Here is a 120,557-nt window from a genome sequence, read left to right as displayed (position 1 = left end):
GGTTTGGTGCGCCCTGGTAGCCTGCCATATAACCGCAACGTCTGTGTTTCAATTCCGGCCGCTGACCTTTAGTTGCATGTCGTAACCCTCTCTCTACCCATGTTTCCTGTCTCTCTGCACAGCCTAAAAAAAAAAAAAATCTAAAAAAAAAAAAAAAGGGTTTGAAAAAATATGGCTGCACAGCGTGAGTTTGTAACGGCTGACACACCATCAGGCCCTTAAGTAACTACAAATGGTGAAACCTGATAACCAGGAAAATGGGAAAAGCCCTCTAAAAACCCTATAAACCTTTTAGCAAGTCTGTCATTGCAAACTCGTGATGTGCATCGTTTAAATTAATGTTTACTGAGAAATGAGAAACGCAAAATTATACACACGACATACACAGGGACAGCAAGAACAAAACACTTGATAAAATGATCTCAGCCCATTTTTAGCAGGACTGGAGCTTGCGATTATATAACATCTTCATCAGCAGATGGAGTTTGCCCAGTTGTCATGGAACTACAGATGTTCTTATCCATGTTGGCTTAAAATGTGAACAATCAACGATCCATGACAACTGGGCAAACTGCACCACTGACAAAGATCATGTGATACGATTCAAAGCTCTGGAAGAGCAACTAAATGGAGCTTGTGGTCAGATTATATTATCAACTGCTGTCTCCAAGGTCAAGACTAATCTTTGAATCTCAATAGAAAGACTGTGTCTTAGGGTTGCATATTTCACTCAGAGGGAAATTCATGAAGATGTTTAACAGGAAATGTGCAATAATAGGAATATTGAGTAAAAATTGTGCTTAAAAGACTACAGAGATTCACGCATGCAGTGTGTGTGTGTGTGTGTGTATTGCACATTCACTCATTTATTCACTCTGGAGCTCTCATTCAAAGGTCTGCTGTGACTCTCCACTCCAGGCCCATATTGACTCATAAAGCCCCCATTGTGGCAGCCACCATTGGCCCTTATCTCTCTCTGTCTTAATTTAGGAGGCTGCCATAGCGACAGAGAGAAAACACAGTGTCATCTATCACATATCCTCTGTGTGTTTGTGCGTTTATCCTCAAGCATCTCTGAGGACATAAATCCTTGCTGATTGAAGACATTTCAGCAGAGATCACTGCAGTCAGTATCATGATGCTGGTAAGGACTCTTATATGAGTGGCTCACAGAGCTGTCAGTCATCATGAACGAGCAGAGGCCACGCTGTACACCAGCCCGGAGGAAAGTGGGTGGGATATCCTCTGGGAGCGCGTGGTTGGACAGCAGGCTCGGAGGCAGTGTCTGCTTATTTGATGAGAATTCGTCCATCAGGAAGGAAAATAAACAGTCAAGCGTGCTGCTACTGCAGAGCCAGAGGAAGAGCTGCTACTAGAGCACAACACAATATTTAGACTGCTGGACAGACACACATCCACAGAGACACACTCACGCTCGCCAGCACATATACCTTCACACATGTACTGTGGCGGCGAACAAACACTGACACATGTGTACACATACACAAGCACAGAGGGGAAACAGGTGCTAGGAAACAGTATTCGAACAACATGATTTTAGTTGTGCAAACGACAGAGATTATGGTGATTGCAGGTCTTTTGTTTGTCTGTGTGGATGTGTGCATTTGAGTTTATTCACTGTATGAGCAAGTAGTATGCATGTGTAGACCTACATTTAATGTGGTGAAGAGTACTAAAATGCCCACTTCAAGTAGTTAATGCAAAGTAAATTAACTAAGATATCTTTGGAATAAAAACATCTTTTCCATGCATTCCTTAAAAGTAACACTAGACCAACCTGATTTTTTAAATTTGGGAAAAGAAATTAAATCCAGACTCTTGTTGCTGAGGGAAATTTGCTCCACATTTAGCAAGTTCATGATTGTCAATTTTTGCTTACTTGACCGCACAGTCATACACTGGTTTTGACCCATTTGTTTTCACCCATTTACTCCCAAACACATACACATATATGCTATTGTGTTTTAGATGTTTAAAGATATTTTTCCTACCTTCTAACCATTGATTTCTAGTCATTTCCATACTGTCTGTCAGCAGACTCTTGAAACTTGCATGAGCTGTATAATCCATTACAGTGCACATCACGTCTGCATTTATTTTTTAAAATCAATTTCCAAATCAGTATTTCCAAATCAATCTGTACTTTATTACTGCACCACTACGGTGTAACATTGCCAAAAAAACATGCAAAACACTAGGTTTACATGAAGGTAAATATATAATTTATTCATTGTTTAGCAGGACAGGTGTGACCTGATCAACAGGTTATTGGACTGTATTGTTGTACAGTGTTGCATTGTTAGGTGGTCATGTTATTGTCCCCCCGCTCCCCCTCCCCATGCATTCTGCTTGTGTGTGAGAGCATCTTGAGGAGCCTATTTGTTTGTTTAGATAAGGAAGGAGGGGAGAGCCGAGGGACCGTGAGAGTCCTGACCTCCTGGCTCTGAGCCCCGCCCTCTGGCTGTGACTGACAGATAGCATCAGTGCAGCTCCTTATCAGCTCCGACTCCCAGCCCTCTGATCTGGGATCTGCCTCCCAGCACTGCAGCGAGGGAGGGAGGGAGGGAGGGAGTGAGGAAGGGAGAGAGGGAAGAGGGGGCGGGTGATGCCAAGGCAAGAGGGTACAGAAAACACACAAACATACACAGTTATGCACATATTTGGACAGGTAAAATCACAGCATGTGGAGGAAAATCTGTTCTGATTTACACTGTTTTGTGATTTATATGTTTTTTTCTGTCCCACATATGTATGTCAGACACAACAGAATAATGAATCAATGAATAGAGAGGAAAAAAATATGAATAGAAGAAGAAAAAAACAGTATAGTGTCTGGTAAAGCAAAGAACCAGGCAGCTTTATTTTATTCTCTCTCACTTTCTCTCACTTTCTCCTGCTTTCTCGTCAAAATTAGTCATAATGAGATTGCTGCCAGTGGACGACTTGTGTATGAATGTGTGTGTGTGTGTGCGTGTGTGGGTGGGTGTGTGTTATTTCTCTTGGATAGTGGGCCACTCTGTGTTTGCGGCCTGTGTTTGGGAGTCTCTGTAAGTCATTTGGTGTGTTTTTTGGTGGGGGTGAGATCATGCTTCGCCGCTGACACTGAACATAAAGACGCATTGAGTTGAAGTGGGACCATAGGCCAAGTCTGGAGGTACGGGGGAAACAGGGATCTGAGTATGCACACACACACACTCATACACACACACACACTCCTTCTCTCTCAGGGCAGTGAGTGTAGAGGGCTCCCGAGGGCCAGGGGGACTATCGTTTTCCCCGTTAATTATGACCGTCTGGCAGGCTGGAAAGCAGGAAGTCGGAGAGGGAGAGATGGAAAGAGGGAGGGATGGTAGATAGATGATAGGAGGGAGAGAAGGTGGAGAGAAATGGATGAGGGAGGGGTGGGGGGTGAGAAAGAGAGTCAAAATAAGGGAGGAGAAGCAAAAGCCAAGATGGATGATGGGAGGAAACGGGGAAAAGTATGAGAGGGGAGTCTGAGAAAGGGCGGGGGAGTGATAGAGAGACATATCCAAATAAAACCATATGCAGGGAGGGTTTGGATGATAAAACCAGGTGCTTGATAAAAGGTGGAATGTCAACTGTTTTCAGCCATGTCAGGTTTTTGGATGTTTTCTCCTCCCTCCGCCTCTCTGTCTTCTGGCATTCACTCCCTGGCTTCTGATATACAACTTACACTCCCTGACCTTGGCTTTCGTTCAACCTTTTGACCCACTCAGCAACACTGGCTTGTGCCTATAACTTAACTTTACTATCCACCCTTTTGTACCATTCCTCTGATGGGCCCATTCTTCATCCGACTCCCCCGTGAGCAAACTGAAAGAGCAAAAACACGAAGAGGTAGATGTAGAAATGTACCAGACTGTATATTCAAATATTAATATTTGTTGTTTAAAAAGTGAAGCGTTGTAAGGCCAGTCCAGGCCGGGGCCAAGCAGCTGTATGAGCTGAGCTGAGCAGAGCGGGTCTGGGATTTAACTGGCTCCAGGTCCAATTACGACTGTCTGCCGCATCTGGACACAGTTAGAGTTAGAGTCAAAACTCACACTTCACTCAAATAGGGATATAAAGTCACAACTTTTCAACTGCAGGCCAGTATAGGCTTTATGCCACGAAGAGCAGGACAATATTTACAGCTCAGCAGCAGTCATAACACGGTTACACTGATAAAACCTGAAACAGGAGACGGTCGTTTGAGATGGAGTGAGGCTGGCGTGCTGCTGTCAGATTATGTCAATAAGAGGATTTTTTCCACGTTGCAACATACTAGTTATGTTTGAGGGTTTGCTGAGGGCAAACAATTACTGGGGAAAAAAAATTGGAAGATCAAGATCTGTACACTAACCACGCTCTGAGTCGGGCCTTCAAGTGTCTATTAAGTGTACAGACTCAGGCCAAGAAACATGAATCCTCTGTTATCTAGATACCAGCGGAACAAACAAACTGTTTATGTAAAAGTTAGATTTAAATGAGAACAACAGTTCATTTTAAATGTGGCTTTTAAATGTGGATTTTAAAAACAGGATTTTTACCATTGTTTTCTGTTGTTGGAAAAAGAAAAAAAATACAATTACATGATTCCCAGACAGCTAATAAAAGCTAAAAAAAAATATAGATTTTTATGACATTCAGCTGCTCTTAAAGTGAGCCTACACACTTAAAATCACTAGGTTAAAATTTTACCCAGTTTGGGTCAATATAGCACCAATACAACATTAGGTTAACTTTACCCAGTAGCAATCTGTTATTTTGACCCAGTGTTACACAACAAGTTTTAACTAAAAACTCACTAATGCATTGTTTCTTGTACAAAATGATGTGCATATGATATTTAAAACATACACAAGTTATATACAATCAAAAACAAACCATGACACATAAAATTAAAAAGAGTAGAGTAGATTTTAACAAGCTTTATTTTGAGTAAAGAACAGTAAAATGACAGTATGACTGTAAAACTGGGTCAAAATAACCCCTTGTCTTGAGTGGCTTTCTGGGCATCATTAACACAGTATGGTGTTGGTGCTACATTGACCCAAACTGGGGAAAAGCTTAACCCAGTGGCCACAAGTGACAGTTACACATAATAGTAAATGCTAAAACTTTAGTGTAAAAGTAGCAGAAGTAGAGAAGAGTGGTGAGGTTGGTGAAGTGACTCAGTAATGTCTCATACAAGCTAACATTAGCCACCATAGAGACCAAAACCATAAAGAGCAAAACCTCTGCATGTGGTAGCTTTTTATTGCTTTATATACGACTCTCATGTCCCTTTTTTGGATTTTTTTCACTTTTATGAAATAATTTGATCTCTTTTTGTATATGAATAGCCCCCTCTAGGTTTTTGTCAGAGTGCAGGCATTTTTTCTATAATGATAGTTCAAATAAATGTCAGGCTTTGTAAAAAAAAAAAAAAAAAAAAAAAAAAGGAGCTTCAATCTGAGGCAGCAAGAAGCCAAATTGAAATTGCTCAAAGATGAGCTTAAATATCAGTTCAGAAGCCTTTGCACTATGGAAACAGCTTAAAGGATGGAAAATGGATTCAAACACAAATGCAAATTACAGATTTCATCTTAAACCAGAGATGGTGACCCACTTTGAAACACTGGATCAGGATCAAGTTGCAAAAACCCCTGGAACAAACCAGTAAACTTACAGTAAATAAAATAAACCCAAATGAATCTCAACAAACAAATGCCATCACTGACTTGGTACAGGAACCCCCGCGCAATAAAAAACAGTTGCAGAAAATTACATGGCGTGGTCTCAGTGGAGATATGAGGCTCTTCTCTGCAGAAAAACAATGTCTAATCAGAGCAGTCACACACATTCCACATCATGACACACACAAACAGTAACTCACCCTGAGGTCTGACCCCACCTGAGCCCGGATCTCTGTCTCAACAGCACAATCACACTGGAATGAGAACCAATAACAGCCTATTACCCTCTATATCCCTCCGACACACACACACACACACACACACAAACACAAAGTCAGCTTTACATCAATAAGAATGAAAAAGAACAATAAAATCTCTGGATATGAAAAGCTCCCGAGGCAACGAAGCACAGTGAGAGTCAAAGATGCTCCCTCTTTGTGTGTGTGTGTGTGTGTGTGTGTGTGTGTGTGTGTGTGTGTGTGCGCACTTTAGACATCTGAAAAGGAAAAGACGCCATAAATCTCTTCTCTCTGAGTTGTACTGAGAACTTTGATTGCGTGTCTGGATGTGAAGCCCAAGGCGCAGTTCAACATGTCATTGTAAGACTGAAGCAAAGCATTTTTTATTAAAGTCAAGTTTTGAAATGCAGCTTTTCATTTGTGACTTTATACTTTGGCTTCACTTCATTTCTGATGGAATATTTCACTTCATACTTTATTAAATTTCTCTATTGTTGTAACTCGGGTGGTAGAGCGGCTCATCCATTTCTCAAACTCCTCCAAATGTGTCTTTGAGCAAAACCCTGAAACTCCTTCAAAGTGTGTGTATGTGGAGGATTTGCTTGGGACAAAAGTATCCACCAGATTAATGTAAATGTAAAGTAATCTGATTAGATACCAGTATACTTTGCAGAATCAGGTTTTATGTAAAACAAACAATACACTCCTAAAAACCATCCATATAATCTTGATCCCATAAAATCCTTGAAACTGGCGCCTACTGCTGATAAGCCCGACTGCTGCAACTTCCCGTTTGATTTATTGATCTATCAACTTAAATTGTAATTCTTTCTTAATTTTCTCAATTCTTAACTTTTTCTTTTCTCATTTTTTTGTTGAGATCTTGTTGTAAGGGGTTGAATTTAGTGGGTAGTTGGATGCTATAAGTTTTGTATTTTTTGTAAATATTAAAAATTTGCAAAAAGACAATTTCGTTACCACCAAACAGTTTATGATCTATATAATGTAGATACAGTAGAACTACATGAACCCCTGTTGACTTCTGCACAACTGTGTTCCAACTGCAAACCAGTTCTACGCAGGTGTGTTTACACTGGAAGAGGCATAATTAAGGATATGCAAAACTCAGCATGAATTCTAAAAAAATGCTTCATTTTCTAGTGTACAACAGTCCCACAGTGCAGTGCACAGAGGAAATGGAGCCACTCACACCTGCAAAATTAAAATAAACAACAGGTGGTGGTGAGACAGCAACAGACAGATCTTTAAAAAAAAAAAAAAAAAAGGAAAATAAGAATTAAATCTGGAAAAGTCTTACAAGTTAAATCGATAGTGTCGTTCCAAAAGTACGGTTTGATCGACATCCATCAGCACATGTTGTGTATCATTTAGTACAAAATGCCAAAGTATGTTGATGCTACATTAACACGGAGTATGGAGTTGAGACAGAGCAACTAGCACTACAATAACTTAAAGGAGCAGTTCATCCAAATCACAAAAAGACGTTTTCTCAAATACCTCTGGTGGTATCAACCATGCAGGACCACTTAGTGAGGATTGTAAGATTTGTTGCTGAGACTTCAGCTGCCAAACCAGTATAATCTCTCTCCTACCACTGTCTGCACTTCATTCTTGCACACACACTTTCTATTTTATTTTGCATTATATTCTTTGTTTCTACTCTACATTTTATTAAATTTGTTAGTCTTATTCTATGTCTGTTTATTCACATTATCACTCCGCTGGTGCAACAGCTGAATTCTTATCATATCTTATCTTATAATGGAGGTTAAATCAATTTGTATATATGACGATAAAAGTACTGAAAAAACTCAACAGTAATATCTCTTTCCAGAATAAACATGTGTGTTACTCAGAATAATCCACACATTTTGCTGTGGACAGTTCTAGCTATGCACTATTGTTCACCACTCTGGGGAGAAAGTAGTTTTCTGTACAAACTGCTGCAATTTTTTTGATGCTTTGAGCAGCTCAAGATTTTCTTTCCAAGTTGCTCAAATTAAGAAAGTAACTGAAGAAAGAGACTGTGTACTTTCTCCTTCACTGGATTTTACATTCATCATGTGTATGAAGCTGTAGTTCAGAGGTCATAAAACACCATCATTCAGCTCTCTATGAAGACATTTTCCCATGAGCTCTTTCTGTATTTCTTTTTTTTTTTTTCAAATTTAGAAAGTTCGAAGAAGAAACTGTGGAAAAATACAGACGACTCCTCCAACCTCTGCTTTGAGTCTTACTTTGGACAGCTTTGACATGTGCTCTGCAGTTTTTCAGCTCGCAGGGGTTTATTTTTAGGCGTATATGCTAAGAAAACGTCAGGAAGTAGATATCCTGCCACCGTACTGTTGATTCTACCTCCCATCATGCTTCATTAATCCTTTATTCAGATACTGTAATGGTATTATGTGTCGGGAATAGCAAGGCCTTATAGGATGACACTTGGCTGGTATAGAGACAGCTGTTGTTTGAATGTCTTGGTTATTGTAAAGATGTGAACCATGACTGAGGGTGTTTGTGTAGCGACCAGCAGCACATTGCTCCTGTCAGTGTGGATGAACCCTGAAACTCCCACAGAGCTTAATGTTGTTGTTGTTGTTCTCACTGAAAAATGCAGTTTGTCACTTTAAAGGATAGGTGTGGATTTTTTATAACATTACTCACACATTCATATTTTTCTTCCTGTCTATACTGGCTGTGAAAGGTCCTGGTTTAATCAAATCTAAGTCTCAATCTGCGTCAGACTGTACAATATCAGTTTTTGAGGTGGGAGAATGCAGTGAAGCCTGGTGAATCGTTGCACTATGATCCAAAAATGTGCAAGTAGAGACACATCATCAACCCGCATCATCATCCATTTGTAATGCTGTAATGTTTTGAAAATGCAAAACAAAAACGTTTCAGTCACAGTCATGAATGTACTAGAATAGTTTTGAATGAATGCACTGCCACTAGTTTTATTTTTTTCACTTTATTCAAAAATGGTGCTTACAGTGTCCCACCGGACAATGTTTTCTGCATTATTTTATGTCACACTAGTCACGATTAGCTGCTTTATAGATGTGGGCTGTAGCAGCAGCAGCAGCAGCAGCAGCAGTATATACCGACTCAGCTGATTCGTTGTGTCAGTATGCTTCAGCTGAAGGGGCAAACAGCATCTGAACCACACACACATCTTTCCGACATGAAATTGCTGCGTCCGACATTCATGACCTCCTCACAGCGACTGGCCCGATGTATGGAAGTGAGAAAATATGCAGGGTTTGAACTTCTCTCTTACGGTGTGTTCAGACTCAATGTAAAGCAAATTTTAGAGGTGGCTCCATCACATACATAGTCAACGGAAAGACTCGTGAAGACGCCTCGGTGAGAGTTGAAGATGTTTCAACTTGACTGAAAAATTAACGCTTTATGAATCTACTTCATAAACGTACAGACGAGAGGGAAAAGGAGAGAGACTGGAGAGAAATAACAGAAAGAACAAGAGTTTCTGGTGAGTTCTGAGTTCAGTTAGAGGCTGAGCTGATCACAAACACACAGACACACTCCCACAGCTGGTATTTTGGCTGTTTGTGTCGAATAAACACAAACGGTCCAGCGGTCAAATGGGTGCAAATGAGGCGAGGTGAAAATTCACTTTGCTTTCTGTCTGAACTCACCTTAAAGCCCTCATACAATCACTTTTCATTTGAACAACTGAGTGCAACATCATGAATGCCTTTGAAGACAGACTGTTCAAAAGTGTGCACCATTTTTGTGTCTCTCCATCTCCATGATGGCTGACTTGGTCGCTCCACCTACAAGTATGGCCGCTCAGAACAGTTATAAACACGGTCTCCCTCAGTCTTGAGAGACAAGACATCATACGAGCTACGTCAGTTCAAGCATACTGACATCTTTGGGCTCTTGATCACCAAGGCTCTTAATTAACCTGCAATCAATGTGTCCCAAAACACGATTGAGGTCCACCATTTTCACCAATTTTCTTCCATGATTATCAACTTTCCTTTCATTTAGTGTATAGGGCCCTTTAAGTTCAGCTCATATGAGGTGGTTGATATGAAAATATGACAAAGCAAGTATTGTGGAAATGAAAAAACAATAAAAAGACTATAACTTCAGGAAGATACTCACTTGCTCAACTCTCTCTCTCTCTCCCCCGTCTATCCATCTTTCATTGGACTTGCACTATATTGCACATATGGACATGTTAGTATTGTTTTAAGACAAACTTGAAAGTTTCCAACCTATAATTTAATATTTCTTCTCTGCCTGTGCAATAACTTCTGGTCCTAATGCAATTTCAGATCAACAGCACATGCATAAGACAATCAAAATAATGAAAATAGTGGAATAGAGACTAAAAGATTCTTCTTGCTTTCATGAATGTGAGAGTGAACGTATGCTGATTTAGTTCACCTATGCTCAAAGCACAAGTGTGTGAGTGTGATTCATTTGGGGTTTTGTCACACTGAGGAAGTGACACAGCTGCTAAGGTCAGCAGGATACAGAGAGAGAGGGAGAGAGCGGGTCGTTGTCATGGCGCCCAGCTAAACAATGGAGTGAGGAGGTCGGAGAGGAGACGGCATCGCACGGTTGAGACCCTCGAGGAGAAATCACCTCATACTCTACACACACTGATGGACAATACGCCCCGGCTCCCTTAGTCATGAGACACACTGGACAGATTCGCACCTGACAGCCGACACCCGAAACTCACCCGGCGCTCTCACTCCATCTACCTCGACTTCTTTGTTGGTGAAATGCACAAATCACACCACATGCACACACACCGCTGACACCCCCCCCCCCCCCTCTCTGTCTCACTCTCCATTACTTTCATAACAGCATTTATAATCATCTACATGACAATCTGTGTGGGGCTCTATAGTGAGGCTCGGGGGTGACAGGGGTTAGCTCTGAAGGGAAGCAGTGCATGCTGGGATTGCGGCCTGCTGAGAGAGTGGCATTCTGGGAGGCAGTGTCCTGCGGGCAGGGCCTCTGGGGGATGCAGTATGGTTAATAGGCCTTTCATGGCCGGCCCACAAAGCCTTTTGTCCCGGGCTAATTCATCCTGCCCAGCATGGAGAGATGGAGAGGAGGGGGGAGGGGCGCCATGGAGGGTTTTTGGGGTTGGGAGTCCCCACAGTTTCTCCTCTCTCTCTCTCTCTCTCTCTGTGCAATGTAGTGCGGGGTGGCGCTGGTGTGAGGGAGCCACATACAAACAAAAGTCCTGCGCGGTAGCAACAACACCAAAACATTGGCAGAGCTTGCAAAGTGCTGGCAAACTGCACCACAACACTGGAAAACACCCACGATTAATGACTCCTCGAAAAACATCTTGAAGCTGGAACATCCTGCTGGGTTTTGTGAATGTATAACTTGCAGATTGCGGGATGTGGATTTAGAATTGAGTGAAAAAGCTAAAGAAAAGAAAAAAGAAAAGGTATCACTGGGTTTCCACACACACACACACAAACACACTCTCACCTGAACAAGAGCAACAGGTGTCATAAAATGCCTCAGCTTGTCAGTGACTGGTGCCCCCGCTGGGTTGCAATAACCCCACAGGTACATCATGGTGGGAGTTCCTGCATTCATAGGGGCGAGACGCAGGCCGGCTTCCCACCAACAGACCCCCCTATCAAACCCTGTGATCTCGGGAATAGTCGGTTATTAATGAACTGGACAGGAACGGCTCCCCTCGTTTCAAAGTGTGCTGATTGAAGTGGAGAAGAGAATTCCAGAGCGAGCACAGGGGGGGTTCGAGCTGTGATCACTGTGGTATGAGTGTGTGTGTGTGTGTGTGTGTGTGTGTGTGCTGCACAGTCCTGCCTGGGCCCGTCCCGTCCACAACAACACAACACAGCACTGCACTGCACAGCTGCACTGGAGGGCCTGCAGGCCTCAATGGACCGGGGTCAATACAAACTCTGTGGGGACCAACGCATACCAAATCAGGGGGAACAGAGCAGGAGGGGTAGGGGGGGAGGGCGCACTTTTCTCCTCCAGGACACCGTAGTCTGGAGAAATATAACTTTTTAAGAGTTTTTCTAATTATATTCACCTGTCTGTTTGTTATAAATATTGTCCAAAGTTGTACTTTTACGCACAACCACTGGAAAGTCCTCAGGGGTTGTGAGAAGGGATTTGTAGTCTGAAGAAACGGCGCTGCAGTACCCAGCTCTGGGATTTTGGGAGCCAGTCCCTATTGTTCAGATCCCTCCTCCTGCTTGGGAAGTGGGAGGACCCGAAAAGGCGTCGCAAAAGGGAGAATTGTTTGAGAGCTCAGTCATCCAAAAACGGCCTTTCAATGTGAGAACTTGGGGAGCCGAAGAAAATGTCGGTGGCATCGCAGTAAATTACTAAAGCAGCGAGGCTTTAGAGGGAAAAGAGAAGTAAAAACTTTTGTTTTTTGGGACTAAGACTCACCGCAGAAGAGAGGCGAAGTGAAGATCGGCTGGGCTAAAACGAGGTGTGAGCACCAAATACAGCGGTTTTGGTAAGTTTTACTCCTTCATGCGGTCCATGTTTTTGCGGTGTTACGCTGCGTATCAACATGTATTATAAAGTTATAAATAAATGTATCAGTTATGATGTGTGTTTTGCAGCTCTACGGGACTCTTAAACGACTCGATTGTTGCTTTATAAACAGAAAGAGTTGTGAGTTTTGGGTCAAGACTACTTGTTCATGCTTGTGAGTACTTTAATAGCAACATTTGTTTTGTTTCTTATTGATGCGGTGTAACTTTGCGACAAAGTGTCTGCACCATAAATCTCCTTTATTTGGATGGAAACGCGCGTTTTGGCTCTCGCTTTTGGATCAACTTTTAAACAAGAAAAGTTAACTTTGCGTTGGGACTTAGCCTGTTGTTGATTGGATGAGCTGTGCGTCCGTATTTTCCAACGTTTTCCTCTTGATTTCTGTGTATCTGCCGACTATTACAGTCCGATACATGTATGTGAGGAGGAATCGGCTTTGTGTGACACGTTGCAGAGATTCACAGCTGTGTTTTTTAGGAATACATGCGTTTTCTTTGAAGGAAAATGTGTCTACGTTTTGCAGGCCGCAGCCTATATGTAGTCGCTCCCATAGGGTAACAGAAAACAGACATGGTGAGCTCTGCCAGATTTACCCCCATATTACCATCGGGGAGTGCAGCCATGTAGTGGTGGATGTAAAGTTTGGAAAACGGTGTTCAAGTAAAGCAAAGGGACAAAATGCATTGACATGTTAAGGTAAACAGTGTGTTGACCCATCAGTGTCATGATGATGCTCATTATGGATCTCATAGATAATACCTAATATGCGCCTTCGTTTTAGTGAAAATACCAAACATAATCAGCTGGATTAAGATGCAAAACATTTTCGTTACTCACCTGTTTCTGCACAAAATGAGCAAATCATAACAATGCTACCTGAGTGCATTTCTACAGCCCCCTTCACCCTCCCTACCCCCCCTCCCCAAAACCAAACTCCTATAGTGTTAGAATAACCTAATTAAGGCCTAATTAAGGAATAAACTGACAGCTCAGAGCAGCCAGGAACGCAGCATCCTGCGTCGCTGTCAGGAGAGATTGTCTCTCCTGATATCATCCTCTTCATTCACGTCTGATTTAATGAGAAAATGTTTGTCTTAATCCCCGGGCTGCTAATGAGTCTTGGCCGGGGTGTCAGTCTCCGTGGGGGCCGGTTGGACAGACAGAGAGGCCTTGCAGGAACAGCCGCAGGGGCTCAAGTTTCCAACCCCAGGTGTCGCTTTGTTATTTGGATTACATTTCAACTGCCTCGCACGGAGGAACCTCTGCGATTCAGTGACAGACATGGCATCAGACAAGAGGGCCTGATTGTTCCCGCTGAATCAATGTCACTTGGATTAAAAGTCGAAACGAATGGCCCGGCCTCCTCCAATTAGGCGCACAGCTTATGAGGGAATTAATTGGTCTCAGTAAAAAAAAAAAAAAAGGAGCCTCTTGTTGTTTAGTAGCATGAGTTTGTTGTTTCTGTTGATCAGCTCTGGCAGTCGGGTGGATCAAAGTTGAACTAATTGATTCCAGTCTGATTATCTGCCTGTTTCTCACACTGCTTTGGCCCCTTTGATTTCTTGTATGGAGCCGGAAAAACATAATTAGAGGAGTTCATAATCAATCTTACAAGATATCACAGCATATTTCAACATTATGCAGCTACTGTAGGTTGAAAATATGACATCTAAACTCCTATAATACAAACAAGACATTTAGACCCAATTCATTATTGAAAGTCACAGTTATGCTTCGTATCTCTATGGGTGCATCATGATATTGTTTTTAGTCAGGATATGATGATGAATGAGACGCTTTCAGGCTGCAGTCCCAGACCAAAACAACAGCTACTACCTGAAAGTACGGAAAATGTGCTGCCAATAGTCCTCTAAAGTACAGCCTTAGTTGATTTAATTGATTATCCAATCAACAGAAGCTTAAACTTAAGTTATTTTTCAAGCAAAAATGCAAAACATTCCCTAGTTGTAGCCTCTCAAATGTCAGGATTTTTAGCTTTTCTCTGTCATATATGATAGTAAATTGAGTAACTTTGGGATTTGGACACACACTCAAACCAAACAAGTAATTTAAAGACGACACCGTGGCTCTGAGAATTTTTTTTTTTACTTTTCATAGATTAAAAGATTAACCAAATAATCATCAGCCCTAGACTACAGTAAAGTAGACCTCATTCATTGCTGAATACCACAGGCACACTTCAAGTCCCAATAGAAGTATTATAATATCATGTTTTTACTTATGCAGGATATCATGATGACTTTCAGACTATGGTCCCATGCCAATACAACACTTATTAACTGGTAGCACAGAAAATGTGCCGCTAACGGTGTAGGATAGTCCTCTAAAATCCTACAAGTTGGGACAGAAAATGTGCGTGCCTATAGGTCAGGACAGGAAACTAACTTTGTCTTTTCGTTACAGAGTCTGATGTGTCCAAGTTTGTGTTGCCAGAAAGACATTTTCAATGAAAGGAACTTGAAATTACATCTGATTGATCTTGGACACCTGCCAAACGGACTTGTAGCAGCAAAAAAGCGGCCAATTTTCCACTCTTTGGCCCGTATAGTGGTTCTTTTTCATTCGGCCTATAGGAGCTGAGCTTTCGTATGTATCATGGCTTGTAAAGAAAAGTTAGTGTGTGGATTTAGGTTTGCGGCCAATGGCAATACAGTTTTTCACTCATATCATAGTTTGGTTTCGAAATTTATTCTCCCTGTTTTAAAGTCTGATGTATGTTATAAGTGGAGGGATAGGATTTAACTTGTTTGACTCTTGCTTTTTACAGCGTGGTATGTTTTTTTTTTTTACATCTGGATGTAAATCAAAGTCTTCAGATGGAGATGAATTTTCAAGATGCATTTCAAGATTACAAACAGCCAGCGGTTCCATGAGGACTGCTGTTACCGCTCGGATCTCGTGTGTGTGAGTGTTCGCCAAAGTTCCTGAGGTTTGACTGCAGTGCTGGAAAGCAGCATTGTTATTGTAGAGGGTGTAACATTGGCGTTAATTGACAAAGGAGGAAAAAAATCCTTCCTGAGGGTATGCTTTCATCTCTATGACAGCGGGTACACTCATGCAGTCATAACAGCCTGCAGGCAGAATCTGAGGGCCTTCGTTGCAAATGTGTGTATGTGCGTCTTTTTGTGTGTGTGTATGTGAGTGATGGTTCCTGTCCACTCAGGATCATCTCTTCACACTGGAATGTATTGCTTGTCATTTTGGTCCTCAGCCGGCCTCACCTGAGTGGTCGTTTTAAGACTAGAAGAGGGGAGGAATGAGTGCGTGCGTGAGAGAAGTGGGTAGTTTACTCTTTTTAATTTCATCAAGAGTTTTTCTGGGTTAATGTACTTTTCATAAACGAGCCAGGAGCACACTCATCGCCAAATAAGGCTGCCTGATTTCCCAGAGCCGAACATTATTGGCCTGTTGACATACGGTGCATTAGTCCTTCAGCACTGACAGATTGGAGGCTCGGAGCTCAGGCCTCGCGCCCCCGTGAGAGTTTCTGTGTCCAGTCAGACATGGATAACCAGAGAGGGACACCTGGACCGGCAGGTGGCCGGGGTCCAGGCCACTCCCCTGGGGCTGCATACCTCTCTCCTCCTGATCCTCCCTGTCAACCAGGACCACAGAGAGAGAGGGAGAGAGAGGGAGAGAGAAGGAGAGAGCGAGGAATGTGAAGTTAAAAAGAAGGGGGGGATAGAGAAGGAGAAAGTTCTGACAGAGGGTTGGAGAGGCTAATTAAACAGGCTGCGATCAAACAGTGAGATTATTGAGGCAGGAATGAAGATTTATTGTACACGAGGAAAAGTGAGACAGATGAAATGCCTCAGATGGAAAAATTGTTGCAAAGGAATTGTGCTTTTCAGAGATGATTGTGAAACTTTTCCAAAGCAAAACACCATTTTTTAAAAATTCAAATAGCATCCAGAGACCATATCAGGATGTCTGTCTTCAGTTAATATCTGTATTATAAATATATTAAAGCTTTCTGTCCCTGTTTCTGTTCTCTAATACTGATTATCCAAAGCCTTTTAAACCAGTTGAGTTGATTTGTTCCACTACTTAAAGTAAAAGTTAAGAAGCTCTTGATTGGATAATGAAGTTAACCAAGCCGTACTCTAACTTTCTCTCGCACACACACGCAAACACAAACACACACGTTGTGAGTCTGGTGTGAGTGCTTTTCACTCATTGATCAACTCCAGACCCGGTGTAAGAAAGCTGTGTGTGTGTGTGTGTGTAGACAAATAGCCCTGTGTGTGCAAAGCAGATATTTGGACAAAGATTAGGGGGTGTTATTACGAGCCAAAAGCAACCCAGACGCTCTAATAGATCATTCACACACAGGCAAGACAAGATTACACTCTGACTGGGACTGTTCAATTGAAGCCTCAGCTAGTATCTGTCTCCATTACACACATTTTGTTGCAGCTTCATCATGTTCAGGGACAAGACTACAACCTGAGGTACCTTTTTTTTTATGTGCTGGAACTGTATTTCTTTGAGCATGTGCGAACGAAACAATTAAAAGCACCAGAAAAACGTCAAGGAAGCTGGGTTGTGTTCCAGGGCTTTAACCAATAATCAGATTTAAAGTGTTGCCCCAGAGAGAAAAAACTCATCATTGAAGAATGTCAAACTGGCAGGAGAAGACATGATTCAACAGAATAAATCACTGGGCACCAGATTAGTTAGTTAGTGGGCCCCCGAGGTTATCAGAACTGGAATTTTCCATCGACAGTGCGCCTCTGTCTGTCGTCCAACCTTATGTGTGCGTGAGGTTGTATTTTATGATATTTCAGAGCACATCCGTGGCTCTGAGTGACAGGACAAATGGTAGCTCTGCCTTACCATGTCTCTCTCTCTCTCTCACACACACACACACACACATACTAATCCAGCTTCTGAAACCGAGAGCTCTCTTTGAAACGAGCCTCCTCCAGCTGTTTCTCCTCTTAACAAACTCCTTCAGGCCAGAGCAGCTTTCACTTTACAACCGACTTCGACCGGTTGCTCCATCTCGAACACCATTTGACGCTCCACACCCTCTCTTTCTGTTCAATTTCCTGTCTCCTCTTTTTTTTTCTAGCTTTTCTAATTCCTGCTCATATCTGTTTTTGCTATAACTCTTTCCCCCTCAGTTGTTTCATATAACTTTACAGCCTTTTCTCCATTCCCTCATCTATCCCTCTCTTTCTTTCCGCCTCCCCCTCTTCTTATCTCGATTTCCTAATGCCTCCTCATATCTGTTTTTCATATAATATTTCACTCTCTCTGCTTTTTCTCTTCCTTCCTTCATCTCCCACTGAGAGTTAGCCTACAGGGCCAGGCAGCCTCTCTCTCTCTCTCTCCCTCCTGGTTCCTGCTGAATAATGGGGAGAAATTGCTCTTGATTTATAATTGGTTCCATTCACTCTGATGCATGAGCTGCCAAAGGAGTTGGGGGCCCCTTTCACCCCCTCACGTCCCTCCTCCCCTCTCGCCTTCCCTCCCTACAATGCAGGAACACACATGGAGTAGGCTACATATATGTACAGCTATGACAGCCTATAATAGCATGCATGAATGCCGTGATGTTCATGTAGTTTATCTCTCAAGCCGAGGATAAGTGGTAGCCTTTTTTTTTTTTTTTGCATGTTGACATTTGGTGTTGGAAAAACTTCCTGAGGTCTGCATATTTATGTGCCTCTGTGAGTTTACTTTTACCATGTAATAGGAGTTTGTGTGATTGCTTGCTTATGTGTCATCAAGTGTGTGTGTGTGTGCGTGTGCAGCGAGAGAGAACATGGGCAACGAAAGAATGGTTGTGGGTAAGTGAAATATGTAACTGCGTGTGTGTGTGTGTGTGCGCGTGTGTCATGAGTACTGTGAAATCCCGGGTATTAGTTAGTTTTCCCAGTATTGTATGGGAATGATTATGAGCATATGAGACTCTTGTTGCTCAGTTAAAGCTAGTCAGAAATGGTCCACCTTCCATACAAGAGTCTCAACACACACATATACTCTATACATTTTGCACAGTGACATCTTTACATCAGGGCTGTACTGTTGTTTATTCTCTCTATTAATTGATCAATTCATCGTTTGGTCCATAAAATGTCAGAAAACAGTGAAAAATGTCGATCATTCATCCCAAAGTCCAAGGTGATGTCCTCAAAGGTCTACTGTTGTCCCAAGCAACTCTCCATAACTTAAAGATATCAGAGAAGACTAAAGAAATCAGAAAATATTCACATTTGAGAAGCTGGAATCAGAGAATTTGGACTTTTTTTTTCTTAAAGAATGACTACAAACGATTAATCAGTTATGAAAATAGTTGCTGATTAATTTAATAGTAGGCAGCTAATTGATCAATCAACTAATTGTTGCAGCTCTGCTTTAAATATCTTCTTTTGTTCAACCAACTGTCCAAAACTGACCTCAAATTTGACATGTTGGAAATGTTTGGCATTTTTGCCTGATTAAATGACTCAAACAATTAATTCATTGTCAAAATATTTGCATACATGAGGATAACAAATGTATAGTGTGTCTTTAATACAGTTCTAGAGTTAGAGTGTCTATGTAGCTGAATAGCTACTGTATCAATCTACAGTATCTCACTAACTAGCTAGATAGATGAATAAATGATGATAAATAGCTAGCTAGCCAGCTATAGAGATAGCTTGTATCTATCTGTCCTTCTTTTATTCTCCCTTCCTTCCATCTATCCATCATCTATCTTTCCTTATTTCCTTCCATCCCTCCACGTAATTCTTCTTCCTTTCTTGTTTTCCTCCTATCCATCTTTTCATCCCACTTTTCTTCCATTGTTCCACCATCTTCCCCTTTTCTCTTTCATCCATCTATCTATCTTTTAGGGGTGATCATTTTCATTAGCGATTAATCTGCCGAAATATTATCTTGATTAACTGTTCGATCGTTTTGTCTATAAAATGTCAGAAAATAGTGAAAAATGCCCATTATAATTTCTCAGAGCCTGTGGTGACTTCTTCAGATGTCTTCTTTGTGTGATCAACAATCCAAAACACCAAGATATTCACTTCTCTATCATGTATGAGACTGAAAAGCTTCAAACCCTCCAATTTCAGAAGCTGCAACCAGCACATATTTGGAATTTCTGCTTAAAAAAAAATTATTCAGTTACCAAAATTGTTGCTGATTAACTTTATGTCGATTGACTAATCAATTAATTGTTGCAGCTCTAGTATACATCCATCCATCGCATCCATTTTTCCTTCTTTTTATCCATCTTTCCCTCCTTCCTTCTATAATCATCTTTCCTTCTTTTCTTTCTCCCTTCCTTCCATCCCTCTCCTCCTCCTCAGATGTGATCGGCTAATGTTACCTAAATCTCTGTTTGGTCAGTCTATCTGGCTCAGACTCCCTAAAAACAGGCGTGATGGTCCTGTTCCCATGGCCCTGGTGGGCACGCTGGCATCTCACGCCAGGCAGAGGAATGCGGGTGGGTGTGTTCACCATGGCGCCGTAATTAGCTCTCCGTGGTTAATTCAGCTTCGTTATCTAAATTATGCAAATACGGCAGTGCCTAATTGATTAGAACGCCCCCCCTTCTTTCCATTGCGGGTCTGTCCAGATCCCCCTCGTTAATCCTCGAGACGCTCTGTAGCTCGTTAGTGTCGGTTCGGGGGGTGAAGGAGGGTTTGGACAAGCATATAGCTCGTTAATACTTAGTGAAGCGTGTGCATATGTGTGTGTGTGTGTGTGTGTGTGTGTAGGAGGGGGGTAAATTCTCAACCTCATTAGAGATGCTTAGTTGCTTTTGATGTGTAATTTTATGGCATGAGAACAAGTGATGTCTCGAGTGGAGGATTTGGACTGACCCCCTCTCCACCTGTTGGGCAGAGTTTCCATGCCAAGATAAGACTCCAGAACGTTCTCTTCTTGTCCGAGAAAGCCGGTCTCAAGATAGAGGAGAGATAGATGGGAATAGATTTAGGATTTATTCTTTGCCAAGTTTTTTGCTTGTGTGAAGAACAACAGAGAAGTATGGAGATTGTCCAAAGCACTCTGCATTATCCATGGCACCATGATGATACATGGCAGATACTCAATGGGAGAATTATACTTGAAAAGGACGCCATAAGCGATACCAGACAATCAGTTTAAACTTTTCATTTCATCTTTTTAAACGTGAAAAACAAGCAATGACATATTGATAACTACTGTAATTAACTACCAATCACATAAGTGCCTGCATGGAAAAAATGCCCATATCAGGTCAGGGCATAGGAACATTATTGTTGTTTGACTTTTGGTGGCGCAATTGAGAGAAAACCTTTATTATCAACCGTTAGTGCTGAAACAGTTAATTGATTAGTTGATTCGAGAACAGTTACCAAACTTTTGATCGTCTCAGCGGCTCAAATGTGAGGACTCTCAACTTTATGTAATTCTAAGCTGAATATATTCAGGCTTGGAAAGATGTTAACTTGTGATCTTGGAACTTGTGACATTTCTGCCCAATTGATTAATCAATAATCAAAATGATAACTCGTTGCAGCCCTATATTTGATGACCTATTTCTTCCTAAAAATCCCCTCTTTGTTGTTGTGTTGTCATTCTCTCCCTGCATGATGGTCCGATGGTAAACTGGGTGTGCTGTTGTACTGTTGTTGGTTTGTTAAGCAATCTCTGGACCCTCCTCATCCTCCTCCACTCAGCAGAAACCGGGGCCAGAGCGAGAGGCCAGCAAACAGATTGACAGAGTGAGGGGAAAATATGTTGGGACATTCAGCGACGCTCTCACACACGCTCTCTCAAACACACCCTCTCATTGACGAGGCCCTGCTCTCTCCTCCTGCTCGCCTGCCAGTTGACATCCTCTCTATTAATTTGAGTTGCCGTTCTGCTTTCTCAGTCAACCTCTCCACACACCCCCACCCTCCACCCATAAACCCCCTTCACCCATCTCACATCAATCCATAAAGGCACTGAGCCCCCCCTCTCCGCCTCCCCAAACTCTCCACACACTACTCTCAAACCTCTTGGTCATTGAGCCCCCCTCCTTCTCTTTGGTCATTGAGCAGGGCCCATCAGCTCTTCCCCGGGCCCTTCAGAGTAGCGTCTCCCCTTTCTCCAGGGGTCTGCGGGGTCTTTGTCCGTGCACCGGCTCACTGCTTTACAATGACTCTCCACTCTATTAAGGTGCGTTCTGCCTGTTAGCGTCGCCAGGGGCAACCGGCCTCCCGCATGGCAGCTATGCAGCATGGCATTGTGGGCCGCGGGCCCGAGCGGGGCAGTTGAACCCCCGGCACTCCTCACACTTGACACCGCATGTGTTTATCTAAAGGGGGGGCTTTGTGGTGTTTGGAGAACCTCGAGGGAGGGGAGGGGAGGGGGGCACAGGGTGTAAAAAGACGTAAAACTGGGGGAGGAGGGAGGGCAAGAGGGGAGTTTGGGGAGGTGATAAATATTCAACAGCTCAGCTCCTCAGGAGTTACTACCCTGCTACCCCTCCACCACCGCCACCCCTCCTGTGTGTCTTCTCCATGCCAGAAAGCAGATGGAATGTGAGAGCTCAGGGAGGAGGCTCCAGTCTGGTTTTATCCAATTAGCAGGGTTGTCAAAATGAATTTATCCACGGAGGCAGGGGGACAATGGGACCGGCAGTGGCCCGGGAGAACAGGGGCCCCGGTGTCTTTACTTAGCACGCTCACAATGAACTTCTGTCAAGTGACTCTCCCACAATGACATATAAGGCACTCGCATACCTACACTCATGATGCATGCCTGCACACCACTGCCACAACCTCATACTAGCTACTAGCTGCTAGCTGCGGTTTCTCCGAGCACTCTCCACGATATATACACAGTACAGATGTTGCACATGGATACACACACCTGTCAATTCAAGTCCCTAGTCTTGAGGGCAAGTCCAAGTCAAGTCACAAGTGTTCATAAGCAAAGTCAAGATGTTTTCAGGTCCATTAAAATGACACAGCATTTCAATATTTTTCTTTCCTCCCTCCCGGAGTACCGATCCGATACCAGTGGTCTCTTTTTCCCAAATGTAAAATCTGTTTACCTTACTGCGAGGAACTCGTTGGCATAATTTTTATGCAAGGTGCCATGAGACCAGGCGCTGTGGCACTAGAAATTAAGTTGGCCGCCTGGTGTGACTGAATGTTATAATGACATAGGTAAAGTATTTTATGTGGATTGCTGACATCAAGGCCAATACCCGATCCATTTGATAAAATCAGGATCTGCGCTGATATCCCTACTTAGTGTTCTTTTCAAGTTCTTTCAATGCATGAGCCCAATAAATAAATAAACATGTAAGATGTGTGGCTGGGTGTTGTTTGAATTATGATTGACAGGATATGTGAGTTTTGTTACCAACAAGTTATATTTTGTGATACTGTGCTTGGAGGAATATAAGTTTTTATTTCTTCAAAAGAAGCCAAACTTAAATGTTATCCAAACACAAGCAGCTGTACAAGAACCAAAATTGGCAAATTTAGATTTAAATGTGTCTTGCCACAGTCTTACTAAAGAGCAAGTCAACAAGACTATAAATTGGGCCAAACATGTGATGTCAACTTTCATCAGCAACAGACACGTTTTGATATTCAACACACAGCTCTATGTGTCTCTGTCTTATGTATTTTTTATTATTCCAGGATTTCTTGCTCACATGCAGTCAAGTCGAGTCTTAAGGCAGCCCTGTCTCACAGTAGTCAAGTCTCAATTCCTCAACATGATTACAGAAATAACTCCACTCCTCTGTAATCATACTTCTGGAGCTGGCAGATTTGAACAGTTCACACAGTTCCCTACGCTGAACTGTCACTGAAGTATTTTTTAATGCCACAAAGCTGCTCCCACAAAGTGTTTGCCATGTACTTTACTGGTGAGGCTGTAACAAAACAGTCACAGGCACGTATACACACTAACACATTCTCTCAGTTCTTAATTTAGGGGAGCTGTCTGTGAGTGTGCTCTGGTTTTTATCAGTCTCGCTGATGCGTAGGAGGCTCTTCTCCCTTTTTCTGTCTGTGACTTCTCTGGGAGGGATGGATGGAAAAAGTTGGACGTAGATGTCAGGCCAACTTTTCATCTTGAGGCAGGGTATCCGCTAAGCAAACACAGGACCCAGCTGACTAATGAATCAGACAGACAGACAGGCTCAAAGGAGTGTGGGCTGTTTTTAGGGAGTGATGATGTACGAGGGGCCTTTTCATACCGAGGTTATAACAAAGTTCTATCTCTGTTTCTGTCTCTCCTCCTGTCTCACTGCCACTGCTTTTATTTGTGTGTTAAAGAGACAGAATTTGGCAACAATAAACCGGCCAGGTAAGAGGTCTCAGTGTCCTGCTGTGTGTCCAGTTGGCAGATTGACTGGTGTGGTTTACGGTTAGCGACTCTCACAGTTAGGACAGGTGCTCAATACAGATGTATGTGTCTTTTATGGGCAGCTGTCCCGGGTTGTGTCCATACAGCAACCGGCCACAGAAGCCGCAGGCCTTCAGCTATGCTCACTCCTGGTTCCACTGTAGCTTGCTGTTTGTTTACTGAGCGAGCCCACTACTGATGAGCCACTCTGAGTGGACGTGTGAGTAAATGGAAGTGTACATGTATGTGGGGCAGCAACTAAGGATTATTTTCATGCCTGTCACAATTTCCCAGTCCACACTGACATCTTCAAATGGTTTATTTTCTCTGACTAACAGTCCAGATATTCAATAAAACAGAAAAGCAGTAAATCTCCACATTTGAGAAGCTTGTCTGGCACCAAATGTGCCTGCTTAAGGCAGCTGTAATCAATGTTTTTATATTAATGATGAATCACATGACTACGTGTATGTGAAAGGCGCCACTCATTGTGACGAACCCACAAAGAATTATCACCCCACCCCACAGCTCTATGAGGTGTTTTACTGTCTTTTAGTGTCTTTGTTTTGGTTTTACAGCCAGCAACTTTACTGCTTTGCTTCATTCTTGATATTCTTATCGGCATCATTTTTGGACGCACCAAGCAGCTGTTTTCAGAGCAAAAAGCTCTGATAAATGCACTGTAAACAGCACCAAGTAGCAGACAGATTAAGTAGGCGACTGACTTAGTAAACATAGTGGAACATTTAGCAGCTAAAGAGCCAGATATTTTACTCAGAGGTTGGTGGAGAACAAAAACAGAGCTAAAATGAAAGTGAAGATTGGTGGCCAGAAACAAATGAGTGCTAATTTTGCACTAAATAAGGAACTGTTTGCTAACAATTTCTTAAAAAATGATAATATTTTGATGTTATATTCACAGTTTGTTACTGCTGCCAGTCATCAGTCATTGCGGATGTAATCCTCAGAGCTCTACATTGTTTTCTGGGTAGTTCTTTGTTAATGCTCACAACATGTACAGCAACAATCTAAAATTGTTTGCACACATTCATAATGTGCAATTAAAATGTAGCACAGTAATGTGTGGTCTCGTGTGGCAGTTGGATTAGTTAACAGCTGTTTTTCCATCAGCCTGCTGCTTTGCTCATTTTCAATAAATGTGCCAGGCAGCTAAACATTTTCACTGGGGCCATTAGATGATGAAGGTGCGTTGTAAGAGTTTCCATTCTCTTACTGTCCTGCTTTGGCCTGTTCTGTGTGTGTGTGTCTGTGTGTAGTCCCTAGTCTCCGAGCTTCATCAATCATCTCCCTGCCATAATAAGATCAGGACAAATATGTATGAGAAAGTTGTGCGCTTCCATTTTTACTGTTTCGAAGCAGGACAGTTTATGCCCTTAAGTGTGTGCATGTTCAGCGACATGTATGTATATGAGAGAGAGGGAGAGGGAGAGGGAGAAAGAGAGAGAGATTCAGTTTTGCAGGACCACCCTCCTCATCCTGACGGGAAGTTGTTAGTTTAACCTGACAGGAAAGAATTCGGGAAACTTGGCAGCAAGCGACAAGGGAGAGAGAAAAGCTCCCCTCTCTATATTAACTGTTAATAGACTGACCATTACCATCCTCTCCTCCATTTTCCTCCCAATACATACTGCACTGAAGTATAAAAGAACCTCCATCTCGCACACATGCACACACTCCCGCAGTGCTGTGATATATATTTCCCCCGTCCCCCTCCCCTCCTGCCTCTCATTAGTTGTTCTTTGTCCCAACTGCTGAATGCAGCCTGTGTGTTTTCCTTCCTCCTCCTGGACCCTCTACCTGTATCGGTTTCACCTGAGCGGGAAGGTGGAGGGGTCGGGTTACGGCCCGCAGAATGAGGGCGCCCTTTTGATGAACACAGGCTGGATGGGTGCGGGTACAGGCGGAGGAGATGGGGTCAGTGGTGAGATGGGGGCTGACAGAAAAGAAAGGCTTTATTTGTGTCTGGAGTTTGGCTGCTGAGGGTACTGCAGAGTGCACCGCCTTGCCTGGGTTGTGTTTTGTTAATGGCTGCCTGTTTGTGTATGTGTGTATACAACTAAGTTAGAAGTAGAGAGAGCAGCACATGTATAAATGCAAGACTGCCTGTTTGGATGGATTATATATGTTTCCAAGCTGAATTTTGGTGGCTTTGTTGTCTTTGTGTTTGTTTCAGTCAGAAGGTCATAGCTTATGCTGTTTGTTTTGAGTATACCAACTCTGTAAATGACCCTCTACCCTTCTTCTCTGTATTTGTGTTTCAGGAGGTAGTGTATGGAAGATGTCTGGAAAGCGAGACTGGACTCCGTGGATGAAAAAGAGAAGGGCTCCAGTGTTGTGCGCTCTTGGAGCAGTACTGCTGTGCTGCCTGCAGAGCGGCGCCTCCGTCTCCGGTGAGTAGACAAAATGAGACAATGAAAAATTGGATCTAAGTACAAATCTGCAGGATTAAAATGAAAAAAAGTCTCTATTTTTGTGCACTCTGTTATTGTTTCATATAGCCTATTATGGACTTAATCTATGATCAGTTTATGAATGCCTTTACATTAGTTTTTCCAAACACCTGGTGCAGGATAAGTCTTGCCAAGAACAAAGTATTCTGGCTCACAGGGAGGGAGGTGTTTTACGTGTCTGGCAGCTGCAATAGCAGTTTGTTTGAAATACATTTGAAGAAGTAGGTAGCTTGGATGAGCTGCACTAGCCACCAGTACTGAACTGAAAAGAAAAGAAGTATTGTATGTCAACAGAAATTCCAAAGGAAAAGGTATTGCAGGGAAACACCTGTATATGGTGACTTGTATGAGCTTTATATTGCTGCTGACTGCTCTGTGTAATCTTCTTTCCATCAGACGAGGTTCCAGTGTTCACTGAAGAGCCTGTGTCGGTGGTACAGAAGTTGGGAGGCAGCGTCAACCTGCGCTGCAGTGCCCGGCCTGCCTCTGCCAACATCAGCTGGCGCCTCAACGGCCGGCAGGTGGTGGATGGAGATCCTGGGGTGGTGCTGGGGCCCAACAGCCTGTTTATCCCCACTCTCTCCAACCTGACTCTGGGCAGATACCAGTGTGTGGCCAGCACCGCCGCTGGAGCCTTGGCCAGTGTGCCTGCCAACGTCACTGCTGCCAGTGAGTAGCCACCCACACAAAGATACGACACATAAACACAAAAACACAGTCCCCTTGTGGCCCCTATTTTGGTTTGTCAGAGCATCCAAAGAACGCCTTTGACTTCATTTTCTTCTAGTAGAACAAAAACAGTGAAGGGGTGGTATTTGTTTGCTTAAAATTCTCACCAATACAACACTGTAAACCTTGTATTTTTCCACTACTTGTGGCTTGTCTGAATCTGGTTCTTATAAAGCTTCAGCTACAGTTTTGGTGCTAATGATGAGAAACTGTTGCACATCACTGATTAGTGATAACGGCTCCGGATAGTCGGGCAGTAATCATTCTGTGAGCTTAGACAAAAACTGCTGCTTTTAGTGTCATATTGATCTAATGGAAGTTAAAGTGAATTATTCTCCATGCTGACGTTTTTAGTGCAGTGCCGGTCTGAGTGTGCAGTGTTATATTTGATATGCATCATGGGACTGAGAGGGGGCCTGAAGCTGTGTAACCTGAGCCAGAGGAATGGAGGGGACCCAGGGGCCGAGGCCGGTCAGAGCGGGGAGAGGGGACCAGGACTCAGCCTGGGGGCCCCCTGCCTTTCTTCGGCCCCTCTGCTCCCCACAACACCACATTCCTCTCCACGGGACCCGACAGCAGGGCTCACCAGAAATTATGGCCCCGTAATTGGGTAGAGGGCTGTTTTGTAAAAAGCAGGGGGAAGATAAGGGTGGTGTGTGTGTGCGTGAGCGAGTGGACAGAGGCTATGGGTGTATGCCTGACTTGAACACATTATTAGGTACAAAAAAAAGGTCGCTTTTAACTGTACTCATTGTTTCACACGTATTGATGTGATGTATGAGACTGCCAGAGCTGGAGTCTGAAGTGTTTTTAGGCCAGTTGAGACAAGATCCTCACACAAGATGAGACGTGATGTCACATTCTCTGTCTCCTTGAAACCCTCCATAACCTTACACACACATTTCTCTTTCCCTCACACATTTTTCACTCTTCACCCTGTCACTTTCTCTCCCCTTCCCACCTTTCATTATCTTTCACTTTCCCTCCTCCTTTGTTATCTTCTCGTGTTCTCATGTGATCGTCTGTCAAGCTGTGATTATGAGAAACTGTGGTGTGGAACTTGTACAAAGGCATTAAAATTTATTGATAGCTCCAAAAGTGGATGAATCATGTTGAGATGACCACACGTGAAGCCAGACAGATTGCCTCGCCTCCCCCCAAAAAACGTCTATAATTTAATAACTCCTCGGCCACCCTCAAACCGCCTAAGGAATTGCTCCACAGGGAGAGTGTACATGCCTGCCTTTCCATGTGAGCCCTCTTAGCCGTATGCACATGTTTTTTGTGATCAGGATAGGTTGATTCCAGACCCTCCTCGCTATCCAACTCTGAAGAATCTGCACTTTTTTGGCATAAGTTAAAAGCTCCACGCACAAATTCTTGTGCAGACAATCACCCTCCCTTTTGCTGCAGAAAACAGAGACATGTATCTGCACAACGTGAACTCACAACACATTGCACAAACATGTTATAATTCAGACACACACTCACACACACACACACGGGCCTCCTGCTGCTTCACATAAAGATGATAAATGCACTGTCTCTCTAGAATTATTTAAGTCGGCCTTGCCAAGCAGCCCTGGTGCGGGAGGTCTGCTTCACTTTATGAATACCATCAATCCTCTGTTCTGCCTCTCACCCGGGGCTTGCAGGATGCAGACACACACACACACACACACACACACACACACACACACACACACACACACACACAAACATATGTGTGCACGCTCACATGCACGCACACACACCTGAGAGGCACCCATGCGGGGTTGCTCCTGTGAAGAATGCGGGGTGGTAGTGTGTGTGTGTGTGAGGGGGGGTTAAAAGGTGTAACTGGAGGAATTTGGGGGAAGCAGGCAGGAGGAGGAAGGTGTACAGATATGGGGGGGTGGGGAGGGGTGGTTTGGCTGTAAAAACAGCACCTGATTGATTTAGCAAATGGAGCGCCACACAGTCTCTCTTTAAGGCTTTTTTTCCTCGAACACACACACACACACACACACACACACACACACACACACACACACACACCACTTAGCTTGACATGTCCTGGCTGGGATTCTCATCTTTCAGAAAAAGAGCTGAAACAGAGTCGGAGATAAAGCTGTGTGTGTGTGTGTGTGTGTGTGTAGACCTCTGATATCCCCCATTTCTCCCATTAAAGCTCCCCCAGACTCAGACGGAGAGACTGATCCAACATGCATGTTGAATAAATCAGAGCTGCCTGCGGTGAAGGTGTTTGTTCAGTGCTTTGAGTAAATCACTGTGATGTCCATATCAGTAGATACCCTGGCCTTAACTAAACTTTGCTTATTGAATTAGAGCTGTATACAAAGACTCATCAGCTGACCGTCTATACCAGCAGCGTGGTCTTTTTGCCAAAGAGAGCTGCTGGTCCAAGAAAAACACAGCAGTTGTAGCACCTCTGGAAAGAATGAAGAGAGGCTGTGTTTGTTAAGAATAAATCAACAAAGACTGGTAGACGTTTAATTACGTTCTTGGAGAAGTTTTATTTATCTTTCATTTCACTGTTGGACTCCTGCATGACAAATTGTTACTTTCTTTTTCCCCTCGTGAGTTGTTCCCTTCTCTCGTTTCCTCTCATTTTAGTTTACTCCTGCTTCAAATCTATAAAATGGCAGCATCCCCCCCCGCTAAACTTTTTGTGGGTTTTTCTTTTTCTTTTTTTTTTTCGGCTTCTTAAGAGCAGAGTTTTTGCTGTTTCCTCCCAAACTCAAACTGGATATCTTTCTCTGAAACTCTATAGGATGGACACCTCTCACCTTTGACCCTGTGGCAGGCCTTCGGGCCGCTCAGGTGCTGGGGGGTTTAACAGGTCAGAGGTCAGATGTGTGTCTGTGCTGTGCAGACTGTGTGTCTGTGGGACACAGTCGCAGCACATGGCCCCAGTAATCCCACTCTCCATTTCCCACAGAATCTGAACCGGCTCCAGTCCCAGTATAATGTTTGACAGGATCAATGACACCTACTCAAATGTTACACATACCACTTTTAGGCTTTATCCTTATCTAAAGTGACATAAAATGAGTAAAGAAGAAACATTTGCTTCAAATGCGGCACATGTTTTTAGCCAGAGTGCTTTTATAAAATTCCTCGTGAAGACAAGCAGTGGGAAAGAAATTGCTAAATGTAAGTGGAGGAGGTTTTTATTTCAAAGAGAGAACACGTTAGAGAAGTGGTGGGAATGCGGTTACAATACAATAAGGACATGCTGATGTGAGAGACACCCAATATGGAAACAGCACAGTTATTATAGAGTTTATTATTGCTCAGAATATTGTGGTTTTCTACTTCTAAAGCTGAGGACTGATTGTATATGTGCAGTGCTGTGATTTACACAGTGTAAAGGATGATGAAAGAATAGTGCTGCAGCTATGCGACAGCGCTGACTTTTCCCTGCTTGTGTGTTTCTCAGAGCTGCGGGACTTCGAGCCCGATGACCAGCAGGAAATCGAGGTCGATGAAGGCAACACGGCTGTTATTGAATGTCACCTCCCGGAAAGCCAGCCCAAGGCTCAGGTCCGCTACAGTGTCAAACAGGAATGGCTGGAGACGTCCAAAGGTATCGTGCTGCTCTCACATTGCGGCTAATTCACTGTCTTTCCTTGCCTCCCTCTTTATTCCCATACTATCTTCATAATTTACCGGAATGCTATAATCCTGCTATCTGACCCATCGTAAAACCGGTGATAAGGGTATTATCTCAAGAATGTTGAAACATGGGGATGCAGTTGTTTATTTTTCAAACTATTTACTTCTAAGTTGCCTGGAAGAGAAGAAAAGCTCCAGTGGTTTGTGGTTGGTATGCTGATGATGCCTGGGAGCTGTAGGTACTGATATCTGCAGCTTATCTGTGAGGAAATGAATACCACATTGAATTGCATTCCCTGCTTGCTCTTGGGCAGACTCTAGGGCACCACCTTGTGGTCTCTGACAGTGCACACATGCACTGGAATGGCACATAGTACTCATGTTACACGCTGTGTTTCACAACGTGGACTTCATTTTTCTGTGGTTCGTCTTTGTCCTGTAAATTCTTGTATATTTAAATTCAATCTTCCTGCACATAACGGCTGATCTTATGCTACTGTTTTGATAGTATTGCTTGTTTTTTGCCACTTAAAAGGATTAACTGCCCTTGCAGTTGCTGTGTTAGGTTTTTGGTGCACAATCTGATTCATTTATAGGTTTGTCAGGCCTTAAGAGCTCTGTCTGACATCTTGTTTTTTTTAAAAATCTCCTGCAGGGAACTACCTCATCATGCCGTCAGGGAACCTGCAGATAGCCAATGCCACGCAGGACGACGAGGGGCCGTACAAGTGTGCTGCCTACAACCCCGTCACTCAGGAGGTCAAAACCTCCACCTCCGCTGACCGCCTGCGCATACGCCGTGAGTCACCATCTCCAACACCCTGATGTTAACACAGAAACACCAAAAAAACTACACAAATTGTTTTAATACTAATTTGTATCATAACACATTGGAAAGACATGAAACATAAATTTGCCAAACTGAAATATCAACTGTTCAGTCAACAAGAAACGACATGAGGAAAACTGAAAGACATCATTAGTTTGTAACTGTTACTGGGGGCACATGTGGCGCACATGTGGCTCACACTCGCCAGTTCAGAGCGACTTTTTTCATCCGATCTTGCCAGGATACATTTAGTCACAGGTGTTGGCGCTCATAACTCAGAATTTGAACACTTTGATATTACGTCTTCAAAGGCAGAGATGAAAGTGCTTAGAAATCACATTGTGATTTAAATCCTTTCAATTCTGGATCAAATCCAGACACAATAATCATTTAAAGAAATAGAAAAGGGCGAAAGAACCTTCACAGCTTTATAAATGGTGTCAGTATGTCACATCACAGCGAATGTCATCTTTTCCAGGCTCCACGTCAGAAGTCGCTCGTATCATTTACCCGCCGGCGTCCCGTTCCATCATGGTGACCAAAGGCCAGCGGCTGGTGCTGGAGTGTGTGGCCAGTGGCATCCCTACTCCGCAAGTCACTTGGGCAAAGGATGGGCAGGACCTGCGTTTCCATAACAACACACGCTTCCTGCTCAGCAACCTGCTAATTGATGCAGTGGGCGAAGGCGACTCGGGAACATACATTTGCCGGGCTGACAACGGCATCGGCTTGGGCAGCTCTGCCACGGTGCTCTACGACGTGCAAGTGTTCGGTAAGTAAAGTAGAGGAGAGAAGTAAATGAATGTAGTGTGAACGTATTGCGTTGGTTTACTTTTCCTCATTTAGACTTTTTGTATGATTTGTTTTGACAGCTTTTAAACCAGACCCCAAACTAATTTGTTACATGCAGATTCCCGTAAACGCTTTTCATAGCAAATTTTTTTTTTTTTTATGAGTAGAGTTTTGTCTATGTCATGGATTTAATAATTAGACTGACTCCTGTTTGGCGGACAGAGAAGACAAGGGTCTGTATGTGTGCACGCACTTGTGTGTGAGAGAAGCATGTCAGACTGGGTGGTGTTGTGTAAGAAAGAGTCGGTGGAGACAGAGCTCTCTGTTCTGTAGCAGGACTTGATTGAGTGCGTCTAGGTTATGGATGACTGTTTTTACAGTGATTTCTATATGTGTGTGTGTGCGTGTGTGTGCGTGCATGCATGTTTGTGTGTGTGTTGTAGGCTTGTCTCTCTGCAGCTGGCTCTAATTAAAGCCAGAGAGCTGCTGTAGCTGTAATGAGCTCTGTTTTTCCCTGATTCACAAGCAGCCAACCATCAACTCTGGGTCTTACCGGGCCTCACCTCCCTGGCTCCTCACAATCCCCTGTCATATAGCCTCTATACACACATGCACACACACACACACACACACACACACACACACACACACACACACACACGTATACATACATACATACATACACACGCACACTCATACACATGTGATATTGTTAGAGCTAAAATGATTAGTTGAGAGAAAGTTAATGACCAACAATTTTGATAATCAGTTATTCATTTAAGCTCTTTAACAAGCAAAAAAACCAGACTGCTTCTAGCTTATTAGATGTGAGCATTTGTAGTTTTTTCTCCATTTCATATTAACGTAAATTAATTTTTTTAAGGTTTTGGATTGTTGACTGACAAAACAAGTTAGTGAAGACATCACCCTGTGCTTTAGAAAATTGTGATGGCCATTTTTCATTCTTTTCTGACATTTTATAGACTAAATGATTGATCAAAAAATTTCACAGTAACATTCAAGTTCCTAATAAGCTTTGGAGGCAGCCTCTTTACTTTGTTTCTGTGTCTTACCCACTTTCTCCTCTGTCCCCTGCAGAGCCTCCTCAGGTGACGGTGGAGCTGCAGCAGCAGGAAGTAGTGTATGGCGAGACGGTGCGCTTCACCTGCCAGGCGCGTGGTAAGCCTGCACCCTCGGTGATGTGGCTCCACAATGCCAAACCTCTCTCCCCGTCTCCTCGCCACCGCCTGACGTCGCGGGTGCTTCGAGTCTCCAACGTGGGCCCTCAGGATGATGGGCTGTACCAGTGCATGGCTGAGAACGGAGTGGGTAGCTCACAGGCCTCCGCTCGCCTCATCACAATATCAACTGGTAAGTTGGATAATTTGGTAATTTATCAGCTTTAATGCTTTTATTCCTTCTCACAGCCTTGACATTTCATGATGTATGTGCCTTTTTCTCTTTAGGGATCTCATCCAGAGGGAAGCTGCCCTCGATATATCGGCCCCTCAGCCCAGATAAAGTGCTGAGAGAGCAGCCGCCCGTGAGGCCTGGGGTCTCGGGTGCTATGTTACCTCTAGACTGCTCTGAGCTGCCGGGACAGATCCTGCCTGCGGAGGCGCCCATCATCCTCAGCCAGCCACGCACCGGAAAGGCTGACTACTATGAGCTCACCTGGAGGCCACGGCATGACCGTGGAGCCCCTGTGCTAGAGTACATGGTCAAATACAGAAAGGTACTGCAAAGGGCTTTTTCTCAGACTTAATTATATTATCTTTTAGTGTCTTCACATTCAAACACTCAGACACTCAACAAACAGTAACTCAGCCCTCCGTCTCTGTCTCAGGTGGGAGACCCTCTAGCAGAGTGGACCTCTAGCAGCATCTCAGGCTCTCTCCATAAGCTGACCTTGGCCAAGCTGCAGCCCGACAGCCTGTATGAGGTGGAGATGACTGCCAAGAACTGCGCAGGTCTGGGACAACCTGCAATGATGACCTTCAGAACTGGCAAAGGTACGACACTGTCAGAGTTGTCATGGAGTGTTTAGAAATACACATGTGCTGGAGCTTTTCATGTTGATTCCCTGCTGTTTGATATTTATGTCGTAATTTCTACATTGACGGTGTATTTAATGAAAAATGTTTAAAGGATAAATCTGTTGATGATCTGTATTTTTCCTACTATTAACAAATTCTACAAAAAGACCAAAACGAACAAAGAGTTGATCCTAATGACAAATATTGAATATGCAGTCTAAACCTGATATCTTATTCCTCTGTGTCATAGACCTCAAACTATTTTAAAAGACGTGTTCCTTCCTCAAGCAGTACCCGACTTACTGTAGTAGAGGAATGTTTGCTACAATTTACGATGCCTAGCTCTTTTAGGATATTATTTAGACTATAAAATTTATAAAAGTGTATTCATGACCTGTTTTTAAAGGTTTACGTCTTCTTAGAGATGAATGAGCTCAAGGCTTAGAGCCACAGACAGACTGGGAAGTCGGGAAGTATTAAGGGATGGACTCAAACATTGTTGGTTTTCTCATGAGATTTATTGACAACAAAAAGATAGAATATCACCAATCTTGTCCTTTAAACATGGCCTAGAATGCAGTTCCTTAATTTAAACTCTAATCTGACTTTTTGTTTTTACATCTTCAGGACGCAAAGGTCTAGGAGGGCAAAATGATCCGCCGAAAACTCCTGCAGTTCCTTCACCGAGCCTCTCTCGTGAGTATCCCTTCAATCCTATACCTTACTGTTCTTTGTGCAAACTCCACCTCCAAATAACTATACTAACTATAACTGTAACCAGATATTGTTGTACAGTAAAACTTTCAACTTCTAACCGTTCTCCTTTTGACTAACATGGACATTTCTCGATCTCTCTTTCACTTCTGTCACTGAAGGATGAGCTCTCAGTAAGTTTACTGCGATGTGTTTTTTTGCCTTCACTGTCATAATTACTGTTATTTGTTTTGTTACCATTACTGTCATTTGTTTCTTAGACATTACAGTGACGTTGTGTGGGAGTTTGTCTGTTCTTGTCCTCTATCTGACACCCCTGCTCCTCCTCCCGCAGCTCCCGAGGCACCAGACAAGCCCACAGTCTCCACAGCAACAGAAACGTCAGCATACGTGACTTGGATTCCTCGTGGCAACCGCGGGTTCCCCATCCAGTCGTTTCGGGTGGAGTACAAGAAGGTAAAGAAGGCAGGAGAGGACTGGGTGACGGCGGTGGAAAACATCCCCCCATCGCGGCTCTCGGTGGAGATCACTGGCCTGGAGAAAGGTCCGTATTCACACGCACTTCAACAGTGTTGTTATTATTCTGACTTTGGCAGAGTCGGGGCGAGAAGTTGGATGTAGTACCATATAATTACAATGATGATGTCCTGCATAATTACAGTCCCATGACCCGTAAATTCATCAGCATAATGAGTGTTGTTAAAGTAATTACTGCCATCAATCATAACCATAACCAGATCGCAATCAACATCGCATTTGCTCTGAAAAGGAAAACAAAACCTAAATTGAAAACAAACATCATTAGTCTACACACAATACAGAGCTTCATTCTAAACAGCTTGTAGCCCCAAGAGACAGATTAGTAATGATTATCCCTCTCCATGTAGGTACGTCTTATAAGTTCCGTGTTGTGGCGGTGAATGTGATCGGTTCCAGTCCTCCCAGTGCCCCTTCAAAGGCGTACACAGTGGTGGGTGGGAGAACCCATGAACGCCCCGTTGATGGACCCTACATCACCTACAATGAAGCCATCAATGAGACCACCATCATCCTCAAATGGACGGTGAGTGATGAGAAGAAAAAACGGAAAAAGCAAATTTCCCTATCATTAAGCAGCATAACTTTTTTTTTTTTTTTTTGGTGATATTTCAAATTGTAACATTTTATTCCTCTCAACAGTACACTCCCGTAAACAATACGCCCATCTACGGTTTCTACATCTATTACCGGCCGACAGACAGCGATAATGACAGTGACTATAAGAAGGATGTGGTGGAGGGAGACAGATACTGGCATTCAATCACTGACTTGCAGCCTGAGACCGCCTACGACATCAAGATGCAGAGCTTCAATGAGAAGGGAGAGAGCGAATTTGGCAATGTGGTGATCCTTGAGACGAAAGGTGAGGCCATTTTGGCTCAAACTGACCTTTCAGATGTATCTACAGACACTAAAGTGAGTCTGAATGGTCTTTTTAACCGTTTTTATCCCCCTTTCTTCCTCTGTTATCCTCAGCTCGTTCTAATCAGCAGCGGCCTGCTCCATCAGAAACCCCAGACCCAGGGCCGGAACAGAAGAGCGGACTGGTGCCCCGGCCAGGCGACCTTCCCTACCTCATTGTTGGTATTGTCCTTGGAGCCTTTGTCTTCATCATTGTCGCCTTCATCCCCTTCTGCCTCTGGAGGGCTTGGGCTAAGCAGAGTAAGTGTTCCTCATAGTCACTCAGGTCTTTGCAGGAGTTGATTCCTCCATGTGTGTTTAATCGCATTTCTCTTTTTGTGCTTATTCCAGAGCAAACGTCAGACTTGTGTTTTCCTGCTGTGGCCGCCCCCGTATCATCATGCCAGTACACCATGGTTCCTCTTCAGGGACTTGCCCTGGTTGGCCACTGCCCGCTGGACGCCCACATGACCGCTCCACATGGTGTCTACCCCCCTAATGGGGAATACACACCCAACGGCAAACCGCACCACCCCACACACTGTCTGCCAGGGCTGCAGCAGGTAAAACACAGTTCATGCAGGCTTATTTTACTTGTTAAAAAACTGTAATTATTATGTCCTTTTTGTTTTTGATGAGTTTATAATCTATATGCTCTTGTGTTCGCAGGAGGAGGTGGACTGTGATATGGAATGTGACACATTGTTGCCACAGACGGTTTCAAATGGACATCTGCCTGTCTACCACTACTCCAACGGGTACAAACTCTTATATCTTATATCTGTATACATCTACTGTGTTGTATTTGAGGGACATTCTCAAATAATTTGAAGTTATTCAACTAATTAGGGAGCAAAAAAACAAATGCTCAAGTTAGACAAAATCAAGCAAAATTTTAGTTTAGATTTTCACAATATTTGTTCCATTTTAGGGACAGAATTTTAACCGACTGATCAATTTATCAATTAGTTAATAGAAAATTTACTAACAACTAGTTTGATAACAGATTAATTATGTAAGTAATTTATTGAGAAAAAATGCCAAAGATTTCTGTTTCATATTATTATAAACTTTTTTTCTGACATTTTATTGACTTAAAGTGAAAATAAATTTTAGTCGCAGCCATAACATAAATAGTTATTTCTCCTCCTTCCATCAGTGGTCCTGATCATCATGAACGGACTTGCTTCCCTCCTGATGATTCCACTCTTCAGCTCCTTGACTCTTCCCATCAACTTGTCAGTTCACAGGAACTAGGAGGAGACGGCAGCTTCTGCAGTGGGGACAAAGCAGAGGATGACATCACTCAAAGTAAGGGCGCATCCTTCCATTAAAATCGACTCCTGACTGAAATGATTTGGACTGAAATTGTTTGAATGAATTTCCATTGGCTGATGAAGATGAGGTGAAAAGTTCAGAAAAACCTCATAAATGGACTTTGAGTTAAGATTATTTTGTGAAACACACTGATCCAGAGGACGAGAAGTTCCATGCTCAAATGTTTGACACTTTTGACATTATTTAAACCTCAGTATCACTACTTCATATCATGCAAAACCAGCCTCAAGTTTTCTGACCAGTTCTCTTTCCCTCCTTCTTCATGTAGAGCCGGGGTCCTTTCCTCTTCTATCCCTAGAGGATGAAGGTATTTTCACCACATCGTCTTCAACAGCCACAACGCCACAATCCCAAGATATATCGATACAGGGAGTGAACATCCTCCCAAATGAGGCGTTGCCTGAGGACGAAGGGACAGACAACACCACCGATGCATAAGAGACTGTTAAACAGAAGAAAACAAGAGAAAATATTTATTTTTGTATCACAGATATTTATATATTTATGCTTTTGTACATAAGTGTTTGATTATACTGTATATAAGGTTATTTTCATATTGAAAAAGACTTTTAATTCATGAACCCCCCACCTCACTACATCATGGACAAAGGGAGTACCATGTTGTGATGCTGAACTCTAGTCTGCATTTCCTGAGGAGGGAAATAAGTTTGAGACGTCATTCCTTACGTGAAGAAGATCAAGGGCTTCCTCTCAGTTCAGCACTTCATACCCTCCTCACTCCTCATTTCATTCCTCGCAGACCTCCATCCTAAATGTTTGGACCTTAGGTACTTAGCTTTACACACAACAGAAACAAAGGGACCATTCAACAGAAAGTCTGATGCTGTAATTATGAGGTGCTTCATTGCTGTTTAGTTCTGTTGTTCTTTCACGTTTTCAAAATACAACTGTTCGTCTGTCATTTTGTATAGCGATAACACAAATGTATTATGCATTGTTCATCATTAACAAACTATTAACAAGTGTATGCAACATAAATCATTCTGTTTCAGTAGTGAACAAGAGATTATATATTGTATAGTTATTTATTTTTTTGATTTTGTTATTTTTTTAAATCACTGAATGGGAGAGATTCTGGAAAATATCTTTAACTCAGTCATGGATAAGCTGATCTTTTATATACTAGACTGCAACCACTTCTGTGTTTACTCATGTGCTGGTTACCAAATGACTGCCAGGTGAGGGCGCTGTGACATGTGTGTCAGTATTATTCCTCCCTCACAGGTTGGTGCGTTAAGTATTAGTCTTTGCCAGAGACATCTGCAATCAAAATGAAGGAGATCCTGAATCTACACTCCCCCCTTTTTTAAGTGTAGCCGTTCTGTGGCTGCACATGCTGGAGCACTATTGCATGTAAATAAATGCTTATGAAATCGATCTGGGTCCTTGATGCATCTTTTCAATCTGAGTTATGTGTGATGACTACAGTCTGCAGTCATTCTTTACACGTTACACTGTGCTTAAATAGTATTTTCTGTGCTTTGTTTTGTTTCACAGAGAAAGCAGACAATTTACTGTGTAATTTGGTTCTAACAATGTGGTTATTTAAACTATTGTTCCACCCGTTGTCAGATCTTGAAACAATACCCTGCTAGAAAAAAACATGTTATTGAATTCAAGTGCCACCTAGTGGGGCATTATTATACTACGAAACACATATGCACACGTTTATCCTTGTTAGGACACTGCATTGACTTCCCTCCATTGTGGACAGCCTTAACCCAAACCCTAACTTTAACCAGAACCTCAGAAGTAATGTTTTCATTAGGATTGGGCTTTGGTACTATTGGACTTTGGACTATTGATCCTGACAAGGTTGGGATTTATACTGGAAAAGGTCCCAATGAGAAAACAAAAACGCGCATGCACACGCACATGCACACACATCTCCAGTTGGCAGCAAATACAAAGTTCTCCTTATAAACTTTATTAATCAATTTTCTATTTACAAATACATACATAATCTAACAATTCTGATATGAAACATTGGTATTTACAAAATATCTCTTGGAAAAAAACATTCTGTACAGAACAACCTGATATAAGTTAGTAAATTACATTGGTAGGTAACTGTGCAGAGGGTTTCTTAAATCACAGAGAATACATTGAATTCAAGTTCTAAACCTAAATTAGATTTTGTTTTACTACCAAACAGCTGGTTTAACCAACATTTCAAACAAAAAGCTTAAAAGGACCACATTTCCATGTCCCCTTATAAACAAAAGAGTTTTGAAATATTACAAATTATAACAATGACATCATACATATGCCAAAGGAACAAATTTGAGATTGAAATTGTGTGAACATGTAAACAACAAATCACCACCAAACTTACTTGGTGTGTCATTTTAACCTAGAAACCATTCATCAGGTGCTTCACCACCACGTTCTGAACATTAAAAAGAACAATAAATCTCAAACTTATAATTAAACTCTTCCCTCCAGAACACCAGCCAACCATGGCGTTGAAAATGCAGCAGGAGCTCTCCTCACACAGCCGAGCTGCCGTCATGGCCCAGAATGTGGCTGATGTTGTGGGCAGGACGGTTGGGCTGCTTGCCAGAGTCGGCAGCTGACGTGTTGGAGAGAGACAGCAGGGGAGACATAGGCATGGCCGAGCCATCAGTGGGCATGCCTGTGGCGATCTCAGGGAACAGAGAAGTGAGGCTGAAGTTGGATATGTGCGGGGTGATTCCAGACGAGTTGGCGATAGGCATAGGGGGCATATCTGGGAGCAGGGGGAAGCTGGCCTGGCCAAAACCCACAGGGCGAGGCGGGGAAAGGATAGAGCCGAAGCGGTTGTTGAGCGGAGGAGCGCTACCCTTGTCTGCACTTGGGCTGGTGAACATTTGGTTGGGAAAGTATTGGAGGGTGACATCGCTGGGGAGGCTGGGATGGGCAGCTGGAGAATAGGAAGGATAGAAGGAGGGTAAAGTGTTCTGGGGCTCCACAGGCAGAAGGGACGGCGTACGGGAGGCGTTGGGCTGGCTGACTGGAGGGATGAATGTGGAGTTAGCATTGATGGGAGGTGGAGGATTCATCCCTCCCTCTGGAATAAAGGGGAAACCAAAGTTCTGCGCAAGGTGTTGGTCAGGAACCAGGTTGTTGTCGGTTGGAACCTGAGCACTATCTGCCATAAAGCGAACAATAGTGCTGCGCCGTGCCTCCCCTCCAGACTGCGGCCTGCTCAGCAACACCCCTCCTCCAGAGGGCAGAGGCAGGTGGCCCTCAGGTTCAAAGGGGTTACTTGATCTCAGAGTACCTGATCGAGGCCGGTCGCCAGGTCTCAGCTTAGTGGGCTGAGTATCGCGGGTGATGTGACGAGAGTGCTGGCTAACAGCAGTGGGCGGTCTGGAAGGGGCAGAGGAGCGGCCTGGCTCAGAGCTGCTGTGTGGGGTTGGAGGATGGGGGAGACCTGCTCGCACACCATGCATGTTACTATTGACCTGAGAAATGTGGCCCTTGTTGCCCTCTCCAAGACGCATAGCTGGGGCCTTCTGGGTCTGGGGCACACTGGGGCTGGAGGCCTTGGCCTGTATGTCTGCTGCAGAGCTTCCGGGCACGCAGCTGTACTCCATGCTGACTGGGGGGCAGCACTGCACTGCTCGTTGGTGGTTGCTCTGCTCAGGTAAGTGGGGGGAAAGGAGACTTTGCATGAAACTCTGATGACAACCTTCCTGCTCCCGGGGCAGCGCCGGTCCAACCTGTACTCCCTGTGAGCCGAGATGAACTCCTGTGTAGCCGCCACGGTTCCTGCCATCTGCTGGAGGGCCAACACCCATCCTGAACCCGCCCTGCTGCTGCCCCTGAGGTCCCCTCTGGGAGGGAGGCACCGACTTAGGGGCCATGTCACTTCCACGAGACACCTGTGCCTCAAAACCACTGAGTTGATGTGCTCCTGCTCCTCCACCCATGGCCTTGAAAGGTGGGCACTCAGACACCCGTTGAACATCGGCAGACCCTGGATGGTCTGAGGGCAGGCGGTTCTGTGGGTTGTGTGCAATGTTGGCCTTCCCACGTGATGTGTCCAGGTAACCCCGGAGGTCTGGTTGCTCCTGGGTGGCACCACGGCCAGGCTGAAGATGAAGACCCATGCGCTGCTGCTGTTCACCACTAGTGGAGCTTTTACCAATGAGTGCCTCCGCAGAGTAGTTGGAAACACGGTGGCGTTCCTGGCGTGACGGCGCACAGGCCAGATCAGACGACCGGGACACAGGATTACTGGAAGGAGAGATGAGCTGCTGCTCCAGAGTTCTAGAGCTCATCATCCTCTGCATAGCATTATGGTCCTGACCAGACTGAGGAGGAGGAGGAGAAAAAGTCAAGATGTTACTTCCTAACACAAGCCTGATTTATCAATGAATATCATCAACCAATCAATCAATCAAACAACTTTAACTGCATTAGTCATCTGACCTGGAGAGACCCACCCATCCAAAAGCATGAATGAGTGCTTCAGAGATGAGGTTTGCCTACTTTAACGTCTTGTTTAAATATTTTCCCCTGACAGTTTCCAGACACAGTGTAAATTCAAAATAGTACAAATTAAATGTAATGACAGCTGACCAGGTATTACAATAATTTAAGTGGGTTTAACTTTAAAATAGTTCCAACCTCTTCTGTTTTTAGGGATTTTCATGCTACAACAGTGTAAATATAAGATGCTACAGCTACGTCTGTGTGAGGGAAATGCTGTTATTGGCCACAGTGTCCAATAGTATGACAAATTTACCCACCAGTTTGAACTTTTACCCTGGAAGACTGTACTGACAGAAATGTCACTGCTGAGGTTTTATAATTACTTTAATTTTAAATCACGTAATAATTTAGTTAAGAAAATATCAGAAGTAATTACAAGTGTCCCTCACAAGTTACTAGTATTTAGTTTATTTTGTGACATCACACCAAGAAAGAAGTCACGCTACTTAATGCAGTTGTTAAGTTGTGAACAGCCAATGCTTAGTAAACTTTACCTGATAAATGTTTACCTGATAAACTATCAATTTTAAATGTATACTTGCTGCATTTTCTGTTAGTTATATAATAAAAGTTGGTTCAACTAGTTGTTTATCAAATACATCCTATATTATTTTGGCAATAGAAAATGCAGCCAGCTAAACAGAACGAACAAACAAAGTCATACTGTCATATTCTGCATCATGTGACGCTACCAACCTTGAGGTGCTCCTGCTGGGCCAGGTGGCTGCTGTGGTGGGCCCTGGGTCCTGCTGCCTGGGCTTCACAGCTTTTCTCCTGGTGCCTAAAGTGCTGCTGTTGCTGCTGGATCTGCTGCTGAAGATGCTGCTGGTGTCTGGAGTGAGAGCTCTGCTGCTGCTGTAACTGCTGCTGCTGCTGTTGGTGTTGTTGATGCTGCGTCTGTGGCTGCTGTTGATGTGTCTGTTGTTGGTGTTGTTGGTGCTGAGATTGTTGGTGTTGGGTTGGTTGCTGATGCTGTTGTGATTGTTGGTGTGACTGTTGTGGATGCTGCTGTGACTGCTGCTGCTGCTGCTGCTGCTGTGTGTGCTGTTGATGCTGAGTCTGTTGCTGTTGATGTGAGTGCTGCTGCTGAACTCCAGACTTTTCCAGGTGATGTTGCTTTGGTTGCAGGCCAGCAGGCGAACCAGTCTGATTGCCTCTAACAAGACTCCGCTTCTTCTGCACATGCGACTGCTGCTGCTCCTGCTGCTGCTGCTGCTGCTGAAGCGCCCTCTGGTGTAGTGAGTGCCGCTGTGCAGGGTCAGGCTGTGTCAGGTGGTGTTGTAAATGATACAGATGGTGTCTCTGTTGTTCTTGCTGCTGCTGTTTCATGTAAAGGTTCCCTCCCAGATGCTGGCCAGGCTGGGTTGCAGCATGCTGTGGATGACCCTGGGGCAGATGAAGCACCCCTGGCTGGTTCTGCTCAGGGGGTCCTTGAGGAGGGCAGTGGCCATCTGTGGGCCGGACCACAGGGCTCATGAAAGAGTTTGTGGAGAAGAGGGGACCCCCACCTTCAGAATTAATCCTTGTCATTATGGCTGAGGAGGTGGGGGGCAGCTGTCCCACCATCATCTGGCTGTGATCTGGTGCTTTTACGTCCATATGGCTAACAGTGGTAGCTGCTGGAGGGCAAGGCTTGGGCCGTTTTCCAGTGTTTAGCATCACCTCCTCCTGGGCCTGCCGCTTGGAGATGATCTTAACTTGTCGCTCAACCACACCAGCTCCAGCCTGAGCCCTCATTAATGCAGTTTTTATAGGGGTGTACTCATTCAGCTGAGCTGCACCTGAGCAGGGTGAGAGTGCATTGTTTGAGGGTTGGGATATGTGGGCTGAGGTCCCCACAGGTGAGGGAACTGAGCCCTGTTGGCCAGCCAGACTGGGAGAGCCGGGATAGGGCTGCTGATTGGAGCTGGGTCTGATTAGGTTGTTTACACTGAGGCTAGCCACGGTGCCACTCTGAGAGGAGCTGAGAGACTGAGACTGGGAGTATGAGATGAGATGAGATGAGTTTTGTGGATGTCTGCTTCCGCTGGGCCCACTGACAGACCCCTCCCCAACCTGTCCTCTGACAGATACCTGGACTGCGGGTTTAACAGTTACTGTGTCCAAGGGTTTAGTCACTTTAGCTTGCTGTTGTCCAGCTGAGCCTCTTTCTTTACTACTAGACACTGTTGAAGTTTTTGGGGGCTCCCATGTGGCAGTGGTGGGGTTTGTTGGAGCAGTGTTTTCCCCAGAGCACCCTCCAGTCCTCCTCCCAGGACTGTCCTGTTCTAGCATGGCCAAAGCCAGCATCTCTGCCTGTTCAGACGTGAATGTAAATGTTCCAAAGGAGCCAGATGACGCACTAATACTGTGACCCTGGGGAAGCATGGATGCCACAGAGAACCCTCTGCCTCCCCCAGCCCCTGTAGACATGGGAGAATCTGTCTGTCTGATAGATGTCATAGGGTGCTCTATAGTTTGATCATCTAGGTTAGTGTACACCTGTTGAGATGGGACAAAATCCTTCCTAGAAGGAGTGTCAGACGTGGCTGCCACCAAGCCCTCTTTCTCTGCTGCTGCGGAGTGTCTTCCATCTTGAACCTCACTGTTCCTTACAGGGGGCTGGGGTGGTTTGACTTCAGCAGGATGGCAGGGGGGGAGAATGGGCATGTTCACAACAGTCTGCTGTGTTGGAGCTCTAGTGGTTGTGACCCTTTTCCTGAACTCTGAACTTGTTGTAGGGGCTGTAACGGAGCTATGGGCTGCAGAAAAAGTTGGTGCAACGGATGAGACTGCTACAGTTGTGGACACAGAGGGTGAAATGATGGGCTGAGAATCAGGTTTATTACAGGAAGGAGGATCTTGGGTATTAGATCCCTGGTTATGACATACTGAAGTTGGTTGGGTAGCCTGGTTTAACGATACTGCTGAAGTGGCTGTGGTGCAGACTGGAGTCAGACATGCAGTTGAAACAGTGGTGGAAGTGTACTGAGCCTCAGCGGCACCTGCGGAACTGACCACAGATCTACTCTGTCTAGAAACAGCAGAGGTAGCGGCTGACTTACTTTGTGTTGTGCTAGTTGCTGTACTGGTGGTTAGCTGTTTCACCTCTGACACAGAGAGTTTGGTTACAGTTGAGTTGTTGCCAGATTCTACAGCAGATTTACTCTCAATGGCCACAGTTGTACTAACTGATGGCTTGACTGATGTGGCACTAACAGTTGTAACTGCAGTTGCCATACCACTAGTGTTTGTATGACTGAATAAAACATCACTCTGAGTTGCACTGCCAGAGCTTTTGCTCTGTGTGTGGGATTGGCTAAATACAGTCAGCCCGCTAGATGAACTACACACAATCATTTTCTGCGTTGTTTGTGCAGAAGTGACATTTCCAATAGCTCCACTGCAATCTGTCGTTGTGACAGCTGTGGTACAAGTGGGGGTAATGTCTGTGACTTTTACAGTTGAGCATTGCGACACTGTAACCGTCTGATCTTCTCCTGCAGCAGCCACGGGCTTAGCTGAAACAGCAACAGCAGGCTGCACCTGACTGAGCTCTTTCTTCTTGGCTGGTTTGGTCCTTTTAGCTGTTAACCTCTTTGTATTGACAGCTGTGCGAAGCCTCTTTCCTGAAGCCTTAGAGGCATTAACCACCAGCCCTGATTTGACTGGGCTCAAACAAGGGACCTGCAATTGCCGCACAGGTAGAGCAAGTGTGGTTACAGGGAGGGGCGCTGGAGCAGGAGGTTGTTGCTGCTTCTGCTGGGTAACTGATGATGGAGCAGCTGGAGGTTGACCATTGTTCTGGCTAGAAATGGTAAGTGGAAGGCCCTGAGAGATGCTCTGGTTGAGACTGCTGAGGGCCCCTAAACTGTTGAGGGCCACATTAGTAGTTGGTTCCTCAGTGGTGGTGGGCTGGACCAGCTGTAGTGTACTCTGGCCACCCTGGGAGTTGGCTTTTTCAGAGGTCTTCATGGGCTGCAGGGCAAACACCTGGCCGTTCACAGTGATAGTCTGTGGGGTTGGAGGAACCGTTGGGGAAGCGGATGCCTGGGTGACCTGCAGAGGATGGTTCATTTGAGGCTGAACAGGGCGTGGGAGAATATGCACCAGCTGCTTTCCCCCAACACTTTGTAAGGAAGTGGCAGACGTTGAACTGCTGGTTGTAGGTATTTGAGTGGACAAAGCAGGTACTGCAGCGGGCACAGCAGCAGGCACCATGCCGACCTGAGGATTTTGAGGGGCAGGTGCAGCCTGATTGGGTGCCTGGATGATTACAATGTGCTGACAGGGTGTCTGATTGGTTACTTCCTCCCTTATAACTGACTGTGTAGGGCAGGCATTGGCCTGCTGCAGGATGACCACACTTGGGTTGTTGTTGTTAGTGTTTTGTGGCGCTGTTACCCCTGAGGCTGTTCCTCCAGTTGGATTGACCTGCAGCACCTGCATGGTCTGAAGAAGGGGCAGCACGGTGGCCTGTGGCTGAGGCACCAGGGTTGGCTGAGGGAGGGGTTGAGGCTGAGGAATGAGGGCTGTCGGAGGATGGGGAACCAGTGATGCAGGTTGGAGTACAGCAGACTGGGGTTGTGACACGATGGCAGGGTGAGCAACCACAGCTGGCTTGGGCAGAACAGCACACTGAGTTTGGGGGGCTAGGACAGGCTGTGCCTGATTCAGGATTGCTGGCCGTAACTGCGGTGGTCTCTGAAAGGGCTGCGTTTGAATGTGGGCTGTAATGGGTGCTTGTTGTACAGAAACATGAGGTTGCATCTGTATTTGAATGGGCTGAACAGATGGTTTGTTGCCCATGGGACACACAGTCACCTGCTGGACAGCCTGGGTGGTGTTGCTAACCTCTGCGGTGGGAAGACTCTGGCAGACTGGCTGCACTGTGTTCCCTGCCATCTGCAGTGTTGTCCAGGTGGTCTGTGTGCTGCCTGCTGTCCCAGCCCTAAGAAGGGCTTGGTTGTTAGGGATAGCAGTGTAACTTACATTCCTGATGGCAGTGTCCTGTGTGACCCAAGAGCAGACCTCTGAGGCTGCTGCTCTAGAGGTGGTTACAGTCTGTGTTAGCGTGGTGAGGCTGGACACAGGTGGAGCAGGGCTTTCAGTGGGGATCTGTGAGGCTGAAGTAGCTGCTATGTTCAGGGTCTGGGCTGGGGCTGCAGGCTGAGGTTGCTGGGGCAGGGCGGTGGTGACTGTAGGGAGCTGGAGGGTGATGTAAGACACAGAAGGTGGCAGAGTGGGGGCTGCAGCCGGTTTCTCAATCACACACTGCTCTACCACTCTCAGGCCTGGCGTAGACTGGGCGGGTGTGACAGTTGATCCAGGGAGAAGAGCAGGGGTGGAAGAGGAGGTATTAACTTGCAGCAGGGCTCCATTAACTCTTAACCCGGCACTGACCTCAGAAGGTGGCTGAAGAATTAATGTTTCAGAAGGCTGTTTTCCTGGGCTTGTTTCCTTCCCTGCCGGGCACATCACGTTGCCATTGGAATAGACAATGATTCCCTTTGGGAGTTGATGGGTGGGAGTCACTTTTGCCACCTTGGCACATCGCTGTTTGCCCTTCCAGTGGATAGTGGGGTCTTCCAGAAGGTTAATGTCATGGGCTTTGAGGAGCTCGATGTAGTGAGCACTCTCCTTCCGCAGCTCCTCCAACTGACGCCGCAGTCGACGGATCTCCTCAGCTGCACCAAGACCAAGCACACATACCACATAATGATCTATCAAGTGAACATCCTGTATATAATCAGTCTTTCATAAATCAATACTCACATATACACATAATGACACAATGTATAAATGTATAATTGTGGGAGGTTCCTGGTGTGCCTGGCTGCAAATGTGTGATTATTTAACTTCACCTTGGACTTTATCCCCTCCTTCCAGAAGCATTGTGTCATTTTGTTTCTTCAGTTCAGTGATGTAGCGAAAAGCCTGGTCCAAGATCATGTTCTTACTCTAAATAGGATAAAAGTTTGATTTCAGAATATGCCACATAAAAGGATACTTGTGGTTCACATATATATCCATATTAAATAAGTGAAACAAAATAGTAGTTCAGTCTGATTATCAGGCTATAAACTCAGCAGCTTATACAGAAAACAATTTGATCATAATGGGCTGCTGATGAGGAAAAACAGTATGGCGACTTGTCTCTTACCTGTTTAAGTGCCTGGGAACAGGGCAGAAGATTACCAATGCGGTTAATCCCAGCATTGATCTTCTCTTTTCTGTGTCTCTCAACTAAATAAAGACAAAACAAAACCTTAATGCCCAGTTACATTTAATTTGATGCCCCACAGTAAACTAGTGTTCACTAAGCAGCAAGGTTTGAACAGAAGCATAACAGAAGATATTATAGAGATATTATTTCACCTGCATTGTGGGATTCTTTGTTTTTCTTCTTTCTGCAAAAAATAAAATAATTGTTAATATGTCTTTTTATTGCAATTGTGTACTATCATTCAAGATTCATGTTCAACTTTTAACTCAAAAATTTCAAAATGAACTAGGCTTCTTGTATAGAATTAAAGGCTTTCTTTTTCTTTTAAGAAAATATATGCAAAATAATAACAAACACTTGCTCAGGGAAAACATCCATAGATCAAATCAGAAACATATATGTCTATCAGGTCATTGCCTTTGTCAATTTCCATTTAGTCTACAGTGTCACTTCCTCCCTGTGGGATAATGTCCATTTCTCCCATTTTTCTTCTTGCCTTCTTGCAGTATCACAATGTGTGTCACTTTTTCCATCAAATAGATTTCCTCGACTATCTGTGTCCACTGGTCCAAAGTTGGTGGGTCCGTTTTACCCCATTTACCATTTTCACAAGCCACTACTAATATTTTGACCAGGTATTCATCATTGTGCTCTATAGGTCCAGTAGAGAAATATCCATAGCAATATTGTATTTTAATATTTTTTCATAGTTGTACATACCGTTTCCCAGAATTTGGTTATTTTGGGGTATTTCCAGAATACATGACCATGACCAACATTTACAGATGCTGTCTGTATTTTTCAAACAATAAAACTATTGTGCAGTCAACCTTAATGTCTGTCCTTGACTATGAAGATATTCTGTACTGTCATGCTGCCCCATCATCACTTCAGCAGTTAAACCCTGCTTATCACAGTACATTACGCTTCATCACAAATGACAAATTTCATACTCATCATTGTCCTCTGTATCACAAGGTTGGATGGATTTCATGATATTCATCTATGAAGCTCTACTGTTAAAGCTTCCAAACTACCTCACATCTTTTCTCTCCTCTCATTTAAATCTAGTACCTACAGTACATGATCCAGTAAATACTTAAACTTAGACATCCCTCATGTTCGCACTAATGTTAACAGAACTGGTTTCATTCTTTTAGATGGAATGAACTGCAAACTGCCCTCAAACTTAACCCTTTGATTCCTCTTGCAGATGTTAAAGCTTTATTATCTGATGTATTTTTCTGACTCTTGTAACTGTTTTTCTTAATTCTTTGTTGGTTGTGTTAAATGTGTTGTTCTAGTTGTGCTCTTATGACTGTTTCTTGTTCTCAGGTCTCTCTTGAGAAAAGAGATATTGATCTCAATGAGACTGCATGATTAAATGAATTTAAGTGCTTGTAATGATAATTTGGTTAAAGACAGCAATGACGAGCAGACAATTCAGACATTCTTACTTAGGTTTACGACCAGGTGTCTGAGTTTCAGTCATCTCTGGCATCCTGTCCCAACAGTTGCCTGTGTGATAAGGTACTAGACCAGTCAACACATTCACCAGCTGGACCTCACATCCCTTCCGTGCCCGTACTGCAAATAAACAACATGAAACATACAATATTAATAAGCACGATGACACCAGACAACAGTAGACTATAACGCACAATAAGTCTGCAGCAATGTTGTCACAGTAGAAATAAAATCAGCAGCCTTGTTAAGATAACTGAGCCTCAACTACTACAACAAGCTGGTGTAGATTTACTAGCTTTACAGCTAACATAAACTCATTTAGCTGCATATTACATCTTTATTAAAGCATGATTAAAGAATCACACATACAGTTAAGAGTTCTGCTTTACGTGTCGACACAAAACGATGTTTAGATAGTTGTATCTCGTCACTTAACCAGCCACAAACAAGCAACCTGAGCTATTACCTATCCAGCTAACCTAGCTTTCTTTCGCTAACAGCTAGCTTAGCTCCGCTACAAGGTATGATTATTAAACAAAGCAGAGGCAGGTTTATTCACGGTTCTGCTGTTAAAACGCTACTAATGGAGTGTAGTTGGCACTCACCTGTAGTCTCGGCATTTTAGAGACTGTCCCTGCGAGAAGTTAAAGAGATTGGAGGCTAACTGTTAGCTAGCAAGCCATTCAACTCAACTCATCTCTCAAAACAATCTTTGTAGATCTAACTTGGTGCAGAAAGAGGAGGGCTCTGTGGGAGCTGTCAGCCAATAGCATTTCAAATACGGGAGGTCTCAGCCAATCAACATCCAAGGATGGGTTTACACAGAATGGAGCTATACATTCATGTTAAATTTCTCGCAGGAAATGTTTTTAAGTTAACTATCAACTATAATCTTGTGATAATTAGCTCATAAATCATCGTGGACATAGAACAGAACAAGACAATTAGTAACACATTTACTGCAAATAGTAATTCCTTTATTTAGACGTTAAAAAGTCTTACAATATAGAGCTCCAGAAAAGATAAAATTCTTCAAAAGAAAGGAAAAACATGCTTATACTACAGTGGAGAGGACACAACTCTCCTTGCATGCAGAGGGGTCAGAGCTTCCTCTGGGTGATACACTGTTTGAGAGACCATAACAAAAAACTCCCACACTATCAGCTGAGCTTCAAATGAAGCTGACTGAGGCAGGAAGTTTGAGAAGACCATTTCTGCAAAGTGGCTACATAAGGTGCCAAAGGTGTTAAAGGTAAGATGTCTTTAAACACATTCATGTGTTTAAAGACACACATCCTCACACACCTTTATTTTACTACTGAAAAATAATGCCCAAATCCAATCCTAAACATGTTATTTGGACTTCCCTCACATGACACTGTGGAGCGCCCTTCTGAGAAACTTCTCATGCCTTAATATTTCTTAATGTTTTCACTCTAAGCAGTAAACCCAGGAGAATCTCTGAACCATTTGCCATCTCGATGTAAAAAATTAAAATAACAGAAACAGTTGAAGGGGAATTAAATTAAACAGCCTGGAAAATAAAGTTATTCAGAAATTATGAGTGGTGACCACATCTTCCCACCACCTCAAAACCGTTCAGCCTTCCATACGCCCGTATCGAGGGGAGTTGCATTTCTGCTATTCCCTCTCTGGACATGACATATCAACAAACTGGTCAGACTCATTTCCCATAAATCCCAGGGTTCAGGTGGTAAGGGAATAGAGTTGTGACTGCTCCACGAAAACAACCCAAAGCGTCACTCCAAGCTGACCAGCTGGGACTGTGTGTGTGTGTGTGTGTGTCAGTGATGGTCTTTCAAACACTTTTACCGCTTCAAACCAACTGTTTTCTTTTGCTCAAAAGTATAGATATGTCCCCGTTAGCTTTATAACCGCATACAAACAACTCAAACACAAACAGTATGATTTGCAAACACCACACTCTCCCCCTCCACCAGGTCTAAAACTGTCTGAAGTTGGCATCTGTGTCAATAGGAGCACTTTTGGATACTGGAATTTTTGTCATTTTCAATTATGTGTACGAGGAAAGGGGAGCAAAAAAAAAAAAAAATGCAAAAATCAAAGGGGACCCCTTTGCAAAATAAATGCAATTTTTGTACTTTAAATTTGTTTTCTCTTTTTAGCGTCCTTTGAAGAAAGTGTTGAATGTGTCGACCCTGGGGCATTTGTCACAGTTCTGTTTCTGTGGAGGTGGGCACATATGTGCTCTTTCCGAAAGCTGTGCCCCTACTCTGCCTTCTGAAGCTCTCCGGTGGGGGGTGCACATGGGCTGCGCAGGCTCTTCTGCAACACATGGGCATCTGCAGGCTCTATCCTCTTGTAGTAATTCTTTTTTGTTTCGATGATTTCAAAGCCAAACTTCTGGTAAAAGTCGATGGCTGACTCATTGCTGATCTGCACATGACTGCGAAAAAAGAACTCGAGTTAATTGTAAAAAGTCACATTTAACAATAGGATTAATGTGGATTTATGTTTATTGCAGTGCTGAGAGAAATCAGTGAGTTTTATCAGTATCAGCTAAAAAAAAAAAAAAAAAAAACGTAAAAAGATCTGATTAATTGACAATGAAAAGAACTAGCGGCTGCAGCCTTAGTTTACTCCATGTACACCTTAGACACTTACAGGTAAATGTTGTCAAAAGTGCCATCCTTCTCACAGATGTTTAGCACATGATTCAGCATCTTTGTACCTTGAGAGACAAAGACAAAATGAAAGTTGGTGAAAAATAAAAACACCGCTAGATCACTACAATGCCATAAAATACAGTGGGGTGTTTCTTAGTCCCCTGGAGATGCAGAATTTCTTACCAATTCCAAGTCTACGGTAGGGCGCTAGACAGCCGAGCGTCATGATGTACAGTCTCTTCTGGTTCTGAGAGTGGTCCACTCTGCAGCACACAGCTCCCACTGCAATGTCATTGAAGTATGCTGCAAGACAAAAAAAAAAAAACAAGCAACGCTGAAACAACAGCAGCAGACAGGGGTCCCTTCCTTCATTATAATTTCAGACGCAATGACTGCCAAGAGAGCAGAAGGCGGGGAAATTTGAGGTTTTGTTGACAGTGCAGTAACTGGCCTCAGTATAGGAAAAAATGTAAAAAAATATTGTGAAACACATGAATTGGCCTCCACATATCCTTTGACGAAAAACTTGTGTGGAAATCGAGCAGTTAAAAGAATACTTTCTATTAACATGGTTATTGGGTCCCCTGCATTTCATTTACTGGCCTGGATCCTGCCACTAATTTCTGTGTGTCTTCACTCTCATTAACATCCCACTATCATCATAATAAAGAACTTGCAACATGATTTTTCAAAAAGGATTTATTCAGAGTTACGTGTGTGAAAGTTACATGAGTGATGTCTCTTACCTAGCTTTGCAAGCTCTCCAACTTCCAGCACATCTTTGTAAAACTTGTCGTTGTAGCTGACAGGGAAGATGACCTGGTTCAGGCGTTTCAACTGCTTAATGTTGTGGGGCGTAACATCCCCCAGCTCGATCCGGCTACTGGAACAAGAGCAAAACGGTCAAATGGCTGACAAGAGGTACACATTTATATTCAGGATAAACTGACTCAAAATGCATTAAAGATCCATTGTGCAGGAGCAAGACGAACAACAGCAAGCCGCACCATCTTGAGACTTTAACATTGATATTTAACGTTAGGCTGCTGGGCTCTTGCAATTTTTTTCCTCCAAACTCACCACCTGGATGCAGTTTCTTTTTTTCTATAAAAGTTGTGTATTTTAGAGCTGAAACAATTAAATGACTAATTGATTGGTTGATCTGATTGTCAGAAAATTAAATCAACACAAATGTAATCATCAAAAGTAGTTTGAGATTTTTCCAAGCAAAAACGCCCAACATTACCAGTTGCAGCTTCTTAATTGTGAGGATTTGCTGCTGTTCTTCGTCTTGTAAACCAAACATCTTCAGATTTTGGACTCTTGATCAGACAAAACAAACTATTTAAAGATGAAGAGACATTTTATAGACCAAGCGACTAATCAGTAATTGAAATAATTGTTAGTTGCAGCCCTATTTAATACCCTTAAATCAATCCTACAATCAAGCCACTGCCAATCCAGTAGTGGTGGAAGCTGTGCTATTGCTCCACAGCACTGTGAGCTGCCACAGTGTTGTCCTGGTGTTTAAAGTCCCCTCCACTCAAAAATACGTTTTTCTTCTTGTTACTACAGTTGAACGTTTGAGCTTCACCGTACAGAGTTTTGACACTAGAAGGCTGTTTTCACATTCATCTGCTGAAAGTGGAAAGTTTCGCTCATTGAAAATCTGATTTTAAGAGGTGGGCCGACAAGCATGATTTGTGACATCACAAATAGTTTGGAAGTCAATCATGATCCAATATTCAACTTACACAGGTGTGATGTGGAGACTTGAAGCCTCCAGTGCACATACAATGAGAATGGACTTTACAACAAAATAGGAGACTTGGTGCGTCCAGCAGTTAAACTGATTGTTTTTTTTTTTTTTTTTTTAATGAGAGAGAAGGAGTAGATGTCATGGTAAGGATTATAACACAATAATGTAACTTCTTTTGGTGGGAAAATGATATCAGAGACAAATTATTATTCAAAATAGAGTATTTTATATACATCTTAAACATGTCTGGAGAGGATCTGTAAGTAAGCGGCCCAAACACAACACTCCAGTTTGCCTGGTTGAGGGGTTCACTGTGGTATTTATAGGATTGACTACACCCCCACCCCCCAAAAAATACAAAAAAAGCTGTTGTTTCATTGGGATGTAGAGTAATGTACAGTACCAGCATCACACACGTCTATACAAAACTATCTGAACACCCACAGTTCAGTGTTAATCGCCCCTCATGTCATCTGACACAGCTAGTGTTTTTACTGGCAGATCAAGTTTCACCGAGCAAGCTGGCACAAAGTGTAACTGTGTCGGTAACAGAGCTGACCAGCATTTACTGACAAGCTTGTCTATAGGAAAAGTTGACTTGCTGGGCTACTTTAAGATGACTTGAGCTGCAGAGATCCAGTGTCTGCATGTTTAGCTTAGCTGAAGTGGCTTTACTGACTCAGCTTCCCGGCGGTAGCTTGCTAGTTAGCACCGCTTCTACGCGATTTAAATGAACCGACAATCAGCTTAAGTTGACGGGACTATCCGTGACTAGACTGTTTCGGTAGCGGCGCTGCCGTTTGCTGTTTTTATCCTACACCAGAATAAAAATAGCTTAGCCAGCTAGCTTAGCCTCGCCGTCTCCTCCCCTTGTAAAAAACTTTACTCGTGCTAATCTACTTATTCGTGACTCAAAAACGTACACTCACCCTTTCATTGTAAACAGATATTATCCCTTATTTTCGACGAGGCTGAACTTTACAGTTGTTTAGGGTAAAAAAGGAGGGATTTTGACAGAGTAAGGGTCGGGGATGCCTCCCGTTTTACCCTCCACATGTAGCTAGTTGCGATGGTTGCTGTTAGCTTAGCCGCCGCCGCCGCACTCCTTCTCCACGACTGTCAACCCTGACCCCCGCATGCGCACAAGCACTGCTGCATGTTCAACGAGATTATTGTGACCTGAGTTTAGTCTCTCAGGCTGAACACCGTCCCAACGGTTAGTTATGTTTATTTTACTATGAGATTAAATTTGTGTCATAATAATTGAACAAAATCTCCAAAGAATCAAAAAAAAAAAAAAAAAAAATTAAAGTAAAAAATAATCTGGAAGCAATAAAATGACCTGAAATGCAAAACTTACAATACTTCCTATAATAATATAATGCTCACTGGGGGCAATTTTCTGCTGTACTTTTAATACGTTGTTTAAATTAAGCTGACAATACTATCGTATACTGTGTACTGATACTGATGTATTGGCACTTTTCTTAAGTAAATGATCTGAATACTTTTTCCACCACCGGTTAGAGGGCCATTTAATGCCATAGTTGGCATTAAAACCTGACAATCAGAGATTTGTACGCAACCTGATCAGAAATTCAGCCTACGAGTCTCAACTCAGGGTATAAAATACTTATTTCTTGTGTGCATGTTAAAACTACTTTCATTTTTTAAATAATTTCTGTCGTTTGTCAAGACAGTATTCGCAAATAAGATTGAATGAGTATATTTTTTCATGCACTGTTATAAAAGCAAAATTAAAACACTAAACATAAACCTAGCCTCACAAATATATCTTACAAATATATATTAGACAGGGACTAATAATTCATAGATTTTATTCATTTAAACATTTTAGGTAACATTTAACTAATATGGAGTAAATAATTAATAATTAATATTATATGTGATATCTGATACTGACTCCATTTTGGCTCAAACGTCGCTGCAAAGATATTCACCGAATGAGAGATAGTCACCTCATATTGTAAGTGCTGAGGAACCACAAGGGGTTCAAATTTAACTATCTAAAGGGAACATCTCTTTGAATAAACTTTTACGAAGGGTTACAAGTAGCTATTACTTGGCTTAGGATCACAAGCCAAAAAGAATGGGAACCAGTGGTCTAAATGGTCTTTCACCTTGTTGAATTTAAATCTGACTCTGGACGTATACAGTAATAATACTGTGTGGGGGACCCACAACACCATTATTCATAATCACAAATACCTGCTGATATTTCAGCACAGTGTAGTATTCATTTCAAATGCCTAACACATCTTTAGGTGCAGTCTGGCTGTATTTCATAGCTGCCACCAGTTGTGGAAGAATATTGAGAGGTGTTACCTAAGTAAAATTAACAATACAACCATATAAAAATAATCCAGTAGCCTACGAGTAAAAGTCCTGCATTCAAAATGTTAAAAGTATAGTATCAGTACACAGTGTACGATAGTATTATTTTTTTTGTAAAATTTAAACAACATATTAAAAGTAAAAGTAGGCTACTTTAGGCAGAAAATTGCCCCCAGAGAGTATTACATTATATATTGTTTTATAATAACTTGATTATTATTATGTAAGCAGCATTTTCAATTTTGTATTTGGTTGAGATTGAGCTAATTTTAACTACTTTACATACTATTGGGTAGTTTGATCAATAATTACATCATATTTTATCATTATACTGTATATGTTGAATGAGAAAATATGATTATATATATTTTCATATGCAGTATGTAAACAATACGAATATTCATTTATCTAAAATAGCTTTTTTTATCAGAAAAAAATGCTTTCACTGCAAAATAAATGGAGAAAATGTACAGTAAGTAAAAGTATAAAGTACCATAAAATGGAAATACCTCAAAGAAGTGCCTCAAAATTATACTTAAGTACAGTAGTTGAGTAAATGTTACTTTCCTGTCTATAACATTAAAATCTAAACCACGTGAACTACACAGGGCCCCAAATACAACACACACATCTCGAGTGAGACATCTTGGAGAGCGCCTGCTTGCTGCAGACCAACTGTCCTCTAGAGTGATCGATCTCCATCACTTGAAAATCTTTGCGGTGTTCCGGTTGAGGCGGATCCAAAATGGCGGCAGTTGCAGCGGCCCAGCAGTAAAAACCAGCCGAGCAGCGAATGACTGAAGTCAGCTGATCTGCAGTCTGCTGTCACGCATCGCAGCGCTCGTCGTTTCTCTCTCGAGGCAAGACAGTAAACCACCACTTCACAACCAGACGGTACGTATAATATTCTTGTTTAACTGTACTTTGCAATAGCGACATTATAAACTAACCTTAGCTTCAACGGGGGAAATAATTTAGCTCAGCCGTTGCACCAAAATGTTAGAGCCAGCAGTTTTCTGCCAGGCCGAGACACCAGTCTTTGCTCTCATTTTCATGATACCGAATAACAAACGGAGCTAGCTAACGTTATTCTTACTGTTAAATAAAAGTGAGGATTACAGGCAGGCTTATTTATGATTTATTGGCTGTATTTTAGACTCTCTTTGCTGAGTTAATGTAGCTAGCTAAGGTGCAGTTTCGAGGAGAGCTGTGAAACAAAATATACTGCATTGACATCAGTTTAATGGTAATAGCACACAATCGCAGCCCCTAAACAAAATGTACCATGTTTATAAGCTACCAGGTCACTAAATCTCTCATTTTGGCATTGGTTTATGTGTAAAAAATAGAAGAAATAATATAAAGTAGCCGACTGTTACAGCTATCAACTAGCTGTCTTCAAGGAGTTTTCAATTAACATCAGTGTATCAGGATGTTTTGCCTGGTCATCTCACTTACATGTTACATTTCTGAGTGAGCAGGCTATTTTCTGATCAGACAACATGCTTTTTCTCAGTGTTGTCAACCCCACTGCCATCCTTTAGCTCAAATATTAACAGAGAAAAAGCGCATATTCAGCTCTAGATATGTTCAGGTGCAGTATTGTCTCTGCTTTGTTAATATGCTTTCCTTCTTCCACTTTGAATTTGCTGACGATAGAAGACTTTTCCTCACTGTCCTTCAACTATCCATCACAGTGTTTAGCCAGCATAACAGCTAAGGTCAGTAATAGGATAATGTAAAGGGGAAATTATATTTAGTATGCCCCCATGCCCATTTTCTGTGGAGGATTGTAGTCTCCAGTGTTTCCACACACAGTCATAATTTGTACTTCCCAGTTTTGCACCATGCTAGTTTTCCACTTCCTTAAAGAGCCTCATAAAACCCCGGCCAGTCATGTGCCAGGATCATATGATCAAGTGTCATGTCTATTATTTTTTTTGTCAGAACTATTTTATCTGAAACGTATTATTTAACAAGAAACGTCAATGCCAGGATTATTTACCTTTAACTGACTGTAAAGAAGCTTCTGACAAATAGAGAAAGGGCTTTTTTTTAAAAATGTCATTTTAGTTTGATTTGTAGAATTAGCATTAATCAAGCAGGCTGAAAGTTGTCTGTGATCTTGAATGAATGAATCATCAGATCAATAAACCTTATCTCCCCTCTGTATACTGCTCTTTTGAGGGTCTTTAAAAATATCAGGTTGATACTTGAGCTGCTCAGGCCTACCTGTGAATGTAAATGTGCTGCTTGTCTTTGAGATAAAACACAAACAAATTGAAACTAAAGAAATGTTGTATGTTTTTGGTCCTTTTTTAAAAATAATTTAAAGAAATGATTTTCCAGATGAACAGTGAAACCTTTTGAGGTGTCGTTCTGGCAGTTCTTGTATTCACCCCTTGGCGGAGCTGCTTTATTCCTGCACAGATGGGAAATAAGCAGCGTGGCGTAAACAGGAAGATCTGAACATCAGTGGGAAGGACAGGGAAAGGGCAAGGATGCCTGTGTGTTAGACAGAGAATAAGCACAAAGGGATACCACATTTAATTAACAGGACTGGATGGGTGTGTGTGATCTGTGGCTGATACATACAGTATACTGCAGATGAAGCTGCTCTTAAATGTGTGCACAGCGTCTGCACTCATTTCTCTGTGGGGATGGGCTCATGTCACGACTGATGACAGCTTGTGTTTGTGTCACTCCTGCATCTAGCTGTGTGTTTAGCAGATGCATGAAAATATGAATAATAAGAATTTAGAGTTTAAAAAAAATTGAAAAAACTTAAAAGATTGGACTTGAAATCAAAGCATACACCCATTGGAGACAGTTGTAATGCTCATGCCGTGTTTACATACATGTGTATGTGTGAAGGGGAAACAGAGGAACATGCTGCTGAGTGGGATTCCCCTCTAATGTTAGCCTGATGCGTCATACTAACTGCACAGTGCTACTGGACCTGAAGCCAGTGCAGCAGAGGAGGGGGGAGATGGGGGGGGGGGGGGGTTGCCTAGTTCAGGCTACGACTCAGACCACCCTGAGTCGTGAGCCGTGATGATGCTGTATTTTCCTGGAGGTCTCCATGGTTACAACAGGAGGTGCCACAACTGATGTACAAGCACAATGCTGGTCAAATATGTACACCAGATGCTTCTTACAAAAACGTCTGTCAGTAAAAAAATTAATTGATTCTGTGCTAATGATTACTGGACTGTTACAGGCAATGAACTGCATTTTTACTCAGAAGGAAAAAAACAATCAACAAAATGTGTCATTGTACAGTCGGTTTCAGTGATGCATTGTGATTTTCCCACTGATCATCCTGCATGAATATACTGAGTTTGAAATTATCCTGTAGGCTCAGTCGCATGTAGTGCTGATTAGTTAATTGATAGAAAATTAGTAGACAACTGTTTTGAGAAGTGATTAATCATTTATTGAGTGAAAATATCAAACGTTTTTTCTATGATTTGCTTTTTTTTTTCTTCATATAATTGTAATTTAGTGTATTTGGGGTTTTTCAAGACCTCACCTTGGGCTCTGGGAAAAATCTTCACCATTTTTTGACATTTCATAGACTACAGTTACCTGAAAATATAATCAACAGATTATTTGTTAGTTGCAGCCATAATCACTTGTCATCTTTCCCCTCACTTTCATGATCTTGCTGCATATAAAAACAAACCCTACTTATTCCCACATCAGCTCTGTGTGGTTTTGGATGAAATGAACTGTAACACCAGTAATCAAAGCACTTGTACTTGCAGCTGCTTTATGACTGCAAATAAAATCCTCAATAATTAAGTTATTTTGTTAATAGTGACCGCTGCAGCAGAGATGGAGGCGTCTTCTGTACTCCTCTGATTAACTTCCCTTTAGTTTTCTGTTTCTTAGTGTCTCCTTCACTTTGTTCCTCTACTCTTCTTCCAGTCAGAAGAATAATCCTGTGAAGATGGACATGTCCAAGCTGCCCAAGGTCAGAGATGAGGAGAGAGAGAGCGAGTTTGGATACGTTCATGGAGTCTCCGGACCAGGTTGCCACCACACACTTACATAAAGACAAAATCATCTTTTTACATTCTTCTAGCACTTTGCATTTATAACAAAAGAGAAAGTTTGTGACAAATGAAAAGGAACTAAATATGAGAAATCGCTGAGGAAGAAAAGCTCATGTAGTTACATTTTTAAAGATTTTACAGTAGTCAAAACAAAGACAGGATTGCTGCTACACTGCCTCTGCATGCATGTCTCATTCTTTGTTGTTTCCTATTTTTGTGGCGATGGACCTGTAGGTTTTAGGGAAGAAACACATAAATCTGTAACAACAATATTTGAGAACGGAGATTAAAAAAAAAAAAAAAGAAAACAGGCTTTTTCACCTGCTGCTCTTCTGACTGATTGTTGACCTGGATTGTTTTCTAGTGGTGACGGCTACGGCCATGGCGGGAGCAGCCATGTATGAACTGGTTCGTGTCGGCCACAGTGAGCTGGTGGGAGAAATTATCAGGTTGGAGGGAGACATGGCCACCATCCAGGTCTACGAGGAGACGTGTATCCTTACTGTTCAGCTGTGTCTGTCCTCTTTATGGCTGCTATTAGGTTCACTTTCCTTTAAGCCAACTGTATGTGTGAAGCGATAAAGCAGTTTTCAAGAATACTGAACTATATACTGAAAATAACACTCAAGTGCATCTCTTTTTCTTACACTAATCTCATTCTAGTGCATTGTATTACAATAGTATACGTTCTCCTGCACCTACTGTACATCTTTCTTTATATACAGTACTGTATGTATTCATCTTGTGCAAAACTTCATTAACATTTGTTGGGTTTTCCTGAGCTCGAACACAGCCGGTGTGTCTGTCGGAGATCCTGTTCTGCGAACGGGGAAACCTCTCTCTGTGGAGCTGGGCCCAGGAATCATGGGATCCATCTTTGATGGTATCCAGCGACCCCTGAAGGATATCAACGACATCACACAAAGCATCTACATCCCAAGAGGAGTAAACATCGGCGCCCTCAACCGAGACCTCACGTGGGAATTCACTCCCAGCAAGAGCCTGCGGGTATGTGTGTGTTCCGACGTCCAAACCTCCTCTTAGCATGTTTGATGATATTTATGTCTCTTGGTTTTTTTTTTTTTCGCCACTGTTAGGTCGGCAGCCACATCACAGGAGGAGACATCTACGGCATGGTGCATGAGAACTCTCTCATCAAACACAAGATCATGCTGCCTCCCAAAAACAGAGGCACCGTCACCTACGTGGCTCCTCCCGGAAACTACAGCATCACCGTGAGTTCGAACTACATCCGGCTGTGTTTTAGAACAGACTGTTAGATGTAGCTTTGTGTTGATGGTGAGTGTTTGTGTGTTTGTGTGTGCGTCAGGATGTAGTGATGGAGCTGGAGTTTGAGGGCGTGAAGGAGAAGTTCACCATGGTGCAAGTGTGGCCCGTCAGACAAGTGCGGCCCGTCACAGAGAAGCTGCCCGCCAATCACCCGCTGCTGACCGGACAGAGAGTGCTGGACGCCCTTTTCCCGTTAGTCTCTAATCTTCCTTTTAGCCTTTTTCACTCGAGACATTTCAAAATGTTCTAGCGCTAATTGATCTTCCTCCTTAATTTATTTTCCTGTACATTTTCTCTCGCTCTTTCCTTCCTCCTGAAGGTGTGTGCAGGGAGGAACCACAGCCATCCCAGGAGCTTTTGGCTGTGGTAAGACTGTCATCTCTCAGTCCCTGTCCAAGTACTCCAACAGTGACGTCATCATCTACGTAGGCTGTGGAGAGCGTGGTAATGAGATGTCAGAAGTACTGCGAGACTTCCCTGAGGTGGGTAGCGATAGATAGTCGTGATGTTAGGCTCATTTCAGGTGAATTTCGGGTTTTAGTTTGTACAAGAAGTCATGAACATTTAGCAGATCCAAGATAAATAAAATGTTATTTATTAGTTTCATCTTTTTGACTCAGTCACAAATAATTAGTGTTCAGCTGATGTTCTGTGATAGTTCATAGGGTTTTAAAATGTTGTATGTATAGAATATGTTGTCATAAGCATGACAGCGTTTATTCCCTCATATTTGTTACATTATTTTATAGAAAAATCTTATGTATTCAAAATATCAATCAATAGTCAAAATATCCTCACGACATACACGAGCAGAAGAAAAGAAAGAGTTACTAATACAAGACACAAGTTTCCTTCATTGATCTGTCCGTTATAATCAGATGTTGTGAATACTTATTTGACGTCCCACCTGTCACCAAAGGTTTTGTGTTCCTTCACAATAATTAAGTAGAGCTACTGTTCTGTTATTGTATCTGGAATATTTGGACTGACTTTACTCATCTTGAACCACATAGCATTTATCCTTTTATAGGGGATGTATGATGCACATTTCCAGGTCTATATTTATATTCTGGGGCTCTACTAAAATATCTTTGCATGATTTACAGTTCAAAAAACTCCTTATTTATCTTATACTGGTCCTTTATACAGCCCCCATGAGTTCAGCCTCTGTTTGAAACAGGCCGTTTTAGCTCCTGTGTCTTTAAGTCCCCCTCCCTATGAGCCCCCTCTGTTCTGATTGGCCAGCTCCTAGCAGTCTGCTGATAAATAAACAAATAGTAGTAGTAGGATTTTACTTCTTTTTCTTGTTCTTTACTCAAAATATAAACTATTCAAATACGTGTGTACGTGTTCGAGCTGAAATCTTAACCGAAATATGTGAGTGGACAACTTGAAAAACCTGTGGAACAACCTTAGCAACAACCTTAGCAACAAACCTGGCAACAAGGACTATGAACAATCAGATGTCATTTTGATGGGGAAGTAGAGGTAACTTTGTAAATGAGGCGCTCAGAGCAGGCTGATGGCCTTTTGACTTGAAGGCGGTATTTTTACATAGGTTCACCTCAAGTTTTGAAACATTGACCACGTTTAACATAAATATCCGACATTATAACTGTATATAAATGATCAGAAAAAGCATTTGTCCCCTTTTAACAGAGTAAACCTTCATAGTACAAAATAACTCATTACAATTTAACAGTAAATTAAGGTTCTACAAAATGTCATTATCGGTGAAACATCTGAGCCAATGAGCTCTTTTATGAGCAGATGTTGGCATGTCTCATGATGCACTGAGGTCGGTGGAGAGCCGCTGACACGTTTCTATCTCTGAAAGCAGCCGCCTTGATCTTGTGACATCACAGTCAGGATCAAGTCACACAGAAATCTAACCTGCTCATCTGAAACGAGCCTATTGCGATCACAGGATATCTCGACTAGAGTGATTTTGATTGGTGTTCAAGGTGACTGACAGTGTTGTCTGGCCAACAGCTGACCATGGAGGTGGATGGAAAGACGGAGAGCATCATGAAGAGAACAGCGCTGGTGGCCAACACCTCCAACATGCCTGTAGCTGCCAGAGAAGCCTCCATCTACACAGGTGTCCGAAATACTCTTTGATCACATACACATGTTAAAAGAAACTATCTGTGTAATCACATCATTTATCTGATCACAGATCGTTTACATGAAGATTTAAAATCAATCACCAGCTTTACTTAATAGATTACTTTTTCACTCTCTTTTTGTGATTGTTTGTAGATTAACTCCACATGAGTAGTGCATACTAACTAGGTTTGTATTGGCAGGAATCACGCTGTCTGAGTACTTCAGAGACATGGGATACAATGTGAGCATGATGGCCGACTCCACCTCCCGTTGGGCCGAGGCTCTCAGGGAGATTTCTGGCCGTCTGGCTGAGATGCCTGCTGGTAAGTTTGGAGTCTCCTGGAGATTATAAGAAGAGCTAAATGGAGATTCAAGCTTCAGTAATTCTGTATGTCTGGCACTCGGTAATAAAACACAAACACAAACCATTTCCTCCCCTGACAACATGAGCAGCAGGAAACAAACAAGAAATGAGAAAATTATTATCTATACAAAACAGATCTTTTTTTTTTTTTTTTAGTGATCAGTTTATTTACTTTATGAAAGGAAAAAGGAGTGAATCTGTGAATTTCACAAAACAGAAAAGCAAAGGACAAACCTCTCAAACCTTTTTAGTACAATAACCAAAAAGGTGGTAATAATTCACTACTATTCTAATGTTTTGTGATGGTTTGTAGCTGATTGTCTTCTAACTTAAACCTTTTAGTTTGACCACTGACCGGGCGACATATCCGAAATGTTTTGTTGACATGTCGGACATATCGGAATTGCAGTTGTTGATATTTGAAATGGGAAATTACATGAAGTCACAATTCTTTTTTCAACATATGGACATTCAATTGTAGATATCAGTAAACATTATTCTTACTAGTGAAAAGAGAATTACTGATATCTATAATTAAATTAAAGATATCTGTAAATCAGTTTTGACTCATTGAAATGTCATTTCTGCACGTGAAAATATATTTGTAACATGTCAACATTGTTTTACAGATATCTTAAATTAATATTTTAACTAGTTAAAATGACATTGTGACATGTTGAAATTTCATTTCCACTAGTGAAAACTGAATCGCTACCAGTCAGCCTTACTGATTAAATGTTAAAAGGACTCACCATACACATTTACACAACCAACCAGGTTGAAGTTACATTAAAATAAACTTGACGTTAAAAGGATCTGAGGTTAAAATGACACCTTTATCAAACAGTCAGGTCCACTGATGCTGAAGTCTGTTTTTTAAATGCTTAAATTCCCCTCAAGGTGGAGCCAGTATCTCTTTGCTTTGAAAGAGAAAGCCAGCATGATGGTGCAGTGTTCAATCATTGCTTGGTAAAAAGTAGAATATAAGTCAACTGTATATAAAAACATATTTCCTCTGTGTGTGTGTGTGTGTGTGTGTGTGTTAACAGACAGCGGTTATCCTGCCTACTTGGGCGCCCGTCTCGCCTCCTTCTATGAACGTGCTGGAAGGGTGAAGTGTCTTGGTAACCCTGAGAGAGAGGGCAGCGTCAGTATTGTAGGAGCGTGAGTACAGCTTTCTTTCACTAGAGGGAGACCTTACACTGCACATCTTTTATGGACTGCAACTGAAAATACTTCAGGTTTAAATAAAATGTTAAAATGTGTTTGGTTTCTTCAGCGTATCACCTCCTGGTGGTGACTTCTCTGACCCCGTTACTTCAGCCACACTTGGTATTGTTCAGGTAAGTCATCCAATCATCTTCCTAATCAAGTGTATCATGTATCGTCCTGTTTGATCAAAGCCGCTCAGTTCTTGATTTTATTATAAGTCCTTTAAATCTTCTCTCAGGTGTTCTGGGGTCTGGATAAGAAACTGGCTCAGAGGAAACACTTCCCCTCAGTGAACTGGCTCATCAGCTACAGCAAATACACTCGTGCCCTTGATGAATATTATGACAAGCATTTCGCTGAGTTTGTGCCGCTGCGCACCAAGTCCAAGGAGATCCTGCAGGAGGAGGAGGACCTGGCTGAGATCGTGCAGCTCGTCGGAAAGGTGACTCAGCATAAAGCTGGCAGCACTGGTTTGATCTTTAGATAAAGTCTGATCTGATTTTCTTTCTTTTCTTTCCTTTTTCGAGTCGTTTCAAAGTTAGAAACACATTGAATAAAAATGTCATATTCTATATCAGCTTGTTCAAACACTTGATTGATGTTTTGTCACTTCTGTAATATTCAAACACAGCGTCTGACCTGATTATCGCTCTTAACAGGCATCGCTGGCAGAAACAGATAAGATCACCCTGGAAGTGGCCAAACTGATCAAAGATGACTTCCTGCAGCAGAACGGCTACACTCCTTATGACAGGTAACATTCAACTACGCACACACCTCAAGTTGGACATTTTGGAAAAACAAATGTCTCTCATCATGAATCTGATTATTTCTGAGAGGCTTAATGGCTTGAAAATGTAAAAAATCTGATCAGTGATAACTTATATTTGATTTTTTTTTTTTTATCTGTGCAGGTTCTGTCCATTCTATAAGACAGTGGGCATTCTCTCCAACATGATCGCTTTCTACGACATGGCACGGCACGCGGTGGAGACCACAGCTCAGAGCGACAACAAGATCACCTGGGCCATGATCAGGGAGCACATGGGAGAAATCCTCTACAGGATCAGCTCCATGAAATTCAAGGTATGTGTGTGTGGTTTTTGTGTATGCAGGTTCTGTATCTCCTCTTCTTTATGTTTTAATAAAGTGGTTGTCAAGTAGATTTTTAATGACAAGGGTCGCAATATTCTATATTTTTGTTAATATCAACAAAGTTCATGAAAAGACTAAAACCAGCAATGTATTTGTCCATCTTAATACTTTTCAGCCTACTGAAGACATAAATGTTTAAAAATGGGTTATAAGTCTTATATTACTCAAACATTGTTGTTTTTGTCTAACACGTATGATTTTTAAACTTAGTTTAAAAGATTTTTAGACTTTTAGACTTAGTCTCGTGAAATATCGAACAAACTCTTAAGATTTATCTCATGATTGAAAGAAACAACCTAAAATAGGGAAAATTCAGCTTTATTTGAAGAATTCATCACATGAGAAACAAAATTATTAAAAAATATTTGCTAAATCAGTGATTTTGGTTTTCATTGACTTGTCCGTATCGTTTGTACAGTAAGTCTGTCTAGACATTAGATGAAGTGAACCTATATAATTTATTTTTCAAATGATTATTTTGAAGGTTTGAAACAATTCTAGAGCTGCAACTAACAATTATTCTCATTATCGATTAATCTGTTGAATATTTTTTCGATTAATGTCTTTGTTTTTTGGTCTATAAAATGTCAGATTATGGTATAAAAAGGTGATCACTGTTCCCCGAAGTCCAAGGTGACGTCCTCAAATATCTTCTTTAGTCCCGACCAGCAGTTCACAACCAAAAGATGTTCAATTTACTATCAATGAAGACTAAAGAAACCAGAACATATTCACATTTGGGAAGCTGGAACCAGAATTTGGATATTTATCTTAAAAAATGAAAACAATTCTGTGCATTTAATGTTGAGACAATCACAATAGAGAAGTGGAGAATTAATTGTGTATACGTTTCAGTAAATGACTATATTCCCCACAGTGCTTGAACGATACCTAATGCATTGAAGTCCACCCATCATCTGTGTTAACTCAGGCGCTACAGATTCTTCACTGAGTCTGTTCAGACCTCTTGTTTTCTACTCACATTGTACTTCTGTGTCGGCACAGGACCCGGTGAAGGACGGCGAGGCTAAGATCAAGGCTGACTACGCGCAGCTGTTGGAGGACATGCAGAACGCCTTCCGCACGTTGGAGGAATAGGCTCCGTGCCTCTCACACCTTTCCAGTTTTCATCTCTGACCCCTCCACTGCAGAATCACATTCCACCTCCTCGTATTCCCCCGAAATCTGTGTTGCTCCCCTGTGCTCCTTTTGTGAGTGACTGTGTGAGTGCAATTTCATGTGGAGGGAAAAGAGAAAGATGTACTGTATTCATTATTATTTGTTGCCTCATAAAGGCCGACTCTGGATCCTCTGCATGGTCATTGATTGTGTGTATGTGTGTGTGTGTGCGTGTGTGTTAATGTGCGTATGAAAGAGGGATCTCTTCGCCCCCGTTTCTTCCTTTCTCTGTTTACATTTCTGTCTGTAGCTGTGTCGCTCTTCCCGAAGAGGATTGATGTATTGTAATTCAAAGACCATCTGTACAGAAGAGTATTGAATATAAATTTAATAAGATCAGTCTATTTATTGCCAGCATTTCAACGTGAAGGCTTTGTTGCTCTTTCTTTTTGTTTTTATGGTTGTGTTTTCATGCTGTGCAGTGTTGTGTACTTTGCTGTGTGAATGTGTAAGAGTCCGGCGATCAGCCAAATACTGTCAAATACTTTCATCATGTTACTCCCAAAGAATTCAAATGTGGGGGAAAAAAATAATAAAGTGTGTCTGCCTGTTTGACCTCATTGTTTTTAAGGTGAATGCCAATGTGGCTGAACTGGTCTCTCTGCATATCACTCATACTTCCAGCACCCTGCCAGTAGGATGCTTTGTTCACAGAAGTAATTTAACCATTTTAATTACTAGTTTTAAAAAGGTCAAAGCTTATTTTTTGTGCTTACAATTACTTAAAGTAGTGATGAAGCCAAGTGTCACTAATTATACTTTCATGTGTAGAAAAAAACAACTGATTTAATAATGAAAACATCACGCTGCTGTGTCTAAATGCACACCTGAGTACTTGGAATGCAAACACGTGGTTATAATTAGTCAACTTGTCCTCAGGAGGAGTTGAGTCGTAAATAAAGGAAGGGAGAGGTCATTTCGGAAATCTTAACTAGTTATGTGAAGAGCAATGAGGTGACAACTCCCTTAAGGTATTTTCCTCCCGGCTGGATGAAAGGCACACTTCACTCATGAACGGAGCTGTTTGAATACTTCAGTGCTGCGCCACCAAACTGAGTTTTATTATTGCTCTTCAACTTGGTCGCGAAGGAGGGAATCCTGGGTCCACTCCGTGTCAGGTAGGTGACTGACAGCGACGGTTTTTTTCCATAGATGACCCGCATGTGGAGCAACCTGTGCGCTTTTGGCGCCGTGCGTAAAAGTATTTACGCACACGTTTGACAACAGATCTGATAGGAACCTTTTATCGTCTTGGTTTTGTTTGACTTGATATCCGTGTCGACTCATAGTTTCTATCAGTCAACACAATCTGACACCGCACAGAAAGAGTAAAGGAGTATGGTAGCCACTTGAATTCTGTGCAAAATTATTTTAACCTTCTTTTTACGACACAGTTTCTGTTCTAGAAAGATTGTCGGATTAAGGGTGTTGTTCATTGACATGACTACACTTAAACGCAGCACTCCCAGTCGAACCAGTTTTATTGCAGTGATAATGACTTCTCCTGTGGCACTGCTGGATAACCCTGTTTGATGACATTCGCCACCGAGTTTCAGAGTAAATCCTTGAATTTAAACTTAAAAAAAAGACCCACAAATGTCTATTTTCCTTCAGTTTCTCCTCATGACGCCACTGCAGAGATTGGATATTGAGGTGAACATGTCAAAGTTTTGTGGAACCTGGAATAAAGAGTTGAAATGATCACATCTTTTTTTTAAATCTAAGCAGTGCAGCAGAGCAGATGGACCAGGTATCCAACCGGTCAGGTGTGGGCAGTGATGACATTACGGATGAGTCAGCATCTTTGGCGGATGTCATGTGGAACTCTGATAATGAGGAGGTAATAAAAATTCAAGACTTCATAAAAATCAATAGAAAGATTCTGCTGACATTTTGACATTAAGGACTAATTCACTCCAATCGAGTAGTTTTAATATAACTTTGGAAAATGGCTGCCCTCTAGTGGTTCAGATTCACACCATGTTTCATCTCATGCAAGTGGGATTACTGTTGCCTCTGATGCAAAACCCAAAAGGCTAATAATGCTGTTTACCATCTGCTTAATCCCACTGCAGCCGTTTCCATCTGTCTGTCTGTCTCTTTTAACCTCCAGTCAAACTTTTGTCTACATACTTTTTTTTTTTTATCATACAGTGTACTATACAGAGTACTGAGTAGACAAATACTTCACTAATGTCTCGCTTTATAAATAATGTTCTCATCTCATCCATCAGAGCTGTGATCCTCAGGGACCGTCTCTTGTCGCACCTCAAGGCCCTTTGCCTACCTACAAACAGAAGTGTGATGAGTTTAAGAAGTTGTTCAAAGAACTGCCGGAGTCAGAGAGACTCATAGTGGGTGAGTTACAAAGCTGTGTCACACGACAGTGTAGCCTCTTAATCAAGATATTATTTTTATTATTTAAGATGCTGATATTCAGTATTTTAATTTCACATTTTTATGGCATAAACATTCAAATATTCCATTTGTTATTCTGAATTTTGTGCTTGTCAGGGTGAAAATAACTTTTTAATCAGCATTTAGATCTGCTTGTTTAACTCTAGTAAGAAACTTTGTAAAACATTAAATAAAGTCATCAGCTATAGGGAAATAACTAAATATGCAAAGAGAAACATCACTTAATAGACTGGTTGATGCTTTTGTGTTCAGGGAGGAATTTCCAATTACGTGAGCAGCAACACTGCGTGACAAGATCACATTTATATTATGTGTCTTGTTTTGTTTCAGTGTTTTGTTGAAGCTGAAGTATAGCACACTTACTACAGTAAATGAAAAATAATGAAAGGAAATCCAAGCCTCCATGTATTAAAAGCTGCACTGTTGCATCAAATGTGTTTCATTTTATACCCATCACGCTGTAACTCAGCATGACACAGGTGGCATTTATCGGAAACCAAAAGATCTTAACTAGAATTTAAAACAAACAGGATTCAATTACACAACATCAGTTTGTAATGATGGATCTTGTTCAAGTTTTCCGATACCTATGGTAAACTGAGAGAGGGTAATCTCATTACAGCTGTCACAATATCTTACTACAGCCACCTGTTTTATAAATAGTGTGTCTAAGAAGACCTCAGGCACTCTCATGTCTGTGGATGATTTACTTCATGTATTTTTTCCTCAGACTACCCATGTGCCCTCCAGCGAGACATCCTCCTTCAGGGACGCCTCTACCTCTCCGAGAACTGGCTCTGTTTCTACAGCAATGTATTTTGGGGTACGAAGGTAATTAGACAGCGGAGGAGGACAGAGGGAAGGAGCACACTGACAACACATGAAAGGGACTGTGTGGACAAAGAAACAAAATACAGAAATATAGTGCAAAGATTTCATTTCTGTAATTGATATCTGATCATATGAATTCTTCCTCTTTTACCACATATATGAATTTCAATACTGTTTTTCATCCTTAAAAGACGGGTTAACTACTAAAATTTAGCAAAGGAAAGACAAAATTCACTCCCTTGAATTGTAGGAGAAAAAATATATTGGTCTACTACAGATTGTGCAGCTCAGCATTTCTGAGCCCCTTTTTGTTGAAAGATATATAAATGTATTTTTTGCAATTGCCACAAATTGGCCAAAATGAGGTGGAGGTGATGCTGATAAATGATAAAGAAGCATAAATGTTTTCACCTATCCAGAATATACACGTTGTTTGTGTCAGTCCCTCAAAAGCAAATAGCAAAAACATCTTGATGTAACAGTTTGCAATCATGTGCAACAATTGCAGAGAAAGACATCCGACATACAAAAGGGGAAAAACAACCAGGAAGCTGCACTAATTACCACATTGCAGCAGCCTCAGTCGACCGTGGTTGTATTTCGAGCCTCAGTTCACACCTCTTCTCTGGGAGTTGCTAAAAGTGATAATGATATGTCATCACAAAATAACTCCAGAGCGTAGGAGGATTTGTTGTATCTAACAGTGTGTCGTATCTAAGGGTGGATTTTTTTTCTTGATAAGCATGCATGTACTAAACACTGCAACCTTCCACCTTTTTTAATTTTTTTATAGATTACGCTGACTCTTAAAGATATCACGACTATGACCAGAGAAAAAACGGCTCGGTTGATTCCCAACGCCATCCAGATCTGCACGAGCGCAGAGAAGGTGCAGTTTATTGTGTGATCACCATCAGAGGAGAAAAGTCATTCACAACAAGTTTCGCCCTTGATAAACAGATGATCGATAACTTTATGTCTTTGCCCACAGTTGTTCTTCACTTCCTTCTCAGCGAGAGAGAAGAGCTATCAGAGTGTTTTCCGCATGTGGCAAAACACACTCTTGGACAAGGTAAGGGCCCTGCTCCGCTCAGATTCATCTGTCATTTTACATCACATTCCTCGCAGCACTAATCTTGTGATCTGAATCAAAGACAACACAGACTTTGCTGTTGTCCAAAAACTTGACTGTTGTGACAAAATCCTCCCAGAGAACGAGCAAGTCTGTGACTTTATCCCATTTGGCATCACTTATCTCATCGGTCCAGAGTACAAATCATACTGCCCCGGCCACAGACTGTCTCCTTTTGAGGTTATCAGTGCTGTGCTGCTATTGCATGTAGGGTAAAGATCTGTACACAGCAGCAGGGTTGTTTATTGTTCCACCCACTGAAGTACTGTGTTTATTATGTAGGGATAATTTACCTACATGTACTGAATGTCAGGGATATAGTTTAAGATAAACCCAGCAGCTCATCTTAGCTACCTTTTTTTTATTTGCATAATTGTTGCTTATTGCTTATGATGACAATTACAATGTGTGAATTTTACTGCAAACAAGTAAAAATGTCTTAAAAAGTCAATTTTTTGCATGAGAGATATTGTTTATTGAGTTGAAGTTGGAGAGCCTAGAGCGTTTGAAGTTTCTGTTGGCAGTTGAATTGTCAGTCAGTATGAGGACACTGAAAATAGCTGAAGAACAGGAACTGAAAGCAGGTGAACTTATAAATAAAAATAAAACTTTGATGCGCTTTACTTGGCTCTTTATGCTACTTAATACTTCTTCATTTCATTTCAGTGGGAAATGCATATATTTGAAAGCTTTAGTTATTGCTATACTTTGCAGATTATGATTTTATTTACAGCTCACATGTAAGCTGCCCCTCAAATATGATGCATTGTTATATATGAAAGGTAGCCTGTGGAGTTATCTTCTAAACACTATTATGCTGCGTTTTGTGGCATTACAGCCACATGTAAATCAGTGCAATGGTGTGACAAGATTGATAGGACTGTGTATCGTGTCACTGTGTGCTCATAGCGCGACTAGAGGCCAAAAACTCAACAGGGAACCTTTTAACACCAAATAGTTGTAGTAAGTAAGCTTCACCTCGACCAGCTGCAGTATTAAATTATCACTTAACACATCAGTAATAATGATAATCTTGTAAATAATAATAATCCAACACCGACTTTTATACCTTTTTATGTATGTAAGATTTTGAGTGCAGGACTTTTACTTGTAATTACATATTTTATATTGTAGTATCCCCATTTTACATGAGTAAAGGATCTGAATACTTCTTCCACCCTGGAGGTGAAAGCACTTGATTAAGCAACCAATTATTTGGAGAGTGTTTGCACTTTAAGAGCAAATAGACAATTCATTATAGGCTAATAAGTAATAGATTATGATAGGGAAATAAATGCATAAAGAAGGCTATATGTAAACATTATAAGCTTTGAAGAAGAAAAAACAGTAATTCTGAATCTTTCTGTAAACAATGACTATGATTAACTAGTGAAAGTTATGACTGTATAATCTGTATAGCTTCCTTCACTCGACTGTTCCTGTAGACAGGTGCTATGGCAGCCTGCCCATAGGGGGTGTTGGTCTGCTGGGATCTGAAGCACAAACACCTGTATAGAAACATCAGCGTCAAAAAGTTCATTGACCTCTCCAGGTGTGGTTGCAAGGGCTTATTTTCGTTGACGACCTGCGTCTGAACGGGAGCACTTGACTCTCTGATTGTGTCGGGGTTGAAACTGTTTACGGGACCGAAATCAAAACATAGGAGCTCTTCTCTGAACGTCTGTCGGTGAGCCAGACTTTTCGACAGGTGGAACCAGCTTTTATTTACCTTTTATCTCGGTGTGAATCTGGGCGGCGCGTCAACTCGCTCGAATCCAGGACTTCCTGAGTGTGAAGTGCGCTGTGCGTCCAGGTTACAGATCACAGTCTGACCGCCTGGAGAAGCTCACTGCTGCGGGGAAAATGTACACTGACGAGTAAGTAAAGCCTATGGAAACGGATTTTAAACTTTATCTCGGTTTTAAGCCTTATTTTAAACGAGTTACAACACCGGAAAGCGGCGCCATATGGTGAAACATTATTTACGCGTCGGAATAAACAGGCCTAAAATAATAGACACCGTTCCACTTGGAACAACATATTTAATGTCTGTAATTTAGTTTCAGTAAAAGACTGATTGTCCTGGATATTTCCTCCGAACACCTGTAACCGCAGGTGTTCATTATTTTTCTCAAGGTCTAATTTTATTTTATTTTTTACAGATATTCTTTGTTTTGGTGACTTCTCAAGGCAGCCAAGGGTTAACACAAAAATGTAAGATGAGTATCTAAGCGTTACAGAGAGATAATAAGGTTTGCAGTATGTGCTGGTCACCCATACAGATGAGACTGTAAATTATACTGTGTTAAGGCTACATATTTCTAGGTTACCTGCAGCTGCTTCAAATTCAGAGGCAGCTAAAATAACCAACCGTCTAGGGCAGGTTATTCTTCATTTGGTCTATAAAATGTCAGGAAATGGTAAAAAAAAAAAAAAAGTCACTGTTGCCTCAAGCCCAGGTGCAACCTAAAATGTCTTGTTTTGACCTGACCAACAGTCCAAAACCCAAAGATATTTAGCTTACTGTCACAGCGGACTAAAGAAACCAGAAAATATTCACGTTTAAGAAGCTCAAAATGAGAGAATCATTCAGAATCAGTATTTTTTTCCTTACGAAATGACCCAAAATAATTAATTAATTATCACAATAATTGGTGATTAGTTTTCTGATCAACTAATCAATTAATCGACTAATTGTTGCAGCTCTACTGCCATTTTTTTTGTTTTGTTTTATGTTCACATTATGGCTTCTCTTTGCCAAATCAGAGGAGTCCATATTGGGCAACAGGACGAGATTTCAACAGGTGTGTCATAACTTCATGACTCACCTGCTGGTGTGTTGTTTTTTTTTTTTTTTTTCACTTTCAGCCTCTGAGCAGCTTGGAGTTGTGGCAGATGGTTAAACAGCATTATGGGAATGAACTGGGTCTGAGCCATGAAGAAATGGAGAGTTTACAGGTAGCAGCAGAAACAAGCATGCAGACCAGGTATGCACACTCCTACCTGCACACCCAGCCTCGCACACTATTATCATGCATGTAAATCTAATTTGATACCGTTTGTCTGTCTGCAGCCTGACAGTGAAGCCTGGTGGTGATGACGGCCTGGGCCGGCTAGAGCAGTCCCCTTCCCTTCGCCTCCCTGGCATGGAGCAGGCACCCCTAGAGGCCTCCACGCCTCAAAGGGAGGATTTGCCCTCCCCTCTCGGCTCACAGAACTCCACCAACGCGGTATTAAATTTAGTGTTGTTGTGATGTTGTGTGATCTTAAATCATTTTATAAACCTTTTTTTTTTTTTTTTTTTTTTTTTTTTCCCCCACCAGGATGACTCTCGCAACACCCTGTCTCAACGGCGCAGTCCTGCTCCCTCGCTGGACCGCCTCGCTCCAGAACGAGTGTCAAAGCGCTCCTTGCTTTCTCTCGACCTCAACGCCAACGAGAACGGCGTGTCTGAGGAGAGCGGTTCTGAGAGCACTGAGGATGGTGAGAGGATATAACCCAGGTGATGGAGTTTGGTTTTGTTTTTTTAATTTATTTTTGTGTGATTACATTTTTTTTGCTCTCTCTCTTGGCTCCATCAGTGGAAGACCGAGTGAGTCTGTCCCAGGTACAGGGCCGCCTTTATCTAAACAAAGTCTTCCACATCAGCGCCAACAAAATGTTCGAGCAGCTCTTCACCGAGTCCGACTTCACCCGCAGGTTCATGAACGTCAGAAAGATAACAAGTAAGTCCCTGGATTCTGCTTCGCTCTCAGTCGTTCCCAAAACTTAATGTATCCTCCAGCTCACACAAGCGTGCACGTGTGATATTCAACGTTGTCCTTATGTGTTATCAGACGCCAGCTTTACCGCTTGGCAAAAAGACGACTCAGGAAACACGAAGAGGAGTCTGAACTACACAATAACCATCAGCAACCCTTTGATTGGCAAATTCTCCACTGCTACAGAGAACCAGGTGTGTTTACATTAGTGTGAATGGTGTGTGCACACTTGAACGGATGAATACAAATGTTTTTGTGTGAATTATGGCTTGCTGATTATTTTTTTTACTTCCATTTATCTTTCAGACGTTGTACAAAGAATCCAGGGATGGTCAGTATTACCTGGTGGACTCTGAGGTGTACACTCACGACGTTCCTTATCACGATTACTTTTACACTCAAAATCGATACTACATCATAAGTATCTCGAAGCGGAAGTGTCGACTAAGGTGAGCTGATATTTTAACTTATGGCATTTTTATATCAACTTATCTTTTGTATTTTTTTTATGTGACTGCCATTTAAAATGTCTACTGTGCTGCAAGGGTCTATACTGAAGTGAAGTACAGGAAGCAGCCATGGGGTCTGGTCAAATCCTTTATCACCAAAAACTCCTGGAGCGGCATTGAAGATTATTTCAGACAGCTGGGTGAGTAGAAAGCCTCATTCTCACTCTGTGGAGGCAGACAAGAGCACTTCCCTGTCTTCTTTCCACAGCCAGTGGTTTATTTTATCTCTGATCTGATATGAACGGTTTCCTCCAACACACATCACCCTCTGCAACAGTGAATCATATAACAGCAGCTTTTTCAAGGAAGGAGAAGGGAAATATAATGGGCTGTATGGCTTTATCAGCCATTTTAAGTGCAGAGCTGTTGCAGGAAAACTTCATTTAATTATGTACATTTTCAAAGAAGTTTCTTTTTGTATTCAGCCATTAAGCAGACTGTGTCTAAATACATTTAATGCATGCCCCTTTGTGTGGGCACTTGTGACATTATGATGCAGAAGCGGAACTGCTGGAGGAGGAAGCAGAGATGAATCAAGGAGGGGGAGACTCGGGGAAGATTAGTGGGCTGCGGAGGAGGAGGCGGACTTACAGCCGTACGCTGCCAGAGCACATGAAGCCCAACAAGCAGTACGGACAAGACCCTGAACAGCACAGAGACGGCAACATTGGTACATGACATTATAAGTGATGATCTAAGCTTGCTCTGCTGCACATATTAGTTCCTAATCAATGCAAATATACTGTACATGTTGTTCAAATGTAAATCATTGTTAGTTTTATGTAGTCAGTAAAGCCAAAGGGAGGCATTAATCACTTCCAAAACGTATGAGTGTTTTCAAATGGAGGCTGGTGCATTAAACATCCAGTTACTCAGAGAATTTCTCGCTGCCATGTTGGCAACTGTAACAAATGCAAAGCATAGAAGAGGCATTGAAAGTGAAGGTTTACGGTGGAAACTGCTGCTACTGTTAATGTTGAAAAATGTTGAGATCATTGGTGGAGGAATACAGCACGTTACAGACTTATTAGGTTACACCCATGACACATCAAAAAATAGCCACATTTATATCTCTGGCTGTTGCAAAGTGTTGCATGCCACTGGTTGGAAATATCTTTTAAAGCAGAAAAATGTTGCTAATGAGTACGAGACATTTTTGTATGGACTGCAAGCCAGCCAGGTTTAGTTTTTTAACAGCCTGCATGATTTTAAACAGCCATGTATTGTTTATTGATCTGTCTTCTACTCAAACTGACCCTTTGCTTTTGTATTTCAGGCCCCACAGAGATTAACGGCCCGTACAGATGGAACATGACTGCAGTCGTGGCTGGGATGAGTTTGATGTAAGTTAACAACCTGGAAACACATGTGAAACAATGTGGTTTGTAATGCGTACCTGTGCATATTAGTTGCAGGTCCTGCATGTATTTTGAAACTGTATTGATTGAAAAGAAAGTTAAGTGTTTTCTGGTTTTAACTCTTTTCAAATCTTAAAACTCAAAACTTTCTGTCTCTCCTCAGTTTGCTGATTCTGACAATGATGAATCTGGGCCTGTTTTTCAAGTTGTGGGCCATGGAGGACGTCGCCCACCGCATGTATCTGAGCACAAAGCATCGTCTGAGAGAGACGAGTGAGGCCAGGTCAGATAACCCTCTGCAGCTGCTGCTCTTCAGCATTCATATTTCTTTGCATTTTCCTTTTTTTTTTTTTTGTAATCATCTGTCACAGACAGCAACTATATCAGCAGTTGCCATGATCACTCAGAAAGCAGAAGTCTTGGTGTGGGTGGAGAGCGGGAAGGGCTCAGTCTTCCACCACCTCTTTGTCTGTAACGTTTAAGCAGCCCACATACAAGAGAGCACTTGTTTTAATGACTCATAATGTTGAAACTGCCTCAGTAAATGCAGTTATGTAAGTGACATCTTGCATCAGTGCCCCTCCACTCACATTTCCATAACTTTGTTTCTGCCTCTTTTTCTGTGTCTTCTGCTGCCTTTTTATGCAGCAAACATCAAAGTCATATTTTGCACATGAGAATAATTTCCATCTGTTTGACAGCGTGATGCCTGAATATGGTCCCAGGCAGGGACCAGGCTTTAGGACCAGAGAGGAGGCGCAACTGCTAAAAACTGTACTGCAGGACTCCATCAGTCTTTTAGAACAGGTAGGACACAATGCATGACAGACTTCAAGTCTGATTGTAGCACCAGTTTGGCCATGATTGTAGATATTGTGCACTGCTTTGTGCAAAATAGTGACGTTCACCGTGGACTTTTCGGCACACATTACCTTTTATTGGTTTGATGCTTTTACCTCATGATTAAGCCTCTGAGTTGTTGTTACAATTACATCTCAAATATTGTTTTTTTTCTGACTGCAATCTGGGCAAACTGCTGAGTCTTTTTAGGGTCAGTCAGGATTTTTGAGAATGCACACACTGCAAAGTCGTTGTTGTTGTTGTTATTGTTATTATTTATTTTATTTTTTTCTTTATTTAAACTCGAAAATCATTGAGGGCAAAGCCCTCATTTATTTGACATCGAGCAAGAAAGAAGAATCAATAAAATAAAATAGACACACAATTGATAAATAGAGTAACAACAAAATCAATTAAAAAAGGTACAAACAGAGGTTAAAAGGTTTGAGATAGTGGATTTAAAATGACCAAGAGTTACTGATGAATTCATTTTTAAAGTGCTTTGTAGTGTGTAGATCAGTGTGAGCTTCAATACAAGTAGGGAGGATTTTTAAACAGAGCACTTAAAGAGTGAGGAACTAGACTATTATGTATTATATTTGTGCTCAGAACATGATTTTTTTGAGAACAATATGAAATTTATTTAAAACATCTGCACACTGACTTAGGAATGAATGATGTTTATCTGTAAACATTAAAAGCTGGAAGAGATTTGTAGTGTATTTTGAATTAGTTTGAAAAAAGCTGAAAGAGTACAGACCTTAAAGCAGAGACATACAGCTGTTTTAAGTTCATCATATAAATGCGTAGCTGTCTTGTAATACTTTTTTAAAAACCCATCTTGAGATTCTTTCAAATGAGAAATGAGATGTTGTAGTTGCTGAGTGAGTTTTCTTCTTTTCCTCACAGCTCCGCAGCTCTCTGATGATGCTGCAGCAGAACTTTGCTTTGGCCAATCAAACGGCAGCGCCGCAGTGACGCTCCCACACCTGGCGACAATGTGCCTCTTCCCTTGTGAAAAAAAACAAACTAACTGCAGTAGTGAGCTGCCTCTGAGGAAACCTCTGGTATCCAGTGACGTTGCCATGTAGATGTCCCCAGACTCCTGTCATGCCACGTGTTGCTAGGGGTTACACGTCCCAAAGCTTTTGTTGGAGAATCAGGTGCCCGGATGTTTTTAAAGCTGCGGACTGACTGCTGGGAGGACAAAGTTACATCAGTCAGCTGCACACGGAGCAGTGGGTTTAGATTTCTGTCGGGTGCTGCTGTCAGCTCACTTGGCTGGCTTCTTTTTCAGTCTTTTCTTCAATGGCGGCATCGGTTTTCAGAAAAGTTTCCATGTGTGCCTTCCTATATTCTGATGAGCCTCATGTCTCTTCAAATGAACTATTGTAGATACTTATATTTTTGTTTTATTCAGGGGAAATGAATCAATATTATTTAAAACAACAATTTTCCCTATTAACATTTTTGCACATATTTTAATTTTTTGCACAAGCGCCTTATAGATTCGGTCGTGTTTTAGATATCTTTTTGGGATTTTTATTTTTTTGAAATTAAAATTGTAGAGTCAATAACTCAAATTTAAAAGTTTGTCCTTTTTTTGTAATCATGATAAATCTTTTATGTGTAAACTGCAGGAATGGCTGCAATGTTGCACATTGAAGTGCAAACATCAGATGAACATTCTTTGAGTTTTATAATAATGTATATGAGCCAAATCTTGTGTAAAGAAAACTCTTATGGTATGCCTTTTTTCTCTTCAAACCATATTTTTAATACATGTTTGATTCATTAACTTCTAGCTCATTACTGGGCTGATTGAAAGAGGTACTGTGAAAATTAAGCTGCCCAAAGAGGTGACAAGCCTGATTTACAGTATCTACTGTAATCGCACTTGATTGTATTTTTCTTTTTCTTCCTTTTCTGCACTGAGCCAAGTTTAAAAAATGTATGATTCACTCTAATTTTAGTACTTATTTACTCTGATGCTATTTCATTAAAGGTGTAGGGTCAATGAGAATATATCAGGATATCTCAGTACTGTGCACTTACACTGTCAACACTTCATAGACGCAAGTTTGTGCTGTGATTTCCAACTTGACATGAACACGATAGTTGTTTTTCTTGTTTGTTTTTTTTAATCAGTTGTTGGTGACACACCATTACGATTACATTGAGCCTTGTTTGATGTTTACAGTGTTGCCTTCACTGATGTCTGTGTGGATAATTTTGTTCAGCTCTTTTTCTCACTTAACAAAATCACTACAGCAAACAACCACTTGTGTAAAATTATTGCTGTTTTGTACATTTTGTCATATAGCGATGCACTGTTTTAATAAACAATATTTCTTGCCTGACTGCTTATTTGTGCACCTTTTTTGAAGGTACAATCCTGCTCCCTAATCTTTAAAAAAATATTATTTACATGTCAAAGTAAGAGTCTCTCTGCATATGTATGTGTCACATCATATGGTTCTCAATGATTTCACTAAGTACAATACAGGTACTGGGATTGCAAAAATGCTGCACAGTGCACTGAGGTGCATGGATTGGGGACACAAAGATCACATTAATATTGATTGTGCTACTATGAAATCAAATATATTCAGATGTAAAACCATAAATAGAAACTGCTGGTGAAAATCGGCTTGCAACTCCACATTTGATATAAAGTTCTGGTTGTTTCAAAGCTTATGGAAGCACAATACTTTAAACTGAACTGCCTGAGAACAAAGAGAAACAATAATATTTCTCCTTTTTAAGAGTCTGACTTGACTAAACACAGCAGGACTTTAAACCTTTAGAGTGTAAACTTTAAACAGTTTACACTACTCAGCATTTTAGTTGCGTAATAGATGATGCAGAAGTGGAAGACTAAATGGGAGTAAAGCCAAATGTGTCTTTGTTCCTTTGTCACAGGTGAAATACAACACTACTGAGACTAGTTTGAATTATTGATAACACAGGTCCCCATTTATTCCTGGAGGAAATATTATATTTCCTGTAAAGTATCTTTTTGATGTATGATAGTGGGAATTATAGTGTATGAGCAATAAGGTTAGTTTATATTGAGATTATATCCACACAGAAAAATAATATATGAACATATATGGACATATATTGAAGACACATATGTATGTATAACACATATACATATAACCTACATGTCTACATAATGGAGATAGACATGGTGATTTTGCCTTTTTTATACATGCTACACAAAAGTATCATAAATGTTTGCATCTACACACAACACATAAATGTAGCATGTATGGAAATTACATATGGTGCGTTTTCTAAACTAAACTTTTAAACTAAACCTAAACTTCTCACATGGTTAAATTTTAATAAATGTTCAAATGATCCAATGTTTCACCAAAATCAAAGATTAGAGAAAAAGTCCAAAAACTGAAAACAGATTTATGTATCAAAACTTTGTTTTTTCTTCTTTCCTCTGCCATTAATCATCTCACAACCCCTCAGATTTATCTGGTGACCTTTTGGAGGGGCCCGACCCCTAGGTTGGGAACCACTGGACTAAACTAGTTAACTGTATATAAAGTAGATCAAACCAGCTGCACCTCCAGCAGCTACAACAGTAACATGCTGTTTACACACTGATGATGTCATATATAATAATATATCAGTCAGAGGGACCAAACCACTGCTTTTACTGCAATACTTATGTACTTTTACTTCATGCAGGACTTTTACTTGTAGTGGAGTATACTTAAGTAAAGGATGGGAGTACTTCTTCCATCATTGGTATACTGTATTGTAATGTCACAACAGGGACTTGGATTATTGTAATATCTGTGTATTCTAACATTTTTCATATATATTTTTTTATTTATCAGAAACAATTTCAGCCCTGAAGTGCCAAAACTCAGTTTCCTTCTATTCGTGTTGTCAGTGAGCTCAGTATGTGTGGTATATGTCTGTCCTGTAGGTGTAAATGAGTCCTGGGCGGGGAAAGTCTGCCTCATTTGACGTCAGGAGGGAAACTGTCTGCTACAGTTTGGCGGCAGAGGAGCTACAGGACGTCTTCCTCAAACACCAAACCCCGAACCAAATCCCCCCGGTGCGTGTGAGGCTCCCTACCCACACTCGAACACTTCAAGCCGGTCTGGTTGGTCTCCAGCCGCCGTTACTCTTCTTCCTCACCGGATACGACAACAGTTACCAGGAGACAGACTTCCGTTGTCAAACCAGTCGATATTTACTCGAAAGCGTCGGCATGTAAGCGGCACAGTGTTCAGGTATGTTCGCGCTGTGTCTAATTATTGTTATTATTAGTTGTTTGTCTTTGGCTCAACATTGTAGTCTTGTTTGACGCAGTGCGGTTTGTTGACAGGTACGATAGGTGAAAATATGGATTAACTGTCTGGGATTAACTGGTTGTTATGAGCCGAACAGCCTCAAGTGTCAAACAAAAAAATGAGCAGCAAGTACAGAAAAACGCGACTCATGAGAGCAAGATTTCATTTTCAGCGTGAGATACGTCAAATTAGGGCGAATTAGTGTAATGTGGGACAGTTGAGCTCAGATGCATTTATCCTTTCCTCATATCAAATGCTAATGAATGGGACTGCTGTCAAACTGGGGCTGCCATGTGATTGAAATTACTTCCTTCACACATGTGATGCTATAAAATAGGGGCAAGGCAATCTTCAAATGTCGGTGACAAAAGGATTTAGAGGGATACAGACAGGTGACAAATTAAAGGAAAAATCTGAATAAATGAGCGGAGAAACAACAAATTCAGATGCTTCCACACAGGTGCAATTAAGCAATTAACATCCCATCATGCGTCCGTGGCATGTATAAAAATGCTGAGCAGGCCCAGTTGATACTAATTTTGTATTTTGGAGCTTCAACTGGCCAGTGTTTCAATAGGAACAGCATTAATATTCATGGGAAAGACACCAGTAAAAAAATTGTGGTCGACGGCGCGCATTTGGTGACTGTGATGCTTGAGCATTAGTGTGATTATGTAAGGAAAGACAGAAGAGCAACTCTTCCTCAGGTGACTGAGATTGCCAACGCAGGATGTGATCAGACTATCAGCAAGAGCAGTCCGTTCACAATTACATAGAGAGAGATACTATAGTAGGGTAGCAGTACATAAACCCCTCATCACAAAGATGAAGCATGTTTGAGAGTTCAGTGGTGCAAAAACCATAGGCACTGGTCTACAGAGATTTGGACAAAAGTGATATGGTCATATGAGTCATTACCACCATATTCTCAACAAGTGGGCGAGTGCATGTGCGGCGCACACCAAGAGAACGGTAAAGGCCTGAATGCTTGACCCCTACAGTGAGGGGATCCAGTGGCTCTGTTATGCTTTGGGGGGCATTTTGCTGGCATGGTTTGGATCCATTTGTCCCCTCAGAGGGAAGGGTCACTGCAAATCAATACAAATACAGGGTACGAGGGGTCACTGAATGGTTTGATGAGTATGAAAATTATGTGAATCATATGCTATGGCCTTCACAGTCACCAGATCTCAACCCAACTGAGCACCTATGGGAGATTCTAGACCGATGTGTTAGACAGCACTTTCCACCACCATCATCAAAACACCAAATCGGGGAATATCTTTTGGAAGAATGGTGTTCATCCCTCCAGAAGAATTCAGAGACTTGTAAAAGCCAAGACGCATTGAAGCTGTTCTGGCAACACGTGGTGGTCCAACACCTTGCTAAGACACTTTATGTTGGTTTTTCCTTTAATTTGATAGATAGAAGAGATTAAAGTGTTGCAGCAGCCACTTGACATAAATCTAAATACAATAACAATGAGGTACATAAAAGAAACAAGTATAACTAAAGGCTATATTACATACAATAGCTAAATAGACCAATAAACAGAATAACTAAAAATAGAATACAGACTTCTAGAGATATAACCATGACTTGTAGCCTAAGTAATTTAAAGTTAAGGATTATTAATACTATACATTCATTGTATGAATAGACTTTCAGCCTTGTCCCACATTTCTGAGCTGTCCCACATTAGGAAAGGCTCATAATAACCACTTTTATAGGAATACTTCTAAATTTGCTGTTACTTCTCCTAATGTGATATCTGCATTCTCCTTTCTGATAAGATTAGAAAACACCATGGGGATTTCAGAATGGTATTGGGTGCAGATATAATGTATTGGCTTCATATCAAAATATATTGCTAAAGTGCCAATTGCAGAAATTGTCCCACATTACTCTAATTATAGAGTATAATCTGCAAATGAAATGACAAGCTGCATAAATTGAGTGTTTATCCTCAACTACATCTCTTTTTGATGTAATCTGTAAGCCAAGTTAATTTCATTTGTTTACTCAATGCCTGGAAGTAACTTCTTTATTGTTGTTTATTAAGAAAAGGTGTCAATTAAGCAATCAAAATACATTTTTTATATATCTTCTATACATTTATTAGCCTAAGTGTAACTGATTAAGGAGGTTTTTGCAGATTGAAACTGTAACTGTCAGGAAGAGCAGGGGTGTAATTTTATAATTTTGCAGCTGATCCCCTATTTTCACTTCCTCTTTTTACTCGACACACAAGTTGTGATAGCATTTACTAGTTACTTACCATTTATCATGTCGATCAAAGAAATAAAAAAGCTGTCGTTTCCGTAAACAACCTTAAGTTTGATGTTTTTGGAAATGCGTTTTGCCTTCTTAGATGAGACGATTGAAACCACTCTCATATCTGTCTGTGTCATCTTATCTGTACATAAAGGCTGGAAACAAGGACTATTTCTTGGCCGGGCGCAGTGACTTTCTGGAGACTTCACTGGTTACCTAGCAACCTCATCATGACAACAAGGTTTCAAGAAGTCACTGCCCCTGCCCAAGAAGTAGTCCCGCACATAACCCCCCATAACACCACAAATTACTGTTATCACACTTTGGATTTTGTACTGATTACACAAACGACATGTAACACATTAATTAGTGAGCTTTAGAGCTGCTGGTAGATTTTTTTTTTTTAAACTTTGGACAGAACCAAGGCTAGCTGTCTTTACGCTAAGCTAAGCATATTTAAAGGACAGATATAAGAGTGGTATTGCTCTTCTCACCTAATTCTGACTCTCAGTAAAAAGGCAAAATGTTTAACTATTCCTTTAAAAGAGCTATTTCTGTAATGGCTTATTGCCATCTTTGTTTGTTTTCTTCTTGTCATTTCTCTGGCTCTGGCTTTAATTCAACCTACAAATACCTATTTTGCTCAGCTGTTTTTCCAACTGGCAGAAATAGTCATGATTAAGCACAAAATCAGACCATTTAAATGTGGATATGTGGGCAGCAATTCAGACAAAGTCCTCCCCACCTATGGGTCTCCAATAATTATTATTACCTTTTCACCCCCTTCCCATCGTTCATGAAGAGGAACTACAGTAATCCTGGTGCATATTTTGCAAGGATACAATACAATGTTTTTCAATATCCTGCAACAATTTCTAGTTAAAGAGCACCGTACACCACAGAAACTGTCTGAGCGTTACAACAGGGCATAAAACTGCTGAGCTCCACAGTCACGCTACGAGTCCCCACAGTAGTATTAGTTGTTTTTTTGGTCAGGGAGCAGATGTGCTATTTGGTGCTACGACACTCACGCACGCACGCACACACACACACACACACACACAGACATTAATCAGTACATGTAGCCCAGACAGTCTCTTCTCTTTCAGCCTTTGCAGACTTTGCTTCATGGCTGACTGGAAGGACTCTACAGTTAGATGTTGGTGACCTTTCTGAACGTTGTTAGTTTGATCGCTGGTGGACTTATAAAAACACAGGCTTCCATCCTTTTATCTATTGCTAATCAGGGGCTCGCTCAGGCCCCCTCGAGAGAACCAGATCCCCCCCAGAGGGAGGTTTAACTGACCTAAAGGATTAATCTCACTGAGTGGTTCACTGGGGAATCGCCAGTCTTGCTTTCTGTGATTGAGGAGATACTGAAGACCTGTGATTGTTATATAATTGCTGCCTCACCTCAGCCCAATTCCATCTGTGTAGTCTTTGCAAGCCAGCAGGCTCCAGTGGTGGACACGTCCACTTGCTGTAAATTATTAAAGATGACAGATGCGTGACAGATGTGAGGGTAGGAGGTGGACTGGGTAGGGTCAAATGAGCAGGGTCTGCTTTGTGTCGTTGCGTGGTGGAAATCTGTTTGGAACCGCTCCACTATCTAAAACACATGCGAACAGCCGGTAAGCTGCTGAACGCAAAGGTCATTTCAGCACAGTGAGCTTTTAGAGAAATTTTCTGTTATTGTCTCTCAGTTTCTGTCTCTCATCTGTCACTTTTCTTGACCAAACGCTTACATGAGTGTGCTTAATGACGTTCCTAAAAAACTCTTTTTATCATCTGATAGGCGAGGCTGTCTGTCATGAAGAAGCGAGCCAACAAGGTGCTGGAGGAGGAGGAGACGTTGTGTTGCTGCGAGTATGTCAACAGGCACGGAGAGCGCAGCCATGTAGCAGCCTGCTGCTGCGACTGCGAGGACCTCGATGATGTCTGTGACAGGTGAGGGGCATTAGACTAACAACAGAGCTGCATCTGCTAGTCTATAAAATGTCAGAAAATAGTAGAAAAAATGCCCGTCTCATTTTCACATCGCCCAAAGTAATGTCTTCAAATAAGAGATGCACCAATCTTGTTTTTTCTCTCCTCATACTGATTCTGGTATCTCAACTCTCTGCTGATACTGAATAACGATCCAGACCAGTGCACTCGTCTTTTCCCCAAATTTAATGTCTGTGCGCATCACTGCGCAGAGCTCATCAAAATCCTTTTTATGTAAGGTGACATGAGGTCAGGGATTGCTGTGGCACCAAAACTGAGTCAGCCACTGTGACTGGATGAATATAACTGATAGCAGAAATGTTGAATTTTATAATAACACTGACGGAGAAATATGGGTCATTCACATTGAATATGTGCATCGAATTTCTTTTTTTGTTTGACCAACAGTCCCAAACCCTAACATGTTCAATTTACATGGATATAAAACAGAGAAAAGCAGGAAATCCTCATATGTAAGTAGCTGGAATCAGAAAATGTTGGCATTTTTGTTTGATAAATGGTAGATTAACTGATAACTGACAAATTGTTGACTAATTTAACATTGAATCATGAATTTCATCGCTATCATCTTTATGTTTAGCTGTAAAATGACCCTGCACAAACTAGATTTGAAACAAGAAGTAGATTAATTCATCAGTCGATAATCCAGTAAAACACAACATATTTGCTGGTAAGGTTTCGAAAATACACCATTCTGTTTTTAAGTTAAAAAACTCAAGATAAAACTTGTAGCTGTTGTGATTTGTGACAGGCATTTGTCATTATGTGTAACATTTCATATAAGAAGCAGTTAACTGATTAATTGAGAACATAATCAACAGATCTCCAGTGGAATAATTGCTGCATCCCTACAATCAGCTCTGTGATATTATAGGAGTCATGTTCAAATAGGGTCAAATATATTTAATGAAAAATGTCTCACCTTGACTATGTTCCTCACACTAAATAATCTTGCTATAACAGGCCCATTATGCCCCACATGTGCAACGAATGACGTTAATTAATGATTGCTCAGTTTCATTAAGTGTCCCAGTAACTCATTCTAGTGATGAAATGAAATGCGGTCGTTAATTATGTTATTAACTACACCTGTGCCCTTCCTGCTATGTCATATCTAAACAGATTTATACGGGTTCTTTAGAAGAAGTGCAGGTTTGCATCATAGGGTGACCTTTTCCAGGTAATGAGGAAACTATTGAAGTGAAAATATTTCACTGTGTCTTTGCTCTCTCAGGTTTTTTAAGAGGGAGCCTCAGAAACCTGAATCCTTGTCCCAGGTGGCTGAAGTTTTCACAGACCGGATCCGTGTGCCCTGGCTGTGGGGTGGAGCCCGGAAAGTGGACCTGTCTGTCATCCCTCCTCTTGTAATCCTCCCCGTCCTGCTGCACCTTGCTGCGTTACACTTCCTGCTCGGTGTGGTGGTTCTGACAGCTCTGCCGGGCCTAGTGCTGTGGTACTACTATTTCACCCACCGCAAGAAGGGACGCACACTGTTTTTCCTCAGCCTGGCCCTCTTCTCCCTGGCCTACATGTACTACCTGTTCATCACAGAGGTGCATCCCCGCGGGGATGTTGGACTGGTCCAGCTGACAGTGGTAACATTAGGGGTCATCCTCACACTGGTGGCCCTCGTCCACACCAAGAGAGAACCTGGCATCGTGCGGCCAAACCAAGAGGCCGTCCACAGCACGGTGACTTATTACAGCCCTCTGGCAGACAGAGATCCCGCCATAAATGCGGGGAGGCAAGATGCGATGATGACAGTGGCCAACCGGGCAGGATCGTCGGAGCAGGCGATTGCGGAGCAGAAGGAGAGTAGCCGAAAGAACTGGTGTTCGGTGTGCAGGGTGGTGCGGCCCCCGAGGGCGGGACATTGTCGGATCTGTGGTGTCTGCGTGCTGCGTCTCGACCACCACTGTGTCTGGTGGGTTCCATTAAAATGCCTCTCACTCTGGCCTGTCATCAGTTTTTCCTTCTGTGCTCTCACCTCATCTCAACCTCGCCTGTTTTTTCTACACAAACTCTATTTAATAAAACTGCAAACATCTTTTGAATATTCAGAACATTGCCCTTAAGTGATTGTCTTTCTTTTCAGGATTCATAATGAGATGTTTGTCCTGTTCAGTTCAGTTGATTGACACATATTTGTATGTTCAAGTCAACATCACACACTCATATAAGCTACAAGTGAACCTTTCCCTGCTGCCATCCACTCCTACACTTATATGTATGTTCCTGCATGTGTGTGTGTGTGTGTAGTGTAACCCTGGGGTCTCAGTATGATGTTTTGTCTGCCTGTGTGTGTACTTGTGTGTTTGTGCGTCCCCTCCGTTGTTGCCCGGGGCAGGATAAACAGCTGCGTGGGGCAGGCCAATCACCGCAGCTTCCTGCTTACGCTCGTCCTCTTCCTGTTGACGTCCCTGTATGGAATCAGCCTGGTGCTGCAGAGTGTGTGTCCGAGACAGAACCTCCTCACAGCCCTGCTCTACTGCCCGGGGGTCTACAACCAGTACAGGTACTGAGAATACAGACATGCATTTCGTAGAGACAAACAAACCAAATATTCAATTTAAGTTACTATTTACCATATGAAAATAACAATCAGTAGATTAATTAAAGGAAAATTAGACTTGTTGAACATTGTTGTGTCTGTGGGTTGCTTTTAGCCCTTCATTCCAACTATCCCCAGGCTGGATTTGTTGGGTCTAGAAGGTAAATAACCACTTTCAAATAACCACAGAATTGTTTTTTTCCAAAAATAAGGCTACAGAAATGTATATTAAGTCTGAATGCAAATACTTAACAAGAAATTGCAGCACAGAAATTCCAAAAACACTGTACATTTGCAGTAATTAAAAAACAGTGTCATCATTACAGAGTTTGTCCACCAGAGAGCACTTACACGTTTATTTTTCCACTGTAAAATGTCAGACTCAGTACATGTCTTGGTCACAATTCTTTTGTATTTCTCTATAACATTAAATATTCATGACTAAATCATCAACAATCAAAGTAAAACATTAATAATTAAGAGTTTAACAGTCAAAAATGTAGCTGTTTATTTGTGGTTTGATCAGATTTGATTGACAGCAACCAAACAACCAACCAATTAGATTCTGATTGAAATTATGCAAAAAATGTTTTGTAATGAATCCCGTCCACTTCAAACCAGTGAGAAGAGCACAGACAAAAACAAAGAGAGACAGAAATTTTTAATGTGGAAAAAACAGAATAGTGTGTTCTCATAAAAAGAAGCTGAGAAAGAGAAAATACATTTTTGGTGCCTTTAAAAAAACAAATTTAAGGAGGGATCATTATTAAAAGTGTTATGATATGAGTTAATTTTAAAAAAAATGAATATTGGTTGATCATCAGAGTTTTTTCTTTTAAGTATTAACATCAGTATCTGCCTCAAAAATCCTTCATTGGTCAGGCTCTATAAGCAAGTTTCCTTCCATTGTGTAAAGATGCAAAGCATAAATGGCCGTGGTTTTTCACTTGCACAGTACTTCAGGAAGAAATGTGTTAATTTGTAAAGAATATCTGTAATAAACATCTAAGCATCTGCTTAACAGCACAAATACAAACTGAATAATTCTATTAAAAGTCTAAATTGAATAATTCAGCATATACATATATGTACATCCACAGTTAAAATGGAACCCATGTTAGCAGGAAATGGCAGATAGCAGCAGTCAGAAGCAGAAATTCTTGTAACAAACCCAAGGAAACTAACTGAGGCACAGTGGGGCATGTTGACATTTTTCCCAGAATTACCCATAAAGTGAAGACTAATTGAGGTTCTTGCATATTGGACAGCAGGCTTCTTTGACTGTAGTGTTGAACCAGTTTCACAGAGAACCTTGGAGTCTTGCCTGTCAAGCTGTTGGAGACAGTATTTTTGATCGCAGTGATGAGAGTGGATGTGAAGTTAGTAGTAAATGATCTACTCTGGCACTTCCTGTCACAAATTTGACTGACCTGCTAGTGCTGTTTAGGTGTCACACACTGAAAACAGAAACTATGTCCTAAATATGTAAAAAATAATGTTCTGTTTCAAAACTCATTTTGAAAAAAAGAAATGTATATTCTATGAGATGAAAGCTTCTCTTTATCACATTTTATTGTCCCTTTTTCTTTAGATACCATGCTGATGAATTAAGTGGTTAAAACAAGTGCTGATCATGTAGTGTAATGTTGTCAGATTTTCATTTGTGCAATGCCAAAAAAGACACAATGAGACCAAATTAGATATTTTTTTGGTTATATATGAACAGTAATAACCTTGCAGACACTGTCTGGACTGTGATCTATTGTGAAACTACAGCAGGATTTACCATCTTTTGTCTGTGTTCCAGCACTGCCCTGTGCTTCACCTGTGCGTGGTACAGCAGCATCGTGACTGGTGGGCTCCTACACCTGCTGGTGGTGCAAGTCATCAACGTCAGCTACAACGTGACCGAGCGCGAAGCACGCATCGCCCTGCGAGAAAAAACCGCTCGCAGCGCCTACTGGGGACTCATCGTGGACACCGGCGTCTACTCTCGAGGTTTCCGTGCCAACTGGGCAGAGTTCATGAACATGACGGACAAAATTAATCAACCCTCTCCCGCCCCAACAGACTTGGTGTAAGAGACGTAGCCTGATGGGGGGGGGGATGAGTTTGGGGCTTGTGGCTGCTGTTTTGTTCATGTCCACTGGGTGGCAGCATGGCTCCTTCCACTTTGATTTCACGTCGCCTGCCGTCTCCTGGCAGCAAACCTGAGAACTGCCAGGACTTTTAACACATGTTACTGCAGCTATGGAGCGGCCACCTGTCTTTGACACATAGCAATAACAACTACAAACCCTAATAAGATACACTCACTGCCTTTCATGTCACTGACAACTGGCATCTCGTCTATGCAGCTTTATCCACTCACATTGACCTTTCAGTCTCCCTCCACTGCTGCCTCATTCAACTTCTCAACCGTCTCTCCGCCAAACAAATATCACTTTTTTTCACACTGGTTGTCTTCGTTGGACTTGAACATTGTCTTTATGTCTCCTCTACATTTTAGTGCCTTGCTGGGAGTCAGGAAAAAAGACAAATGTGAGAATGAGTGAACCCTGAACAACAATAAGGTCACTGTTGATCCTTGTAGGGACGTTATCTCTGAGCACAGCAGCAGCAACAAGATGTCGCCTCGGAAACCGGTCGGTCCTGACCAACACGGGCTAGACGTCATTTCAAGGACTCACTACACCTCCTCCACAAACAAAGGAGGGAACTTTACCACTACAAGATATTTGTCACAGATAAATGAAACATGGCAGCACAAGTATTACATAACATAAAACATAATGAATGATTTGATAGGTATGAATATATGAGTTGTGACTTTTAATCTGGTTCAAACTGACTTCTGCATTAAACAGCTGTGGATATATATATATATATATATATATATATATATATATATATAAAAAAGAGATAAATCAATACAAATTAATGTCAGCTAGAGAATTTAGAGTCTACTCTTCACTGCCTTCCACTATAGCCGCTTTTATTGGTTGTCAAATGGATTGAAAGCTTTTTTTTTGTATCCTAAAAATTGTACAGGTCCAGTGAGTGTTTGTATGAAATGAACTTGAATTTCTTTTTATTAAATTAATGTGAGAAATGTACATGTGTATTCATTTGCTGTGTGTGTGTGTGTGCGCACTTGTCCTCTTTGCAGTTATCGAGATGTTTGTGTGTCCTCTGTGTCGGTATGCACATTGTCTCCTACAGTGACTGTTTGTCCCAGAGGCTCTACAGTGGATAGGAGCAGAAATCAGGCAGAACCTCAGACACTTTCCGTCCCAGCTTCTCCCGCCGCTCCTCCCTCTCTCTTTCTTTGCGCTGCAGATATGGAAGCTGCCTCCAGGCCAGGAAACATCTCTGCAACACCCGTCTGAAGTGTAGAGGCAGATGGAGGGACAGACGGGAACAGAGCATGCAAGCAATAAGAAACTGAATTATTGAGACCTCTGGGTTATCAACACCTAATGAGTTTTCACACGATGTTACTGGGAGCTCGTGGACTATAGCAGTTGGGCAGCTGGTTGGAATTCACCTGCAGGCTGCGGCCATTTAGTTGCCTCACCAGAGAAGCTGAAGATTATAAACATTCACATTTTGTGGCAATGACAGTGAAATCATGAAGTTGGAACAGTGCTGCAGCAATCAAATTTAGTCCACAGTGGGAAACGCAGTATTAGTGTTATTTAGCATAATTGAGGCAAGATGTAATTGTTGGATTAAAATAAATATTTAGCAGCAAAACAAACATTGAAAAACAATTACAATGCAAATGAGGAAAGTTTAACAATGAGTCACCAAACACATTTTTTTTTTGGCCACACCAGTGGCATGGCCCAAGGGATGGTAATGTCCCTCTGTCAATCAATTCACCACTTTGGTCCAGAACGAAATATCTTGAATACTATTGGATGGATTGCTATGAAATTTTGTGCAGACATTTATGGTCATTCATGGAGGATGAATCCTACTTCCACTTTGGTGATCCTCTGACTTTTCCTCTAGCACTACCATGAGGTTGACATTTGCTGTTTTTGTCTTGACAGCGATGAGATGGTCATGATGTGTGGTATAAACATTAATGTCCCCCTCAGATGAATTGTAATGACTTTGCTGCTCTTATTACATTTTATCCAGCACCAATATTTGTGGTTTTGAGTGAAATGTCTTGACATTCATGTACCCTTCAGGATGAATGTAATAACTTTGATGGTTTCTCATGACTTTTCATCTAGCGTATGTTAAAGTGGACAAAGTGTTGGACAAATTGAAATTTGTCCAACACTTTGGTTTATGACCAAATACCTGCACCTGTCAAGTTCTCATATGAACATTTAAACAGGTTTTCCTTGCCATAATCATCCCTCCTGTTCATACTCCTTCCCGAATGTGCTTTCAATGTAAGTGATGGGGGACAAAATCCACATTTGGACACATCAAGTCCTCGTTTGGTGCAACAATATATTCAAAAGTTTATCTGAAGCTTATGAGGCTTCAGCCATCATAATTATTCAAATCAAGTTGATAACTTCCAAAGTCTTTATAGTGTTTCCCTGTTGAGCAGTGCATGGAGAGTGACAAAAAGGCTGTAACTTTGGAAGATATCCACTTGATTTGACTTGTTTGGACAGCTGAAGCCTCATATTATCATCAGAAAAACTTAGAAACATATGTTTGCACAGATGGAGGATTGTGGATTTTGTCCCCTATCACTTGCACTGACAGCACATAAGGAGGGAATCTTTTACTGTAATGCCAGTATGAACAGCAGGAATGATTACAGCAGGAAAAACTTTTAAGTTTAAGTGAACATATGGGCACCTGGCTATTGTTTAATGACAGGCTTAAAAATTCTATCCTTCAAGATGGTGAATATGGTAAACATAACTACCAAACATCAGCATGTTAGCATTTCGGAAGAATGTTATTCACTGAGTCTATAGTGTGGCTGTAGACTCTTGTTAGATCCATATATCATCTTTACTCACAAAAGTAAAGACATGAGGTAGATAGAAAGTGTATTATTGCAGCTATAGACAATAAGTTTAAAAACACTGCACCATGCAAAATAGTTTTGTCACATTGAAGTTTCAACGTGAGTAGCCAAATACCTGACTGACTCCATTAATCATAATCTGAGGAGACGTTTATCGCTAACAGCAGATATGAGGCAGTCTGCCAAAGAAGATGATGTTCTCTTTCATTTTATATCACAATGTACTGCCCCAAAAAAACCTGCCAAATCATGCTCACATTTCATAGTGATACAGTTTATGTTCAGCTTCTGCTTATACTCAAAGTGAATGTTCCAGTGTTTAACCTTTATCACATTCTGCAGTACTTATTAAACATTTTACTCACAAATCAAGTTTGTTCATGGTGTCTGAATATCTTGAAAGTCTATAGAATAGGCCTCAAAATGTCTACACAGTGAAAATTAACACTTATAAGAATTCAAGGTGTTGTGGTTTCTTCATTACATTTCAACTGGCAATTTAAGTCTCACAAGATGTTATATTGTTAGTTAATAATGTTAATGGAGGGTAGTGGGACACAATGCAGCGTCCATGCAGTGAACATATGGGAAAGTCACGGGTAGCAGACCTGTTATTGTGCTCCTGAGCCAGCTCCTGACAGTCCCACTCCACCAGCCTCTCCTGGGTCACGTAGTCCAGCAGTGCCAGCAGAAACCTCCTTAGAGTGCGAGTGCGATAGAAACGCTCGGCTCGCTCCTCCTGAATCATCCGCCAGTCCTTCAGCTGATGCAGACAAGGAGTATAAAAGTGTATCACTGGCTTGTAGTAAAACACAGATTTATCCTGCTTTGAAAACGTACATATTCATCTTTTCTAAGCTGGAAAATGCTGTTAGTTCTAATTAAACCTAATGAGCCATCTAATAGAAGTATAATCATCATTTTGTCTCAGTTTAATGACTTGATATTCATAGCAATACAACAGTTTCAAGTTTCTCAGTATTTTAAGTGATGAAGATGGTACTCGCTTCAACCAGAAATTGAGTGCAGGTAGGAGAGGAGATTAGGAAGGTGTTGCTGTAGCTCACTGTCAGAGGATGGATTGCAATCTTGATTGAGTAACTGTGTGTGTGTGTGTGTGTGTGTGCGCGGGTGTATACACACTCTTTTCCAACAGCTTAAGCTCCTCCGAAGCAAAAAGTGCTGGTGCAGTTGGTCAGCAGAAACCTCTTTCTCACACAGGGACTCTCTTGCTGATTGCTTCCAGCCTAGTGTGCACCGCCTCAGGAGGAAGAGATTGTGATGTCTCTCAGCCAGCTGGCAGGGTTTGAAAAGAAAAGCGCCGATGCACGCTGATGAATGCATCCAAAATTCAATCATACGGGCCAGGTAGAAACAATGGAGTGGTATGAAATGATGAAGCACTCCGACATCTAACAAAGAGCTTTTTGTATCTGGCTGTGAAACAAGTGTATGTACAACATCTTCTGTGTTCATTTGTGATGCGGATCAAAGGCAGGAACATTTTGAAGATGGAACAATGATACTGTGTCACACGCTTTTGTTTGGATGTTTTCCCTCTGATTTTTTTTGAGTGTGTGAGTGTATGTAAGTTTTGTGTAAGTACATATTAAGAGTATATGATGGTTGGTGGGTACTGTAAATGTGTGTTTTGCAGCTTTGCCTGGGGTTTGTTCGATTTTGCTGCCAAGGGAGTATTTTTACCAGAGCAGTTTGCTCATTGCTCACAATTATCAGTTTATTAAATGTGTTAGAGTGGGTTGCCTGTGGATACACAGTGTGTGGTAAGTGGTACTTTATAATAATAATAATCAACTTTAAATAGCACTTTTGAAGTTGCAAAGCACTTTATAAGCAGGGAAAATACAATACCAATAGATGGATATTAACTAAATGGAACAATGGCCAAAGATGGTACTAGATTATCTATTATCTATTATTATAATAGAATTATCTCAGCAACAGAGATAATAGATAAAAGTACATAAATCATTGACAGCCAAAGCAAAAAAGGAAAAATAAGCTTTAAGAAGTGATTTAAATTACACCTATTATTGGTTTACGAGTGTTATGAAAATGTCTGTGCTGTTCTACCTCGTTGGTTGAGGCAACTGCATCACAGTAGTTAAGACAAAATGAAAAAAGCATGTGTAATCCTCTTTGTATTGCTAAAATTTTGTACAGATTAGTGTTTATAATCTTCCTTAGACACGGCAGAGCAACGACTAGACAAGCTTTTTAGTCTGAGAAGATTGGGGGGGTGTTGTTTCCACCCATGGGCCACGTGTCATAAAAAAACATCTAGCCACTTTTCAAGATTTGAATTATAAAAAGCCTTTGATAGACTACAGTCTGTGCACACATTGCCTTTGTTTGACTGCCTTCCAGCCAGATAGCAGATGCGCATGCAGTATGTGCTCTTTTTAATGTTCAAGCAAGTCTAACCAGGCAACGTTTTTGTTATTCAAATCCATGAATATCTTTTTTGTGTGCCATATTTACCCTTGGAGGTCAAAATTCTTCCTTTTTAGTGTATTGTAATTCTCTTCCAAGTAAATCTGTGATAATGGAACGCCTGAAGTGCACAATTATCTGCTCAAATAAGATTTTTAGTGCACTCTTCAAAGGCCAGAATCAAGAACATCTCCTGCGTTCTGAATGATAGAGAGGACTGAAGGCAGGATGAATTTGGGACAGGTGGTTGAACAGGTGATGTACCTGTGTGTTGGCTTGCCTGAGCTGAATGAGGCGTTTCCACGGTGCCAGGCCTCGCCGTAGCAACAAGGATCTGTGGTAGTGTTGACGGGCCAGTTTCAGGAGCTCCTGCTGCCTTTTCAGTTGCCTCTGTTTCTCCTCTTCCCTCTGCACACCCACACAGAGAACGTGATATCATTTTAATATTCTGCAATGTGTCACAAGAGTACAGTCCTGCTACATGTCGCTCGGTCTTACTCGTGGGAGAAGACTGCTTTCTGTATTCCGACTCATGTTTTTCAGCGTCTCTTTGAACCTCCATATAAAACACATCTTACCTCTCTTTCCTGCCTTTTCTCCTCCCTCCTCTTTGCTGCTACTTTGCGTTTCTCCTCCTCCTCCTCTCTCTGCCTCTGCTCCTCAGCGGCTTTCATCTCAGCCTGAGAAAGGGTTTTTTATTTTAATAATGAAGTTTGTCTTTTTTTAACATGGTTTCGCTTACACAGTGGGAACTTGTGGAACATCTCACCAGTTTTTCCTCCTCCTTCTTTCTCTTGAGTTCCTCGATTTCCCTCTTTCGCTCCGCTCGCTGATGTGCGCGGACCTCCATTGCTTCAGAGAGACAGAGATGGAGAGGAGAGAGCTGAACACAAGATATGCTACAGAGGTACAACAAGAGTTTCAGGAGTGGATACGTGGATGTTTATGTACTGTATGTCCCTTCATATCATGACAATGTCACTGAAAGTTAAGGTAACCATGACTGTCGCAGGGGCTATAGACCTATGTGCTTTTATATCTTTGAAAGTTATGTCTACATGCATGTGACAGGGTCATGCAATTTTCTTGACAAAAGAAGGTACAGCACATGTTTGCAAGAACATGTACCTGCTGTGTGTGTTTATATCCATATATGAGTTTGTATATGTATATGTATGGGGACTCACGGACTGACCTGTGATGATTGGATGGGGGTACGTCAGGCGTGTGACAGCTTTCCTCGGAGGTGCGTGCAGACTGTCAGGTTCTCCAGTAACTCTCAGTGCCCTGCAAGAGAAACAATCACAGCCAGACGTGGAGAAACAAAGGCACGTCAAAACTCTGTCTGCACATTCGCATCTTCTTGATCCTCGCCTGCCTGGCAAATTTTATTCAGACAGGTATCAGCTCAAGAAGAGCTCAAGCTGGCATCAAACTGTCCATAAATCTATAAACGAATTTCAATGTTGTGCTGAACTTTTTGCTTTTACTGATAAAAACATTTTAGAACTATGTTGAAGGTTTGACTTATTTTTGACAACTCTAAAAAGTTGTATAAATTCAAAAGTTTCTTGGAAAAGGCATTTAAGCTTTTAAATCATTCTGTGGCTGATCAGTTCCTTTGTATTTACTCCTGTGTGATTTGCATTTAATAAGAAAAGCTATTAACGGATAATAGCTTTTACTCCAATTCACCTCCGTGAGCCTCATGAAAACAAGCAGTGTCTGTACCATGCTAGATTTTCAATACATTATTTTAAAAGGGTATTATTTCTAAAAACAAAACAAAACAAACTGTTAAGCCACTGAGGTGTCCACAGACAATGACTTGCCAACTTGTTCAGCCATTACTCTTCTTGCTGAAAATAGAACCACTTCCTAATGAGTCACTCTTCATAAAGAGTTAATAAGTTGTAACTTGGGGCTTTATTAACAGTTAATAAATAATTTACTGATGCCTTATAAATCACTTGTAGACCATTATTGAGAATAATCTTCGGGTTGTGAACAATCTTTCTGGTTGGTGTCTATCCTCCAATAGCATTAAGTGGATAAGCGCTGTACAACCCATGTATTAACTATTCCCCTTTACAACTGCAGACTTTTTAATTAAGTATTGTACAAACTCTTAATTAAGGACTTATTAATATTTATAGTCTCTGATGACTCATTAACATTTCACTGATGAGTAAGAAACTCACTCATCCTTTATCAATAGCTTAATGAACATGCCTAACTGCAGACTTGATGGTTTATTATCCTTAATGAATGACTTTAACATTTAAGCTAATAAACATAAAGTCAATATGACTGATCATGTTTATTAGAAACTGAGAAATGCAAGAGTAGTTATAGTAAGTGGTATAACTACTACTTATAGTATAGTAGTAATGAATGACTCACCAGCCAAAGAGATTTTTCACGAACTCAAAAAATTGCTCTTAATGGCTTACAAACACCAATTATTTATTAAATTATTTATTAACTAATCAAGCCACTTACAACTTAATAAAGTGTGCCTTATGTGAAAGTGAAACCTTGAAAATTTCTTTCACAAAGAGGTGACTGATGCAAAAATCTGTCACTTTTAACATGTTGATACGAGTATGATACACCCACAATGGACGTCACTCTCCTTGACATGCAGTGAGCCTACCTCCGCTCTGTAGGGTCAAAGTTTTGGCTCTTTGGCCTTGAAGCCCCCGGAACAGAAAGCTCAGTCAATGCTGCGGATTTCTGTGCTTCCAGCCCCAAGCTGATCAGACTCTGCTTCTCCCTCAGCTGAGCAATTTGCTCTTGCTGCTCCTTGAGCAGTTTCCTCTGTTGTGTGATGATCTGCTGCTGGACGGCGTGTCTATTTTCAAACCTGCTGCCCAGTGACACTGCACTTTTTGAGTGGGTAAAGCCGCTGCCCTCGCCTCTCTGCCGTGCCTCATGGAGCTCAGCAGCATTCGGTGCCACGTGGCGCCGGCTCACCTGCCATGGCTGAGTGGGCTGAGCCACAGCACCCACTGGGGTTTTATCATGATGTGCTGCAGAGGCATCAGGGGTTAAAGTGCCTGACCTGTGATGATCTTCCTGCAGAGTATAAAACAGAGCAGAGAATAAGATATGGCAAAGTTAAACCAGCCCCAAGGTCCAGGTTTATAGACAGCTTAGGGGATAACACAGATGCAGTATCAAGCTCCTATCAGTATCGCAGGGCATTTAGTCTCCACTGAAACTTTATTCAGCCTCAGGAATCCTGATAAATAAGCAGCAGAGGCCTGATAGAGCATATGACCTCCATACCGACCACTCCAACTCCAACTTCTTCTCCTGCTCCATTTCTTCTGTCTTTGAACTGTGTTTCACTATCTTACACCTCCTACACCTCTAGAATTCTTTCCATCTGCTTTATGCGTTCCTGTCCTCTACATTTACACTGTAAATGTTTCCTGCTCTCTTACTCTCCAGAGTTATGAATATTTCAGCGGGAAAAACATTTTTTCTCCCTGGTTGATGTGCTGTGAAAGGTTCAGGTCAAAGGTGCAAAGAGAGGAGGTGCAAAGAGAAGAGAGGAGTCAGGAAACAAAACTCTTACTCAGTTTAGTCCCTAAACTTATTTATTGCCTCAGTAATTAGGCCTTTGGCATCACCTGCCAAGGACAACGCTGATGTTTAAGTCATGATTTCACTCGGTGTGTAATATTTGAGTCACTCTTCATGAGTTGAAGTTTTGTTTTTAGTGGCAAACATTAAAAAGAGAGCATTTGCATTTATCCCTGTGCATTGTTGCTGACGATATGAGAATTTGTAAGTGCACCTCTCACCTTGTCTGCATTCTTTGGTTGGTTAGATGCCTCAGGTGGGGCCATTATTGACTGATGAGCTGGGGTTTCTGTGGCCTTGAGTTTGCCTGTTGATGCAGCATTAATCAAGGCGGCCATCTTGCGTCGGGTTTCCTGCTGCTGGGCCAAAAGCTCTCGTTGTTCCTTCTCCGTGCGACACCATAGCTGCCACTCATTTAGACACCAACGCAGCAACCGCTTTCGGTCACTTTCCACAGCCAGTTTGCATTGTCTAGAGGAGGTGATTGTATTTTTAAACTTCAATTATGGCTTTAACAAATGTTTTGTTTGTCTCTCATCATACTTTAATAATTAGTAGTATCACTCAAATATAGGTAGGTACCTGTGATTTGCATTTTGTCACTTGAAGTAAAAAGCAGAATTTCTACCAGGTTAAAAAGTTAACAGGACTCTTCATAGTACTTTTTCTTTTTTTCTTGCCTGTTTTCAGCTCGTAGCTCCTCTTCTGTTCTCATCACCTCTCGCTGCTTTTGTTCTGCCCACACCACCGCTCGCCACGCCCGCCAGGCTGTCAGCAGCCTCTTCCAGTCATAAAGGGCCTTGGCTTTTCCCATACGTAGCCTTTGGTTCAACACCACTGAATACCATCCAGAGAAATGCCTTTGCAGACACTAAAACATGAGCACAAAGGCATGAAAATATGCAGGCCTGGGAGTTATTGTGACTCATATGTACAATTATAAGAATGAACATAGGCACATATACTGTACAACTTACTCATACACTCACACACATAGTACAGGTACCAACCTTGAGGTTGCGCATGTGAACCATGGTTTGAATGTTCTGTTCTTTGTATAGTCGCTCTGTGTCGTGCTGCTGCCGCCGCTGCTGCTGTTTTGTGGAAAGTGGAGGAGCTGACTGGAGGCTCTTCGCTGTCCGCTGCCCTTCCAGTCTCTCCCTTTCCCTGTGGGACAAACATGCAGTTAGTAGCCATACTTTAATTTGGCATAAATGAAAATTGAGAGTACAACTCAATACCATACAATCACACTGCAAATAAATGAAATGTTAATTTCATTAATTAATTACATTAATTTCATTTAATATAACATTAATGACCTCCAGTCTTGTATTTTTGGTGCCTAATTAGATTTCCAGAATTTAAGAAGAAACTTTTTATGACCAGATGATTAAAAAATAATCCATCCATAAGGATACCTTAATGATGGCCAAAACTGAAAAACACAAGGTTCAATTCATATTTTACTACCTTTCCAACAATCCCAAAGAGCAAAGACTCAGACTCTTTTCATTTTACACTTAATACATAAATTGAATGTGTGAATCTTTTCCTGACACATGATGCATAATATACAATTACTTTGAGTCATCACAAAACATTTACTTTCCAGACAATGTACTCAAGTCCTTACTCCACTTGTCCAATCAGTTCTCCAGGTTTCTTTCTATTCTTCGTTTTGAAGTGCTTTATATAATTTCCCACTCAATTAAGTTACATCTGAACAGAAAGTATATCATTAATACTATTCTTAGTCGCAACATTTTCAGAAAGTAAGATATCTAAAGGTGGCACTTTGATTCCTGTCGACTGCTTTTCACAATGATGTTGACGATAAAAGTAACCTCGGCTCAGTTTCCAGTTGCAGCAAAGGCCTTGGTGAGTACACACATAGAGAGGGTTACACAACAGCAGCCTCATCATGCTCGCCAAGGGCTTATGTACTCTCCACAGGGACACTTTGACAATAGTTTGGGTCAGGAAGCTAGCTCATCACAGGCATACTTGTGCTGTTGATTCACAGCTCCCTGACCCTTGCCTGCTTCACCTTCCTATAGTGGATTCCACTATAGGAAGGTGAAGCAGGCATGTACAATGCAATCATATCAGAGATTGAGGGTAATTTCAGATATAGGAGATTGTTGTAACCACTTCAGCAGAGGTCAGTGGTTGTTGTGGAAACTAGGGATGAGCAGAGAGCCCAGTATTTGTGTTTGTGTCTATATCTGTTGAGGCAGCAAAATTATTCGTATTTGTATTCGAATAAAAGTGGAAAGAGGCTTAAAATCCTGTTGTTTTTATTACGCTTTTCATTTTAGAAAATTAAAGTGTTACAATAAGTGTTCTTAAATAAACTACCTTACGAAGGAGGTCCCCACACTAGGTCTCGAACTGGAGTCTCCCACATCATAGACGACTGCTCTGACAAGTGAGCTAAAACTTAACTCATCACCTCATTGCAGACAGACTTCTACCTATTTATACACCCATAACACAGAGACAACACACCGTGTAATGTGTAGGGAAGAACTTCAAGGCGATTCTTGCTTTGAACTTTTCATTTATTGCCTATTTTTTACAACCTAACTTTGTGGAAGTTAACCTGTTGTTCCCCTTCTTTGGGGGAAGAAGGGGAACAACAGGTTATGGAGAGTCCCTTGGGAGCACTTCACATGTGTCAGCAGCTCAGCTTTATCTCCGGGGAACACCCCCAACTCTGAGAGTGATGTGCAAATTAGGAAATGTGAGTCATGTAGCAGGTGGATGTGACAGTGGAGCTGAGATAGCAATGTAACTGACCTGTGCACTGGTTTTTGACATGGGTTTTTATTTCTTCCCAAAAACAAATAATTTTTAAAATATTTGTATGACACAAATATTTGTAAAAATACCACTATTTGTGCTGTGCCAAATAATGTATTTGTATTCCGGCGCACCCCTAGTGGAAAACATACCTCTGTCGAACCAGCTGTTCCAGGCCTCTGCGCTCCTCCATCTGCCGTCGCAGTCTCACCATCTCCTGCTGCAACATCTCCTCTTGCCTACGTGCCTCCTGCTTCTTCCTCGTCTCCTCCACTCGCTCCCTCCTCTTTGCCTCCTCTCTGGCACCCCGCTGAGCCTCCATCTCTCTCTGCTGCCTTTGCCTCTCAGCATCCCGCCGAGCCCTGTTCTCTCGCACCTTCAGTGGCAATCAGCAGCAATTAGTGTAATTGAGAACGCTACTTGGGTGCCCAATGTTCCAGTTGATTCACTCAGGGCTGTTCACAGTGACAGTTTCCAAAGCCACAGCATTCATATGTCTTATGAAACTTGAGGAATTTAAGGAACATTTGGGAACATACCTGCTGGTGTCGTGCTTCCATGGTGATGATTGGGTCTCTGAACTTCTTCCTTGTTTGTCCAACATCCAGCGCCAGTTCCTCCATCATCCCAGAGTCCAACACCTCCTGCTCCATCAGGTCTTGTAGGATGCTGCTAACAGCACTGTGCTCTTCTTCCTCAGCCAGTTGGGTGTAAAGATCTATGTGCATAAGTGAATGTGAAAGAGAAATATTGTATCACAACTGAAGGAGTGTTTAAAGGACCATATCAGTGGCTTTATTTGTTTTATCCCATTAACTGCAAATCATCTGTATTTTAAATTACTGCAGACTGTTTTGCAAAGCATACAATACTTTTAGATTGATTTCCTTCCCTTCAGGTGGCCACTAGTTTCAGTTCAGTTCACCATGGTGTGAAAATCAATGTGTGGAGATGCAACACTTGCTGACTTTGCATGTACTATATATTTTCAGCTGTTTTGTAATGGAGTTATGGATTGTTTAGAAAACTCTTGGAAGCACAAACATCCCACATTTGGGGGAAAATTGCTGAAAAGCTTCACACTCATGAGTTTTGTTGTTAGAATATGAAACCCAGAAGATGAAAAGTCAGCACATTGTGGGAAAGATAAAGATTCAGTTTGTAGCTCCTTGCATTCAAAACCTTGCACTTTGATGGTCAAGTCTGGATTCTTGAACGGTTTTCAACAAAGTCTGACATCACAACTGTATTACTACACTATGATAACTTTAATTTGATAAAAAAAAAAAAAAAGTTAATGACATGCTCACTATGATAAATTCAAAATCAAAGCATGTTTAAAGTAAGTTGATTTTCATACTGCAGTCAAAATAATTCAAGCCAACGAGTAACTGAAAAGTAGTAAATCAGTATAAAGACTTATAATCTTTGTTAAAAAAGGTCAGCAGCAATGTAAAGTATAGGTGACATGATTTGTAGTTAAAACATGCAAAACCACTGGTATGGTCTTTAACTCGTAGTATTACCAGAAGTTTATGACAATAGTTAATAGCTGGTAGTGATTCATGTTTCATTTTGTTTAAATTTTTGGCCAAACCAATAATATATAATGATACCTTTATAAAAAAACATTGTATAACTATATATTAATTTAACCTTAAAAAAGTAGTTAATTTGAAAAATTAAAATTCAAACATGTCTCTGTTAACATTAACTGGTTTGGAAGAAGGGAGATTGACTGACAGGGTCTAAACTCACTGAGTGTTGGTATTTCTGAGTTTGGTGTCAAGGTGACGTGATGACTGGATCTTCACTTGGAGTGAACTATTTAAAGATGTTCTGCACTAGTCATTCAAACACAGTATTTAACTACACATACTAGCTTTAATCCAGCAGTCCTAATATACTGTACATCATATTAAACGTAAACCTCCCAATTCCCATTATGGCCAGAAGTATTGCATTTGAACAAGTCTTGCTTAATTAAAAATTATCCTCAGGTCGGAAACACAGGTTTTATTGTTGCTCAGTACCATCAAAGTTCAAGGCAGCAGGCTGTGCAGTAGCCAGTGCAGCAGGGCTTCTCCTCTCAGCGGAGCACATCAGGTCATCCTCCTCCTCCTCCTCCATCTCCAGCTCCAGACGCAACTTACTGCCCAGCCAATCGCTTAAAAGAGCCTGAGCTGCAAGATGCAACAACCCAAATATCAATGTTCAGCCTGCCGCTGCACAGACTCTCTATTATGAAGGTTACATGTCTCTAGAGACACTTTTTATGTGCTGCTACCTTCGCCGTAGGCGTCATCATGAGCTCTTAACTGGTCGGAGCTTTGCAGAGGTACAGCTAGGCTGTTGCTTCCTGACTGAGGTTTCTTATGGGAGAAGACTTCAGACACAGCGAACTCAGAGGCCTTCTCCACTTGCTGAGGACAAGGAATTTCAAGAGAGGAGTAAAAATGAATCAGAAAATATTAAAAGTGCCCATCAGTCCAAGGTGACACCTTCAAATTGCTTGTTTTGTATATAAAAATTCTAAAACCCAAAGGTATTAAATTGAAAGTGATACAAAAAAAAGAGAAAAGTAGCAAATCACTTATCAAAATTTTCTCTAGATCAACTAATTGATTAATCGGCTACTTATGATACTACTTAACATATACACAAATCTGCACATACAGTAAGTTCTCCTCACCTTCCTCCACTGGTCTATATCACCATTCTTCAAATGCATCTGTTAGAGAAAGAAAATAATTTAATGTGTGAACTCATTCTGTTTGCACGAGAGACCACAGGGTTCATGAAAATGCTGCTCTCGTGCTCATGCTATGGTCACCTTTGCCCGTTTGAAAGTACACAGATGAGCTTATAGACACCTTGAGCCTAAAGGCACAATGTGCAAATTGAGGGCTGAGCCAATTCCTGATGTGTGCGGATTATTTCAGGGGAAAGCTTAGCCATTGCCTTAAATCAGCAGATTACTTCAGATTCATTTACCTGACATCCAAAAGTCAGTGCTTTCTAGCAGCGATTCAGCTATCTCTGTCTCAGGCTGCAGGCATGTGAGTGTCTGAGAAAGGCCATTTGTATGACATCTCTAAACCTTCCCCTGACACAAGCTATGAGCCTATAGATAGTATTAACACTGATGTGCTTTCCCTGTATTCATAAATTCAATAGGGCACATAAACCATTATGTTTTACCTCTCTAGGGGATTTTAATAATCCTGGGGAAAATATTTTATGTTTAACATAAGAGAATGTGTTGAGGTGAGCCCCTTAGATTTATAATCTAAAACAGACAGCATAGTTTAATTCCTTTTTCCCAGTAGTGAAGTCTGAACCAATCACTATAGAGGCTGTGGTCAGTTTAATCCAAAGACTAAACTTACCTTGTCTGCAGATGTTTTACTCCTGCTGAGCCTCCTCCACCTGAACAGGTGAGGATCATGACCTGAGAGTGTCATCATCTGTTTGTTACAGACTATAATTTACACTATTACAGTGTAATCCCAACCAGCATTTCAGTATCCTCTTCTGATCTTCTACCAACAGCGTTCATCAACCAGAATAGTCGACTTATTTTATTTCTATGCCATCAAAATATGTTCAGAAATAACTACAAAGAGTCCCTCGCAAAAGCCAAGACCTGTGCACATAACTGCCATCGATACGATTACAGAGCACTCTGGGTAATGTAGTGTATGAACCCGTTTTTTTAGGCTAATCACGGCACCAAGAAAGCATTTCAGAACTACGTGTCCCACTTGACTTTGTTTGTAGTTCAGGCGTCTCTCAGGTAACCATGGCAACTTGGTTCACCTCGCTAAAGAAGTAACCAAAATTACGTTTAAAATGAAAGAATCTTTAAAGTAAGATAAAATAAATGACATATAATGCACATTTGGAGATTTGTGTGGAATATAATAATGGTGTTTGATGTTTTAAACGAAAAAAGGTGTCATTGGTCATTTCAGTGTATTTTCTAGTTTTTCAAATGCTGTCGCCGCTGTTGATGACGACATATTTCCTCGACTTGTAGTTCCTGCAATTCGATGACTTTTCGTTGGTAAGCAAAAGAAAGCCGCCCTTGGATTAAAAACGTATAACTTATAACTCAAACAAGTACAGCTGTGAATGCGTAGGTTTTCTTAAAGTCCGTCATTTATTAGCAGTAAACACCTCAAATCGGCGAAAGGTTGCACATAGTCGTAACACGTGAGTGGAGAGGCAAGTTAGCTGCGTGGCTAATTCACATGCTGTTTCACTAGCCTGTGCCTTCAGCTGACGTTATAGCCAGCCGGGTTTACTGTTGAGACAATTGTCGTGCAGTCATTTAAGAGAGAGAGCCTTTTGTCTGCTCGTATGGCGACTGGCAGGATGAAGCTGGAGCTGTTCCGGGTGGTTCAGGGCACAGGTCGGCTGGGTGTCCTGACGGGGCTGGGCAGGACGGGGCAGCACTCCCTGGAGGTCCCGGGGTGCCTGCTGTACACACACTTTGGCACAGTCCCTCACCTAACCCAGGACACGCTGCACACCCTGAGCACCCTCCCCTCTGTCACTCAGATCACCCTATCCAACGTGTAAGCTATACTCCTCACACACACTCACACACACACACACACACACTGAACTCTCTCTGAAACCTAACCTACATCTCCGTCATTGCTCCCTCCAGAGCAGAGCACCAGGAGGTGTTGGAGGACTTTAAGGATGGATTCAAGAAGTTTTCAGGTACTGTGAGATGCATCACACTTTCTCTCTCCTCTCTTACTGCCACTTATCTTCTAGAGAGTAATCAGGGAAAAGCAGGAGGAGCAGAGAGGATAAGTTGGGACACTCAAACAGACCAAACACCATTGATTAGACATACATAACGATGACACTTATTCCAATATATTCAGATGTATTCAGTATTGATTAAAAGGTAATCCATCATTAGCTTTTAACTAACTGAAATCATTAAGGACTACATTCATGCTAATGCAGTAGAGATTTAATTACAGGCGCCTAACACAGGCACCAAACTTTTTCTCCTGTTGGTATGACATTGTTGGAATCGCTGTAACATGTGCATTTAAAAGTATTGATAGTGCTGATTCCCAATATTTGCAATGGATTGATTTGCCGAAATACTTAACTAAATATCATATTTAAAAAGTTATAGCCCCTGAACTCTAGCGTGAAATGACATCTAAGTGCTTGTGGCCACTCTTTATGCAAGGTGTTTTTAAAGAGAGTATTGGAGTCATTCTGTATTAGCAGATACTTGAGCAATCCCTGACAGAATACTATGTTTCAATATTTACACAAAGGTAAAAAAAAGGTTCAGAGTGTAAATATCTTTCTCAAAATAGTCTTTTTTTTCTTCCTGTTAAGGGACCAACATGGCATTTGAACTGTGTTCAGACTCTGGACAGTTATACAACTGTCTTCTGACCATAGAGGCATCTGTAGTATTTTGCAGTAATTGACAGTAAACAGTAGGTGACAGGAAATGTGTTGGGAGAGAGAAGGGGATTTACATGCAATAAAGGTCCCTGGCTGTAATGAAACCATGTATGTTGCCATTATATGCATGGTACGCATCTTAACCATTAGGTTGCATTTGTTGTTGTTTACACAGAACTGTAAGATCAGAAGGCTGTATAGGAGGTTTAACTATTTTAAATTAACCTTATTTATCTTCTGCTCCACTGTGATTTTCATTTAACCCTCTGCATCAGACATTTCACAAATAACAACAACAACATCTGAAGAACCTCTGCCGGGCTTAAAATCCTGTACTGGTGTGAACGGTTGATTGATGTAAATGTCACGCATACATGATGCACACATTTACCCTGCAGAGCTTGGAGTATATGAATGTCATTTCCACCGGCTAAATTGGAAAGACTGGTGCAAATTTGCATGCTTTTAAATATACAGTATGTCAAGTTCAATATTGAAAAGCTGATTAGCTCAATGAGCTTGACTTAAAAAGTAGTTTTGTTCTCTGTAATATTTATATAAATGCCCCAGAAGAGTGACCTCATTCAGCTTTGTGGAACAGTAGTTGTGGTACTAAGCTTTACCCTGCCTCAGGCAACCAAATTAGAAATGCAATCGCTGTAGTGTCACTTGTTAAACTGTCAGGGGATTACAACAGTATTGTCTCTAAAGTCCCAGAAGGCGAGAGCTGTGATTGAATAATTAGACATAATAGCAGTGTTTGCTGTTATTAGGCCTTTTTGTTTTCTCACCTTTTGATCTTCTGCTGCAGCTGGGTTTGCTGATAAGGCCACAGCTCATTCCTCTCTCCAGACCCGGAGCTGCTACATTAACATGCAGTAATGAAGTGTCTCTCTCCGTCACCTTGCTTCGTGCTCGGACATTGCTGAGTGTAATCCCTCTGGTTTTGTTGTATGTGAGTGATACGCACTTTCTGTTGATTACTTTGTGCAGGTCTTCATGATACAGTGTTGTACTGCTCGCTTCATGACCCCGCGACCTCTTTCCCGACAGGTCATACTACTTACAAGGTGAGAACGGGATTCTGCTGAAAAAGAGAAACAGCCGATTAACATTGTAGCATCAGCAGAGCTATTGTCTCTGTTGTTTCTCATTTTTTAAACTTTTTTAATTGATGTTTTCTAGCAAAAAAATCGGGTTGACATGAGCAACGCAATACCTACAGAGGAGCAGGGTCTTTCAGTAACATTCGTAATGGATTACATCTTATAGCAACACATATGTAGTCCGTTTTTCCAGTATTTTATATGTTGTTTATATTGTAATTTTAAGGTAAAAACCAGTTTACGTACATTTTACTTTAATTTAACCTTTATTGTCCTTGGATGGCCAAAAGTATTTTACAGAGATAAACTACAAGTTTATCCTGGATTTTTTCCAGCTATAATGTAACAAAAGATCAAATATTTTAATTATCTCTTCAGCAATCAGTTTGAAAACATTAAAGGACAAGCCCATGAATATGAAATCACAAATGTCTTTTAAAATGAAAATGCCCTCTCCGGGTTGTTGGTAGACGGTGTCGGTGTGGGGCAGTGGCGGGCGAATAGAGCTGACGGTGGACAAGTTCATGGATCTCCAGAAGATCATACAGCCGGACTGGTACCAGAGCATGGCAGACGGAGAGACCTGGCAGACCAACACCTCCCGCAAAAGGGTTCGAAAGTCGGTGGATCGAACTCTCGCCCACTTGGACGAGTGTCTGCTGCTGCACCAAAAATCACAGGTGGACACACAGCCTGCAATCAGAACACACACACCACTGCTCTCCTACGCAGTAGACTCCCCTATAAGCCCTATTTTTGTTAGTCGGTCATGCACGGCACAAGCACGCAGGATTTTGATTGATGTTTGGTGGTCTTGTTGTCACAAGGGTGCTGTGCAGCTGTGCTACGGCTGTAAACACAGTGAGATTAGGAGGAATACATTATCAGTGGGTACACACATTATCAAGAGGCGTGACTAATGAAATCACCTGTTTTCATTTTCTTTTAAAAGCAGTGAAACGCTACCTCATTTCATGATAGAGAGAACAGACAGAAAAGAATTCATATGATGAGGAGATTCACAGTTGTCACGTGTAGGAAGTTTTTTGTGTTTCTTTTTGTTTGCATCAATCTGAAAGTTGTGTGTCTTTTTAACAGTTTTTTATATCATCAAATGTGTGTTTCGCCATCTGTATGTCTTTGCTAAATGCTGCATTTATGTGCTCTTCTGTCTGTATTATTGCCTGGCTGCAATTCAAATTTCCCTCAGGACAGTAAATGTAAAGTGTAGAGCGATGTTGAGCAAAGAGCCAAACAGAACCGACAGCGTGCCGCAGGTAATTCTTGACATCAACATTGTACTGAGCTGCCTGATTGCTACCGATCTCCGCTCCCCACCCCCCACCGTGTCTCCCCTCCCACTGATGTGCAGTCAAGTTGATGTCGAGTCATCAGAACCCAGATGGGCTCTAGCAAGAATAAAACTTAAAGCTTATCGCAGAACTCATTCATCGCCTGCCTTTGTGGGGATAAGTGTTGAATGAAAGGAGAAATCAGCAGCAGATCTGTGCACAACACTGATGATTTATTTATTACATATTTAGTTTCGTGTTTTTATTCGTTTACCATCTATGCTCTGTTGGTTTAAGCATCTACTTATTTTTCTTGCTCTCTGTCAGTGGTTTCTGTCTGTCAGTTGTTTATTCCTCCAACTGTCTGTCATTGCCAGGAGTTGGAGGGAGTGGAGATTTTCGGGGTGGTGGAGGGAGGAGACATCCTGGAAGAGAGGGTGCGCTCAGCCAAGGAGACAGCCAAGAGGCCTGTGGCAGGATTCTGCCTGGATGGCCTCCAGACAGGCTCCATGGACCAGACCCTGAGGACCCAGCTCATCACTGCTGTGACCAAAGAGCTGCCTGAGGACAAACCCAGGTCAGCACTGCCCACTGCTGTGTGATGCAGGATTGATTCCAGTTGAAAGAGGAGTTTATTTCTGCTCCATTTGTCATTCACTCTTCCCCAGCGTTAAATTGAAAAGTTTTCACTAAAGACATTCAATCAACTACAACCGAACAAAAGAAAGTATAGTGGGTGGGAGGACAAACAGTACCATCTTTATTACTCAGTTATTCATTATCCTGACATCAATAAGAGAGATGAAACACAAAGGGCATGACTTGCATATGTCCACCAGTGTAAAAACAGCCTGTAGATGCTCTGAAAGATGACCTGCAGGGCCATACCTAAAGATTATTTTCACAATCAGTTACCATCATTTTTTTAAATGAATCATTTACTATATAAAAGGCAGAGAAATGTCCACTTTAAAAAACATTTTTTACTGTGAAATAGATTACTTCATCAAGTATTCATGAAAAAAGAAATGAAACGACAAAATAAAATGGTGAAATGAAAAGAATGAAAGAAACTCAACATATTATGAAGCTCGGACAGAACTGATTCTCATTCATTTTTTACTAACGATAGATTAATTAATTGATACCTGCCTATTTTTACTTTTTTTGTAATATCTTTTTGTAATAAACTGCAGCAGTGCAGTTATGGGCATCTGTGTGCAAAACCGTGTGATTTAAAGACTGACCGGTCCCAGTTGTTGGGTCCTGCTCAATCCATTAATTATCCTGCTTGATTGATTACAAGTGAAAACCCAGAAGTTCGCCCAACCCCTCCGCAGTCTGTCAGCAGTCATTATCTCAGTTGGACCTTGAAGGATATTACCTGTGTCAGTTACTCTTTGTCCATCTACCACTGTTCCTGTTTTTGCATTGATAGCTGGCAGTAACTGGATTTTTTAAGTTTGCTCACATTTTGTCATTTTTACAATATAGAAGTTACAATGTCAAACTCAAACAGTTATTCTTAACCTTAAAAACAGATTTGAGAAAAGTTATTGTAAACCAAATGTTTTTAAGAAGGCTTCCATTTTTCTCTGTTTGTGTGTCAGATGAATGTCAGCAAGAAGAGACATAAAAGGTACTTTCACACCTAACTTGTTTGGTTTGGTTCAAACAAATGCTGGTGTGTTTGCCTATTTGGTTTGGTTCATTTGGGCCGGTGTGAAAGCTGTCAATCAAACTCTGGTGTGCGGACTTAACAACCAAGCGCACTCTGCTGCAGTTTGTTCGTAGTGTGAAAGCAAAGCAGACCAACCGCAGGATTCTGTGACAGTGGATTTAGCATGAATTCAGAAGCCACGCTCATCCATCTGCTGATTGTGGGAACTTTAAAGAAAGTGATCTATATAATTATGCAACATTATTTGGTAACCATAGTAACAAATGTGTCAGGTCATGAGTGATGTTTTTTGTCACCAGATCTGCTCAATCAGTGAGTTACCTGTCAGTCTAAATGACCTCATGTTTATAACTCTCGGTTCGTTTGTAATAAGTCAGTAACTGAACCAGAGCTTATCTTCAAAAATGTCTAATTTTTTTCCCTTGTCACAACAAACTGAACTGAACTACAGGAGTGACAGCGAAGACTAAAACTAATGATAAAACAGAAACATTGATAAAAAGATAATCTAGCTTTGCCATATTTGAATCCCGTGGAGGTTATTCTGTAGAATAGTAAAGTCCAATCGTTTGACTACAAGGTAAAACTTCTTCCAACTGAATCAGCCTGTAGAGTATCAGAGCCTTTTTACTTTTCTACATGAGCTCCTGGAGGATCTCTCGCAGTGGATCTGAGTGTTAAAAAGAACGACCTGCAAGGTAGGGGTGAGTGATATGGCCCTAAAATAATATCAAAATATTTCAGGGTATTTCTACGATAATGATATTCTTGACGAAATACTTCTTATAGGACTTTTGGCTCTCCTTGTACTCAACAGGGTGCTTCTGTGTGAGGTGATGAAATAAGTTTGTTGTATTGCCCCCTTTTGTTGTTACAGCCTTCTTGCACTTCTTACATATTAAAGTGGTTTGTTATACATCTGATCTTTTGTAACTTAACCACTTCCACACCACTGAAGTCGCCCCCTACCTACCCGAACTAACTCCTCCACCGTGGAGCTGGTAGCAACGTTGCTTTTGCTTTCAGCCATACTTGTTGTTGCTGTGCGTAACGGTGTGACATCATTACGTAACGAGGTTGGAATATTGCTGTTGTCACAATATGAATTTTTTTTTATCATATTAAAAATTATACTGATATTATGGTGAACGATACGATATGGCTCAACCCTACAGTGAGGAGTGGTAGTCTGTATCCAGGAGCTCCCTGCCAACCTCACTAAAATTGCTGGTTAACAGGCTGATCTCGAATACAATGGGACACCATCCCTACTCGTTATTCCTGGGTTCCCACGGGTCCTTGAAACCCTTGAAAGTTTGTGAATTTGAAAAAAAAAAAAAAAAAAAAATCAAAAAAGTTTTTGAAAGTAGACATAAATAAACATGGGTCATTGATAGTGCTTGGATTTATATATTTTGTGCAAGACTAGAATATTTAGTTGCTGTGCTGTGTTAGAAAAGGCAAGAGACCACATAGTCTGTGAGCTTCTGGAAAGCCTGCTAGTTCTCATAAAAATTCTGTGTCGTAACTAACCTTGATCCGCGTCTCAAACTATGTCGTGTTGGGTCCTTGAGTCTGAGGGAATTGGGCCTGGAAAGTCCTTGATAAGTCCTTGAATTTGATGTTTAAGAAGGTGTGGGAACCCTGCTGTTCTGGCTGTTAGAAGATGCGGTTTCCCTCTGGAAAGTGGAGTCGAGTCATTATCGAATGCTAAATTGGGCTCGACCTTGACGCCTGCAGGTGGAGAATGAGAGGGAACCAGTTAACTGAAAGCCCAGTAAGAGCAAAAAGCACATGACCTTTCGAGAGAAATGCTGCTGGTGTTCGTGCCTGCCTCCTCTCTTGCATTAATATGTTGCAGATGGTACATTAGTGTGTATTGGAAATAGTTGATTTATTTCATTTCTAATTTGATTCATGCTTGGCTTCCTGCTGTATTTGTGCGTGACTCTCAGACTGCTGCAGGGTGTCGGGCGACCTGATGAGGTGCTGGCGTGCGTGGAGGCCGGCGTGGACCTGTTCGAGAGTTTCTTCCCCTTTCAGGTGACGGAGCGAGGCTGCGCTCTTTGCTTCAGCTTCGACATCTCTCCGGACCCGGAGCGCGCAGGTAGAGCGCCCCTTGCAGGTGTGGTGAATAAAGTTACGTCATTTAGAAGGCAAATATATATCTCAGAAAAAGACGAATAAAAAAGGTTTTGCGTACTAACTTAATTGGCAGTTGTGATCCGCTGGCGGGATTTATTAACTTCTATATTTGGTCTCTTAGCACCAAACTCCATAAATAAAACAGCCTATTTTATTTTTAATGATTTTCTATTCAGTCTATTCTTTCTCTTGTGCTACAGCCTCATCTGGATATTGTAATATGCAAAGTACATATTATAGATGTATATCAAGCTTGTTAACTTTCAGCTGCTCTAACATTCCCATTGCATCAACCTCTATTCACTTTAGGCTGCTAAAGCATTCCCCATTGTAAATGTGTCATTTCATACACTTTTTTCTTGTCAGGCAGTAACCCGTGTAACTGTCACATGTTTTTTTTTTTTTTTTTTTTACATGTAGCATTTAAATCAAAGCACACAGGGGTTTGTTTCAGAATTTAAAAAAGGGATCAAAGGGAAATGATGAGACATTTTGGAATTTGGCAGCACTTTCATCTCTTACTTTTACATTTCTGCTCGTCAAACCGAGTGACCTCTCAGGTAAAACAACTTTGCCTAAAGCCACACAATTACTTTTTTTTTTTTTTTTACACAAGTGTGATGAAGGAAATTACCCCCCAAAAAAGATATAAAACACTCACATTTGTCTTAAAGTGCTTGCAGCGTGTGCCTTGAGCAAACTGACATGTCACTATGTAATTTGGGAGTTTGGGTAGGGGGTCTCTCCCACCAGATACTTTCGGATTATAATGAAACCTGAAAGTAATGTGATCGCTAATATGGTGTTAAATATGATTCCTCTCACCGAAATTGTTTACCTGCATCACTGCTGTGTATAAAAGCGATGAAGAGGAGACAAAGCAGTGATATAAGTTTCCTCGTTGTAAATATGCTGAGATATATACAGAGAATATTAGAAATGGGGGAAGAGGCACCAGTTTGATTTTATTAGCTGATAACCAGCTGAGCTGATGATTAAATATGCCTAATAATGAGCCTGGTAGGCTTATCTAAATTTCTATAGGAGATGCTCATGATGTACATAGAGTTGAAAATGAATTATGGTAATGATCTTGAACAAATGTAGACGAGATTCATCTGGCAGCAAAGAGGCTGCACAGGGAATTTTCTCTAATTACACCATCTTTAACGAAAGTTAAATCAGATCAGTGTGACTTTGCAGAGTGTCTTCAGTGAATGAGCAACCCCTGATCTAGTTTCAGTTTGTTAAGGCTCGGTCTGGCTGTTGTTTGAGCCTATTTTCACGCAGTAAATAGGCAGAAAGTGTGTGTCTGTTGTGGTCACATCACCCGGCAGATAAGGGAATTAAAATCAGAGATACATCTAACAGTGAACCAAATTGTATGTGTGTATTTTATAGCCTCAGGTCAGTCAAAATAATTGGATAGAAAGAAATTCAGCTGGTGAAATGAAATCGATGTCGTGTTTCATTGCGGCTCCAGTAAGGTAACAATTAAGTCCAGGCCAGTCGTTCTGATCGTTGTCCCAAGTGAAAAGCTAAAGAAGTGTTATGACATGAGCTGTGGGAAACGCACAAGTTGGCCCGTGGCGGACTTTGCGCTTCATTAAAAAGTTGTGTTAAACTCGTCTGACAGAGAAGTTTGGTATCTGGCAGCATCTTGTGTCAGGCAGCACTAATCGATTCTGCACAGGGAGCGTAATGGAGTTCAGCGGAGGTGAGATGGTGTGATGGTGTCAAACCTGGAGAGAAATTCTAATTCCCCTCTCAGCCAATTACAAGGCCCCATGTGGTGGGGGTGGGAGTGTCAACACCCCCGCTTCCCAGTTAAGGTCCTTTTTGACACAGCAGACCATATGCTAATTCACCCCCTTCCTTCCTTCCTTTCCTCTCACTCTCTCTGAGTTTTCCTCTGTTGGATCTCCTTTTCTCCATCTTCAGAATTTCCTCTTTTCATCATCCAATCTTTCTATGCTCCCCTCACTGCACTTTGTCCACCATTTTCTCATCAGCACAGCTTACTTCTCCATTTTTTTTGCATATTATTAGCCTTTCCCGGGCCTCATTTTGTCCTTTTTATTCTCATGGGTAAGCTCCATAATGATTTCCTTTTCCTAGTTTGTTTATATACGTTGTTGCCGCTTCATTTTTTTCACAGATTCCACTAAATCCATTTTGCTGTATTGTTGCCTTTTTATGTGCTTATATGCATCACCGTGGACCATTTCCTTCCTGTTTCTAATTTCAGATTTCTCCATGGTTACATGATATAGTACAATAGAGTACAAACAGAATATACAGTACAATAACAACACAATAATGGCAACCTGAGGGAAGGAAGAGCAACATAAATAATTTAAAAAGAGGTAGAACATTCTTCAAGAAGGCACATAATTAACATATAACTTTCGGCTTATGCAACTGTAATAAAAAATTATGTAAACAGGGGGACGGTTTGAATAGCACAAAGTTTACATTGAAACAAAATATGATATCAGAGGGTTGTTAATACAAGTTTGCAGACCTGATGATCCCCGTCCGAGCCTTTATTTCTTCCAGTGACCTTGGGGATTCTGGTGTTGCAAACCCTGAAATTACAAATAGTGTGTCTATAATTTTATGTAAATTCTACATAAAGAACACACGCTGACATACTTTGGAGCTCGCTTTGCCACTTCTATCTGTATACGAACCGGTTTTTAAACCTTTGCTCAGCAGTTAGTTTCAACCAGCTGCTGTTGTCACATTTTTCTGTGAGTCAGAGATAAAACAAACCTCAGTCAATTAGTATCTGCTTAACCTGCAAAATCCATGGTGACACATATACACCAGAGCTACACAAACTAAACAGCGTTCAGTTTCTTTTCTTTCCAGCAGCGTCTCCCAAAAGACAATATTATTGGCTTTTGAGGGAAGCTGCTAGTAACACGTATTGGGGATCTTACTAGCTCCCACAGACCATGTTATTATAGATTGTCATTTAACCTTTAAACTTTTCCAGAGTTTCAGGTGTAGCTTTTCCAATACATACATTTTATGAACCTCCACTCTTCCCTTGTGCCCTACTGTGAATAACAACAACTCTCTTAATAAAAGCGTATGACAGCTCATCATCAGCTCTAGTTACTTTTTTCCATTCTCATCACATTAAGTGAAGTCACCTTGCATTGAACACCAATCTGTGTAAAACAGGCTGGTAGTCAGAATATAGCCAGTAAGTAATTATATTATAATGGCAAGAGAGAATATAGGACACAGCAGTGTTTTAATAGGGGTCAAGCTACATTATATGTTGGCGTTTTATTTCTGCCGCTGGGCTGATGGGGCGCCGTGGTTCTATATATAGGGGCTTTTTTTCTGCTTGAGGATCAAATTATGGTGAGAGTAGTTTAGGGTGTTCTGGGATTAATGAGATGCATGTATGTTTTTTGCAGTGCTGGAGCTGCACAAAGAGAGGGACGCAGCAGGGGAGACACAGCAGAATGGAGATCATAATTTCGATGATCAAACACAGATGACATCCTTTGAGATCAATCTCAAAGACAAGAGGTTTGTTTCAGCTATAATAAAACCCTAAAAGTTTTGACAAGCAGCAGTGCTTGCAAAATCCTCGCTTTCATGTGTTTGTTGCACACTCGATTTACGTTTAAGGTGTCTGTTTTTGACTTTCTTTGAACTGTGTAAACTTCTATCCAGGTACCACGATGACTTCAGGCCCCTGGTGGAGGGGTGTGGCTGCTACTGCTGTAAGAACCACCAGAGGGCATACCTGCACCACCTGCTGGTGACCAATGAGCTGCTGGCTGGAGTCCTGCTCATGATCCACAACACAGCCCACTATCACGGCTTCTTCAGCGCCCTGAGAGAAGCTCTGGCTAACGATAAATTGGACCTCCTCAAGAGACGGGTACTCGGGGAGAGAGACTGGCAGACAAAAACAAAGGAATAAGATAGAAGAATCAGTGATAAGACAGGGATTGTTCTGGGGAGGAAAAGGATGGGGGGCTGCTCCTCTTCTTAAGGATCACTGGACTAGCCTGGCCAGAGGCAATCAAAGTGCTTTCTTGCTCTTCCCAGCCCAGTTAGAGGATGAGCTGTTATACTGCAGAGACCTTGAGACTTGAGTCTCTCCATATGTTACCAAAGTCATGTCTCTCAAGCACAGCTAAGCGCAAAGGATGAAAACAGAACAGAACAGATAAAGACAACCGTTTGATGTTTGCGCCTTCGGTTTATACCCTGGTTTCACATCTCTTAAGCTCCTGTATTGATCTGAGTGGATAGTCGGGAGACGGACTCAGGGTTAGGTGGTTGAAGAGGGAAAGGAGCTTCATGAGAGGTCAAGAAGAATTTGCATGAAGAGAGAAATGTGAGGATTGATGGTGGTGGACTGTCGACTATGGCTGAATCCCTATGTGCTTCCTGTTGTGGTCTGATTGCAGGTCAGCAGATGACTAATGTAATGTGGACTGACTGACACAGCAGCATAGACCGGAGGGAGAACCAACTCGAGTGACCATTAATTACAGTGAAAAAAATCACCAAAATAAGTTCAGTTTTCTGCTTTTATATATTAAAAAGTCATGTGTATAATAAGATTTCCTTGAGGGTTTGTCATCTCATACTTTATTTATCTGTCTTTGTTTTTTTTCTTCATCAAGTATTTGTTCATGTGCTACATTCACACACATGTACTGTTTATTGACTTCATGTAAAATAACTAGCATGTATGAGATGAGCTGCTCTCCACATGCAGATGTGACGGTTTTTGTCTCATGGGCTTCAGGGAGGTTAACTGAAGGTTTGAGCTGACAGCTCCACCGTTCCCGCTGCTGAGAAGGGATAAAAATCAGATACAGATATGGGTCTCTACTGACTCCCATGCAGCGATGG

The 120,557-nt window shown here is 41.7% G+C and overlaps 8 protein-coding genes across 14 annotated transcripts; 5 read left to right on the top strand and 3 right to left on the bottom strand.

The window, feature by feature from the left end:
- The first annotated feature begins 12,128 nt into the window (after positions 1-12,128).
- boc (BOC cell adhesion associated, oncogene regulated) lies at positions 12,129-39,228 on the top strand. The gene is made up of 18 exons (XM_044339626.1): positions 12,129-12,458; positions 26,146-26,274; positions 26,731-27,003; positions 30,506-30,652; positions 31,337-31,480; positions 31,989-32,282; positions 33,401-33,673; positions 33,769-34,037; positions 34,149-34,314; positions 34,966-35,034; positions 35,387-35,596; positions 35,940-36,115; positions 36,232-36,454; positions 36,568-36,753; positions 36,844-37,055; positions 37,162-37,250; positions 37,652-37,803; positions 38,099-39,228. The coding sequence occupies exons 2-18, from the start codon at positions 26,163-26,165 to the stop codon at positions 38,266-38,268; spliced, it is 3,165 nt and encodes a 1,054-aa protein (XP_044195561.1). The 5' UTR covers positions 12,129-12,458; positions 26,146-26,162; the 3' UTR covers positions 38,269-39,228.
- Positions 39,229-39,757: 529 nt separating this feature from the next.
- Positions 39,758-50,732, bottom strand: LOC122972476 (basic helix-loop-helix domain-containing protein USF3). The gene is made up of 7 exons (XM_044339608.1): positions 50,608-50,732; positions 49,993-50,122; positions 48,688-48,719; positions 48,473-48,555; positions 48,174-48,270; positions 43,027-47,996; positions 39,758-42,149 (listed from the first exon to the last, which is right to left on the bottom strand). The coding sequence occupies exons 2-7, from the start codon at positions 50,034-50,036 to the stop codon at positions 40,341-40,343; spliced, it is 7,035 nt and encodes a 2,344-aa protein (XP_044195543.1). The 5' UTR covers positions 50,037-50,122; positions 50,608-50,732; the 3' UTR covers positions 39,758-40,340.
- Positions 50,733-50,957: 225 nt separating this feature from the next.
- Positions 50,958-55,555, bottom strand: naa50 (N-alpha-acetyltransferase 50, NatE catalytic subunit). 2 transcript variants are annotated; one of them, XM_044339692.1, is made up of 5 exons: positions 55,339-55,555; positions 53,397-53,533; positions 52,834-52,953; positions 52,649-52,715; positions 50,958-52,430 (listed from the first exon to the last, which is right to left on the bottom strand). In XM_044339692.1, exons 1-5 carry the CDS (start codon positions 55,344-55,346, stop codon positions 52,253-52,255), a joined length of 510 nt encoding a protein of 169 aa, XP_044195627.1. In that variant the 5' UTR covers positions 55,347-55,555; the 3' UTR covers positions 50,958-52,252. The 2 variants fall into 2 exon arrangements, with proteins under 2 accessions (XP_044195627.1, XP_044195628.1); XM_044339693.1 differs by having other exon boundaries at positions 53,397-53,530; positions 55,339-55,541.
- Positions 55,556-57,511: 1,956 nt separating this feature from the next.
- atp6v1ab (ATPase H+ transporting V1 subunit Ab) lies at positions 57,512-68,686 on the top strand. The gene is made up of 15 exons (XM_044339652.1): positions 57,512-57,658; positions 60,695-60,798; positions 61,187-61,315; positions 61,616-61,830; positions 61,920-62,057; positions 62,153-62,304; positions 62,432-62,594; positions 64,105-64,213; positions 64,422-64,544; positions 65,635-65,749; positions 65,865-65,928; positions 66,036-66,239; positions 66,457-66,551; positions 66,712-66,883; positions 67,958-68,686. The coding sequence occupies exons 2-15, from the start codon at positions 60,717-60,719 to the stop codon at positions 68,048-68,050; spliced, it is 1,854 nt and encodes a 617-aa protein (XP_044195587.1). The 5' UTR covers positions 57,512-57,658; positions 60,695-60,716; the 3' UTR covers positions 68,051-68,686.
- Positions 68,687-68,998: 312 nt separating this feature from the next.
- gramd1c (GRAM domain containing 1c) lies at positions 68,999-81,340 on the top strand. 3 transcript variants are annotated; one of them, XM_044339647.1, is made up of 18 exons: positions 68,999-69,249; positions 69,860-69,971; positions 70,366-70,489; positions 71,280-71,380; positions 72,174-72,269; positions 72,372-72,452; positions 75,381-75,499; positions 75,586-75,742; positions 75,836-75,995; positions 76,094-76,237; positions 76,349-76,467; positions 76,580-76,722; positions 76,819-76,922; positions 77,282-77,452; positions 78,059-78,125; positions 78,304-78,423; positions 78,842-78,947; positions 79,890-81,340. In XM_044339647.1, exons 2-18 carry the CDS (start codon positions 69,873-69,875, stop codon positions 79,956-79,958), a joined length of 1,980 nt encoding a protein of 659 aa, XP_044195582.1. In that variant the 5' UTR covers positions 68,999-69,249; positions 69,860-69,872; the 3' UTR covers positions 79,959-81,340. The 3 variants fall into 3 exon arrangements, with proteins under 3 accessions (XP_044195582.1, XP_044195583.1, XP_044195584.1); XM_044339648.1 differs by having other exon boundaries at positions 69,857-69,971; XM_044339649.1 differs by lacking the exon at positions 68,999-69,249 and adding an exon at positions 69,435-69,688 and having other exon boundaries at positions 69,857-69,971.
- A 1,616-nt stretch (positions 81,341-82,956) lies between these two features.
- Positions 82,957-93,020, top strand: zdhhc23b (zinc finger DHHC-type palmitoyltransferase 23b). 3 transcript variants are annotated; one of them, XM_044339667.1, is made up of 6 exons: positions 82,957-83,242; positions 87,372-87,523; positions 88,818-89,507; positions 89,843-90,098; positions 91,942-92,211; positions 92,644-93,020. In XM_044339667.1, exons 2-5 carry the CDS (start codon positions 87,387-87,389, stop codon positions 92,179-92,181), a joined length of 1,323 nt encoding a protein of 440 aa, XP_044195602.1. In that variant the 5' UTR covers positions 82,957-83,242; positions 87,372-87,386; the 3' UTR covers positions 92,182-92,211; positions 92,644-93,020. The 3 variants fall into 3 exon arrangements, with proteins under 3 accessions (XP_044195602.1, XP_044195601.1, XP_044195603.1); XM_044339668.1 differs by having other exon boundaries at positions 82,958-83,242; positions 89,931-90,098; XM_044339666.1 differs by having other exon boundaries at positions 91,942-93,020.
- Positions 93,021-93,149: 129 nt separating this feature from the next.
- On the bottom strand, positions 93,150-107,888 carry ccdc191 (coiled-coil domain containing 191). Its single transcript, XM_044339636.1, has 17 exons — positions 107,382-107,888; positions 106,685-106,723; positions 106,280-106,415; positions 106,026-106,175; positions 104,532-104,710; positions 104,145-104,368; positions 102,198-102,354; positions 101,868-102,058; positions 101,409-101,658; positions 100,253-100,674; positions 98,792-98,883; positions 98,366-98,448; positions 98,175-98,276; positions 97,861-98,004; positions 96,286-96,438; positions 95,751-95,905; positions 93,150-93,519 (listed from the first exon to the last, which is right to left on the bottom strand). Exons 1-17 carry the CDS (start codon positions 107,457-107,459, stop codon positions 93,378-93,380), a joined length of 2,697 nt encoding a protein of 898 aa, XP_044195571.1. The 5' UTR covers positions 107,460-107,888; the 3' UTR covers positions 93,150-93,377.
- An 86-nt stretch (positions 107,889-107,974) lies between these two features.
- Positions 107,975-120,262, top strand: qtrt2 (queuine tRNA-ribosyltransferase accessory subunit 2). 2 transcript variants are annotated; one of them, XM_044339669.1, is made up of 9 exons: positions 107,975-108,058; positions 108,369-108,572; positions 108,668-108,723; positions 110,434-110,510; positions 111,017-111,226; positions 112,216-112,415; positions 115,475-115,644; positions 119,099-119,213; positions 119,361-120,262. In XM_044339669.1, exons 1-9 carry the CDS (start codon positions 108,045-108,047, stop codon positions 119,611-119,613), a joined length of 1,299 nt encoding a protein of 432 aa, XP_044195604.1. In that variant the 5' UTR covers positions 107,975-108,044; the 3' UTR covers positions 119,614-120,262. The 2 variants fall into 2 exon arrangements, with proteins under 2 accessions (XP_044195604.1, XP_044195605.1); XM_044339670.1 differs by having other exon boundaries at positions 108,027-108,572; positions 115,475-115,626.
- Positions 120,263-120,557: the final 295 nt, after the last annotated feature.

Source organism: Thunnus albacares, chromosome 21 (genome assembly GCF_914725855.1).
Source record: "Thunnus albacares chromosome 21, fThuAlb1.1, whole genome shotgun sequence".
NCBI lineage: Eukaryota > Metazoa > Chordata > Actinopteri > Scombriformes > Scombridae > Thunnus > Thunnus albacares.
Note: the sequence above shows the minus strand (reverse complement) of the source record. Positions and strands in the feature narration are given on the sequence as shown.

Bases quoted from the DNA above. Each gene is read 5' to 3' on its own strand.
- qtrt2 (XM_044339669.1), top strand. The intron at 108,573-108,667 runs GTAAGCTATACT...TGCTCCCTCCAG, and splicing joins CAGATCACCCTATCCAACGT to AGCAGAGCACCAGGAGGTGT. The intron at 108,724-110,433 runs GTACTGTGAGAT...TACTTTGTGCAG, and splicing joins TGGATTCAAGAAGTTTTCAG to GTCTTCATGATACAGTGTTG.
- boc (XM_044339626.1), top strand. From the start codon at position 26,163: ATGTCTGGAAAGCGAGACTGGACTCCGTGGATGAAAAAGAGAAGGGCT. The intron at 34,038-34,148 runs GTACTGCAAAGG...TCTCTGTCTCAG, and splicing joins ACATGGTCAAATACAGAAAG to GTGGGAGACCCTCTAGCAGA. The intron at 36,455-36,567 runs GTGAGGCCATTT...TGTTATCCTCAG, and splicing joins GGTGATCCTTGAGACGAAAG to CTCGTTCTAATCAGCAGCGG.
- gramd1c (XM_044339647.1), top strand. From the start codon at position 69,873: ATGGACCAGGTATCCAACCGGTCAGGTGTGGGCAGTGATGACATTACG. The intron at 75,743-75,835 runs GTATTAAATTTA...TTCCCCCACCAG, and splicing joins CACAGAACTCCACCAACGCG to GATGACTCTCGCAACACCCT. The intron at 75,996-76,093 runs GTGAGAGGATAT...TGGCTCCATCAG, and splicing joins TTCTGAGAGCACTGAGGATG to TGGAAGACCGAGTGAGTCTG.
- LOC122972476 (XM_044339608.1), bottom strand. From the start codon at position 50,036: ATGCCAGAGATGACTGAAACTCAGACACCTGGTCGTAAACCTAA. The intron at 48,271-48,472 runs GTAAGAGACAAG...TATCCTATTTAG, and splicing joins GTTCCCAGGCACTTAAACAG to AGTAAGAACATGATCTTGGA. The intron at 42,150-43,026 runs GTTGGTAGCGTC...CCTCCTCCTCAG, and splicing joins CCCAGCAGGAGCACCTCAAG to TCTGGTCAGGACCATAATGC.
- atp6v1ab (XM_044339652.1), top strand. From the start codon at position 60,717: ATGGACATGTCCAAGCTGCCCAAGGTCAGAGATGAGGAGAGAGAGAGC. The intron at 62,058-62,152 runs GTGAGTTCGAAC...TGTGTGCGTCAG, and splicing joins CCGGAAACTACAGCATCACC to GATGTAGTGATGGAGCTGGA. The intron at 62,305-62,431 runs GTTAGTCTCTAA...TTCCTCCTGAAG, and splicing joins GTGCTGGACGCCCTTTTCCC to GTGTGTGCAGGGAGGAACCA.
- ccdc191 (XM_044339636.1), bottom strand. From the start codon at position 107,459: ATGATGACACTCTCAGGTCATGATCCTCACCTGTTCAGGTGGAGGAGG. The intron at 102,355-104,144 runs GTATGTTTTCCA...TTTGTCCCACAG, and splicing joins GAACAGCTGGTTCGACAGAG to GGAAAGGGAGAGACTGGAAG. The intron at 95,906-96,285 runs GTGTGTATACAC...TGTCTGCATCAG, and splicing joins GCTTAAGCTGTTGGAAAAGA to CTGAAGGACTGGCGGATGAT.
- zdhhc23b (XM_044339667.1), top strand. From the start codon at position 87,387: ATGAAGAAGCGAGCCAACAAGGTGCTGGAGGAGGAGGAGACGTTGTGT. The intron at 87,524-88,817 runs GTGAGGGGCATT...TTGCTCTCTCAG, and splicing joins CTCGATGATGTCTGTGACAG to GTTTTTTAAGAGGGAGCCTC. The intron at 89,508-89,842 runs GTGGGTTCCATT...GTGTGTGTGTAG, and splicing joins CTCGACCACCACTGTGTCTG to TGTAACCCTGGGGTCTCAGT.
- naa50 (XM_044339692.1), bottom strand. The intron at 52,954-53,396 runs GTAAGAGACATC...TTTGTCTTGCAG, and splicing joins TGGAGAGCTTGCAAAGCTAG to CATACTTCAATGACATTGCA. The intron at 52,431-52,648 runs GTAAGTGTCTAA...CTTTTTTCGCAG, and splicing joins ACTTTTGACAACATTTACCT to TCATGTGCAGATCAGCAATG.